Source organism: Bos taurus, chromosome 1 (assembly GCF_002263795.3).
Source record: "Bos taurus isolate L1 Dominette 01449 registration number 42190680 breed Hereford chromosome 1, ARS-UCD2.0, whole genome shotgun sequence".
Classification (NCBI taxonomy): Eukaryota; Metazoa; Chordata; class Mammalia; order Artiodactyla; family Bovidae; genus Bos; species Bos taurus.
Genome location: NC_037328.1, coordinates 79,972,059 through 80,093,954, shown reverse-complemented (window position 1 = coordinate 80,093,954; position 121,896 = coordinate 79,972,059). Strand labels below are relative to the sequence as shown.

The 121,896-nt window shown below is 44.6% G+C and overlaps 2 protein-coding genes and 1 long non-coding RNA gene across 7 annotated transcripts; 2 read left to right on the top strand and 1 right to left on the bottom strand.

Moving 5' to 3' along the window:
- Positions 1–8,563: 8,563 nt before the first annotated feature.
- Positions 8,564–11,396, top strand: RTP1 (receptor transporter protein 1). The gene is made up of 2 exons (NM_001192256.2): positions 8,564–8,835; positions 10,877–11,396. Exons 1-2 carry the CDS (start codon positions 8,564–8,566, stop codon positions 11,394–11,396), a joined length of 792 nt encoding a protein of 263 aa, NP_001179185.1.
- An 8,344-nt stretch (positions 11,397–19,740) lies between these two features.
- MASP1 (MBL associated serine protease 1) lies at positions 19,741–87,645 on the bottom strand. 4 transcript variants are annotated; one of them, XM_005201484.5, is made up of 17 exons: positions 87,581–87,645; positions 81,529–81,760; positions 59,035–59,212; positions 57,277–57,408; positions 54,971–55,167; positions 52,618–52,765; positions 50,375–50,493; positions 49,365–49,443; positions 42,742–42,879; positions 41,837–41,911; positions 31,947–32,084; positions 28,766–28,879; positions 27,698–27,883; positions 25,846–25,913; positions 23,376–23,475; positions 22,691–22,916; positions 19,741–21,190 (listed from the first exon to the last, which is right to left on the bottom strand). In XM_005201484.5, the coding sequence occupies exons 1-16, from the start codon at positions 87,583–87,585 to the stop codon at positions 22,726–22,728; spliced, it is 2,100 nt and encodes a 699-aa protein (XP_005201541.1). In that variant the 5' UTR covers positions 87,586–87,645; the 3' UTR covers positions 19,741–21,190; positions 22,691–22,725.
- On the top strand, positions 87,372–99,703 carry LOC101906451 (uncharacterized). Of its 2 annotated transcripts, XR_233322.5 has the most exons (5): positions 87,372–87,474; positions 87,826–87,945; positions 89,891–90,188; positions 96,107–96,157; positions 97,671–99,703. It is a non-coding gene; the product is annotated as an uncharacterized lncRNA (long non-coding RNA). The 2 variants fall into 2 exon arrangements; XR_804304.2 differs by lacking the exon at positions 87,372–87,474 and having other exon boundaries at positions 87,803–87,945.
- The last annotated feature ends 22,193 nt before the right edge of the window (positions 99,704–121,896 follow it).

Below are 121,896 nucleotides of genomic sequence, written 5' to 3'. Positions count from 1 at the left end.
CAAAGAGTCCAAAGAAAATAGTCAAGGTAACACTTGGGTTGAAATGGCTATGTATGCCAAAATCCTTCTCAGTCAGGCACAAGTGGTCTGGGTGATGCCTGGGTCACTATAACCCATGAGCTCACTCTGGGGCAGACTTGGCTAGTTCTGGGCTGGTGTGTTAATCTGTTTGAGCCTTCTAGACTTGTTCCCCATGGGCACTCAGATAAGGGGCTGAGAGAGGGATAACTTAGGAGTTTGGGATTAACAGATACACACTACTATACACAAAGTAGATAAACAACAAGGACCTATGTATAACACAGGGAACTATGTTTGATATCCTGTAATAACCTATGGTGGAAAAGAATCTGAAAAATTACAGATATATATGTGTAACTATATCACTTTGCTGTACAGCTGAAACTAACACGACATTGTAAACCAATGGTACTTCAATTTTAAAAAGAGGCGGAGTTCATTTTCTATCTCCTTCACTCTGGCCCTGTGATTGCTTTGACCAACAGAATATGATAGGAATGATATTCTGGGATTTCTGACCCCAGACTTAAGAGGACTGGCAGCTTCCATTTCCTTCCTCTTGGAATGCTCCTTCCTGGAAACCATCCACCATGCAATGAGGACACCTAAGTAGCTGAGGAATGCCATAATAGTGAATAAGGAATTCTGAAAGTCCACAAATGCCACAGCATTATGAAGAAGGAAGAGAAACCTATATCCATAGTACTTGTCTATTTCAGTTAAAAACAAAGTTCTACCTATTTTCATTTCCCTGGTGGAAATGGTCAAGTATAATCAAACTGCCACCAGGTGGTTAGCGGGTTCCCCATGGGATTGTGCCCCCCAGTAAAGGGTTCAATGCTGATCATTGACATCTTGTCATTTGGACACTCAGCAGTGAGCCTAGAGAATACCTTATTTGCCACTATGATATTCTGCATAGCATTGTTTGGGTTCATGCTCACGGAATTCATTTGTCTTACTACATATCCCATCACTCTAAAGTGACTGACCTGAATAAACAGTGGGAGGCCTTTGGAAGACTCATTTATAGAGCCATCTAGGTGACCTTGCAGGGCGTCCCTGGTGGCTCAGATGGTAAAGAATCTGGCTGCGATGCAGGAGAGCTGAGCTTGATACCGGGTGGGGAATATCCCCTGGAGAAGGGAATGACAACCTACTCCAGTATTCTTACCTGAGAAATTCCATGGACAGAGGAGCCTGGTGGGCTACAATACATGGGGTCACTAGGACTTGGACACAACTGATCGACTAACACACAGCTGACCTTGTAGGACTGGGGTATTATTCTCCAGGATGTGGCATATACTCTAAATTAGCAACCAAGGTTTAGTGCTGTTTTCCTCAGCCTCAAGTATTAAGAGATGGAAAAGCTCTCTCAAAATTACCTCTGATGGTACACTAGTGATTTTAGTTCAGTTCAGTTCAGTTGCTTAGTCATGTCCGACTCTTTGCGACCCCATGGACTGCAGCACACTAGGCCTCCCTGTCCATCACCAACTCCCGGAGTTCACTCAGACTCACGTCCATCGAGTCAGTGATGCCATCCAGCCATCTCACCCTCTGTCGTCCCCTTCTCCTCCCTCCTTCAATCTTTCCCAGCATCAAAATCTTTTCCAATGAGCCATTTCTTCACATCTGGTGGCCAAAGTATTGGAGTTTCACCTTCGGTGTCAGTCCTTGCAATGAATATTCAGGACTGATTTCATTTAGGATGGAGTGGTTGGATCTTCCTTGTAATCCAAGGGACTCTCAAGGGTCTCCTCCAATACCACAGTTCAAAAGCATCAATTCTTCAGCTCTCAGCTTTCTTTATAGTCCAACTCTCACATCCATACATGACTACTGGAAAAACCATACCTTTGACTAAATGGACCTTTATTGGCAAAGTAATGTCTCTGCTTTTTAATGTGCTATCTAGGTTGGTCATAATTTTCCTTCCAAGGAGTAAGCATCTTTTAATTTCATGGCTGCAATCACCATCTGCAGTGATTTTGGAGCCCAAAAACATATAGTCTGTCACAGTTTCCACTGTTTCCCCATCTATTTGCCATGAAGTGATGGGACCAGATGCCATGATCTTAGCTTTCTGAATGTTGAGCTTTAAGCCAACTTCTTCACTCTTCTCTTTCACTTTCATCAAGAGGCTCTTTAGTTCTTCTTCACTTTCTGCCATAAGGGTGGTGTCATCTGCATATCTGAGGTTATTGATATTTCTCCAGGCAATCTTGATTCCAGCTTGTGGTTCTTCCAGCCCAGCGTTTCTCATGATGTACTCTGCATATAAGTTAAATACGCAGGGTGACAATATACAGACTTGACTTACTCCTTTCCCTATTTGGAAACAGTCTATTGTTCCATGTCCAGTTCTAACTGTTGCTCCCTGACCTGCATACAGATTTCTCAAGAGGCAGATCAGGTGGTCTTGTATGCCCATCTCTTTCAGAATTTTCCACAGTTTGTGGTGATCCACACAGTCAAATACTTTGGCATAGTCAATAAAGCAGAAATAAACGTTTTTCTGGAACTTTTTCAGATAATCCAACAGATGTTGGCAATTTGATCTCTGGTTCCTCTGCCTTTTCTAAAACCAGCCTGAACATCTGGAAGTTCATGGTTCATGTACTGCTGAAGCCTGGCTTGGAGAATTTTGAGCATTACTTTACTAGCATGTGAGATGAGTGAAATTGTGTGGTAGTTTGAGCATTCTTTGGCATTGCCTTTGTTTGGGATTGGAATGAAAACTGACCTTTTCCAGTCCTGTGACCACTGCTGAGTTTTCCAAATTTGCTGGCATGTTGAGTGCAGCACTTTCACAGTATCATCTTTCAGGATTTGAAATAGCTCAACTGAAATTCCATCACCTCCACTAGCTTTGTTCGTAGTGATGCTTTCTAAGGCCCACTTGACTTCACATTCCAGGATGTCTGGCTCTAGGTGAGTGTGAGTGATCATACCATCGTGATTATCTGGGTCGTGAAGATCTTTTTTGTACAGTTCTTCTGTGTATTCTTGCCACCTCTTCTTAATATCTTCTGCTTCTGTTAGGTCCATACCATTTCTGTCCTTTATTGAGCTCATCTTTGCATGAAATGTTCCCTTGTTATCTCTCATTTTCTTGAAGAGATCTCTAGTCTTTCCCATTCTGTTGTTTTCCTCTATTTCTTTGCATTGATCGCTGAGGAAGGCTTTCTTATCTCTTCTTGCTATTCTTTGGAACTCTGCATTCAGATGCTTATATCTTTCCTTTTCTCCTTTGCTTTTCGCTTCTCTTCTTTTCACAGCTATTTGTAAGGCCTCCCCAGACAACCATTTTACCTTTTTGCATTTCTTTTTCTTGGGAATGGTCTTGATCCCTGTCTCCTGTACAATGTCACGAACCTCCATCCATAGTTCATCAGGCACTCTATCAGATCTAGTCCCTTAAATCTATTTCTCACTTCCACTGTATAATCGTAAGGGATTTGATTTAGGTCATACCTGAATGGTCTAATGGTTTTCCCCACTTTCTTCAATTTAAGTCTGAATTTACAATAAGGAGTTCATGATCTGAGCCACCATCAGCTCCTGGTCTTGTTTTTGCTGACTCTATAGAGCTTCTCCATCTTTGGCTGCAAAGAACATAGTCAATCTGATTTCAGTGTTGGCTATCTGGTGATGTCAACGTGTAGACTCTTCTCTCGTGTTGTTGGAAGAGGGTGTTTGCTATGACCAGTGTGTTCTCTTGGCAAAACTCTATTAGCCTTTTCCCTGCTTCATTCTGTACGCCAAAGCCAGATTTGCCTGTTACTCCAGGTATTTCTTGACTTCCTACTTTTGCATTCCAGTCCCCTATAATGAAAAGGACATCTTTTTTGGGTGTTAGTTCTAAAAGGTCTTGTAGGTCTTCATAGAACCGTTCAACTTCAGCTTCTTCAGTATTACTGTTTGGGGCCCAGACTTGGATTACTGTGATATTGAATGGTTTGCCTTGGAAATGAACAGAGATCATTCGGTTGTTTCTGAGATTTTAGTTACTGATTAGTTACCCCACTCCAGTACTCTTGCCTGGAAAATCCCATGGACAGAGGAGCCTGGTAGGCTGCAGTCCATGAGGTCGGTAAGAGTCAGACACGACTGAGCGACTTCACTTTCACTTTTCACTTTTGTGCATTGGAGAAGGAAATAGCAACCCACTCCAGTGTTCTTGCCTGGAGAATCCCAGGGACGGGGGAGCCTGGTGGGCTGCCGTCTATGGGGTTGCACAGAGTCGGACACGACTGAAGTGACTTAGCAGTTAGTTAGTTAGAGTGTTTTGTATGTTTGTTTTTGGTTTACTCTTTGCTTCCTTTCTGCCACAACTTTTGGTTTCCAAGGGAGGAATGTTTCCATCAAGGAAGAAAAAAATCGTTTAATTAGGTGGAAGTTGAGATTACCACCTGGGCTCTTTATACCAGCAAATCAACAGATCATGGAGGGGCTTACTATTTGGGTTCAGAAAATGTAGGTCATTTTAGGAAGGACAGTTCTTTGTTGTGGAAATGTCAGGTGTATTTAGATCCTTGGTCTCCAGGCACTGTGTGCCAACAGAAACGTCTAGTCATTGATCCAACCAGCAAACATACCCCCTCCTTCCCAAATGCCCTTTAGGGATATGGCATTGTTCATGGCTGAGAATCACTTGTCATTAGTGTGTTATTTTAAGAGCGAGGATGTTTATTTTTATAACATTTTGATAAGCAATAATAGAATAATAAACTTCAGGAAATATTTCTGATTGAGCCAAATACCAAATTAGAGACATGGTTTTCTTCCTTCTTTCTCCCCCACTGCCACACTATTTTCTACTTGGGGATTTAGCTTTAAACTATTTAACGGATTTAAATTGTGATCACAAACTTTAAGAAACTGGTCAAGGTGATGTCACTGGCTTTAAAGACATCTATATTTGAGACAGGCTGGGACAAGGGCCCCTCTGCTGCAGTGCTTGCAGCTGGACAAACATACCCTCAAGCAAAAAAAAAACAGAAAACAAAAAACGAAGAAACTATAAGGGGCTAAAAACAATTGCAGGCATGTGCAGTTGGGGCAAATTAAGAACATCAGGATATGAAAAGACCAAAAGCCCACTGCCACTTCAGACGGGTTCAAAGCAAAAACAAGGTTCTGCGCATGCCCCTTGCCCTTAGTACAAGGGTCAAACTACCTAAGCTACCCCTCTGGCACGACCCCTGGAACCCACCCCATACAAAGAACTAGCTCATTGCTCCCTTCAGGGAGTGAGCAAGAGAACCCCTTACTTGTTTCCACACCTTCCTGCTGCAGCACAAGTCCCAGCAAAGCCTTGCCTGAATTTTTCCTCCGGCCTCTTATCAATTTATATGGATTAGAGCCCAAGAATCCTGATGCTAAAAGACTGGCAATCTCTAAATTGTGGATTTCATGGCATCAGAGTTCATTTGATAGAGAGCAAGTTGCAATACAGTAGGGTTATTTGCATTGATAGAAATATTATTATATTAGAGAAAATATTCCCCTATACAGAAGGATGTACTACATAGATCTCCACAATAGTAAGCTCAGGTTCTAAATTAAACTTAATTTGTGCCAGTGGGAATTGCATCAGCTGGTTACACACACACATGTGGACACACGCACACACACACACACACACACACCTCTGGTGATTCTTACCTTCTGTGTTCTTGTCTTTCATCATAATGTTTATTGTAGCAACAACTGCAAAATACTTCTAGAGAATTTGTTCCTGATATCAGGTAACACACTTTGGTTTCACAACGAGTTCACAGAAGCTTCTCTCAGCTTCACATACTTCCTGGAAATATCCTCAGTTTCCACTCTCTCCTTGGCCTGTGGCTGCAATGTAAGACAGCTCCCATCACACCTCTGAGGCTGGTTAGTCAGTTTATGTACTTCTCTGGATATCAACTGCCTTAACTCAGAGACAAGAACACTGACTTGAAGGATAAAAGTTTAATGAGCCTAAAAATCCTTTCCAGCATGAATGTGCTGTGGTTCTGACTTAATTTCTGTCCTTCTTATTATGTCCTGTACAAAGCTAGTGGACTGACACCTCCCCAGAGACCTTTAACTACGTAGCAGCCCCCAGACAGACAGACCCTGGCCCCAGGCACTACCTGCGATGCCTCATGAGAAGTGTCCTTCTGCCATCCAGTGGCCTCCAGCCTACTTCTTGTCCTCCAAGGATTCGGGTTTCTAAGTATAAAGCTCCGTGAATTCATATGTGGCTACAGTCAAAGGGGACCTTAGCCTTGCCCTCTACTCTAATTCTTCACTGAACAGATGAACAAACTGAGGCTAAGAGAAGTGACTTGACCATGGTCACAAAGGAAGCCAGTAAAAGGGCTGAGGATATATGTTGATATCTCCACCTTCCAGTTCAGTGTTCTCTACACTGAACCTGGGTTGCTGCTGCTGCTGCTGCTAAGTCACTTCAGTTGGGCCTGACTCTGTGTGACCCCATAGATGGCAGCCCACCAGTCTCTGCTGTCCCTGGGATTCTCCAGGCAAGAACACTGGAGTGGGTTGCCATTTTCTTCTCCAATGCATGAAAGTGAAAAGTGAAAGTGAAGTCACTCAATCGTGTCAGACTCTTTGTGACCCCATGAACTGCAGCCTATTAGGCTCTTCCGCCCACTGGATTTTCCAGGCAAGAGTACTGGAGTGGGTTACCATTTCCTTCTCCGCTGAACCTGGGTGCCTCTCATCAAATGTCTATGGCATCACAGGAATGGTGAAGCTGCTGATATTACCTCTGTATAGAGATTATTATTAAGATGAAATAAATTAAGACATATACAGTACTTAGGAAAATGCCTGATACCTCGCTTAAGTGCGAGTTATTGCTGTTGCTATGCAAATTAAAAATGTATTCACATAAAACACCAACATACATTTTGAAATGATATATATAAATATATTAGGATACCCAAGAGGATATAAGAGCATTCAAAAAAAAAAAAAGAGAGAAAAAACTACCTAGGCAAGCAATTTCAGAGCTCCTGCTTTTAATCACCAGAGACACTGCTTCGTGATTATCCCACTGCCTATCTGAATAAACTGAGGCTAAAATAAAGGATGCCAAAGCATCAAGCATTCATGCAAAAGCAGAAGAATCACTTGGAAGACAGTCTCGGGTATCACATAGGCGATTTAGGCCCTTCTTTTTCATCCTTAAGCTTCAGAATCTGTAGGCGGTCTACAAGTTATGCTGTTGCAAGAGCCTGCTTATGTTCTAGCCACATCAAGCTTCTATAGGAGTAGAGCCACAGCGTGTTTTCCAACTGCAGGAAGCATCATCTCTCATGCCTGAAATGCAGGCCCGTGAGCTTCAGCAATAAGCTTTATTCAAATAGGAAGTGAGTGTAATTGTGAAATGTTGGGAAAAATTAATGCCCCTGCAAAGAGGGTTTCCTAAATAAATTATGCTCAACCATATAACAGCATATAGGCAGCTTCTGAGATGGAATAATATTAATGATGTATGTGTGTATATATGCATACACATGCACATACACACACATATATATACACTTGTACATGTACAGAAAAATAACAGGCAGGGTGTGCACATCATAATATTAACAGTGACTATCTTGAGCACGGGTATTAGGAAGAATCTTATCTTTATTTTCCAATTTTTCTATAGAAAACCTGTATGACTTTTATAAAGGAAAATGTATTAAAGATTAGCCAAAGAGGCACCAATAGTAAAGGTTGTTTTCCCCATGGGTATTATGTTCCTCTTTTATAATCAAGTTGAAGATTATCTTTTCTGCGTCTGCCAGGCTGATGCAATGGTCCCACCTTTGTGCACAGGTGGCTGCTCTTCTACATGGCTGTCACAGCACAGATTCTGTTGCATTCTGGTTACTGAGTACAACTGTGGCATACACAGAGCCTGGCACATGGGTATGTTTGACAAATGAATTGATGGATTGGTACAGGCTCAAAAGCTTGGATTTTGCCAGGAGCTCTGCCATTTGTATGCTAGGTGAGTCCCAGTCTCCTGATCTGTATAGTGGCAATAACAGTTGTGGGTCAAGAGACCTCCAATCGTTTTTGTAAATGGCAAAGTGCTGGTTGCAAGACAGGTGAGGGTGCAGAGAAAGGGTTTATTATTATTGCTGCATCTATTAACAGGTCTGCATCTTCCCATCCCTTATTTCTCTTTAGCTCCCAAAGGCATCACGGTTACCACAGCAGCCAGATGCTGATGATACCTCCAGGGACAGCAAGGTAAAGCTGAGCCATTTCCCAGGTCCTCGCCTCTGCATGCCCTTGGCAGGCCATAGTGAGATGATCTGAAGCTCACTCTCCTTTCAGGCCCCCCATGCTGTCTAAGGCCGCTTAGATTCACAAACTCTGCCTCCGCAGCCTCAGTTTGGGGCCCTGAAACACCCCTTCAGAGACTCCCTCCTTCTCAACCTCTGTCTCTTGGCTCCCTGCCTGGTTGCCGTGGAAACAGGTTCCACTGCGGACAAAGGAGGGAGCTGGGTCCCGCTTCCTCCTGGTCCTACTGATGAGGATTTTTAGACCGTGGAGACTGCGCTGCCCTGCCCTGCACCTGCCCTCACTCCCTGTGTTCTCACTCAAGTGGAGCTTGCCCTCCCTCGCCCCTGACGAGACCATGTGTAAAAGTGTGACCACAGATGAATGGAAGAAAATCTTCTATGAGAAGATGGAGGAGGCAAAGCCAGCGGACAGCTGGGACCTCATCATAGATCCCAACCTCAAGCACAATGTGCTAGCTCCAGGCTGGAAGCAGTACCTGGAGTTGCATGCTTCAGGCAGGTAAGTAGCCCAGGAAACAGGCTCTGCAGGCAGCCCCGGGGATACCTTTCCAGAAGAGACAGAAACGTGGAGAACCCATGTGCTAAGGGTCAGCTTTGCTGTGAGGCCACTGTAGACTGGGAGACAGAGGAAGAGGAGCTAACTGGGAGTTGGGATATGTGAGTTTGACCCCAGTTCTTCCACTGAGCACCTGGTAACTTTCCCTCTCTGAGTCATAGCTCTAAGTGCTGATATTTTATATATTTTTATATTTAATAACCTCTTTGATAGCGCAGTTTTAAAGAATCCACCTGCAATGCAGGAGACCCCGGTTTGATTCCTGGGTTGGGAGGATTCACTGGAGAAGGGATAGGCTACCCACCCCAGTTTCTTGGGCTTCCCTTATGGCTCAGCTGGTAAAGACTCTGCCTGCAATTCAGGAGACCTGGGTTTGATCCCTGGGTTGGGAAGATCCCCTGGAAAAAGAAAAGGCTACCCACTCCAGTATTCTGGCCTAGAGAATTCCATGGACTGTATAGTCCAGGGGGTCACAAAGAGTTGTAGGACATGACTAAGCGACATTCACTTTCAACCTCTTAAAAAGGTTGAAAGCCAAGAGAAGGGGGACGTGCTTGTGGGTCAAGAGATTTGTGTTCTGGTCCTGGACCAATTCAGTTTCAATCTATTTAATTCAGCTTGACTTAATATAAAATACTGAACACATGAAGTATGTTGGAAACTAGCTCTACTCTTCATGGCCTTTGAACAATCCAGTTTCCTTCTTGGATCTCTTTCCCCACTTGGTGGAAGAGAGAGAGAACAGTAGTATCGGCATCACCTGGAACTTGTTAAAGATGCAGAATCTTGGGTCCCATTCTAGACCTACTGAATCAGAACCTGCATTTCAACAAGGTTCCTAAGTGATTCGTACTTACAATAATGTCCAAGATGACTTTCCAGCACTCTTGTCCATGGGTAGATTATGTAAAGTCTTGCCGCTGGGGCACAAGGTTTGGAGGCTGAGTGGTGAAGCCTGGGGGTCAGAAGCAAGGCCTTCCTTCCTACTTTTCCTGGTTCAAGTCACTCAGTTTAATTCAAGAAACATCTACTGGGCACCTGTTATGTGTTGGATACCAGCTCTGCCTCTAACTCACTGTGTGTTCCGCTTCCTTACTCTCTGTGCCTCAGAGTAAAACAAAGGGCTAACTACGTGACTCCTAAGGTCCCTCTAGTTCTGACATTTTCCATTCCAAGTTTTGTAGTTTTGTTTCAGAGAGGGGAAACAGTCCCCAAAGGATGTGAGTAAAAGAAAATAGATAAAAAAATGAAAATGTGGAACCCCTTACCCAGCAGACAGGACAGATGCAAAAGTACTGGACACTCGTTGACAGGGCCCAGGGCTTGTGGGGCTGAGTGGGGAGGGCTGGTGTCTCCTCTGGACCCAGCTGACAGCCTGAGAGCCCCAGCTGGCTCCAGTTAGCTCACTCTGGGTGTAGATTGCCTCCATATCCAGGACTTCAGACACATTAATCTTGGCACTGGCCCAGAGGCTAAGAAGCGATAATGGTGTCATTTTCTCCTGATTTGGGTCTAGCCTGTTCACAGTCAGTGCTGACAGGTAAGAGCGTGTGGATGGATTTTGCGTTTTCTAGGTGATGTGGGCCATCCCTGCTATCAGACTCAAAGGATATTTGAGCAGGAAGAACTCCTTTCGTACAATGTGCACGTTTTCCATGTGAGGAAAGCTGCCCAGGGCCACTCTCCTAGAGGCACGGCCCTTGGGCATTGAGATGGAGGGCACTGAGGCTTCTGCAGGGCACAGAGAAGGGCCCCGAGATGGCTGAGCACTGCTGGATCCCAAGCGCATCCTGAGGCGGGGTCTCTGGTCCTAGCAGAGTCCACAAGAGGGCGGGCTGAGCAGTCACCTGGGGAAAGCTAATGAACTCAGGGAGGCGTAAACACACCGCCTCCACCTCCCAGCTCAGCCTCCTGCCCCATACCTCCTTCCTGCAATCTGTTTCCACCGTCTCCACTCTGTCCTCTCCTCTCCTCGTCCCCGCAGGTTCCACTGTTCCTGGTGCTGGCACACCTGGCAGTCGCCCCACTTGGTCATCCTCTTCCACATGTACCTGGACCGCGCCCAGCGGGCGGGCTCGGTGCGCATGCGCGTCTTCAAGCAGCTGTGCTATGAGTGCGGCACGGCGCGGCTGGACGAGTCGAGCATGTTGGAGGAGAACATCGAATGCCTCGTGGACAATCTCATCACCAGCCTGCGCGAGCAGTGCTACGGAGAGCGCGGCGGCCAGTACCGCATCCACGTGGCCAGCCGCCAAGATACCCGGCGGCACCGCGGCGAGTTCTGCGAGGCCTGCCAGGAGGGCATTGTGCACTGGAAGCCCAGCGAGAAGCTCCTGGAGGAGGAGGCGACCACCTATACCTTCTCCCGGGCGCCCAGCCCCACCAAGCCGCAGGCCGAGGAGGGTTCTGGCTGCAATTTCTTCTCCATCCCCTGGTGCTTGTTTTGGGCCACGGTCCTGCTGCTGATCATCTACCTGCAGTTCTCCTTCCGCAGCTCCGTCTAAGATTCCCTTGCTGGGCCCAGGGCGATGCTGGGGGCCCAGGGCCCGAGGGGCCAGCCAGCTGGTGGGAGCGGGTGAAGAGAGACCTGGGTTGGGAGTGGGGTTAAGTTCTAGCTCTGGTGCCACCACTGACTCCACAGGGACCCTGCACAAATCACCCAGCTTTTCCATCTATAAAATTAAGGGTTTGGGTTTAATCATTGGCTTTTCAAAGTGAGACCCAGGGCCCCAATGCTCTGCATGGTGCCTTAGGGACTTTTGCATTTGGAAGGGAGACTGAGAGAGTGGCTTTCCCACCCTGGTCCTACCTCCCATCCCCATCCCCAACTCCTGTTTCCTCCTCTTGCTTTAATCAGAGCAGCTCCATGTTAGATGGAGTTTTATTTAAGAGTTTTGGATGGAAAAAGGTCCAACTGGTTTTAAAAAGTTTGAAAGTTACAGGACTAGGTGATCTTAAAGGGCCTTTCCAGTGATGAGCTCACCCTTGCTTTCTGGTTCACCCTACCCCTTCCCCTCATTATTGCCCACATCCGGAGCTTCGGCCTTAAATTAGCCTCTGCCTAGTGTATGAGTCTCTTCCAGAGCTCTGTCTCCACACAAACAGCAGAGGTTCCTCTCAAAGAGAGAGAGAGAGAGGTGGGGGGCACTAGGCTGCCCTTTTTTCCTGGGTGTGTCAGGGTCACACTCCCAGTTTCCAGCTTCCCTCCATTCAGGGAAGTCATGGGATTAGGGTGGAGTCCCATAGCTCTTGGCTTCCCACCTGCTGCATATGAACCATCAGAGAATTTAGCAGGGGTTTAGAAGGTAGAGTGTTAGAAGTAAAGCACAAAATTCCTAGGAAACAAATCAGTGTGTCTCCATTATAGTGAAGAGTCTGCAAAGTTCAGGGACCAAATGCAACTGATTCTCAGCGGTTCTGATGGTCAGAATACAGGAAAAGAGACCTGGCTTCCTGGGCTGTTTGTTGAGAGACTTTCCCATACTGGCCAGGCTTGGTTCCTCTCACCAAAGTCAGCAGTGCACCCAGAACTACAGGGTTGGGGGTTCATTAGTAAGAGAGGGAGCATTAAAGATGCAAAGGGTTTTGCCCATAGAGAAGTGCATAGGTCGGTGCAAGAATCCTGATAGTTTTCAAATGGGATGCAATATGGTTTGGAGAGGGGGAGAGATGATTTCTGACAGTAGGGGTATAGAATAAGGTATGGGGGAGGCAGAGAGCAAGAAGCAGGAACCACCTTCATTTCTGATGGTCCTCATTCACCTCACTTTTGTTAATAACCGACTCCTTCTTCTTCCCTCACCACTCCCCTTTCTAAGAGAAAGTCACCACCATCTGTAGTGGTGGAAGGAGGAGGGCCATTTATATATAGGCAGGGTACTTTAATAAAGATGAGATTTCTTCAATCAGGCTTTGTAGTCATTAATGAGTGCTTGAGATTCACCAGTGTCCTTGATCTGTAATAGGCTGTTGGACACCCTGATCCCTTCTCTCCCCTTTCTGGGGTCCTCACATAAAGTTGATCTGGCTCCAGCTTCCAGGTCAGGGCCAATCATGTACATAATCAGGAGGGATGCAGGCAGCCCTTGGCAAGTCATTCAGGGGAGGACTCAGCATAAGATCAGTCTTATTCTCGGCCTTGCTCTGATTCTAATAACTGGCTGGTGACTTCCTCTGCTTCACGTACACAGTATTCTTTCCTTTATCCAGGAAGCATACCTGAGCACCTTCTGTCTGGCCAGGCTTGATGCAGTGGCCACTAAGGGATGGGCTCTGTCTCTCAGAGATCTCTGCTTACAGCAGATGTTCTCAAACTCGGCTGTCGTTTAGAAATCCTGGAGAGCTTTTAGAGAAATGTCAGTGCTCAGCCACTACCTCAGACCCATAGAATCAGACTTCCTGGGTGGCACTTGAGGATCTGAATTAGAATCAGACCCCCAGGTGGCCCACCTGAGTTGCCTGGGGTAATGCTGCCTACCTGAGGAATAGGTTTTCTTCTGTACCCAGACTTATGATTATAAGCCCTGAGATCTTCCTTGATGACCTCGCTTGGATTCTTTAGGATTTGGGCACAGTTTCCCTACTCACTACCCCTCCCTGCTGGGAACTTAACCCTCCCTCAAACCTCCCTGCTCCTGCCTGTCCACCTGTGACCATGGCTTCATCTTGCTCTGAGAGTCTCCATTTTTTAATCTCTGTCACCCTTGCCAGATGCTTGTCAAACTTTGTTGCAATTATTTAATACTGGTCTATAGCTATACTGCATGCTAGAGCATGATCAAAGTTACTCCAGATTCCACTGTCAGGCAGTGGCAGAGCAAGGAGTCCAACTCTCACCTGGTTTTAGTCCAGAGCTCTTTGCTAAAGCATTAGGCTTCTTACTGCTCTGTAGGAAGATGTCTACAATCTATGAACACCTCCTCTGTCTCCCTTATTGTCCCTTATACTTGCTAGACTAGCTCACAGCTTAGCCCTTGTCTTAGCAAAGACTTCTCAGGGACAGTTCTTTGCAAACATGGCCACATGCCACATGATGAACTTGTTAGATGTACCCTAGGTGTTATAAATACACACCTCAGGGATGTTTCAGGATCCCAGGCCTCTCCCAGTAGAGGTTCTGTGCATTTGTCTTGATGTTCAAGCCAGGAGGAGAACTGTAGACACTGAATTGGGGTTGGAGAGGCTGCAATCCTTGGTTAGGGTCAGCAAGAAGTGCTGCCTTGATCACTTCCTTCAAACTCAGCAGGTCAGGGGATCAGCTCACTCTTCTTGGGGCTCAAGAGTCCTGTGGTTCTTGAGGGGGCTCCAGAAGATCACCGACTAAGGACAACTTCTAACATTAGTAAGTCCATAGGCCGTCAGAGCTATAAGACACATTAGAGGTGTCTTGATTAAGTGCCCTTATTTTATGGAGAAGAAACTGAAGCCTAGAGAAAGCACCAAAGTTACACTCTGGAGTAAGGCAAGATCATGAAATCTGAGGAAGAAACACTTAAGTCCTGGTTCTGCTACTTACTAGCTGTATTGTTGTTGTCCAGCTGCTAAGCCTTGTTTGACACCACGGACTGCAGGATGCCAGGCTTCTCTGTCCTTCACTATCTCCTGGAGTTTGCTCAAACTCATGTCATTGAGTCAATGATGCCATCTGATCATCTCATTCTCTGTTGCCCCCTTCTCCTCCTGCATCAGGGTCTTTTCCAGTGAGTCGGCTCTTCACATCAGGTGGCCAAAGTATTGGAGCTTCAGCTTCAGCATCAGTACTTCCAATGAATATTCAGTGTTGATTTCCTTTAAGATTTACTGATTTGATCCCCTTGTTGTCCAAGGGACTCTCAAGAGTTTTCTCTAGCACCACAGTTAGAAGGTATCAATTCTTCAGTGCTCAGCCTTTGTATTTGACATGGCCTTGGGCCAATAAGTTAAGCTCCTTGAGCCCCATTTTCCTCCTCATCAAAATGGGAATAATAGATTTGCCATGGATGTCTATTATAAGGAATAAATAATACATTATCTACGACATTCCAGATTCAAACCCCATATTCATTCTCTTCTTTCTGATGAGATTAAACAGTCATCCTTATCTTTCTTCTCCTTTCCCTTTCAATTGGCAGCCTCCCCTTTGAGGCTTCAAGGGCTCTTCCTCTTTGTGATTTTGGTTATGTTGCTAAATAATTTAGGAAAACAAGAGTTAACTTCCCAGCCCAAGAGTTGGAAACTGGTTTATTTTAATATATGTAGTATGATTTCTTTTCTTCTCCTCATATATCTCTCAAAGCAATGACTTCATTTTTCCAGCAGCATGGTAGCACTCCTCATTCTTCAAAGATAGCTATTAAAAAAGTCTCCCCAAACAGAAAACACCAGTGATTTCTGGGCTCCATTCCCATTGGCTGAAATAGCCAAGAAGGAATTTAGTTCTTTTCCAAGTCCCATTCTGGTTCTCTGTAGGACTCCCAGCTAAGAAATGTCCTTTGGGAACGTTTTCGGCGTTTGCGTGGGTACTGCTGCATGCGTCAGGGGAATGAAAGCTGCCTATTTTATGGCTTTGTTGTGACAGGACCTTGTGAGGGTGGGTGGTGGTATAGAAAACTCATTGACCTGAGAGCCGGAAACCCGAGTTTCAGCCCTGGCTTAGCCATTATCTAGGCATCTAGGCTGCTGACCTTGGGTGACCTAGTCTTTTCTCTTCCCTGGCTCTCAGTTTCCTCACTTATCAAGTAAAAAGGTAAGGTGATCTGAAGAGTCCCTACTAGCTCTGACATCACTCAAAAACTTCTGCTTAGCCTTATTTTGTCCTCAGGCATTTGGGATGGTGCCCTGACCCTGATCCCTCTAATAGGTCATCTAGTTGTTACACCAAGATTTCTGTCTGCTTAGGTCAGCTTGGAGTTGGACCTTCTTATCTGAACGCCCATAGCATCTTCCTTTCCTTTCTGGCAGCAAACTGTTATATGTCTTACTTTGACTCAACCTCTCTTTAAAGGTATTCACATTTTGAAAGGTAGTTATTTTGAAAGGTGTCACCTTATACAAATACTTGTGTGGTAGTGATGAAATTTCAGCCTGTGTCTTATTCTCTCTCTTCTAAAATAAGCCCAATAGTTTTTCTTCACTTCCATCTTAATAGGCCTATAATTTTATTTTGAGGACATAATAAAATACTCAGTATTTTCAAGATTCATTCACTCAATGAATGTTTGTTGAGTATATATTATGTGCCAGTCATTGTTCTAGGTGCTGGGATACATGGAAGAGCAAAGTGACTAAATCACTGACTTTATGGAGAGTAGAGGAACTAGACAGAAAACAGTATAAGTAGGCTGTGTGGTACACTAGTTAAAGGACTAAGAAGAATCAAAGAGGCAAGGGGGACAGGAAGGGCAGGGGACAGAGTTACAGTTTTAGATTAGGTAGCTAGGGAAGGTCTCACTAAGAGGTGACATTTGGAAAAAAAAAGATGAAGAAACTGTAAGGGGAAGGGGAAGGGCATATGAAGGCCCAGAGGTGGGAGCAGCCTGGAATGCTGAACCATGAGGAGGCCAACGTGGCTGGAATGCAGTTCAGGCTTAGTAGCCATTACTAAGTGGGAATGGGGTGATGGATTCAGAGCATAGAATCCATATAGGTCATTATCAGGACATCGATTTTTAACTTAAACAAGATAAGATGCCATTGGAGGGTTTGAGCAGTGGGGTGATGTAATTCAGTTTACTGTCACTGTGTTGAGAATGACCACAGAGGGATAACAATGAAAAAGGAAAGATTAGCCAGGAGGCTGGTGCAACAATCCAGCAAAGAGGGGATAGTGGCCTGTTCCAGGGTGGGGGCCTGTAACAGGGTGGCAGCAACTGGGATTGAGTCTGGCTATATTTTAAGGTAGAGCTGAGAGGGTTTGTCGATGACTCAGATGTGGGGTCTAAGAGAAAGGGGAGTCAAAGACACCCTAAGATTTTGGGTCAGGTCATCTGGAAGAGTAGAGTTACTGCTTTCTGAGACGGGAAGGCTGTGTGAGGAACCGATGTGGGGGCCATATCAGGAGCTTGACTGTGGACACATGAAGGTTGAGATGCTGAAGGCATCCTGTTGGATATTGAACACAAGAAACGCCAAGGCAGGTGAATATCCATACCTATGGTTCCGAGGCAAGGACCAAGCTAGAGACGCAGGTCAAGTCATTAGCATTCCCACCATATTAAATGTCATGAGATTAGATGAGATCCCTGAGGGAGTGAGAGTTGAGAGTCCAGAAAGGAGGCCCAGAGACTGAGTCCCGGGGCTGTCTGAGTATAGAGGCTGGAAAGGAGACACCCTCAGAGACAGTGGAAACTGAACAGAGAGCATGAACCACTTGAGTTTTTGGAACTATCAGGCGGCAGAGCTGGCTCTGGAGCCCGAGTCTTCAGGGTCAGGGTCCAGGGCTCTTCCCATGAGTCTAAAGTGCCTTCTCTCCCAGTGGCACCAACTTACTCCTCAGATTGGAATCCTGCCCACGTCCTCCGTGTGGGGTGTGTTGTTTCGGCAGGTCTGAGCTGGACACAGATTTGTGTCTCTGTTTTTTTCTTTTTTTTAAAAGCATTTCATAATGTTGAAATGCACTGAAATAAAAAGACATAATGGGAGGCCTAGACTGCCAACATGGATTTGGGCCTTGGGCATACAAACTCAGACCAAAGGGAGTTGTTTTTGGAAAGATTCCATTGTCTGGGATCCCGTCAACAGGTCTGGGCCACATGTGAGTGTTTAGTGGGCCTGGTTAAATAAACCAGATAATGCCAGAAGATGGGCAAGATGGAATAGTGGCATAGGATGAATAGCTCAGGGGGAGGCGAGAATCCTCACTGTTAAAGTAGGTCAGCATTTCTGAGAGCCCCGGGCCTGCACTGCATCTCTGCTGTGCCTTTCGTATGCCTGGGGCTTGTTCTGTTTGGTGCTGGCCCATTGGCATGTTACTTTGCAGAGTCTTCCCCTGGGACTGGAGGATATTAGAGGAAGAGTTCTGTTCCCACCCACACTAATCTGTTCACCATTCTGCACGCTCGCCCTGGGCACAGGCCCAGCTTGGCACATCTCCCCTCGTCAGAGCACTGTATTGTCCTAACGCCCCTCCTCACAGGGGCCTCCCATGGAGCCTTTGCCTAAATACTGGCAGGGTCCTGGCTCTTTTTCCTGTGATCAGAGGCTCATTGCTGAGAACAGAGCCTGTGTTTTTGCATACAAAAACCATTTTCCTTATCTTCTTGAAAAAAGGTCAGCACATACCAGACACAGGAGGGGGCCACAAAGGCTCTGTTTGTCTCTCTCTCTCAAGTTCAGAGAATGCCCTGGCTTGCTTTCTGGAGACCGCGCTGATGCCGGAGGGTCACAGAACATCCAGGGACCTGAAAACGATGACTGCCTTTGGGTTTTGGCCTCTGCTCTTTCCCCTCTGTGCTCTCTACTTATTCACTCTCACACATGAACAGACGTTTGAACCTCTCTAAACAGGCTTCTCAGGGCCCAGCCCTAGGTCCTCAGAGCCCCTGGAAGCGGGTTCCTCTCCTCCCTCTCCTCAGCCTGCCCTTGTTCAGGGCCAGGGGGTCCCTCGCCTGTTGTTCAGAAGCCATATTGAGTCTCCTTATCTTTAGGCTCTTCTCCCTCAGTTTACTCTCTGCAGTAAACTTGATTTTGAAAGATATAGCCGATCACGTCTCTCCTTGGTCTACAATCCTCAAATTCCCCAAACCACGCTAAGCATCCCAGTCGGGACTTCCTGAAGGTCATCTTTTTTCTCCTGATTTCTCTGGCTCTCCAGGGACAATGGGCCGCTCAGTCTTCCCCGTTCACTACCCTTTCATCTCCCTGCTTTTTCATATCCTATTGTCCATTGTTCAGTTGTTTGGTTCAGAGACTGGGATGCTTTCTTCTTCAGTTTGCAAAGTAAAAGAACACGGTTCTTTCCAGGAAAACACTAAAGCGGAATGTCTTAGTGATGGTGCTGCTGCTGAGTCAGAGTAGTTCTGGATCTAGGGCCAGAGCAGGAGGGTGTCTGCCTCGCCTCTGCCTCCCACCAGATGTGTGACCTGAGTTGAAGACCCAAGCTTGGGAAATACTCCAAAGTGTTATAATCTCCCATAGAACTATTTATATTGATCTAATTTAGTTTCCAAATTTTTTTCCTGTATGTTAATTCATCTGATAGCACAACCCTCAGACAAGGGTAGGGCAAAGATTTTTCTGCCAGTTTGTAGATGGGAAAATTAAGTGAATAAAGAAGTCAACCAATGCTTGGATTACAACCTAAGTCTCTTGATTTCAAGACTCACTCTAGACCCAGATTGGCTACTGTTTCTGCTGCAAGAGGCTATAGATTTTCCTTCCCTGATTCTTGCTTACCTTTACTTAAGGACTTCTTGGTGGTGCTGATTCTTTGATTCTGTCACCTGGTAATAAGTTTAATTCATTGCAGAAGGAAAGTACGTACTCTAATTCAGAATAGGCTACTCATCAACCTGGTGCCATAGTCTCTGAACCAAACAATTGAACACATGATCCAAAAAAAAAAAAAAAAATGTTTTTTCTATTCTGGGTGTGGATGAATCAAGAAATGTAACTTGGATATTGAAAGATGGTCTTCCTGGAATATTTTGATAACTTACAGGAACAAAAGAATAAGGTATTTCATCAGAACTGACCTGAGAAGCCTAAGAAGTGCTTTGGTATCAATGATTTGATTTTCCCATCATAATCTCTCTCTCTCTCTCTCCATGGTACAGGGATCCTAATTGGATACAGAGAACTGTTGATAAATGACAATGCAACTCACCAGAACCATCAGTCCATGAAAAACATACAAGCCAAATAGGATGCTTTGACTCAATACAGATGTTTATTGGAAAAAATGTGCAGTTACAGCTACACATGTTGTAGAGCAACAGTTTCTGTTTCTGATGAAATTGGGCATGATCAGTGTTGCTAATAACAACATTCCATGGTACAGAATCCTAGCTTTAGATATACTAACTATTCTCTGGGAGGTGAATTGTGGTTGCATAGAAGAGAGACCTCTCTAAGAGATAGTCATTTTGACGTTGAAGTTGGCTATATTTGGAGGTAGCTAGTGTCATATCTTTAGATATGCTCAAGAATGAGGTCATAGAGTTAGACAATATGGTCCTAACAGACCCTCCAACCCTCTGCTTCTACAACCCTGTGAGACATTTGGGTTTCTTGGACCTTAGCAGCAGTGCAGGGGCTGGCATATCTAGTAAATGCTCATAGATCAAGGGTAAGGTAAAGTCCAGCAGCACATCTAGACATCCCTTAGATAAGGATGAAGTTGCAATTGGAATAAACAGGATAAACTCATCCAGCCAGAAATTGGCATTTGTACACAAATCTCGAGGCTGCTTCAAGTCCCAGAATTGCCTGAATTTAAGGAGAAAAGTTCTTCTAGATATTGACTCTGATTCCAGAGTCAGAGCACTGGTCTGCTGGACACGTCATTTTTATGAGAGAAGAATGGACATGTGCTCTTATTGTTGTGTCTAGAAGGCCTCCTTTTGTCTTACCTGTAGAAATGCCCACCTTCTTCAAGGCCAATTCCAACACCGTCTCCTCTGAGATGCTTTCCTGGTGTCCCCTCCTCCAATGCCTGCATACAGGAATGGCCTTTCTTTCACATCTGTGCTGTTCTGACACATAGCACGCAGTAGGGTTCATTCTGTTATGGTGGATACTTGTGTAGGTGTCAGTTCTTTGTGCAGGAGCTCCTGGAAAGTATGAATCATGTTCCCTTCATCATGGTGGTACCCATAGCAGTCATGACAGCCTGGCACAGGGAGGGACACTCAGGCAGTGCTGTGAAATGAGCAGGCATGATGTTTGGAATGCTTTAGGTAGTTCCAAAACTTTGCATTGTGATTCTTCTTTGGTATCTAAAATAGAGCTCCAGTTTGCTTGACAAATGTCTGGTGGGACTGAGTATGAAGGCCGCCTTCTTTGTAGAGAACAAACAGCAGGGCACAGAGAGGTAGAATGCCCTGCTCAGAGAATCAAAAACTGGCTGTAAATTGCTGTCCCTGAGTGGTCAGCCTAGGGCTTAGTGTTCATAAGTTCTCATTCCCAGTATCTTCTTTCGGCAAGAGACCTTGAATGCAGTGCAGGTCAAGAACTGAAATCTCCCATGAAGACCAATTTTGGAACAGAATTGAAGACAGAACAGAAGACAGGACTTGGAGCTTCTGATCCCTTGAAGGGCTCACATCTCAGAGTTCTGGAGGGGAGGAGGACCCTGGAATCTTCCTGAGAGAGAAGGTGGCTCCTGAAGGGAAGAGGCATTCTGCTTGGGAAGATTTTATGACCTGCAGGGCTGGGGTGTTCTGGCTGAGGAACAGGGGTGAGGAACCAGGGGAACGGTGCTTGGGGTCAGCTGTGGACACAGGGAGCGAGAGTACAGGGGCCTGAGTCTGGCCTCCCAGGGCCCACCTCATGCCAGGTTCCCAGGAAGAAAAGGAGGTGGGCACCTAGAACAGAGGCTCTGCTTAGGAATAAGAAAAGGCCCCTAGGCTTGCACTCTGCCTGGGCTACATCCTGGGGAGCCAGGGTGTGGTGCACGGGGTAGGTGTTGCAGTAGCAGCAGGATTTGGTCTGCATCAAAGCTCTACGGGTTCTGGTGGCTCAAGTGGTAAAGAATCTGCCTGCAATGCAGGAGACCTGGGTTCAATTCCTGGGTCAGGAAGATCCCCTGGAGAAGGCAATGGCTACCCACTCCAGTATTCTTGCCTGGAGCACATGGGGTCACGATGAGTTGGACATGACTGAACGACTAACACTTTCACTTCAAAGCTCTATTGGCCCTTTTTGACCTTTTGGTAATTTTGGCTTTAACTCATCTCATCAGGGAGAAATGGCTTTGTTGGATCCTTGACTGTCAGAACTGGGAGGGTCTTTGTTGGGATGAGGGGAAGGGACTTGCATAGAGTCACAGGGAGCTGGGGGCGAGCTGGTTCCCAGTCTCCCCTCTCCCTGTCTTTGCTTCTCTCAGGCACTCTCACAGTTCGGTATCCAGCTCAGTCATAAGTGCATCACTATGGGACCTGCAGAGACTCAGACTGTCTCTTTTACCTTTTCATGGAGAGGGGTGGGAACTGGGGTTGGGGAATGCGTGGCAGCAAAGAAGCATAGCGCATTTGGGGGCAGGCGAAGGCTATGGTCAAGGTTGAGGGGACAGGTACACACTTGCTCAACCCTAAGGCCCCAGCCAGGATTTATAAGCGAATGCAGTGTGCCTGGTAGACACACCGGCCTTCCACTAAGTCACATTTATTCAGCACTTAGTTTATACCTGCATTGTGCTGCTGCTGCTGCTGCTAAGTCGAGTCAGTCATGTCCGACTCTGTGCGACCCCTTAGACGGCAGCCCACCAGGCCCCGCCGTCCCTGGGATTCTCCAGGCAAGAACACTGGAGTGGGTTGCCATTTCCTTCTCCAATGCGTGAAAGTGGAAGGTGAAAGTGAAGTCGCTAAGTGCTATGAAATAAATTTGATCTTCATCATATGTTTCTGAGCAGGTAAGGTAGGCCATTTCCATCACAGGGATGAAGAAACTGAGGCTCAAAGAGGTGAAGTCACCTGTCCAGTGTTGCAAAGCTAGTAGGCGATACAACCTGGGTTCTGATCACTCTGCTACTCTGCTTCTTTAAGGAGAGTGAGAAGATGGCTGAGATGCCCCCTTAATTGGCCAGTAATAGGTGGGCTGAATGAGGTGCGTGTAGGGTGAAGGCCGTCTGGCATCAGATAAATATCCTCTGGTGCTGACTGACCATGGGCAGGTGAGGCAGAGGGTGAGGAACTGAACTCAATTGCTCATGCCGGTGACCCTCCGGATCCAGTCCTTGTTGTGGAAGATGTACGAATACACTCCATAGCGGTCCTTCTTTCCGCAGTCCACGCCCCAGGACACCGTGCCCACCAGGTACCACTGGCCTCTCTGTGTATCCAGTGTCACCATGGGCCCTCCAGAGTCACCCGCACAGGCATCCCTGCCCCCTAGAGGAAGAAGTGACCCGGGTTAACGTGACTCCTTCCTTAGACCCAAATCCAGAGGGCCCTCCCTCTCCCTACGACTGACATGTAGTTCAGAGAATTGGACACCAGGGGGCGCAGCAGACCGTTGGACTGAAACTTGGGCTCTGAGGGTTGTAGTCAGGCCTCCTCCTACCTCTGTGATTTTAGAAAGCTTAGGTTCAGGACTCTCGGTTACATAGGGGGAAACCTGGGCTGGGAGAAGGGAAGTATGGAAATCCCTTACTTGGCACACTTTTCTCCGATGTAACTTCTCCAGTGGAATCTTTCCTCTCATGATCTTCCTCCCCGTCCCCAGCCTCGTTCCTCCCCTTCCTCTGCTGTTCAACCTGCCAGCTCCAAGGTCTGCAGGGCCGCCTTTGCTGGGCGTGGTGCCCCGCCCTGGCTGGTGGCGCCCTGCTGTAGGCAGGCGTCTTGACTCACCTTCCTTCTCCCCAGCACAGATCATGTCTCTGGTCACTTTTTTCTTCAGTGGAGCATAGGCCTCCCGACAGATGTGGTGGTCAACAATTGGGATTTCGATCTGGAACACAAGACCGTTGTCAGTCCCCAACCCTGGCTGAGCCCTGCTCTTCTGACACCCCATCCCCCGCTCTGTCTCCTTCCTGGACAAACCTGGGTCTGCCTTAGACCTCGCCTCAGAAACTGCCCTCTGGTACAGGTACTGAACGCAGAACCAGGAGGTCTGTGTTCTGGTACAGTCTTAGTCATGAACCTGCGGTGTGACCTTGCACATGTCATTTGCCCCCTCTGCACCTCAGTTTTCTCATCTGTCAAATGGAGATAATTTTGCTTAGCATATGCATTATTTCAAACACATCAGCATATGCAAAACCTATGGGCAGTCTTCTTTTCCCCACCCTTAACATTACTGGTTGTGGGATGTGGGACATGTAGCCTTCACTGTTTTTTCAGATTTCTGAGACTCTGTTTCCTCATCTGAAAAATGGGAATCATAATATTTGACATGCTAATTAAATGGAGTTGTTACGAAGAGAGGAGTTGAACGAGCAGTTGCTCTGTGAACCACAAACCCTGCATACACAGTGGGTGGTGTGGGCTTCCCAGGCAGCGCAGTATAAGGGATCTGTCTGCCACTGCAGGAGGCACAAGAGATGCAGTTTCAATCTCTGAGTTGGGAAGATTCTCTGGAGTAGGAAATGGCAACCAACTCCAGTGTTCTTGCCTGGAAAATTCCATGGACAGTGGAGTTCGTGGGGATCGCAAAGAGTCAGACATGACTGAGCCACACACACACTCGCATAGAGGTTCGTGAGGCTCACCTTGCAGCAAACTTCACTTATGTTCTCCCTCACCATGGTTTGAGTTTCCATACCCTCAGACTGTATGTTGCACATTTCTATCTTATATAGCTTGGAACATGGTCACTACTCAGGAAATGTTATTTTGAATTGAGATGATGCATTGATACATAAAGGTAAGGTATTGCATTTCTTATTGCCCTTGATTCAGCTTGAGGGTAAATGTTGGAGTGGGTGCCTAGAATAAAAAGAGGAATCGCATGAGTCTCATTCAGCCAAACCAAGAACTGAATGAGTCACATCTCCCACAAAGCACAAATTCTATTGGCCCTTGCTGGGAGGGTACCAGAGGTATCCACGTCCCTCTGAGGCATGGCCTTCCCAGAGAGGTGGGGGAGAGGAAGCCAGGCAGGGTGGTATAAGCACCTGTCCTCAGCAAACCATCGAGTGTCTGACTAACCTCTATCCACCACTCATTACATCGCTTAACTGTCACTTCCTCTGGCCTTCTGCACTCCCAAGACAAAGTCAGAGCCTGGTTATATATTCTGAAGCATCCTGCACCTCTTCCTCATTCCGATGATCACACTGATGAATACTTTCTGTCTGTCCCTATAAGCCAAGAAGACAAGGGGCCAGATCTGTCCTCTTATCCCCCTGCATACTTAGTAGTTAATACAATACAAAGTCGTTAATACAATGTCAGTCGTGTCTGACTCTGCGACCCCATGGACTGTAGCCCACCAGGCTCTTCTGTCCATGGAATTCTCCACGGTTGTCATTTCCTTCTTCAGGGGATCATCCCAATCCAGGGATTGAACCCACGTCTGTTATGTCTCCTGCATTGGCAGGTGAGCTTTTTACCACTAATGCCCCCTGGGAAGAGGCACTGAATAAACACTCAAGAGTGAATGATTGAAGGGGTAAATGGTTGTTGCAAACCCCAAAATTTAAAGTGTGGTTAAAATAATGTACATTGAACAGTTTAGAAACTAGCCGTGGCTCTCATAGAACCTGGTAATGTCCAAGCCAGACAGCTCTTGGAGGACATCTAGTGTTGCTGGTGGCTTTGCAGCTTGAGAAACGACACTGCAGTCCAGAGGCAAGATGACTTGTTTAAGATCACCCAGTAGGTTACTAGGGGCTGGGACTTGGAAGTGTGGCTTCTTACTCCTGGTTCAGTGTTCTTTTCTGAAATGATGAGAAATGTAAACTTTCAAATGCCATAGTCAAGTTCATTGCTGCAAGGACTGTGGCTCTCAGGGCCCATCCCTTGACCCATTCTTGGTTACTGCTATGTGAGTCTTCCTGATGTATACAGATGGATCACCTTTTAGGGTGTCCAAACCTTCTGTTTTTCTGGAAGTGTTTCCATAAATTGAGCTTTTAATAAGCTACAGAAATACTAAACAATGTTTACAGACTAGAGTCTTATGACATGTAGAACAAATAGATCAATCAAACTAGTTGGGATTCAATCTCACTTAACTTTGAAGGTGAGTCTGGTCCCTTCGTACCTGTCTCACTCATCCCCAGTCCAAACCTCCAAACCCCTGAGAGACACTGGGGCTCAGAAATGCCCAATGTGGGGCACAAGTGTCACCCTCTGAAGGGTATATATTGAACTTCACCTCCATCAGGGTCTCTGGGAACCTTTGCAAGAACTGCTTCCCCCAACCACTGACGATGACCACGGCCCCTGGAGGAGAGAAGACACAGTGAGAGCGGACAGGCTGTCTGCAGGTTTTTGGAGGGTGGCACCTTGCAACCCCCTCATCCCCTGCATGTGGAGGAAGCACTGAGTGTTCCCCCTGAGAAAATGCCAGCATGGTGAGGAGGAAGACTTGGGCTGGAGCTTACCTGAGACAGTGGTTTGGGCATTTGTTTCTATGAGATGTTAGCTGGTTTATGTGTTTAGTTGTCTGTTCTCTCCCACTCCCAACTAGCTTGGAACCTCAGCTCCGTGAGAGCAGTAATCTCATCTGCCTTATTCAGGGCTGTATCCTTATGCCTACAGCAGGGCTGACACAGAGTAGATGCTCAATCAATAACTGAATAAATACAAAGTCCAGCCTAGCCCACAACAGGATGTGCTCCCTCCCCTTCTGATCCTTAGTTTTCTCATCCATAAAATGAAGAGGTCGGACTCGGTACCTCTAAAACCCCTCCTAGCTCTGATGTTCTAGAAGTCTGTAAGGTTGGCAAATCTTGAGGCAATGTGAACATGGGCTGGGCACTGATAGAGCACTTACTTGTTTCATCATTTGAAAAGAGCCTGGATACTGAAAACAGCTCTGGGCCTTAAGTTGGAAGATCTGAATTCCAGCCCCAGATCTACTTCTTACAAGCTGAACCTCGGGTAAAGCACTTGCCTTTGCCAAGCCTCAGTTTTCTCACCTGAAAATGGGACTACAATACTACTTTACAAGGCTTTTATAAGTAGCACATAAATTAATTAATGTAAATCAAGTGGTACATGGCAGACACATGGTATCTGATGCATCAGAGCCTTTCCTGTGGGCTCACTTCCCCTCAATACTTCTCATATTCCATTCAGTCATTTTTAAAAAAATAACTTCGTTGAACTAAAGAAGGTTAGCTGTGACATGGCACCACTGAATTTAGAACAGGATGAAACAAAAACCAACTTCCCTGAGTTGGACTCTCACTCTATGCTGAATATGTTTGATTATTATTTCACTGAAACATCACAACCACCCATGGGGTATTTATTATTCCTAGTGTAAAGGGAAGGGGCTTGAAGTTAGGCAACTTCTTCAAGGTTGTCCAGCTAGGAGATGGCAGCCTGGAGAGTTGAGCCTGTGTTAGCGATTAAGTCATTATCTCTCAGCTCCAGCGTACCCTTTTATACTCTGCTTTGTGATGCTGCGAATGAGACTCTGGAATGGCAGATCCATTTTATCAGGAACATTCCTGAAAACAGGGGGCAGTTCCAGGAAGCCCTGCTGTTCCCGATGGCATCACCCTAGTGGTGGCTCCCCCAGCAGTGGCGGTTGCTTCCCGGCACCGTCAGCACAGGGCCTCTTCTGCAGAGTCTGAGTTCCTACTTCACAGAGCCCCTGCCTAAACTTCCAGGCTCTGTAACTCCAACCTCTTCCCTTTGTTCCTCCACCCCCAGGACTGGCAGTTCCTCCCTGCAAGTGCTCTCTCTCTGATCTCAGCATCCCGCTTTACTTCTCCAGCCCTCCAATACCCTGTATTAAATTCTTTTTGTTACAGTAACTAGTCTGGTTTCTGTTTTCCTGTCTGGACCCTGACGGATACTTGCTTGAAATACTGACCAAGCCTGCCTGCTTTTGTGCACCGCCTTGAAACTTGTTTTGGCTTAGCTGTTTTAGGGAAGGCGGCTGAGGAATCAGGCAGACACAGTCAGCTGACTCAGCTGGCACTGAAGCCTGACCAGCGCTGGAGTAAAAGCCTCCCTGGAGGCTCTGCCGAGGTGGAATCAGGTGGGTGCGGTACCTTCCTCCGGTGGCCTCTGGGGTAGACAGATGGGCATCACAAAGTCATTTAGCACCGGGCCCCTCGACAGCTCCAACAGAGCAACATCATTCTCGTACGTGTTGGGGTTATACAGGGGATGGAAGAAGACTTGTTTGACTCTGAGACTCTGTTCATTCTCATCTGACTGGGTCCTCCGAAGCTTGCCTGGGCAAGAAGAAGGCATGTGAGACATGAGGGCATAGGAAGCTTGGAGGATAAAGTCCCACCTTGTTCCCTGCCAGCCCCTGCCATGCAGCCCATGCTTCCAGCCCTAACCCTTACAGTGCCCTTCACGTACCTGTTTTAAGCCATCCCTCCCCATTTGCCTTTCCCCACATATTGTCCTGGGCTCGAACCTCTATCTTTCTTCATAATCTGATCTGATCCCATCGCCTTGTAATTAATACTCATTCCAGGGCCCATTACCATATGTCCAAACCATAGTCACCCTTCCGTACCCGGGTAATGTGTTGCCTCCTCCGTGAAACCTCGGAGATTCTTGAGTTAGACGCTTCAGTTAGGAATCTCTTCCCTATGAACTCCCCCTGTTCCTCTCCTACAGAACTTACTGCTTCCTGCATTTTATTAGGGGGCTTTGTGCTCATATTTTATTCCTTTATTAGACTATCAGTCCTTGTGGGCAGGAACTTGTGTCTTTAGATCTGACATAATGTCAGGACATAAATATGTGGTGAACTGAACTCCATCAGCCAGTTTACAAAGGAGAAGGGAAGCTTGGATTGTTTGTGTATGAATCACTTGAAACCACGGATTCATAGAAGTCTGAGACATCTTTGGAAGTTATCCAGATGGGAGTCTTTATTATAAAATATAAGGCCTCACCTTCAATGATCTGCTCATGGTCCTAACATTCAAGAATCACTGCCTTGGGCTTCGACTGTGATCCAGGACTTGGGCAGGTCCCTGGACTCCTGTCCTGGCTTGTCCTTCATTTCCAATGACTCCCTCCCTGATGACTGAGTGAGTAGATACACCCCATCCCCAGAACCACAGCTGGATTCAGGAATCAGCTTGGCCCACACTCACCCATGATGATTTTGAAGGCAGAGGGGCTGAGCAAGTCCAAATCACGGAGAGTTACGTCCTCTGAATCCGGCGCTTCATGGAGACAGTGAGCCGCAGTCACAATCCATTTGGAGCCTGAGAACAGAATTGTGAACACACCCTGTCCTCATGGCCCCACCTTGCGTCCCACTACCTCAAGCTGAGGGCTTCAGACCCCTCTCCACAGCACCCTACTCCCTTGCATTTCACAGCCCCCAGGGCAGAAACTCATTGATCTTAATCTGAAGATGAGGAGTTGAATCTGTGATTTCATCTACTTCCCCAACCTAGGTCAACACTGAACATTTTAAAAACGATTCCAGGTTTCCCTTAAATGCATGGGGTTGGCAAGCTCCAGACAGCCCAAGGCGTCCATAGTCTTGCTCACCGGTTGCCCCTTGGGGCCTTGCTGCTCAAGGTGCGGTCCCTGGACTAGCGGCCTCAGCCTCACCTGGGAGCTTCTTGGAAATGCAGACTCTCAGGCCCCCACACAGGTCTACTGAATCAGAATCTGTACTCAGTAGTAAAATCTGAGAATCTTAAAAAGAACTTCAAGTAACTTCTAGGCGTATTAAAGTTTGAAAAGTATTGCTGCACATGATTCTTCTCAAATGTGAGTACACATTTATAATAGAATCATGTGGGGAATTAAAAACAAACAAAGAAATCCTCCCCAGACAATGTCTGGGCTTGAGCCAGACCATCTAAGTCGTGGAGTGAGGCCCAGGTACAAACACACTTTAAAAGTGCCCCCAAAGTTCTGCTGTCACGAAGGCTGGGAACCACTGCTCTGACCCAAACCTCTCATTTTATAGACATGGATTCTGAGGCCTGAGGGGAGCGGGGATGTCTAGGGCAGCTCTGCAGGTGGGTGGCAGGACCAGGGCTGACCGTGGGTCTCCTGATGATCAGCCTAGCACATCTCTTGTATCTTGGCTCTTTTTCCCTTGCTGGACACATTCCTGCTCTTTGCTTAATATAGGATCAGGGCTTGGTTCATCCCCAAGGTGAATCAGGTGACAAACCCGTAAATAGCTGAGCCCAGAGACATACTGGGATGAGCCAAACAGAAAGAAAGGTACCAGGGCTTTGGAGTGTGGGTATCATAGCAGAGTTCAGAGTTGCGGGCAGAGGTCCCTTTCTGTGCAGGTTCCTGACTCTCTCAGGGGCAGCCATGTGCTCCGGCTACTGGCTTCCAGATAGTGCCCTACACAGGCCATCCTCTTTCCCCTGGTGGTATTTTTGATCCCTGTCTACAGCCAGGGGCTCCTGGATAATTTTCCAAGTGGATAAAGTGGAATGAGGCACCCAGATTAGGAAGCCTGCCATGGAACAGGGCTGGGGAGAGCAATGATGAGACCAAGACATAGCTTCATCTCCCAGCTCTGCAGATAGTGAGTCCCTGAGTCAGGACCCCTCTGCACAGGCTTCATAGTGGGCACTGAACGGGCAGGTTCCCTCTGTCTGTCCCTCAGCTTCTTCTCGGTTTCTTACGCCCTCTCCTGCCTTTCCTTCCCTCTACAAAACTAGACAACAGGAGGAGGAGGAGATTCCAGATGAGAAGGGCTCTGGGCAAGGCTGAGGATACCTTGCAGAGCTCTTGTAGCTTGGCTGAGGTTAGGGAAGTGGGAACAAGCGTGCAGTAGACACAGTGAGCACTGAACATCATTGAGCTGAAACACCCAAGGCTTCAGAACAGGAGTCTAACCCTTAAACAGTGGGTACTTAACCCATCTCTCTTACATATAATACATTCTAACAAAATCAGAAGTGTCTTTGCTCTCGTCCACTCTCCCTGTCTGCTCCTCCCCTCTCTGCTTCTTTTCTGATGCTTTCCTCTCCTCTGGTCCCCCTGCTTTTCTCCTTTCATGATTCTCTATCTCTCATTTCCTGCCCTACCAGTTTCTCTTTCTCTGTTTGTACTTGTTTTCTTTCATTTCGCCCTTCGTCTCCCTTCACTCCCCTCTCTAGGTCTCTGACATGCCCTCTTACGCTATTTTTGTCTCTGTCCTTCTAACCCCTCTCATTCTTGGTTCTCTCCCCTGCCTGCTCCCCACTGGGCTCCCCTTTAACCTGTGCTCACTCACTGTGACCCTTTGGGAGGCTCCAGAGAGTGAGAGCTCCTGTCTTTGTGTTTGTGGGAATATAAGGATCAGCCCCTCTGCTGGGTTACCACTTCACGTAACCCAGATGTCCAGGCTGCAGTCTCACCAGTGCCCGCACCTTCCCTCAGGGGTCCCTTGTCAGGGAGCTGTCCTCCCCTGAGCGCACCCTGGAGGAGAGGGTGGGTCAGGGTGAGGCGAGGCCAGCAACCCTAGAGCTGCCCAAGCAGAGGTGGACCCGTCCATGCCTTCCTCCTCTGTGATGGGGTCAGAGGGACTCTAGATTGCTATTAATTTTTATTATGATGTCAGAGCTGGGATGGACCTTAGCTCATCTTAGCTGAACTGTGATAGGAAGAGCCATAAATCATTTCTTTCTTGCCTCTGCTGCCACTCCCAACCACGTTCAGTCCATTACAAAAGTCTGGCAGTTCCCTTTTCCAATGGCTTTGAATCTGACTCTGCCTGTTTCCATCCCTCATCCCCTATTCTTATTCTGAGGCTAATGACTTCCCTCCTCACTACTGCAATCTAGCCACCTCACTGGACTCTTGGCTTCCAGATTAACCCTTCTTTCAATCCATGTTGTCTCGGGAGAGGACTTTTAGGAACATGATTATAAACCTGGAGTAGCATTTAAGATGCATCTTGATTCCCAAGCATCGCATTCAAAGCTTTGAAAATCTCCCTTCTTTGATTCCTCTAGGGTGGGTTTCCTGGTTCTCCCTCGGCCCAGGGCACTGGCACACCCTGACTTTGAGCTGCATGGAAGTGCTTTGTGTTGTAGTCCATGTTTAAGGGTCTGACTCCCTGACCCTTCTCAGTGCCAGAGAGTGACCAGGGCTCAGGAAGTGTTGCCTGAAGGAGCCAGCTGGAACAGAACAAGTGTCTCCCTGCTCCAGCTAAGGGCTCTTTCTACCACATTGTGCTTCTGGGCCCTGCTGCTAGAGTGGAAGCTTCTCAGTGAAGAAACCTTGTCAGTCTCCAAGAAGAGGGTCAGGTCCCTTTCCTCTACCCCACCCTCTAATCCTGGATCCTCCACCCCTTCCACCTCTCCTTACCTAGAAGGGAGCCCCCGCAGAAGGGCTGCCCATTCAGGTGTGACAGCATGGCAATCCAGGGGGTGGTGCCCTTCTGGGCAGGGCGTCCATTGATGATCCTGGCCAACAGATTCCGGGAGAACTTGGGGATCCCACACACTGCAGCCAAGGGAAGGAGGATAGGTCACACTCTGGGCTCCACCTTGCCCTTTGCAAAAGCTGCTAGCTCATCACCCTCTGTAAGGAATATCTGTTATTTTTGATTTCCCAGCACCCATTGCCCCTTTCACTAATAGCACCCGAAGTTTCCTCTAGGGTCCTCTCTTCCCCCATTTCTTTTCCCTTTAGCCTGAGTTGCAATGATCTTACCTCTGGTTCTAGGGTTTAGGAATGTGACCATGACCTGACTAGTGAAAGCCTCTTATACTCTGGTCACAGTGATTGCCCAGAGATGGGAATGTAACCCTGGACAGGCCAATAAAAGCCTGCCTTGGGAGTTTTGCTAGAAGGTCCTTCTCAGTTGGGGTTGCTAGACTACGGGCTATAAGCCCAGACCTGCCAATCATCACTTTATGGAAAGTTTGTAGAAAAAGTTTCAACAAACAAACACAAAGCCCACAAGAAACCATCCTCCTTTGTATCTACTCCCTCTCTAAACATCTCTTCAGAACTGATTCTGGGCTCTGGATCCCCTCACTTCCAAACTCTTGGGGACCTGGTTTTGAGGATTCATACCCTTCTCCTCTATCTTGCACTTCTCCTTTCTTTATGCCTCCAAAACATGATCAAGACTTTTCATGCTAAAAATTGCATTTTCATTTTCTCAGCTTCTCATTCATTCCATAGTGTCTCCCTGTCCTTTCTTCCATAGTCAAGCTTCTGGAAAGAAAATTGACACTCAGTATTCACATCCTTCCCTGTCCTTTGGAGGTGGACTCAAAAGAACAAAGTACCATGGTTCACACAAACTTGGACATAAAGTGGCCATTTGACAATCTAATAGATTTGTAATCATATGACAGAATGGCTCTGGACCCATAACTGGAACTTCAGTGGTGATATTTACATGTATAGGAGGACACTATTTCTGAAATTTTCTCTCATGTATTCTTCATCTCTAAGAATTCTCCTCACCTTGCAGCTAACCACTGTTAAAGCTGGAGCATCTGTTGTTTTAGGTGAGGCTAGATACAGCTTTGACTCATGAAAGAGCAAAACAGAAACCAAAGTCTGAAAATACAAACTCATTTGAAGAGTCAGACAAGAACAAGAGGTTTGTATTAATTGGTTTCAGGGAAGCAAAACCTGGAGAACTGGGCAAAGATGTCCCAGAGAGGCTGCCTCAGGAAAGAGATAAAAAACCTAGGAAAAGCTTGAGAGAGAGAAAGAGAGAAGGAGGGAGAACTGAGGGAGGGAGAGAGCAAGGAAGAGAAAAGTGGGAAAGAAGGAAGAGGCTATGGAGGAGGAAAGGGAGGAGGATTAGGGAAATGGAGCATAAAGGAAGGGGGAGGAAGGGCTAGGGACTTAAATATGAGCATGGGTCTGTCCCCTGGATCCTCTTCCAGACTTGATGGCAGTTGTTGGTCCTGGTGCCTAGGAACATCCAGCCTGGAAGTGTCCTCTGGACTGTCCCGGCTCATTTGCATTGTTGATCACTTTTTTCTTCTTGACACTTTCTCTCCTTGGCTTCTGAAGCTCTTTTCTTCTCGTGTTTCTGATTTCCCTTTTCTATGTCTTTCTTGGGGTTTTTCTTCTTCTTTCCATGCAATCCATGCTGGTGTTCCCCTTCTTTAGTCCTCAGCCCCCTCGTCTTTTCTTTTCCTTTCCAGTGGATGATGCCACTTCTTCCCATGCCATCACACCACACTTAGACTCTGATGAATTTCAGATCAGTGTCTCTAATCTGCCTTCTCCTGTGGACTCCTCCTTTCTACACCTCCAGCTGGATTGCTCATAAACTCCTCAAACACAGCATCCTTCACCAGCCATCTCCCTTTTGTTACTCCAGATGTCTGTTAATGTCTGCACAGACAGTGTCCTTGTTGCCTCCCTTTTCTTCAGCCACCATCTTTAATCAGCTACTGGTAAAAAAAAAATTACCAGGAGAAGCAGAGAGTAATGTCGCCGTGTGCTCTTCATGCAACCCCACGACACTTCAGTGTCTCAATACATCAACAATATAAATCCAAAAACCTAGAGGATGTGATGGAACACAAGACTGATAATCTCTGAAACCAGCTGCACATAAAGTGTAAGGTATGATGTAGGATTCTTTTAGTTCTCAGTAGTGTAAAAAGCATGACAGTTTCAATATGATACAAACCCCAAACACAAACTGTGAGCGTATGACATGGGAGCCCTCACTAACATATTAGCTTGTGTTCCACTACATCTCCTGTCTGCACTATTTCACACAATGCCTCTGCACCAAGTTCTACCCACTACACTACTTGAACGCTTTCAGACTGCACCCCCACATCTTCGGTGTCACGCCTTGGTCTGGTGGTTTGCACCACCTCTCTCCAGAATGGTTGCACTGATTTCCTATCACTCTCTAGGTTGGTCCCTCCCTTCACCCCCTCCACTTGCCACAGCCTGCTGCCCACACTCAGCCTACTGATTCAGAACCTGCCATGGGTGAGACCTAGGAACCTGCATTCCTAATAAACACAAGTGATTCTGATATGCCCCAAATTAGGCAGTCACTGGCTACAGGACAGGGCACTAACACAAGTATGACATTCAAGACTGTCCACTCTCCCCTACGCCCTCTGTTCCCATCCACTCGGGGCACACTTTCCTACCTGACCTTTGTCCCCTCTGCCCTGCCCTCCTATCTCCCAGTGTATTCTTTGTAACCTCTTTGAAAAGTTACCCAGACCCCTTTCGGCTGTGTGAACCTCCCCCTCCTTAAATTCCCATAACACTACGATCTCCACTCCGCTCATGACATTGAACTCCCCTTGCCTGCATGAGACTTGGGTGCACACGATCTTGCTTCCTGTGCTTATCTGGGCACTTTGAACTCAAGGACTTAAATGGCAGGCACTTCTATGATGGAACAGGTAGCCTTTGAGAGAACACATGTCCATAACCACCTCCATTTCTCATCACCCTTTCTTGGATAATGTCCAGGTGACAAAAACTGTACTCTTTCCACAGTGAGAGAGATTGTGGCTTAATGAAGGGTCAGATTTTCTTCAAAAGGTCAAAACAAACAAACACCAACAATAACCAAACCCCCAAACAAAGGCTGTTGGTTATCCACAGAGGATTTATTTCCATTTTGGTTCCCTGATGGAGGAAACAGCTCAGAGGAACCTTACAGAGGAGTGAAGCTTGTGATATAAATATACAAAGTATAGCATCCTCTACATGCACCGCTCAGACACAGGAGTGTGCTGTCAGGACCCAACTGGAAAAGCAGATGCTTCCCAACTGCTCTCTTGGAATCCTTCTCAAGGCTTCTGTCTCTGATGGGGAGTCCCCAGGAGAGCAAACCCCGGGGAGGAGGACGATCAGGCTGGGGATAGCCAGGGAGAGGTTGCTGGCATTGGAAGCAGTGAACGCTGGAGCTGGAAGCACCCTGAGGGGGATCCGATGCCTTCCTTTTACAAATGGGGAAACTGAGGCCCAGGGAGGGAAAGCAATTTGTCAAAAGTTACAAGCCAGTTTTGGGGCAGAGCTGCGGCTTGAACCCAGGACCCTGGGCTCTCCTTCTCCTCTTACTGCCTTTCTTGGGCAAGTCCATGCTTCTCTTGACTTGGCTCCTGGAAGCTGGAGGAGTGGGTCCCTCAGAACATTCATGCCAGGTGGGTTCTCTGTAGAGCTCAGACTGCAGGAATGCTGTGGGGGGAACAAGGTCTGGTGTGAGGAGGTCACTCATATAATCCTCCCTTCTTCCGTTTCCCTGCCCAGAGGCACAGCAGCATGGTGTGAGCCTTCTCTTTCTCCAAGCAATCGGGTTGAGTCTCCACATCTAGGGCTGGGGCTCGGATAGCCCTTTCAGGCGACACATTTCAAGACTGGAAGCTTGCTTCGTGCTTGTCTGGAGAGTCAGGTGTGGATGTACCCAGATACATGTTTTGCGTTGATGATAGGAATTTAATGGGGTTGGAAAGCTTCCCACTGTTCTTCTCCCCCCGGTCATCATAGAGTTTCCCAGCTTTCTCTTTGTCCTTTGAGATTCCTTTAACAGGGAATAGAAGAGATAAGACTTGGACTACAAGAAGCTTTGGGGAGAGAAAACCCAGGGATGAAAGTACCACAAGGCCTTATATTTAGAGAGAGGGGCCTCTGGGGTGTCATCCCTGTCTCCTCAAATCTGAGGGCTTTTCTGATAGAAAAGGGTCTAGACCAGAGGGCAGAGTGGGGAAAATATATGGACTCAGCTCTAGGCAAGGAAACATTTTCTAACAGTCAGGTCCAAGCTCAGTTATACCAATGGTGGTGCCACTGGATTTGATGCACAACTAGGAGTGAATGAGGCCCTTGGGGTGGGCATTCCAGGAGAGGAGTCCGGGCACTGGCCCGAGTCTAGCTCCCTCCCCGTCCTGCGGGAGAGTGAGGCCCAGAGAGGGAAAGGGACTTGCCCCAGGGCCAGGGACCCAGGTTTCTTATGTAGGGCCTTTTCCTGTACCACACTGCTGCCTCTCAGGGAGCCAGGAGCCATCTGGGGAGGGTGGGAACAGTGTGTCCATCCCTTGGTCTTGTGAGTAACAGTGGAGTGCGTTGTCATTAGGAGGGTGCAGTCTTGCTGGGGCTGGGCAGGGAGGTTGGCAGGCAGGAGTCCGGCAGCTCACCGCTCCACCTGCAGCTCGCCCAGGCCCTGCGGGGAACCCATCTGCTCCCACACCCAGTCCACATAGTTGGAGACCTTCGTGTAGACCCCATACACCTGCTTGCTGCCACATTCTTCAGGGCCTCCCCAGGACACCAGGCCTTGGGCCACCCAGCGCTGGCTGGCGTCGTCGAGGATGACAAAGGCGCCACCGCTGTCTCCTAGGCACGTGTCCTTGCCGCCCTCGTAGTAGCCGGCGCAGAACATGTTCTCGGTGACGCTGTAGTTGCCTGACCGCGACTCGTAGCTGGTCTTGCACTCGGCGTGGGGCACCACGGGTAGCTTGACATACTGCAGGACGTCTGACAAGGTCCGCGTGCCGCTGCCGATGATCTCGTCCACTGTCACGTTCGGGTTGGAGATGCCCCAGCCGGCTACCAGCCCCAGCACGTGGGGTGCCGGGCCTGCGGGCTCGGGCGGCGGCAGGCAGACGGGGAGGATGTGGGGCCCCAGGGGCACGGGCTCCCGCAGCTGCACCAGGGCGATGTCATGGTTGTAACTCTGGATGTTGAAGTCCGGGTGCAGCACCACTCGGGCAGCCGAGCTGTTGACAGCCCCGGATTTGTCCCGCACGTCGTGCAGGCCCAGGTGGACGGTGACGTGCTCCTTGGAGACCGGTGTCACTGTGTTGTCTCTGCGCTGGGAGCGCAGCACGTGGGCGGCCGTGAGGATCCAGGACTCGGAGAGCAGGGCCCCGCTCCCAAACCACTTGTCATTGGGCACCCTTGAGGTGTCCTCCACCACAATCAGGGCCTGCCACGGGAAGAGGCCAGGCTCGGCGTTGCGGCCCCCAATGATCCGCTTGACCAGGTTTGGCAGCGAGCGTGAGGGCTGACCGCACACTGTAAGAAGGAGGGGGAGGGACGAGAGAAGGAGACTGGTCAGGTCAGCCAGGTGCAAAGAGCCTCTTAAAGAAATGCACATCTCACCCACTGTAGATTATGCCACTGTGGACCCTGGCCTATGTTTGGGGGCCGTGCTGGCCTGAGAAAGCTCTGAATGGGGTCATTTTTGGCCTAAGTCTTTCTAGCCTGGCTCCTCTGTAGTCTGACCCTTCTGTAGCCAGGACCCTCTATGGACCAGACCAGTTTACTTGTGGGCCTTCACCATCCTGAACCCTTTCAGCCAAGACCACCTGTGGTCTGGATCATCTTTACCAGGACTATCTCCAGCAGCAGTCCCTTTGCCCCTTTCTTCTCTAGAAAAGGCATCTCAGAACCCAGATATGGTCCATGCTGTGGGCACTTGGAAAACTTCTGAGAACCACAGGTCAATGGCTTTGAGAGACAGGAGATTAAAAGACTGTCTAGCAGGTCACAGCAAACACTGGAGTGGAAAACAAGACACTTGGGGTCTTGATCTGGCTTTTCTCCACTCTGTCCTGTGTGACTCTGGTAAGTAAATTTCCTTCTCTGGATTTCACTTTTTGATCTGCTAGATGAGACTGTTGGTCAAAATGATCTTCAAGGATCCTTTAAATTACAAATTCCTTTGATTTTTATTTCATTTGCCCTGGCCACTCTCATTTTATAGGTGAATAAAACTCTCCAGAGGGTAAGTGACTGACCCAAGGTCACATGGCTGTTAAGCTGGTTAGCAAGGGCTTAACTAGATTCTAAGACGAATGTCTTATCCTGTATTCCACAATGCCTCATTACATATGAAGGGTGTGGTCTCATGCCCTGTAACCTCTTCTTCTCTGGCCTATGGGACACATGCTGTGAAGGGATGGCCAGGGCATCCGAGCTTAGAGAAAGGTGGCGTAATCTACAAGCAATGATGCATGGGCTCTGCTCTGAGCCATCCATCATTGCACCCAGGAGCCCAGTAGTACCTTCAGGGGAAGAAGAAAGGTCTGATCAAACTTCATTCCACCGAGTTGTACCCCGAGCATGCACATGCACCACCAGTCTCCTGCAGCCATATGCCTTTGGCCCATGAGCAGAGGGTCTTCAGTACCAGCCCCCTGCTGGCTAAGAACCAGCTCACAAGGGCCCCTCTCAGCAGAGTGCTTAGGTCTGGTAGGTAAGCCTGGTATGAGCATTGACCTCCTCTTGGTTGCAAATTGCCAGGGCTACACCCCTTGGCCCTGGATACTTTCAGTAATCCTTTAAAGACCAAGGAGCATTTGAGTTGTCTTGGCAACTTTGAGAGGTCAGGCTTCCAGCAACCTAATGCTTTTCAGATGCTCTTCTTCCGGATGTTTTATGTGATCCTGAGGCACCCTGCTGTTCACCCCAGGCCAGATGTGAGCTGGGTTTTGCTAATTGGCTGTGGCTGAGCCTTTCAGAGTTGAAGGCCAGAATCCCAATTATAAGCAGCAGCCTACAGAGTGACTTCTCAAGGCCGGTCTGTGACTAGCCCTTTGCAGCAACTTATTGAGTGCTGAAAGACCCGCATCTGATGAAGGACATGCCTGTGGCTCAATCCATGGTCAGAACAAAGCCAGCACTGAATGGTGCCTTTTCCAACCAAGGTGCCTGTGGCATACCCAGGTCACAGAATGTCTCCAAGCTGGGGAAGCTTGGAGAACGGCTAATTTACTGATGGCGAAATTAAGGTTCAGGGAATGCAAGAGATATATTCAAAGTCATTAGTGACAGAGCCAGGAGTGGAGCCTGTTTCTTTGGATTCTAGCTTCATTTTTTCCACTAAAGTCTTTTTTTCTTCTTGATATGCTCTTGTCCTTTCAAGACGTTGAATGATGCCACAAGCCTTCGAGAGTGCTCATTGAAATGGGGCCATTCTTTTTATCTGCTACCATTCTCCATCCAGTCTTTCCTGGGACAGAAGACTTGACTTGAAATACTAGAGCTTCAGCTGTGCTGAAATCAGATTTGGGCTCTAGAAGACTGGAGGTACTGAGGGAGGTCCCTAAAAACAAAATTGTGATATTCTGGAATCCTGGGTTCCTGAGGATGGCAGAGTCAAGAATGGCTGAGCATTGCTTGTGTTGACATCAGAAGTCTTGAGTCCACCTTCCAGTTTTGCCTTTAACTTTTTGCAGATAACTGTGGTTAAATCATTATACCTTCTTGGTCCTTAGTTTTCTCAGTGTAAAATAAGGGGAAAATAATATTTGCTTAATAGTTTCCTTGGAAAGGTGGATATTATGATGCCAGATGAAATGGCTTTCTCTATTCTGGCTTGTCTCTGCATTCAATCTCAGTGTTTTAGAAGAGAATTTGTAATTTCCTGGCCTGGTCCAATGATACACCATGTTCTGCTCAAGACTAGGTGTTACCAGAATTTCAAGACTCATTATATCCAGCATGCTTTGTATGAATCTAGAGGATGATGACCATCAAGAGTCATAGAATGTCATGGATCACCTGATTCTGCTCCCCTACTTCTGAGGTATGAAATCCTAGCCCCAAAGAGGTCAGATGACTTAACAAAGATGGAGATCAGGAAAAGGCAACACCAGGACTAGGAGCTGGGCCCTTGACTCCCAGCGTAGTACCTCATCCCTTCTAGACATCACAACAGTACTGCCCAGGATGGAACCCACCTACACTGCCATTTTCTTTGGCCCACATAGTATTAGCAAAATGAGGAATTGATCTCTAGTTTGCCACAGCTGTACCATTCCCCATCTTCTCCAAGGCTTTCCCAGCTGTGGCCCTTAGGTGTGTTCCTGGCTAAGCCTAACTGAGATGACGGGGGCCAGCAGAGTGTGGATGGGTTGACCTTTTCCTTCTTCCAGACCCTCATGAATTCTTTGAATTCTTGCTTAGATTGAAAGCACTCTTAAGTGAAGTCTTCCTAACCCGTCCTCATTTCTCTGCTCCCAGACAACCACAGGTAGGAATGTCTTCCTTCTCTGAGATCTTGTAGCAGTTGTGATGGCCAAAGCTGATGCCCAAATGCTAAAACTTTCTTCAGGTCTGGTAGACGGCTCCATAGCCTTTCCATTTTAATGCCTAAATCTAGAAATCTACTGAGTGAATATTGGAGGTTACTACAATGTACCATTCAAACAATACACTATCTCAGTTTACCCAACACTCTAATTCAGTAAAATATGAATGCCACTCAACCCTGAACCATATGGTAAAGCTACTGCTGTTCAACCAAATGATGAAATCAACACTGCTTTTCTTGAATGATTATATCTTTCAATCACTATTGATTGAATCACTATTCTTATTTCTTTTTGAAGTGTAAATTTCTGTGTTGTGAATATTTAATTTTTGGTGGGTTATTTATTTAACCCTAGAGTGTGCATTTAGGGCTATACTATTCTAAGTCAATTTGAATATGTGCATACATCATGATTACGATGTAAATCATTCATCCGTTTAATACCAATGCAGGTATCCATAAAATAGCCCCCAAATCTACATGCACAGGGACACTTCCTGTTACCACAAAACTCTTTGTTCATTTTAAAGTAGGGTCAGTAAGTGAGCTCAGGGGAGACAGCAGTCACTAAGACTTGAGCATACTGCTTTTTGGAAGAACTTGTTGCTATGCCTATGGTTATTTGGTGCTTGTCTGATTTCCACCTCCTCTACCCCGTGGTGGCTCAGATGGTAAAGCATCTGCCTACAATGTGGGAGACCTGGGTTCGATCCCTGGGTCAGGAAGATCCCCTGGAGAAGGAAATGGCAACCTACTGCAGTATTCTTGCCTGGAAAATCCCATGGACGGAGGAGCCTGGTTGGCTACTGTCATGGGGTTGCAAAGAGTTGGACACGACTGAGCAATTTCACTTCACTACCACACAGTGAGTACTCGAGGAGCAGGTGCCCACTTTCTCACTTTTCCTGGTGCACAGCCGATACAAATACCAACTGTGTGAGATGAGAAGCCTGGCAGGAAGAGAGCAGAATGGCAGAGAGAGGAGGCAGGAAGTGTCCTGTTGTGATAGAACAGGTTGAACATACAGGCTGGTTTGTTCGAGAGGATGTGAGGCTAGACTTTTCTGACCTTTGACCATCTAAAGATATCTCTTCAAAAGCAATCAAAGCATCATGCTCCCTACCCCTTACTCCATTAACAGCCAGAGCACCCGTGGACCCAGTGCCTTGCATGGGACCTTGAGGCAGAGAACTTGAGAGCAAGGTACCTGGCAGGCAGGTGGGCTGGCTTCTCCCCAGGACTTCATTCATCCAGACTCCTTGGGCAGAACAGGTATATACACCTGGGTGAGGGAAAAAAGGTTGAAGAAAAAGGAGAACGTGGTTGATTCATAGCACATGGAAAATAGATCTGAGCTCTTAATTCCTCCGCTGTGAATCACTGCAAGTCTTCCAAAGAGTCTTTCTGATGCTGTTCTTTCTGAGCCAGTCTGGTCTGCAACTTGAAGCATCTTTCTAAAATGGGAATCTGATTTCGTCCTGTCTATGCTCAAAATCACAATAGCTCCCCATTGGCCCCCAAAATAAATGGCATGCTCTTCAGTATGGTGTCTCTGAGCAATCTGACTCCTGCCTGTGGGGGCCCCGCCCAGACCCTGGAGGGCACTTCTCATCATTAGTCACACAGCTCTGGGTGGCGCACTTGCCCTGCCCCTGCTTCCCCACTTAATAAACGCTTTCATAAACCACAGTCGTGCCCACCATCTCATGAGGCTTACACTAGCTCTGTGAGCTCTGCCACTATTCCTCTTTGAAAGAGAGGACTTGGAGGCTCTGAGAAATTTGGAGCATTTTCTTGGTTCTTGTCTGTGGTGGAGGCAGAACTGATTGGCCTTCACATCTTTTTGAGGGTTCCTTTTTTGCGGGGGGCTGTGAGTGTGTCTGTGTGCGTATGTCATATAGGTCCTAGCAGTATGTCATGCTGCTGGGGTGTCATGAAGCTTAACTCTCAGGGTGCAGGCCTGAGGCAGGGAGAGGTGAGGTATGTCTCCAAGGGTTTCTCCTCCCAGTTCCTCTCAAGCGATGGCTAGCAGACTGGCTGTGTTAGCCCCCAGCCTAACCCTGAGCCCAAAGTATGAGGAGGGAGTGGGCTGGGTAAGCATGCAGGGCTCACCTGTGGTATTGTGTAGCATCTTGTAGTAGGGCCTCTGGCAGGAATATCTGATCTCAGACTTGTATGTGGTGAGGTTGTTCCTGGTGGAGAAGGTGACCACTCCGTTTTCCAGCTCTGCCGGAGCTCCACAGTCCGCAACTGAGAGGGAAGAGAGCAGAGCCCTCAGATGGCCTTGCCCCTTCTTCTTGGGGCTGCGTGGTGGGTCTGTCCCATACGATGTGCAGGTTGTCCACTGCACACAGCTCCAGAGAGCAATGTTACAGCCTTGCATTTGGGGTCTCTCCCATCTGTGATAGTCCTGCTGGGTGGTCAGCTCACCTGGCCTGGTGTCAATGTCAGGGCAGGGGCTGGTCTGCTGAGATTCAAGCAGATCCTAGACTTTTCCCCACCAGGGCCCTCTCCTTGACTTCCAGTTCTATTGTGCAATCCTCTTATCCTCTTCTGTCCAAATATGAAACCCGTGGCTCAGTGAGAAAATTCTGGCTCATATAAACTAAAGAACCTTCACTTCTTCCAGCCCCAACCACATGCTGAGTAAGAGCAGTTACTGTGTTCACTTTGAAGCTTGGCATTTAAGAAAAAACAAAAACAAACAAAAACTCAGCTCCTGCATGCCTGCACAGCCCCACCCTGCTGGCTCCCCGCAGGCACAGAAGGCAGGATGGGGGCGGCTAGGGTGAACCAAACTTTCATCTTCACCTGTACATTTTCTCTGGTTGTGGGTGGCTGCTCCTGGGGGCTGGCTGAAGGACAAGACCAAAGATACCTGCTCCTCAGAGGTGGTCTTAGGAGAGCTTGCCAGTCCAGGCAAGTCTTGGGAGTTGCCAGCACGAGTCTGCCAGGAGCCAGGAGCAATATCTGAGGAGCCAGTTTGTCAATATCTCTTCAAGGGCCTTGTTAGGGGGTGATGCTCCATTCTAAGGAAATCATAATCTTAGACCAAACAGCCTCTGTCAGAACTGAAGAATCCCAGGGAGCTCAGAACTTCCCAGGGGGAATGGAATCTGAAGTTAGGCAATCTAGAACATCATCTTTACTTACAGATGAGCCAGAGAGGAGCCTTGATTGGTCTAAGGTCATACAGTGAATTAGTCAGAGAACTAGACCTGATCTTAAACTCAATGCTTTTTATAAGTAAACCAGACTGACAGTTATTAGAATCTGTTTTCTAGTGAAAATGGCCTATAATCAATATTCTGGGTAAGGCTAGACATTAGCTGTCTGATGTCAGAGGATCACATTCTAAAGCCAGTTTCCTTCCTCCTGAATTTGCTTGGAAAACAGAAACAGGGACAATTTACCTGTGAGATGCTACTCAGAAGTTGTGATTTTTTAATATTAGAATTCCAAATTTATCTTTTTTACTGAATAGAGTGTTATCTAAAACATAGGTGATCTTAAGGTGATCTTAAGAGCCTCCAGCATGGAGGAGAGGGATGAAGGATGGAAGTAAATGCAGGTAGGTACCTCCTATCCACAAGAAAGGCAAACACACCCAGAAAACTGGTTAGTGGTGTTTCCTGGCCTCCAATCCCCCTGGATGAATCACTCCCATTTGTTTTGATCGCCCAAAAGTAGAGACACCCTTCTACTCTGGGCAGGGGCGGGGAAAGTGTGTAAGGGTCAGCACTACGATAGCAAGAGGGAATAATATTTACTATCTAGAACTGTAAACAATTTTACATGTATTTTCCTGATGAGTCTCAAAGCAGCTTTTTCTTCCTTTTTTTTAGGAAATATCATTGATTAGTGTCTGGATCTTTGTATGAGCCTTGTCTCCCTTAACTTAGGTCTAGCAGTTTATTTTGCCCAAATTATCCTCAAAACCTAGTATCTAGTATTAGGTGGAGCAATTCCAGGGCTAGGTGTTCAAGCCCCTGAGAGCCTGTATGTGTCCAGCACTAGCAGAAATTGTCTGGACTGAGGGTCTGCTTTCACTTCCCTCCAGAGAAGTCACTTGGCCCACTGATGAAGCTGCTCTTACAGCCACACAGAGGGTGTGACAAATAGTGGAAAACAGAGGATCACTGCAGCTTGGATATAGTGAGTGGGGAAGAGGTGCACCTTCTCTCCAGGTCTACAGTAGTAGGCAAATTACTGTATCTCTGTGGGACATGGAGACAACTTCCCTTAGCAAAACCCTTTGAGCTCTGCCTGACACAATCCAAGATGGTAGATCAGGCCCTGTCTCCTCAGTCTATCTTCTTTGCTTGAGGAAGGGTCTTGACGTCTTCTCTAAAGTGCACCTGGTCACTTCCGCACTCTGGAATCGAAATACGCTTCCTCCCTCCATTCCCTCGGCCCCCCTTTCTCCTGCATCTCTGCATGGGGCTCTGCTACCCAGACCCTGTCTTCACTCTCACTCTTGCTGTCGTTTATTTCCCTTCAGACATGTTTTTCTTGATCCACCATCCTGAAGATGCTTTGACAGAGTCTAGGGGAGTCTTAGGCAACCACACACAATTGGCTCACCTGGCCCTCAAGATCCGGAAATGCCCAGCCCAGCCCACCCAGCCCCCAGCCCCATCTTCTGGGCATCCCTCCCGTGGTGCCCTTGTGCTCCAGTGTCAAGGACCCCTCACTGTGCTGCTGCTTTCCCACTCGGGGAAACCCTGTGGTTCATGCTCTGCCCACGCTTCGACCTTGATCAAACATTGCTGCTTCTTGAAAGTATTTTCTCATTCTTTTAATTGGGTACAGCTGCTTCCACATTTTTCTTTGCATGGCCCTTTATTCTTCACCCTCTGATGCATGTATCTTTTGTTTCCTGGTATTGTAATTATTTGGGTTCATATCATATCTTCTGCCTAAATGATGATCCCCTCTATCACACTGAGTGCAAGGCCTGTTATCCTTTGTGCTGTTAAAAATATTGATTCAACTGATGATTATTTTTAGTGATTGCCCCAGCTCCTCTCTCAGGGGCACCCTTGACCTAGAATGGCACTTCAGTCTCTGGACCATTCTTTGGCCAACTTTGCAGGATTCTGCCCTCATCAAGAGGCCATTCAATCAGCGAATAAACTAATAAGCAGTCACGGTGTAATGCAAGGGTTCTTTGATATGTCTACCTAGATTTTGTTCAGGCTGAAGCAGAGACTCCCAACCTCTGCAGCCCCTTCTTCATCATTGTTCATAACCCAGTGATGTCCCATGACTCCAAAGCTGAACACTGCTGTTTTCAAGTCTGATGCCTATCTTTTGAAAAACTTTAATTAGGAAATTTTCAGAAATGCAAACTTTGTAAGCCCCAGAGGAAAGATCTCCTGGTGATGGGATTTTAGCCCCATTTTAGGTACAGGTGGAAGAGAAACTTTTGGGCATGAGACTAGATCTAGGTTTCCTAAAAACCCACACTATATGAGTTATTGTTAACTTCACCTACTCAGGGTTGTTAAGAAAGTAGCAACAGGTACAAATATTAAAGTCACAAAGTGACTCTGGCCCATTTAACCTTGAGGTGTGGAGTAGAAATCAGGGCTCACTTTGACCTGGTCCTCCTAAGCTTTTGAATATAAATTAAATCGAGTGTCTCTAGAATCAAAGCCATTTTTTCCTTTCAGAAGAGTATAGTCCACATAGAAGTGCTAAAAAAGAAATTCCCCTTTGTCTTTTCATTATTTTCCAGCATAATGTTTAAATGATGGGTGAACCCTCAGAAGGAGAGTTGTTCTCACCACTAGGCAGTTTCAACTGCTTGGGCCTGAGTTGCCTTGCTCAGCATCCATTCTAACCCGCACTGAAATGGGAAATGGAGTGTTGGGAAGATAGGGAGGGATGGAGGACCCCTGGGACCCAGGGTCTTGTGAGTGGTCCATTCCTGGATGTCTGCACAGTGTGGGGTCCCAGCATTCACTCTGCCATTTGCTCTGACTCAGGTTCGCTTTCCACATCCATTTCCGTTTCTGCCACCATGATGAAGATCAAAGAGGGGTTAGGAGGTGCAGAGAAAGGAAGCGGAGAGAAGGGAGAGAGAAAAAGAAGAGAAAGAAAAATTAGCAAGCAAAGCAGACACAGTTTATGCAGGAAATACAGAAATTGCTCCACCAGAATTGATTAAGAATGCACAGTGCAGGTAGTCAGCGTGAAGGACAGCTTGGGATTGTGGGATGTGTACCATTCTGAGAACTCGCACAGTCATAAGTCCTGGCTCGCAGCAATGGTAACATTCTGCTCCCTGAGCAAGCTTTGCATTCATCTGTTCCAAACCCTTATTTGACAGATGGCATCAGAGCAGACCAAGACTTGTTTGGAGTCACCACAGCAGGTGGAGGCAGGGCCAGGACCACAACCCATAATTCCCACTTCCTGTTCCCATGCAAGTTTCTTCACTGCACATGTACACTTCCTGTCTGTCTCAACCCCTTTCCCTGGGGACTCTCAACTTCTCAGTCTTTTTTGCCTTTGCATCTCTCCTAGGACCCAGCACATGCCTGGAACAAAACTGCTCAATAAATACCTACTCAGTGAACAAGTAGAGATGCCGGTGTGTCTGAGAACTGGTATGTGGGAGAACCAGGCCATATTAGGAAGGAAAAAATTCCTCTTTTCCTGATACTTTTGTATATTAATATGTCACATAAAAGTACCATCAAACACATGAGTTGCCCTGCTCTGTCAACACTTCTGTTACCATAAAAAGTATGTGTCTCATTAGGGAAGAAAAATTATTACCCAAATTTCCAAAAGCATGAAAGAGAGACCAAAACCTCTTCTTATAAAGGGCGTTGGATGGGGGAGATGAACAAGCTTCTACTGAGTTTTCACTTATTCCTGGTGCACCTTAGGTATGATGTGTACATTAACTCAGTTGTGCTCAGTCATGTCCGACTCCTTTTGACCCCATGGACTGTTGCCTGCCAGGCTCCCCTTTCCCATGGAATTTCCAGGCAAGAATACCGGAGTGGGTTGCCATTTCCTCCTCCAGGAGAACTTCCTAACCCAGGGATTGAGCCCGAATCTCAATTAGTCCTCAGAACGATCAACAATGCTGGAAACTGAGGCCAAATGAGGACGAGCCAATGGTTCAGGGATGTTGAACTGGTGGAGTCTGGATTGGAATCTAGAACTTCTTTTCTCCAAAGCAATATCCTGTCCTTTCTACCCCTTGTCCTCCGATTCCTTCAGAACGCTCCCTTGCCTTGTCCTGCAGAGTGCTTCACAAAGGCCTCAGTCACAGCACCACACAGGAGCCACCTGCTGGAGGAGGTGGCACACATGTCTGCTGGCATTTGAGTTCTTTACCGTCTGACCTTGTCTTTTCCATCTGAAATCCCTATGGACTTCTGCATAGGCAACCAGGGGCTTCCCTGGTGGCTCAGAGGTTAAAGCGTCTGCCTGAAATGTGGGAGACCTGGGTTCGATCCCTGGGTCAGGGAGATCTCCTGAAGAAGGAAATGGCAACCCACTCCAGTATTCTCACCTGGAGAATCCATGGATGGAGGAGCCTGGTAGGCTGCAGTCCATGGGGTCGCAAAGAGTCAGACGCGATTTCACTCATTTTCACTTAAACGTCTGTTGAAACTTTTTGTTGGAGTCATAAAATGCCCCTCTTTCCTACACTGGGCTCTGACTCCAGCCACAATGTCCCATTAAAAATAAAATTTAAAACAAGCACTTTCCGATCCAAAATTATGCCTGGGATTTGCTTCAGGGGAGCCCCACCCTGAGAGTGTCCCCTTGGGAATGCATCTGCCTGCTTACTGGACTCGAGTCATTTAGGACTAGGGAAGGGAATAGTACTTCAAAGTTTATATAGGGTCATGAAATGGGGCTGGGGCTGGGTGAAGACCCACTCTAGTTCTTGACGTCTCACCTCTCCATTCAAAAATAAATCCTCCTCCCCTCCTTCCCTTCTTCTCTTTCACTTTCTGTCACTATGCCTCCTCCCATCATTTTTGCCACAGATGTCCTCTAAAACTGTGGTCCTTACAAATCTTGCATTAAAATCACCTGGGTAGCAGGAGAGGGCGTGGTGGCGGTCAGTTTGTATTTTTACAAAACTTACTGAAGGATTTATATGGATTGCATTATTTCAGAACCACTGGGATATATTCTAGAATATTAAGGCTAGTCCAAACTTCTTTGTAGCTGAGGTGAAGGATCTTATCCATGATCACAGCATGGGTTAGAAGCAGAGCCAAGGCAAGAACTCTGGGTTCCAAGAACCCCTGCTTCACGCAGATCCACTGTGCTGACCTCACCACCCTGTCTTCACAGCCATCCCAGGAGACAGCGGATACAGCTGATGGCCACTTAAAGACGGTCAAGGTCATCAGTGCCAAAATAGTGTCCTATATTAGCAAATGCCAGAGCTAGTTTCAAACGTGGAGACAAGCTATTCATCTAGCAAATTTGGCAACCTGTCTGCAGGCAGAGGTAAAATTAGTATTTGGAAAGCAAACTGGGACTCACAAGTAGTGTCTTTTGAAATCCTAACACCTTACTGATGAAAGGAACATTTGAGAGCTTTTCATCCAACCGCACTGTGTCTGTAAAATTCCTGCCCCATCCCTCTCAGGGTGCACTTGCCAGGCTCCCCCCACCCCGTGTGGGCTCTGCTCACATCCCCCCAGTGCTGGGGGGCTCATGACCCTTATAACCAGCCAACAGTGTGTTCTTACTTTTACAGGTGGGAATCTTGCTACTCCACGTCCCGTCCTTCAGACACTCCATCTGGAATGTGTCCATCTCCACATTATCCTAGGAAGAAGCATGAAGAAGGGGAGGAAAGGAGGGGGAGTGGGTTGGTGACTGTTTCCCAGTGTAACCAGCTCTCCCTCCAGAGCTGGCTGTTCTCCGCTGGGCTTTCCCAACGGGGGCCTCCGAGGGCTTGAAATCAAGGGGAGGACAGACACTGAGTTCATGTCACCCGTTCCTACTCTGGAGAGACACCTAGTGCTAGGGTGGGGCTAGGGGGTGCGGGTGTTGGTTGGGGGCTGGGCAGCTGTCTGAGAAGGGACACCTGTACTGGTGACGCCTTCTTCAGAGCTGTGGTTCTGAAACCTCACTCAGTGAGCATCAGTGTCGCAGGCCCCCTCCCAGAGTTTCTGAATCAGTGGCTCTGGCCTAGGGACCAAGCCCTTGCATTTCTAACTAGTGATGTGCTGGTGTGGTGGGGACCCCACTTGGATTATCATTCCATGAGAGCAGCAGTCCACTAGCTTGGCTTACACTGAACTCACCTGGGCAACTTAACAGACAAAATGATCACGGGCCCTGCCCCAGAGATTCTACTTGATCTCAGGTGGGGCCTGGGAGGTGGTTTTGTTAACTAGTGGATTACTTCGAGAACCACTGTTTCAGAGAATGAGCAATGCTCACCTGCCACCTTTAAAAGCTCAGCTTCTGTCCCAGGGCTACTCGGTAAGCCTGATGAACTGTGTTAAGGCTGTTTGTACTGACTGTCGGGCTAAATGGATATTTTGCTCGGACTTTTGTATCACTTTCAGAAGGGAGAGTCTGGGACACATGCTGTGAATTTTCAGAAGGCTGGAATTTTTGGCGCATTGTGGGAAAGCTCGGAAATACCGTGGTGGGACCAGGACAAGCTCTGGAAGCCCATCTGCCCTGGGAGGCTCTGGGGAGTTTCTCTAGCCTGGAGACCCACCCCTCCCCTGGCAGGACCCTGTACCTTCAGCACTTTGTAGCCTGTGTCACAGCTGATGAGCACCTGGTCTTTGAAGGAATACGTGGTTTGCAAGGGTTCGATTTTCCCATGGACAGGAGGCTGCAGCTTGGGGCACTCATTCCCTGGTGGGGAGCAATGAAAGGAGTAGATGAGAAAACAAAGGAAAGGGTGGTCATGAGAAGCCTTTCCCTAGAATTCAAGGCCTGATGGAGGTGGGAAAGAACACGTGAAAACCGCACCCCCAGGGCATGGGGGCCTAGACCTACCAGGCCCTGTAGAAGGCTTACTTTGGACACTTGAGCAGGTCACTTTCCAACTTGGACCTTTATTTCCTCATCTGTAAAATGAGGTGGTTTGCCAGATGATCTCATCAAAACTCAGGGTAGGAAAAGGTATTAAATGTCTGAGCATAACTCTTGTCTGATGTTTCCTTTCCATCTTCCACAGTAGGCCTGTGGGACACTTCTACAGGGACGAGGAGCTCAGTACCCACCAGTGTGTACCTTTCATACTAGACTCCTCCAATGAGAGGAACAGAATTTTCATATTCCGCTGAAATTTACACCCTTCAAGTTTTTACTCAGTGGGAGTAGTTGGCTCTTTTGGGCCACTCACGATGACCCCACTCTTTCTTCCCAAGATCATTCTTCACAGTGCCAGAGAGACTGTGATTTGCACTTCAAAAGGCTAAACTGGATAGAATTCCTATGCCTGACGCATTTCCTGGTTTATTCTCCCTCATTAATATCCTCTTCCTGCCTCTCCCCACAAGCAGGCACTGAAGCTGGTGATGAGCCAAGGCCAGGATATAGCGTCTTTGCACTGTGTTAGTCACACCCAGCTGTGGTCCTGCCGCTGCCCCTCTTCCTCCAGTTACTGTACGCCCCTTGGTCAAGTAACTCCAGCAGGGTTTGGACCAGGACCGGGTGCCTCAAGGTATTGGGCGATGAGGCCTGTGGGCTTTGTCACTCTGGGTGCTCAAGGAGGCAAAGCACCATGATGAAGCATTTTGTACTAGAGGCCTACACCCAAATTTATGCCCCAGACTTTGGAAGGCCTGGGGCCGGAAGGATCCTCTCCAGGCCCAGTCAATCACAGTGTGAAGTTCTGGAAACTATTTTTTTTGAAAATTATAGTTTAAAAAAATTATTTATTTTATTGGAGTCTAATTGCTTTACAATGTCGTATTGATTTCTGTTGTACAACAAAGTGAATCAGCTGTATGTATACATTTATCCCCTCCCTCCACCCCCCACCCCCCATACTGTCTATCTAGGTCACCACAGAGCACCGAGCTGAGCTTCCTGTGCTTTATAGCAGGTTTCCACAAACTATCTATTTTAGATAAGGTAGTACATTGGATCGCAACTGAGCAACCTCACTTTCACTTTTCACTTTCATGAATTGGAGAAGGAAATGGCAACCCACGCCAGTGTTCTTGCTTGGAGAATCCCAGGGACAGGGGAGCCTGGTGGGCTGCTGTCTATGGGGTCGCACAGAGTCGGACACGACTGAAGTGACAGCAGCAGCAGCAGCAGCAGCAATACATATATGTGAATCCCAATCTCCCAATTTGTTCCACCCTCCCCTTTCCCTCACCCCGTGTTTGCATGTCTATTCTCTTATATTAGCATCTCTTTTCCTGCCCTGGAAATAGGTTCATCTGTACCATTTTTCCTAGGGCATATACTCTGAGAAAACCATAATTCAAAGTGACATGTGTACCCCAGTGTTCACTGCAGCACTATTTACAACAGCCAGGACATGGAAGCAACCTAAATGTCCATCGACAGATGAATGGAGAAAGATGTGATGCATATATACAATGGAATATTACTCAGCCATAAAAAGGAACGAAATTTGGTCATTTGTAGAGATGTGGATGGACCTAAAATCTGTCATACAGAGTGAAGTAAGTCAGAAAGAGAAAAACAAGTATCATGTACTGATGCATATATGTTTTTTGTTTTTAAAAATCTCCCCACTTGATTCTGAAGTGCAGCCAGTTTTGAAAACGTCTTATCCAAACCCACCATCATTGCTGCCCTTTTATCCAATTTATAGATGAGAAACTAGTCAGCAGAGAGAATCTGCCTTGGTCCCAAGCTGCTCAGTGGCAGGGTTGGGAGTCCTGCCACATCCCCGGAGGAGCCCAGGCCAGCACCCCCTCACACTCCCTGGCTGCTACACCATGAGGGCTGAGCATGGAAGACAGGTGTGACCCAGAAGGGGAGAGACTGTGTTACCTGTCGCCCTGTATGACAGCCTCCAGCCCCGGTTCTCCCCCGAGTTGTCACTGCGAAACAGGATCTGGATGCTGTGGCTCTGGGTATTGATGGGTTCTGGGGCTTTCTCTCCACAGAAGGGCCCCAGAACTTTTGGACCAGCTTTAATCTGTGAGGGGCAAGATAGAAAAAAAGCAGGGTCACACCTGAGTGGCAGTGACTGCTTCTGGGATCATCGCTACTCTGCACCCAGGGTTTTCTGGAAGCTTCCATGTGAGTCCATGATGTTCACTCACATTCTTAGTGGGCATTACCATTCACCAATGGGTTCCATCTCCATTCTGCCATTCACAGATTACAATGACCTTGGAAGTGGACAAGGCAGGCTGATTTTCCTCTCCTCAGAGATGAACATATTATGGTTCAGAGAGGGGCAGAGCCCTGTCCAGATACATAGGACAGAAAATGCCCCTGCTTGCAAAGATCCTGCAGTCTAGTCCAGGCAGACTAATAGATAATAATAAAAAAAAAATAATTACCAGCTGTAGTAAGTATCACAAAAATAATCAGGGTGATATATAACATACATATATAATATAAATGTATGCTATATGTTTATAATTTAAGTAGTAAAATCTATGTAGTCTCTATAATTTTCATCATTAATATAGTAGATGTTGTTTAGTTGCTAAGTCATGTCCAACTCTTTTGTGACCCCATGGACTGCAGCCAACCAGGCTCCTCTGTCCATGGAATTTTCCAGGCAGGAATACTGGAATGGGTTGCCATTTCCTTCTCTAGGGGAATCTTTCCTACCCAGGGATCGAACCCCTGTCTCCTGCATGTGTCTCCTGCATTGCAGGTGGATTCTTTACCACTGTACCACCAGGGAAGCTTCAGTATAATAGATAATAACTTTAAATAGTTAGGGAAGGCCTCTTTGTGGAGGTAACATTGGATTTGAAACATGTAGGATGAGTAGGAGCTTGTCATTTGGAGAGGAGGGGAGAATACATTCCAGGCAGGGAAAACAATGTATATAAAGGTTGAGGCCAAAAGTGGGAAAGAGCCTGGTAAGTATCAAGAGCAGGAAGGAAGCCAGTGAGGCTGGAGGAGAGGGAATGCCATGGCTTGAGGATGGGAAGGCAGCCATGAGTCATGCTGTGTTGAGGAATTCATGTTTATTCCAAGTACAATCTTGATATAACCTGGCTTTTATAAAATTTACCCTGGATGCTAGAAGATAACATACCATGCAGAGCAAGAGTGGATGCCAGAAAACCCTCCAGGTAGCTTTGCAGCTGACCAGAGAGAGCAGGGATTGGACTCAGGAGAAGGCAATGGCACCCCACTCCAGTACTCTTGCCTGGAAAATCCCATGGGCAGAGGAGCCTGGTGGGCTGCTGTCCATGGGGTCTCGAAGAGTCGGAGACGACTGAGCGACTTCACTATCAATTTTCACTTTCATGCATTGGAGAAAGAAATGGCAACTCACTCCAGTGTTCTTGCCTGGAGAATCCCAGGGATGGGGGAGCCTGATGGGCTGCCATCTATGGGGTCGCACAGAGTCAGACATGACTGAAGTGACTTAGCAGCAGCAGAGGCAGTGGAGATGGAGAGAAGGAAGAGGCACTCTGGGCTGGTCCAGATTTCCAGCCCCCAGGCCTGGGTCCTGCCTCTGCTTTAACTCTTTCTCCTTCCTCCTCTGAGGACCAGCATTTCTTAATCCTCATTTGATGACTTCTATAATCCTGGGTATATCTTCATCTTGTCACCCTTACTGTGGTGAGGGGGACAGTGAAGCCCCTAGAGTTACCTGCCTAATGATAAGCTCATAGCATAGCAGCTGGGATATAATGTATGGTAGACAGAGTTCTGGGCCTGCCTTGTGGCTCAGATGGTAAAGAATCTGTCTGCAATGTGGGAGACCCGGGTTCCATCCCTGGTTTGGAAAGATCCCTTGGAGGAGGAAACCCACTCCAGTATTCTTGCCTGGAAAATTCCATGGATAGAGGAGCCTGATGGACTACAGTCCATGGGGTCATAAAGAGTCAGACATTTTTTGACTAAATGACTAACACACACAGACAGAGTTCTAAGATGGTCCCCTTGATCTTCACCCTGGTGTCACTTCATGATGATATTATGTTACCTGGCAGAAGGGATTTTTCAGGTGGGGCAAAGGGCTGATTTGGGATCAGGGAAGTTCCCTAGACTGGGTCCAATGAAGGTGGTGGATGTTATTTTAAATAATTACTTTTTAGGAAGCCGCCTGCTTGGCCCCCTATCCTGGAAGAAGGTAGAGAATGTCAATTTTCCCAATTCAGCCAAGATTTGTCAGTATCCCCAGGGCGTATAGCCACTGCTATCTTACCTTGATGTAGTCATAGGGGCAGGACACCTCAGGATGGTCCTCAATGTCGAAAATATCCTCAAACTGCAGGCTGATCATGAAACCCTCCTCTAGCTCAATGGTGTAGAGGCATTCGGAGCTCTTGGGGTAAGGGCTGGGGAAGTCGGGGCTGGTGATCACGCCGGTCCGCTGGGTGAAGAGGTTGTCACTGCACTCCACTGTGGGAAGCACACGGGAGCAAAGTGGTACACCACACTCAGGGCCACAGCAGCCCGTTTCTTATCTGCTACGGCACAATTTTCCCAGTGGTTCTGAGAGCCAAGTGGGGGAAGGAGTCACTATCCCCATTTTACAGATGGGGAAACTGAAGTTCAGTGAGGGGAAGAGATTTACGCAAGGTCACACAAGCAAGTAATTTTCAGGGTTAAGACTCACAGGCAGTGAGTGTGATATACCTTTTTGTCCAATTCTCCGATCTTGGTGTGGGGCGTGAGGGGTCTCAGATGAAAGGTTTTGAGATGTGTGGTCAGGGAGAGGATCTTCTCCTCTTTTGTGCTGCTCTCCCCTCAGCCCAGGACTCCATGAAATCTCTGCTCAAAGCCATCCTTGATCCCTCATTAACACAGGACCCTCACACATACCCTCACTCTCTGGCCCCTGGCCTTGCCTTGTTTCTCTTCATGCTGTTGACCACTGCTTGCATTGTGAAATGTATTTCTTGGTGGATTTTCCTGCCCCCACAAATCCCCTGAGCTCTGGGAGTCTGCTCTGTTCCCCATCACAGTTGCAACCCAGCAACCAGTGTCTTGTATCCTGGCCATGGCTTAACCCTGCAAAGGCCCTGTGATATGCCATTGAACCATTGTCCTTGGATCTGGTATATCAGTTCTTTCTAGTCATTTGTAAATGAGAAAACTGTGGCCCAGAAAGGGGGCATAGCTAACCCTAAAGTTCCTCAGTTACAAGCTTTAGAACAAGGTTTAGAGTGGTCTCTGAATCCCTGTGCTTTAATATTCTACCCCAAGCATTTTCATGGGGATGACATTGCTCCCAGAGGGGCCAAAGTTGGTTCTTAGAGAGGGGAAGTTGTTACTCTTTTTATGCATAACACACAGGCAGACATATAGTACATAAACATATATACAGGGTATTTGTGGTATTAAATTTCATGGGTGAGACAATTAGGAACAGAAAAAGGCTCTTGGGGGGCAGAAGCAAAAATGAAAAAAGGATTCATAAACATTGCTCAGTCTTAGCCCCTCTGTGGTCAGCACATGGTAGATACTCAATAAATACTTACTGAATGAAAACCATGGAAAATACAACCCTCTTCAAGAACACTCATGTATGTGCCTGCTTTATACTGAGGGGTTTTATTCAGAAGTAGAAGTTTTTGAAGGAGGAAGGAAAAGACATCCTGTTTCTAGCATGCCCTCCCCCAACGCTCCCTCACTCAGCTTCCAAGCAGTCTTTCTGGGACCCACATCCTTACCCTGCAGTCATACTGATCTACTGGCAACTCCCCAAACATTCCGAATCCTGTCATGCTTCTGAATGTTTGCAGAAGCGGTTCTCTCTGCCTGTCGTGCCCTCCCTTTCCTTGTCCTTTTTCCTTCATCAAGGGCATCGTCTCTGTCAAGTGCTTGCTCACTTGCTGCAGACTCAGGTCTGACGGTGCCACACCCACACTTCATTTACAACACTTACTAGATTTTATTATTTGCCTGTGTGGCTATTACCTGCTAGCCAGGAGGTCCTCCTGGAAATGTCTTAGTCCTCCTACTTCTCCCTCCCCACCTCAGCCTGGATACTATGGCAGAGAAGGCACGTGGATGAGAGGGGAGAGCAAAGAGAGCAAGAAGGAAAGGGATGTTTTCTTGCTGTCTTATCTTTGTCTCTCTCTCTCCCCTTCTCTCGCTTGCACTGGGGTTCTCTCTATCACAATATAAAAGTGAGAGGCCAGGGAAGAGCAGAAAAAAAGGAGCTGGTGGGTAAAACCTAGTGCAGGGTTCAGACCTGGGAAACCTGGGTTTTCCCTTGACTTGGCCTATTACTTACAGGAGGAGAGGAAATAGGGACTAAAGAGCAGAAAGCCCTGCTCCCCAGGAAGAAAGATGGCCTAGAGGCCGGGGCTTCTCAAATGCAGTTCTCTGAGAATCTGAACCCTGACTTCCAGGCTGGTGGGCATTACAGCATCTTTATTCTTGTGGTCCGATTGTACTTTTAATTGTTCCTACTGCCTGTCCATCCTTCCTCTGAGCCTCCCCTCATCTTACTGGAAAATATGACTCCTAAAAGTGATGCACAGAATCAATGCTGGGCCCCACCTCGGCACGTCCTGTTGTCTGTGTGGAGAATGTAGCCGAAGCGACAGGAGCAGTAGTAGCCGCCGATGTAGTTATGGCAGTAGTGGTCACAGGACAGCTCCTCGTCCTCCCGCTCCGTGCACTCATCCACATCTGTAGGGCAGGTAGAGCCTCTCACAACCAATTCAAGTGTGATGGTGAAGAGAACAGCCAACATTTACAGAGCACTCAGTGGAGCCACTCACTTTGTTGGGAGATACCTGCATTGTCTCATTTAAGCCTCACCTAAGCCTCCAATTACAAACGAGGAGACTTACCCAAGGTCACAGAAAACCTGGTCAAACCCGGGCAGCCTGACTCCTGGTGCTGCCACTGTTCTCTAACAGTTGTGATGACAGCAAGCAGGACGGTTATGACCCCCTTGTTATAGATGAAGAAACTGAGACTTAGAGCCATTAAAGAACTTACTCCAAGTCACACAGATAGTAAGTGGAGTCCTCGTTCAAATCAAGGTGGGCTGGCTCTAAAATCTGGGTTTTTAACCTCTCCTCCATGTTGCTTCTCTCTTTCTAAGTTTCTAAGGTGGGTCAAGCCCTATCTTAGGTATTGGAAATATAAAGATAAAAAGATGTATGTTCTCAACCCAATTTGAACACATATTTCTTCCCAAAAGATACAGGAATGGCCAAGAAGCTTACACATGAACAGATACTCAGCATCACTAGGTGCCAGGAAAATGCAAATTAAAACCATAATGAAGTACCAACGCATGTCCTTTGGAATGGTTAAATTTTTTTTTTTAATTGATGACATCAAATGTTGGTGAGGATATAGAGCAGCCAGAACTCTCATACATTGGTGGAGGGATACAAAATTGTGCAAACACTGTGGAAAAAGACTGTAAGACAATTTCTTATAGAACTAGACATACACCTACACTATGATTAAGCAATTTTGCTCCTAGATATTAATATATATCCCACAGAAGTGAAACATATGTTTACAAAATGGCTTGTACAAAAATGTTTGTGGAAATTTTATTAATGAGATCCAAAAAATGGATAGAACCCAGGTGTCTGTCAATAGGAGAATGAATAAATAGATTGTAGTATATTTATATAATGGAAAATTACTCTGCCAGGAAAAGAAACAGTTACTAATGAATTGTAACATTAATGAAAATCAAAAACTTTGTGCTGAGTAAAATATTTCTCATCTCCAAAATATAATCTGTATGTGTTCATTTATATTAAGTTTTGCAAGAGGCAAAACTAATCTATGGTGGTGAAAAAAATCAGGACTGTTGTGGTGACCTCTGAAGAGGTCAGAGTGTGGTGTAATTGGAAAGGAGCATAAAGGAACTTTGGGGGTTAATGGTAAAGCTCAACATCTTGTTAGAGATTCAGTTATATACAAATATATATTTTTCAAAGCTTAACAAATGTACTTAAGATTTATGCATTTCATTGAATATACAGATTTTACATGAAAAGAAAAAATTGTGAATAGCTATTGAACCCTAGATAAACAATATGCATGCTAAACTATTTAGGAAGAAGAGTACTGATGTCTGCAATTTATTTTGAAATGTGTCAAAAAAAAATGAATTGATGGATAGAGGATAGATAGATGGATAGATGTGTGATAGACTAAATGCAGTAAGACATTAATGGTAGAATTTATGTAGTAGGTGTTCATTTTAAAGAAGAGAGCACAAGACACTTAATTTTGAGAGAGAAAGGGAGATGTGGGGATGAGTCACCCACTTCTCCAACTTACCCACAGCCACATAGTGGGCATCAAATCCTGTGAATCGCTCTTCATCGGAGAAATCTGACCGGAAAGTGATGGACATAAAGGAGCCAGGGGAGAGAACCACTTCCTGGCCAGGGGTTTGTTCTGTGTCCGTGGTCTCCCTGCCACAGAAGGTTGCCAGCACCTGGTCTTCAGTTTCTACCTTTAGGGTCAAAAAGAAAGGAAACATGATGTGCATCTTCCCAAATTAGCTTCTCTGCTGGTCTCAAGGAGAAAAGACAGAGGAGCTGCCCACAAGTGGACCAGGCAGCCTGGGAAGCCCAAAGAAAGAGGCTTAGGAATTCTGGAATTTGAGGAAAGACACATTACAGGTTAAGCCAATGTATCTGTCCTCTCCCCGTTTCATTCATTTTGTTTAAGTCCATCAGAAGTAGCTTCACGTTAGTCCTGTTGGCAACAATATGGCTTATTTGTTAAAAAAAAATTCAATGTTAAAATAAATTTTCATATTTAATAAAACAGAAGAGTTAGATTTCACAGATGGATTCTAGATACAACAGGAACTTACATTTCCAGGAAAAGAAACTATACACAATATAAGTCATTCATTGAGAATTCAGTGTGTGCCAACCACGGAACAAAGCGTGGGATGGGGATGATGGGAGATGACTAAGCCATTGGGCTGTGCATGCGGAAGGGCTTCCCAGGTCTCTCAGTAGTAAAGAACCCACCTGGCAATGCAAGACACACAGATGCTTGGGTTCAGTCCCTGGGTCAGGAGGATCCTCTGGAGTAGGAAATGGCAACCCACTCCAGTATTCTTTCCTGGAAAATTCCATGGACAGAGGAGCCTGGCAGGCTATAGTTCATGGGGTCACAAAAAGCTGGACACAGCTAAGCGACTGAGCACACACATGCCCATGGGGAAGCAGTGTTCAGATGGCGGAAAACAGACAGAGCTATCATACAGTGTGACAAGTGTCTTGTGAAGGATGTACTCAGAAGGAGGCAAAAGATCACCATTGGAATATAAGCTACAGGAAGGCGAGACTTTTAATTAATTACTTTATTATTGGTATATTTGAGCTTTATTTTTTAAATGATACATTATCTATATCAGATTGGAATTTTTAAAAATGTAAATTGTAAATAAACATTGTAAATAAACCATGTGTTTAGTTACAATGTGTTAGTTTCAGGTGTAAAGTGATTCAGTTACACACACACACATATTCTTTTTCAGATTCTTTTCTTTACAGTTATATCTTCAGTGCATGGAATAGGACCTAGAATATAGCAGTTATCCAATAAATATTTGTCAGCCAGAACTAAAAGTGCAAGACCTATTCTGAGAATAATGAGAAGCCAGAAATTCTGTGGGGATTGTAGGAAAAGATGTATTTGGAGGCATAGGTTGAAACTAGATTATTATTGACCTTGAATCATGTAACAAGTGACTTGAAATCCCATGGACAGAGGAGCCTAGTGGGCTACAGTCCACGGGATTGCAAAAGAGTCAGGCACGGCTTAGAGACTAAACAACAAAAAGGCAAGTCACGTAATCAGAACTATATTTAATAGGTAGTCTTACTAATACAGAAACTACTGGAATCACCCCAAAATAGTTGCATTTTTTTAAGACTCAGCTCAAAAATTGCCTATTTGCTAAAGAATTCCCTATTTTGCAAGAGCCGGGGGCCCTGGGTAGATTCAGAGACCCAAGGAGAGATTCTAAACTGGTTGTCTAAAGCAGATTTTGTGTGTTCGGTTTGGGAAGCAGTGTTGTAGCTGGCTGGTATGTTTTTATGACTACCATACTTTGCTTACCTACCATTCTATCATTTATACCTATCTCGATCCTTTTAGGACTTCCCTCGTGGCTCAGTCGGTAAAGCGTCTGAAGCATTTCTATCTGCATCCTCCAGATTGATGTTTTAGCCAAGATGCATGAGAAAAATCTGACCAAGAATGATGTCTGCTGCCTTTCAAAGCCTTTAAAGGAAAGTTCTCAAAGGCTGCCTATCTCTAGTAGCTTCTAATGAATTGTTTTGTTCATTAGCTTAGTGTGTCAGAAGTATCTTGACATTTGACACTTCTGTTTTGAAACTAATGATTTATTTATTTAAAATAAGTGGGAGCTTTAAAGGAAAACAGTTTGCCCTGGCAACAAAACATGAGGACAATTAATCACTAACTTTGGAAATTGAAGTGTAAACAGAAGATGAGATCATGGCTTTGCTATGTTTTCCGCTACTCTGCAGATACTAGCCAAACTCACACCAGCCTTATTGCTGTAGAGTGTTCCAACCTACACACAGCTGAAATGTCACTTTCTTGAACATCTCAGCTGCTTTGTTGTTTTGATGATCTGAGTTTTCCAGGTAGCTGAAGTTTTACCTATGATTTTTTTAAAAACTGGGGTGTTTGTGAGTGTAATGCTTTTCAAAGCGCTTTATTCAAATGCCTGCTTTCTCAGGAAAATATACTAATCCTTTTTGGTGATCCAAGGACAGTATTATAAACATCAAGTTTCTTGGGGATATTGGGTTTTGTAATGTTGCTTGCCCTGCATTGAAAGCCCCCAGACTATAAAGCCTTTGCAATTCTTATATCTTCTTTATGTAGACAGGATTTTATTTACTGTTTTAAATTCAGGTAGAAATTCATTCAGAGAAGGCAATGGCACCCCACTCCAGTACTCTTGCCTGGGGAACCCCATGGACGGAGGAGCCTGGTGGGCTGCAGTCCATGGAGTCTCGAAGAGTCGGACACAACTGAGCGACTTCACTTTCACTTTTCACTTTCATGCATTGGAGAAGGAAATGGCAACCCACTCCAGTGTTCTTGCCTGGAGAATCCCAGGGACCGGGGAGCCTGGTGGGCTGCCGTCTATGGGGTCACACAGAGTCGGACACAACTGAAGCGACTTAGCAGCAGCAGCAGCAGCAGCAGCAGAAATTCATTAAGCTGCTATCACTAGAATTTTATGAGAATAAGACTAAATACATAAAGAGTGAGGGTCTGGGAGGAGGCTTCTTCTATGAGTAACCACATGAGCTGAAATGCACTATCTCGGTGACCTCTGCATTGGAGCGAAATGTATGGACCTGGCTGTTAGAGGTCCGGACCCCTATTTCTGACTCCACCAAAAAGTGGTATATGGCTGACTCCTGACTCCTCAATTATCCACCTGGTAAACTAGGGGTTTGAACAAGCTGAGTTCTACGTTCTCTTCCAGTCCTGACATGCTAGTATTCTAATAAGGCATTATATCCATACATTAAATAAACCAACTAGAGCAGGGGTCCCCAACCTCTGGGATCTTAATGCCTGATGATCCGAGGTGGAGATGATATAATAATAATAGAAACAAAGTGCATAATAAATGTAATGCACTTGAATCATCCTGAAACCATCTCCCACCCCCGGTCTGTGGAAAAATTATCTTCCACAAAACCAGTCCCTGGTGTCAAAAAAGTTGGGATTCGTTGAGCTAGAGAATGGTGAGGAGGAGTTTCAACACAGAGAGTGCTTCCTACTTAAGAACTTGAACTTGTTTGTGGTCTATACCATGTGTTCTAGAAGCAATTACTAATGAAGAGTCAAGCCTTGAGCATCAGCATTTCTAGACACGACAGCCTCATTCCTCGTTTGTTAACCCCGAGGTCTCCAGGGTTCTGTAGTACCTGTAGCATGAGACTTTCAAGTGAAACCAACCAGAGATCTTTTGGATCAAGGAGAGACCTAATGAAGGTCTACGATAAACAGCCTCCCTTCTTGTAACTTCCAGGCTTAAGGATACCTAAGTTTATGATGGCAGATAAACAGTCCTCACCTGTAGTGCCTCACTGTTTCAGAGGACAGGTAAGCATGCCCCAGCTGAGACCCATGGGAAAATCTGAGTCTGATAGACCTTTAGAAGCAGGAAAGAGAAGGCCCCAGGGCCCTGGGAATTCAGCCTGCAGCTCCAAATGGAGCTGGAGGGAGGGACCTTTAAAAGCTGTTTCAATCCCCTCCTTCTAGAGGAAACTGAGGTCCAGAGAAGGGCAATGACTTGCTCAAGAGTAGAGAGATAACCACGAGCATTTCCTGATACCAGATTTGCTTTTGGAACGGTTCTGACCCTGGAGAAAGGAGCCCACCAATCCAGAGACTGCAAGGCAAATGACACAGGCACTTTGCCAAACAACTTTTTGGCTCAAGGGCCTCTTGAAACTTTATCTGGCATGCATGGACTGTCTCCCAGAGAGGATGTGGCTCAGTGACAGCTCTGGTCGTAACCTAAACAGAGGGGTCACTGGCCCTACTTAATATTTGCAGCCCTTGCTATGACTGTAAAATTCTACAAAACCCATTGACTTCTGAGTACAGATGGAGGATTGAGCCCTGGCTTCTGTTTGGACTGTCCCTGTACTAGGGTCATTGTATTAACATGATGGGGGGAAATACCTTATCAAATGAAAACAAAAAATTCATAATAGTAGAAAACCATTTGGCTGGGGATCACAGACTCTTTTATTTTTCTACTTATTATGGGCAGCCATGTCCTTTCAGCCGTGTCCTATTGTGATTTTCGGCACTAACATATGGATGCATGTCCTCAATTTGCTTTCTTTCATCTCAACAAATATTTATATACCAAGTTCTGTCCTCATTATAACATGAAGGATGCCAAAAACTACTAATTTGTTGCATGTGTTTAATAAGCAAGCCCCCTGCCTCTGGGAATATAAAACTTAGTAGGAGAATAAGTACTCACATGTGTCTGTGTTAGGGAATTACCAGATTATAGTTATTGCAATGAAAGCTAGGAAGTTCCTCGGGTTATAAATGGGAAAATATTTCCAGCCTAGGGAATCAGAAAACAGGAAGAAGAGAATGGTCTCTGAGCTGGGACCAAAAGGTGAGTAGGACGTAGGCAGGTAGAAATCGTAGGTGGAGAGCTGGGAAGGGGGCAGAAGGGAGGACATCTAGGTAGAGGGAGTAGCAAAGTTCTGAGGGCATTTGGAGTCTCAGCTGCCCCTCCCTACCCACCACTACCTGATATAGGAAAGGGGTTCTTGAGGACAGGGAGCAGGAAAGAGAGATTGAAGGAGGAGAAACCAGAGCCTGCTTTCTATGAGCTGTCCATCTTAGTAGAAATAGCACAAACCTCCTAGGCAAAGCTAAGGCAGGGCAGCAGAAAACTTGGTGAACTTTCTGTAAGAGGACAGCTATGGCTTCTTTCCACGTGTCCATAAAACGATCCCATCAGAGACGATCAATGCATCGACATCCACCCAGTGACAAACTTGAAGCTGAGATGATTTCAGTGACTCAATCAAAGCCATTATCTAGTGAGCGGTGGCTTCAGTTTCACACTGCAGCTTTCTGATTCCCCAATCAGTGATGTCTCCTGCTCCTTTAAAACTGGTGAAAGAAATCAAAGAGGACACTAATAGATGGAGAAATATACCATGTTCATGGATTGGAAGAATCAATATAGTGAAAATGAGTATACTACCCAAAGCAATTTATAGATTCAATGCAATCCCTATCAAGCTACCAACGGTATTCTTCACAGAGCTAGAGCAAATAATTTCACAATTTGTATGGAAATACAAAAAACCTCGAATAGCCAAAGCTATCTTGAGAAAGAAGAATGGAACTGGAGGAATCAACCTGCCTGACTTCAGGCTCTACTACAAAGCCACAGTCATGCAGACAGTATGGTACTGGCACAAAGACAGAAATATAGATCAATGGAACAAAATAGAAAGCCCAGAGATAAATCCACGCACATATGGATACCTTATCTTTGACAAACGAGGCAAGAATATACAATGGATTAAAGACAATCTCTTTAACAAGTGGTGCTGGGAAATCTGGTCAACCACTTGTAAAAGAATGAAACTAGACCACTTTCTAACACCATACACAAAAAAAAACTCAAAATGGACTAAAGATTTAAATGTAAGACCAGAAACTATAAAACTCCTAGAGGAGAACATAGGCAAAACACTCTCCGACATACATCACAGCAGGATCCTCTATGACCCACCTCCCAGAATATTGGAAATAAAAACAAAAATAAATAAATGGGACCTAATTAAACTTAAAAGCTTCTGCACAACAAAGGAAACTATAAGCAAGGTGAAAAGACAGCCTTCAGAATGGGAGAAAATAATAGGAAATGAAGCAACTGACAAACAACTAATCTCAAAAATATACAAGCAACTCCTACACCTCAATCCAGAAAAATAAATGACCCAATCAAAAAATGGGCCAAAGAACTAAATAGACATTTCTCCAAAGAAGACATACAGATGGCTAACAAACACATGAAAAGATGCTCAATATCACTCATTATCAGAGAAATGCAAATCAAAACCACTATGAGGTACCATTTTACACCAGTCAGAATGGCTGCGATCCAAAAGTCTACAAGCAATAAATGCTGGAGAGGATGTGGAGAAAAGGGAACCCTCTTATACTGTTGGTGGGAATGCAAACTAATACAGCCACTATGGAGAACAGTGTGGAGATTCCTTGAAAAACTGGAAATAGAACTGCCTTATGATCCAGCAATCCCACTGCTGGGCATACACATTGAGGAAACCAGAAGGGAAAGAGACACACGTACCCCAGTGTTCATCGCAGCACTGTTTATAATAGCCAGGACATGGAAGCAACCTAGATGTCCATCAGCAGATGAATGGATAAGAAAGCAGTGGTACATATACACAATGGAGTATTACTCAGCCATTAAAAAGAATACATTTGAATCAGTTCTAATGAGGTGGATGAAACTGGAGCCTATTATACAGAGTGAAGTAAGCCAGAAAGAAAAACACCAATACAGTATACTAACACATATATATGGAATTTAGAAAGATGGTAACGATAACCATGTAAACGAGACAGCAAAAGAGACACTGATGTATAGAACAGTCTTTTGGACTCTGTGGGAGAGGGAGAGGGTGAGATGATTTGGGAGAATGGCATTGAAATATGTATACTATCATGTATGAAACGAGTTGCCAGTCCAGGTTCGATGCACGATACTGGATGCTTGGGGCTGGTGCACCGGGACGACCCAGAGGGATGGTATGGGGAGGGAGGAGGGAGGAGGGTTCAGGATGGGGAACACATGTATACCTGTGGCGGATTCATTTTGATATATGGCAGAACCAATACAATATTGTAAAGTTTAAAAATAAAATAAAATTAAAAAAAAAAATAAAAGCAGGGCTTTCTTCATATACACACACACACACAAAACACAAGGTGAACAAAAATGGCTGTCCACTACTATGTGATATCCCTTATATGTGGAATCTAAAAAATAATATGAATTGACGAATATAACAAAAAAGAAACAGACTCACAGATACAGAGAACTAACCAGTGGGTACCAGTAGAGAGAGGAGAGGGTGGGGACAAGATGGGAGTAGGGGATTAAGAGGAAGGAGCTATTATGTATAAATAAGTAAGCTACAAGCATACACTGTACAACACAGGGAATATAGCTAATGTTTAATGATAACTATAAGTGGTATTTAACTTTAAAAAATTGTGAATCACCATGTTGTACCCCTGTAACTTACATAATAATGTATAAAGAAGGTTGAATGCCAAAGAACTGATGCTTTTGAACCATGGTGTTGGAGAAGATTCTTGAGAGTCCCTTGGACTGCAAGAGATCAAACCAGTTAATCCTAAAGGAAATCAACCCTAAATATTCATTGGAAGGACTGATGCTGAAGTTGAAGCTCCAATACTTTGGCCACCTGATGGGAAGAGCCAACTCATTGGAAAAGACCCTGATGCTGGGAAAGCAGGAGGAGAACAGGGTGACAGAGGATGAGGTGGTTGGAAGGCATCACCGACGCAATGGACATGAATTGAGCAAGCTCTAGGAGATGGTGAAGGACAGGGAGGCCTGGCGTGCTGCAGTTTTTGGGGTCACAAAGAGTTGGGACATGAGTGAGTGACTGAACTACAACTGTATATCAACTCTACCTCATTTTTTTTTTTCAAAAAGGCTGTGGTATAAGTCCAAATACCTCAGAAATTTGCTTGTCAGTGTTCCCAAGCTACATCCTTGAGCCCCTTTGACATCTTCTCTGGGCCCTTGAAGAGCTATTCAGGCTTAATTTAGGCAGATATTCAGAGTGTGCTGTTACCTTCAGAGGTCACATGGCTCCACTGACACCTTAATTTCAGACTTCTGGCCTCCAGAACTGTGACAGAAGAAATCGCTATATATTTATTTATTTATGAATGATATAACCACTAGGTTAATGGTAATTTATTATGACAGCCCTACAAATTGGAAATGCTCTGTAAATAGGTTTTTCTCATTTGTAAAATAGTGAAAATAATAGTATTTATAAATCAGAGGACTTGGTGAACATATATGTAAACTATGTAGATAGTTATCTGAAATATAGTCAGCACTCAGTAAATCAGAGAGAAAAACAGGAGCACTAAGACTGAGCCAACTGAGGTGACATCTTTCTGGACTCCCAGATAAGTGGAGTGTGGGTAATTTCATACATTTGAAGAAGAATTAAGAGATTGGAACCATTCCTGGATGCCTTGTTTTCTGGTTCCACTCCTTCATTCCTAACCTCGCTGGAGCTAGCAACACAGACCTCTCTTTTTATGAGGCCCCCAGATCACAGGTTAATGGGGTGGGAAGGGAACCGAGGGAGCCCTCGCCACACGGCCTCCTCATCTGACAGGTGGCACCTTAGGTCTCTTTGACTCTCTGTACTTTACAAGCTTCCTAATGGTCCTGGGAGGTGGGTGACACAGTGAAGATATTTTCCTAATTTTATACGAGAGGACCAGAGTAATTTAAAGGATCTCTGACAGCTTATATCCACAAGAGAATAATATTAAGTCTAGAGACCTCCCCCTTACTGTCCTGGGTTTCAAAGGATTTCTCTAGGTGTGTGAATTTAGGCCAGTGTTTCAGTGACAGCCCTGGACCCAGAACTCCTGATTCCAGGGACTGGGCCAGGGGCAACAGCCCAATGTTACTGCTTTACTCAGCTGCCCAAACTGCAGTTAAAGATCATGAAAGTGAAAGTGAAAGTCACCCAGTCATGTCCGACTCTCTGTGACCCCATGAACTATACAGTTCATGGAATTCTCCAGGCTGGAATACTGGAGTGGATAACCTTTCCTTTCTCCAGGGGATCTTCCCAACCCAGGGATCGAACCCAGGTCTCCTGTACTACAGGCAGATTCTTAACCAACTGAGCCACCAGAGAAGCCCAAAGACCATGAGAAGGAGCAAATTAAAAATACCAGATGCTAGACAAGAACCTGGGACTAAAAAAAAAAAAAAGGAGATGTGTGTATGTGTTGTATTTCAGAAGTTCTTGAAAGCCACGTAAGTAAAAATAGCACAGCTGGTGTGGTTAAGACTCAAGTTGGCCATATTTGAGAGGGGCTGTAGGTTGTTACTTCAGTCCTGACCAAGTCATTTGGCTATAAAATAATAATGATAATAATAATTAAAGTACTTAATAATTAAATATTTTATATTATTATAGTTTATATTTTATTATATTTATATATTATTATATTATATATTTTATATATTATTATATTTTATATTAATAATAATTAAACTAGTAGTGCGGGCTTAGTCCTTTAGTTGTGTCCAACTCTTCACAACTCTGTGGACTGTAGCCCAACAGGTTCTTCTGTCTATGGGATTATCCCAGCAAGAATACTGGAGGGGGTTACCATTTCCTCCTCCAGGGGATTTTCCTGACCCAGGGATCAAACCCACATCTCCTATGTCTCCTGCATGTCTAGGCAGATTCTTTACCTGCTGAGCTATTGGGGAAGCCCACTAGCAGTAATAGTAGTAGCTCAGTTCATTTCAGTCGCTCAGTCGTGTCCGACTCTTTGCAGCCCCATGAATCGCAGCACGCCAGGCCTCCCTGTCCATCACCATCTCCCAGAGTTCACTCAGACTCACGTCCATCGAGTCGGTGATGCCATCCAGCCATCTCATCCTCTGTCGTCCCCTTCTCCTCCTGCCCCCAATCTCTCCCAGCATCAGAGTCTTTTCCAATGAGTCAACTCTTCACATGAGGTGGCCAAAGTACTGGAGTTTCAGCTTTAGCATCATTCCTTCCAAAGAACACCCAGGGCTGATCTCCTTTAGAATGGACTGGTTGGATCTCAATAGAAATAATCCACTCCTACTTTCCATGTGGATTTCCAGTTGACAGGGTATTTTCAACCCTCTTTAGGTAGTCTTGTAATGAATGTACTTCAGGTAGATTGTAGTTTCTGAACCAGACTGGTGATATGAATCTCCAAGTTCACATAGCCTGGGAATAGCAGACCTAAGACAAAACCTAAATGTCCTGACATGAGTCAGCCCTGGTTCAATAACTGGAATTACAAGACCATAGCAGATCAGACATAGAAAGGATTTTAAAGCTATCTTTTTCCTCTCTTAGATGAGGAAACTGAGCTCAAAGAAGTGAAGTACCTGGTTGAAAGTCACATGGCCACATAATGGTGAAGCCACTGTCAAGGCCCAGCTCTATTGAGAGTCCCAGTAAAGTGTTCTTATATATTTGTTAGTTCAAGTAAGAACCTCTTAATGGAGATAGGGGAACCCCCTAACCCTAGCAAGGTATGTATTGTGCACATACAATTACTGGACATCAGTACTGGACGCCACTCACAGTGTGAGGGCCTAGACACGCTGGCAGGTCCTTAGAATCCAGGAATCCCACTGCTACCAGGAAGGATTGCCCATTTGCCAGGAGGGCCCTGGGCAGAAAAGGAGATGGTCTCCAGGCAGCAGAGCATGGGGAGAAGAAAGAGCTGGCTGGGGAGGGGTAACCTCCAGCGTGGGAAGCAGGCATCCCGCAGGTGGGAAACTGGCGGTGCCCAGCATCTCAGTGTGGCAGGGCTGGGGGTGTGGGCCGAATCGTCTGGGAGTCATGGCTGGGAAGGGGGGCCAGGAAGGACTTTACTCTCATTGGCCTGTGAATGGCTTAGACTCTCCACACACCCCTTCTGTGACTTCAGAGACAGGCCTATTCACATGCAAATCTCCTTTGGGACTGGGAGGCTGAGCCCCAAGTGGTTCAGGGGCAGGAAAATAGCCTGGGGACAGGCAAAAACAAAGCCTTGTTGTGTTCTTCTATGGCAGAGGCAGCCTGGCTCCAAGTCAGTCGCAGTCAGCACTGGGGTGAAAGCAGTGATTAAGTAAGTGCCTAGCAGAGAGAAGGGACCTGCCGCGGGCCAGCGTCACCAGGCACTTTCCAGGAATGTGTAAGCTGGTGTGTCACTCATTAGAGGGACATCGCCCAGGACTCTGCCCTGCACCTGCCTGAAAGTACATCCTCAAATCTTCGCAGGGAAAATTTTAAGGTCCCTGGAATAGGGACCTAAAGACCTGGGTTCTGGCCACCACCCTACCACTGATATGTGTTATTTCAACCTCTCCCCAGCACATGCCCTGAAGCTGGCTCATATCAACCTATAGGGACCAGCTGTCACTTCTCAGGGATTTTTGCTATGCTTTTGTTAGACACAGCCATTATGAAAGATTCAGTTTTATAAACTTACAGTTAAATAAATTATATTAAAAAGAAATAAATTATGTAAAAACTCATCAGTTCAGTTCAGTCGCTCAGTCGTGTCCGACTCTTTGTGACCCAATGAATCGCAGCATGCCAGGCCTCCCTGTCCATCACCAACTCCCGGAGTTCACTCAGACTCAAACTCATCACCTCCTAACAATTCTAAAATTTTACCATTATCTCTGCAGTTGAGTTTACTAACTTCTAGAATATTGGAGTGGTGAAGAGCAGGCTCCTGTCTGCCCTCCCAGTCCACCCCCCAGTCCAGACTCAGTTGCTGATTATGATAAGTACACTGCTGGGTTCCAGCTCAGTTTTCACAAACATACTACTAGGTGGAACTTCATTCTATCCTCTAAGAGTCAGGAGGTCAAATGGCACATGGGCAGAAAAGCAGCTAGTAAAGTCTGCCATTGCCTGTGAGCATTCAGCAGGGCCCTTATTTCCCAGGCCCCGAGGCGATCCAGCTCCCAGGTGTACCTCTGTCTTCATCTTCTACCCCTCTCCCTTGTGCTCCAGCCACACAACCTTCCTTGAAAGTGAAAGTCACTCGGTTGTGTCCAACTCTTTGAGACCCCATGGACTATACAGTCCATGGAATTCTCCAGGCCAGAATACTGGAGTGGGTAGTCTTTCCCTTCTCCGGGGGATCTTCCCAACCCAGGGATCGAACCCAGGTCTCCCACATTGCAGGTGGATTCTTTACCAGCTGAGCCACAAGGGAAGCCCAAGAATACTGGAGTGGGTAGCCTATCCCTTCTCCAGTATATCTTCCCGACCCAGGAATTGAACTGGGGTCTCCTGCATTGCAGGCAGATTCTTTACCAACTGAGATATCAGGGAAGCCAGCCTTCCTTGCCATTCTTCAAATACACTAGGCATTTTCCCTCTAAAGCCCTGGCTGTTCTCTGGTTGAGAGCTTTTCCCTGAAAGCCACATGGCTGACTTCCTCAGTTTCTTCGTCTTTGCTCAAATATCACCCTTTCATCTAGGACTGCCTTGACCAACACATTTCAGTCGTAACACTCACCCTTCTTTACCCTGCTCTATTTCATTTATTTGCCTATTACCTTACTGGTGGTGGTGGTTTAATTGCTAATTAAGGTCCAACTCTTTGCAACCCCATAGACTATATAGCTCGCCAGGCTCCTCTGTCCATGGAATTTCCCAGGCAAGAATATTAGAGTGGGTTGCCATTTCCTTTTCCATATCTTACTACTCACTATATAATTAGCTTTGGATTGTGTTTAGTGTTTATTGTCTGTTCCCCCCAGTGTAATGTAAGCAGTGCCAATAAACATTTCTGTCTTAATTACTGCTATACTCCAAGTGCTAGTAAATGGTAGGCATTCAGTGAAGATTTATTGAATAAATGAATACTTCCCTTTTTCTTGTATAAGCACCCCAAAGTAAACTCACGCTCTGCTTTTTACTAAGGTGTGTCTGAGAGCAGCCTGTGTACACTTACACTCACAGATTTGCACACCAGGGCACTCCAGAGCATTCCACCTCACTCTTGCCCGCATTTTCTGCCTCAGAGCCGGGACCATCCTCCTGTTTTTCATCACTCCCAAAGCTGTGCTGCTTGTATCTCCTGCATAAAATAAGACTTTGTCACACTGTTTCTGAAGCTCATTTTCACTTCCTGATTCTTCTGAATCAACTAGAATGGATTTGGGAACCGGGCATCTCTGGAGTGGAGGAATTCCACTAGGCAATACCATTGAAACTCATGAGAAACATTTGCTCATTCTTCTTTTCCTTCAGGGGCAAGGCCTCCTATCTACTCCCAGAGAATGAGCAGAGCTGCATCAGTAGTTGAAGGTCGAGGGCATGTTCAGAGTAAACACAGAGCACTGCACAGAAATTAGGAGCTGGGGGTCAGAGGAGTCAGTCTTGGAGCAGGGCCATGAGAGGGACTTATCTCTCAATTATACAGCAGGGTGTAGACTGACCCAGCGAGGCTTGTGAAAGGAGAATCAGGACTGGAAGGACTGGGAGAGGCCAGCCAGTCCAATTTCCTCATTGAGCAGATGGAGAAACTGAGGCTGAGAACAGACAGGTGACTTGCCAATGTCTCGGCAGGAGTCAGTGGCTCACCTCTAAACCAGAGCCCTTTCCTTTATGCTCACCACCAGGAGACCCATGCTTTTTCCTGTTCTGCCCCCCAGGACTGTGTTCACTACAAGAAACAAACACAGACACAGGCCCTGAGTTCATGAGGCTGACAGTCCATGCAATGACCTTGAGTTTACTGTTAGAACTTGTGTACCACAAACAAATAAATCAAGCACTTTCCATCCTTCATAGCACAGAGTCCATTTCCTCTTATTTTTATAAAATATTTTTTTCCAAAAAAATATATATATATTTTTCCTCACAAAGTCAGGATAAGAGAAAAAGTTCTTTAACAAAACCTGGACAACATAGGGACCCTCAAGGTCCCACAGTTTTACAAAATTTTACTAAATTTCTCTTGTAACCCAGGAAGCATATAAAAATCCTGATACTCCGTTCAGGATAAAACCTGTTCTGAGAAAGTCCAAACAGAGAGACCCAATCTTAACTTGGGAGTAAGAAGACCAGGGATTGAGATCTGGCTTTGCTATAAAGTCCTAGACGAATGCACTTAAGCTCTTGATGCTCAGCTTCCTTTCCTGTAAATTAGGTGTAATAATTCTGACTCTCCCTAGTCCATGAGCATCAAATAAAGTAATAGATTAGAAAGTGCTGTGAAATGAAAATATCTCCTGCCATATCAATAAACAGGAAATATCATAGCCATTGTTGATTTCTGGCCTCCAAATGTGAATGAGGGCTCCCAAAACTGGTATCCAACAGATGCTGTCAACCCTCTACCGTGATTGCTAAGGAGTTGGGGGAAGGCAAGAAGCAGCCATCTGCCACTCCTTAAGGTGAACAAGAAAACAGGGTTTGCGCCCCCACCCCTCCCCCCAGAGCAGAGGTGCATATGAAAGGAATGAATTCACTGAGCCCAGAGGCTTGTATCTTCCCATATATAGAACACTAAATTCCTTAACTTGAAATCTGATCTTGGATGTTCAGATTGCCTGCTCCGTTTGTTGTAAACCAGTATATAGTTGGACTTTGGAACAGTTTTCTCAGAGCTACTGAGACGCTGCCTCCCGAGCTTGGAGTCCTAAACATTCCCACCAAAGAAAATAGCTCCCTGTTTTCAGGTTGTAATTATATTTTTTAGTTGACGTTGCCATAAACTTGTGTTACTACAAGGTGAACACACAGAAGAAATAAACAGCCTCTTGCATTTGATCAGTCTGTTCAAAGTACTTTCCCATAAACTGAGAAACTCAGTGACTTGAGCAAGGTCATAGGCAACCAGTTAGTGTTAGAGGAGATGAGGAAACTGACACTCACTGAGCATCCGATAGTATCAGCTGGTGCTTCAGTACTCACACCCTTGCCATCATCACCACTGAAACAGTACTTACTGAGCTCATTACATAGGCATTGGACACATGCAAATACAGCATCTACCTCACTTGGCGTTCACAATAATAAGCCCAGGAGACAGGCATTATTGTTATCCCTATTTTACCATAAGTAGTGGAGATAGGAAATGGCAACCCGCTCCAGTGTTCTTGCCTGGAGAATCCCAGGGACGGGGGAGCCTGGTGGGCTGCCGTCTCTGGGGTCGCACAGAGTCGGACACAACTGAAGCAACTTAGCAGCAGCAGCAGCAGCAGTGGAGATGGGACCTGACTCTAGGTCTGACTGGCTCTAGGCCCTGATCTCCAAACCATTGAACATGTTTGCCTTTTCACAGTATTGATTCCACTCAGAGCCATCATTTCACTTAAATCCTCATATAACCTTTGAGGAAGGTACTGTATTATTAAGTCCTTTTTTTTTTTTTTTGGTATAATTAAAAAACCAATGCTTAGGGAGATCAAGGTATTTAGAGAATTGTTAAATAGAAATTGTTAAATTCCTATTTATCCTTCAAGACTTATCTCAAACATCAACCATTTCCAAAGCCTTTTTTGAACCTCCAGAAATGACCACTTTACAGCATATATACTGCCTCATACTCTTGTGTTCCTCTTCCTGGCTTTAGCTTATTAATTATATACTTGTCTCATGAAATACTATGAAACTGTGAGTTCCTGTAGGGCAGGTACTGTTTTACTCATCTTCATGGGCCCCGTCTTTGGTGCAGTGTCCAACTTACAGTAGGATTTCAATAGAATTCTTGGACTTCATTCTATAGACAGTGGGGAACCGTTGAAAGGTTTTGAGGGTGGCAAAATCAAAGCAGTATTTAAGAACATTTCTCTGGACACATGTAGCGGAGGATTGGATGGGGAGAGACTGACTGCTGGTAGACATTTAGGAGGCTATTATAATAAACTAGGTGAGAAGAACAAGAATTGGAACAAGGGGCTAAAGTGAAGAGAATGGGGAAAAAATGTTGAATATATCAAGAATATAGGATTAAGAGGAGAAAAATGGTGTTACATCATAAGAGCATTTAACAGTTGCCAGTTGAGTTGTATGCATTCAACAAGAGAAGGAAAAAGAGAGAAAGAGAATAAAAGCCAAATGTAGGTTTTTATTATCTCCTTTTCCAATGAACAGATGCCATGAAGTGAACTCGAAAATAGGATGTGTCAATCTGCTGTTCCCTTGGTGGTTCTGATTTCTGAGTACCTTTTGTAGTAAGTATAGCTCCAGGGCTCCTTTCTCAGCACAAATCAGTTACTTCACCTGATGCTCAATTAAAGGAACCATAATTGGTTGCATTTCTGAAAAAAAAAAGTCTCTTCTGGACATTCTAAAAGACAGTGCCCTACTGTATTTAAGAGATTAAGTTTGATTATAGACAATATTTGCCTTCAGTTCCATTCAGTCGCTCAGTCGTGTCCGACTCTTTGCGACCCCATGAACTGCAGCATTCCAGGCCTCCCTGTCCATCACCAACTCCTGGAGCCTACCCAAACTCATGTCCCTTGAGTCGGTGATGCCATCCAACCATCTCATCCTCTGTCATCCCCTTCTCCTCCTGCCCTCAATCTTTCCCAGCGTCAGGGTCTTTTCAAATGAGTCAGCTCTTCACATCAGGTGGCCAAAGTATTGGAGTTTCAGCTTCAGCATCAGTCCTTCCAATGAATATTCAGGACTGATTTCCTTTAGGATGGACTGCTTGGATCTCCTTGCAGTCCAAGGGACTCTCAAGAGTCTTCTCCAACACCACAGTTCAAAAGCATCCATTCTTCGGCACTCAGCTTTCTTTATAGTCCAACTCTCACATCCATACAACACTTGTGTTACATTACACTTAAAAGCGTAAGCATCCATATGATGGGGGATTTCACTATGACTTAATATTTTTAAAGGAAAAAAAGACTGAATGTTTTGAGATATAAATTCTGGTCCTAGTGTGACCTTGGCCCAAGAATTGCCCTTCCCTGGGCTTCAGTGTGATGATCATGAAGTTGAACCATGATTCCTGGGGTCTTTGATACATAGACTATCAGGGCTAGATGAGCCTTAGAGACCATCTGGCTTAACTCCTTTATGTGAGAAAGGAATCCCTTGCCCAGGGTTTCTTAGTTATAGAGAATGGCCACAAGAATCCAGGCCTCCTGTTCCCTGGCCCATGTCTGTGCTCTGCCCCTCGTCTGTGGCATTAACCAGATGGGACTCCTACGCTTGTTTGTGCACTGCAGGAGTCCATACATTGCAGCCACATTCCAAGGAGGCAAATACTATCGTGCAGATGCTCATGAGCCTTGAAGACCAAGGACTGTGGGAGATTAGGCTGGAGAGGAATTTTCATAAAGTGAGAGTATCTGGACCACAGCCTTGGGGTCCTGCTCTTCTTCAAGCTGCTGATGTGCAGTGTCAGCAATTCCGTCATCATGACCCTGATGGGCCAGGATGGGAAGGGCAGTCTGTGGAACTGTGGCTGGGAAGAAAGGATTCCTGTGAACTGGAGGGTCCTTTACTCCCACTCCCAGGCCTGCCAGGGGAATTCAGTCACAGAGTGAAAGATCCCCAGGACAGGAGTATTATCTCACTGGAAGGAAATATGTGATATTCACAGTCCCGTGGAAAAAGAACAGCACTAGAATGATATATTTACAAGTTCTCTTTAAATGATGTGTCACTAAGGCAACTCCAGCAGACTGTGGTCTCTTACCAGAGTGCTTATGGCCAAGGAACTTGGAGAAGTGGCTGTTGTACCATATTATTATTTTCTGGCATTATCCTACCTAGGATAATGAGGATTTAGTGAGGTCATCTGGAAAGCCCTGGAAAGGAGAATTAAGATTAAAATTCTGGAATTTTCAGGACTTTAGGGATCATCTCATCTTACTCCTCATGGAACAAATGAAAGAACAGAAGTTTGTAAAGCCGTATTGACTTATCTGAGGGTGATATAACCAGCAGGCTCAGGCTTCATTCAGATGAGAAGGGAAGAGCCTCTTTCTCATTCATAGCCAGAAAATCCACATATCCTGGGGGCAGAGGGTTAGGGAGAGAATGCAATTTGAAAAATTCAATTGGGTTCAACTATATGTGGAAGACTTCTGGGTTTGAAAGCTTCTGAGTTCTCAGATGGAAATACTAGTCTTGTACCTGAATTGAGAACTTAGGGAGTATTTAAGCTGTAACTGGGGCTTCCCAGTTGGGCTTCCCTGATAATTCAGTTGGTAAAGAATCCACCTGCAATGCAGGAGACCCTGATTCAGTTTCTGAGTTGGGAAGATCCACTGGAGAAGGGATGAGCTACCCACTCAAGTATTCTTGGATTTCCCTTGTGGCTTAGCTGGTAAAGAATCTACCCACAATACGGGAGACCTGGGTCTGATCTCTGGGTTGGGAAGATCCCCTGGAGAAGGGGAAGGCTGCCCACTCCAGTATTCTGGCCTGGAGAATTCCATGGACTGTATAGTCGAGGTCTCAAAGAGTCAGATGCAACTGAGCAAGCTTCACTTTGACTTTCAGGTGGTGCGAGTCGTAGAGCACCTGCCTGCTGGTGCAGGAGATGAAGAGACGAGGGGTCAGTCCCTGAGTTGGGAAGATCCCCTAGAGGAGGGCAGGACAACCCACCCCAGTATTCTTGCCTGGGAAATCCCATGGACAGAAGAGCCTGGAGGGCTACAATCTATAGAGTTGCAAAGAGTCTGATACAACTGAAGCAATCTAGCATGTGCCCATGCATGCATACAGACTGTAATTCCTACAAGCTGTGACCTTCAGGGGGACCAAGAAGACTAAGTGAGCAGAGTGAGCTTCTGAGCCATCTTCAGCCCCAACAGCCCCACTTCTGTTTCCTGAATCAGGACTACTAGAGGATTTCTAAGGAGAAAAACGTCCACGGGGCAGAAAGTATTTGAAAAACAATAACAACAACGTGGGTCTAGGTGGGTCTCCAGCGGCCCTCTGCAGTCTGACATTCCATAAGTCTTGAGTCTAGGAGGGGAACTCTGCCAGGGGCGTGTGAGCAAGGGCACTGGGCCTGTCTCCATGTGAGCATCAGTTGACAGCCGATCAGGGTGCAGTAGGAAGGCCTACTCAGGCCCCATGGCTGCTAAAACTTCTGAAGAGGGGCCAGTGATGATGCTGGACAGCATTCTGGAAGGAAGAGAGCTGTGTAAGCCCGAGGAAAGAAATACCTCTCTGTCCAATATGTTAATCCCTTCTAAAGGAATTGGGAAAACTGTCGGGCACTTCAGATAGGTGGCTCAAACTCTGTGTTGTCTCACCCAGACTGATTCTTTGCTATGCTCAGAGGTCTAATTTTGGAGCAGAGAGTGCTAAATTATCGTCTTGTCCACTCCAGATCATTCGGGAGTTAGTGGCAGATCTGGGACCAGAACAGGAAGTTCCCAAACTCCAGGCAAGGACCCAGAGCATGCTGCCTTCCAGAGGGCCTAGTCCCATGTCCTTGAATTTTCAGGAAGGTGTCATATCACCCTGAATAGAAATCATCAATTAGTCTCCAAAATATTCTCCAGCCAGAAAAGCCAAGCTTTGGGCATCTATGTATTCCAGTGTCCCTAATTCAGGGTCAGAAGAGGTCTTCATATTCTGTTGTGGCCCTTGAAAAGTACAGTGTGTGTGTGTGTGTTTCCATTACAAAATAGCCAATGTCAACCCCTTAATCTATCTTGTCAGGAGAATCCACTTATTTGGGAGCAAAGGAATGGGCTGCGTCCTCTGTTGTGTGTTTATCATCTTGGTAGTGGAGTCCTGTGCCATGCTGTGCTTAGTCACTCAGTTGTGTTCTACTCTTTGCGGCCCCACGGACTATAGGCCACCAGGCTCCTCTGTCCATGAGGATTCTCCAGGTAAGAATACTGGAGTGTGTTGCCATGCCCTCCTCCAGGGGTTTTTGCCAATCCAGAGATCAAACCCAGGCCTCCTGTACTGAAGGCAGATTCTTTACAAGCTGAGCCACCAGGGAAGCCCCAGAGGTGTCCTAACAAGGTCAGACTTGACCTCTGTCTCAATAATAGGAAAACTTGTTAGAAAAAAAAAAAAAAAACAATTGCAAATGAATTGAGAGTGAATTCTTGCAGTGGAGGGATGGGAAATAATGAAAAACAAAGTCATTGTCATAGCTAAAGAAAAAAAAATTGCAATTTTCTGTGGTCTTGAAGCCTCAATTACTAATAAAGGCAAATGTTTCCACTGGCAAAATTTCTAGATGTTTGACATGTTTGAAAGTAGATAAAAAGCAGTTAGGAAGTTCACATCTAGCCTTGTCTAAATCCATGGAATTTACTCTTGTATTAAGCAATGTTTGGTCATTTTCCTTCTGCTAAGTTCACTTTCCAACCTAAATATCTGAGAATACAATGGTGGTACAGCCAGCATTAGCTAGGGGAATGGGCTGGGGGATTCTGCTAACCAAATGCCCCTTACCCATAATACATCTGGGATCCTGGAGTTTGGTTCTTCCAGAGGCTAGATTATATCTTAGAAGACATAACTAGCCTGTTTGTTAGAAATTTCAATTTACGATGATGAACACTTAGGGCCTTGGTGAATACTCCCTGTTTGCTCCTTGTGACTCTGGGAAGTTGGCTCCATTTGCAATGAATTTATAGAAACTGTATTTGATCTAGATTACCAGGCCACATCATCTCTGAGAGCAGATAGTTTCAACATTTCTCATTCTTTCTTTGTCAGTCTTTTATCATCATTACTCTTTTCCACCTTGTGCAATGGCTCTTTTTCTAGGCTCATCTCTTTTGGTAATGGACTAGATTTCTAGGTCCTTAAATTCTCACAGTTCCTAGCACAGGACATTCAAAGATGGGCAGCAGCAGAGAGAGAGCAATGGTTCTCACATGTGGAGTTTTTGCTCCTCTGGGGCTATTGATAACTGCTGGAGGCATTTTTGGTTGTCACAACTGGAATGTGAGTGCTATTGACATCCAGTAAGTGAAGCCAGGGATGCTGCTAAACATCCTATAATTTGCAGAATAGCTTTCTTCGGCAAATACTTATCTGGCTCAAAATGTCAATAGTGCTAAAATTGAAAAACTGTGCCATGGAGGACCAATTTTAGAAAGTTTTTAGTCACAGAAAATTTGCTTTAAATGGGATACTTGATGCATATCCAACATATGTAATCAGCAACACTCACCATTCAAAATGAGTTAATCAGGGTAGGAGTTCACAGCCCCAGTTACCAGGCTTTCCCGGCCCCCACCCCAGTGCTCTTGTCAGCCTCTGCAGTATCCTAGGGCTCAGTGGAGTACAGCTTGTGAGCAGTTTGGAGGAGCCAAAAGAATGAAAGTCATAAGACATGGATTTGGAATCTTGATCCATCATTTACTAGCTGTACAATCTTGGGTGAGTTGCTTCACCTTCTTGGGGTTGTGTCTTTGCCTCTAAATGGGATAGTAAACCTATCTCATAGGATTGTTTTAAAGGTTGAATGAGATTATAAGTGTAAGCACCTTGCCAACTCACTTCTTTGCTGATGATCAAACATTCTGGTTAATACCAGGTTAATTCTTACTGAATTACAGCTGTAGAAAAATGAAACTATACTAACCAAAAATATAGGAAATTTATGCTAGAGTGGTTTAATAAGAGCTTCTTCCAAGAAGCCAGAGAGAGGTTATAAGTAGGTTTTAGGTCTTCACCTCTTTTTGAACCAGATATAACTGTAATATGTGTCATTTCTCAGAAGTACTTTGACCTTTCTTAGCTCCACTTTTAAAAGAAAACAGCTTCATATCTATGGCATTGCTTGTGGATTCTTTCTAAATTCTGAGAAATTGTTGTTTGATGCTGTAATCATTTCCTGCTCGTCTTTCCTTTGTTTTTTACATCCATTGTCACTTCCATTTTCTGTGATGACCCCTTACTGTTGCCCATACTCTTTGTTAATAAAATCCAAACTTTTTAGCATTACATTCAAAGCCCTTCAGGACCTCACTCCAATCCAACCTTCCAGCCTCACCTCTTATTTCCCCTGTGGCATACTCTACACTTCTATTACCTTGATCATTGCCTAGGGAACTGGACAATGCTTTCTAATGCCTCAGCTTTGGATATAATGATAGCTTACTCTGGAGTCTCTTTTGCTTGTTGAATTAAAGGTGACATTGGAGCAGAGGTTAGCAGAAATGTTCGACTTTGAGAACAGAAAGGCAAAGGGAAGGCTGTATTTGAGTAACACGTTGCCAACTTCATCTTCCCTTAAGATCTTTTCTAGGTCTTCCTACTCAACCTGCTCCTAGTGTACCACCCGCAACCTTCATTTATCATGTTATGATACTGTATGTCTCCCTCACTGGACTGCCAGCCTGCGGGGCAAACGCATGATCTAATTCATCTAGGTTCCTCTAACTCTCAGCAGATTCTCCAGTAGAGAACCGGCCACGGCAAGGGAACATCAGGATCTCACCTTCACATAGTCGTATTCACAAAGGTAGGAGGATTCCAAGTTGAAGTGCATGAAGTAAAGCTTGATTCGAAATCCCTCTGGAACAGTGATATTCCAAGTCACCTCTGAATCACTTGGATAGGCGTCCGGATAGCCAGGAGACTGGATCTGGCCGAACATGTTGTTAAGCTCCACAATGTGGGCTGAGGCCTTCAACAAGGAGAAGCACAGAGCATGAGAGAGAAGGAGCCACCTGAAAGACATGAATGGATTCATCACACTCGGGTAACGGTCCTTGTCATTTAACTAAATCAGCAGCCAGGAGACAAAGTTCCCAGCACATCACTGACCTGCTGTAATGATTTTTCCCTTACGGGCCTTGCTTATCCACTGTATAATACTGGAGAATAGTAACTTGATTTCTAAGGTTACTCCCAGTTGTACTCTTTTAAAGATTCAATAATAGTATTAAACTTTCCCAGAAAATATCATATTTGGGACTCTGAGACATATTGTTTTTTGGTTTAAAGTATAAATGTCATAGTTAGGTAAAAGCTGATATAATTTCTTCAGCTCAGCTTAATTTAAGAATCATAAACTCTTGATTCAGTTTCCTAAAAAGTAAGTAATAGTAACATGGAAATATTGAGATAAGGCTTGTACTCAATGATGGGATCTGCAGTATCTTAAACAGATTTGACAAAATTAATCAATAAATATAAAATTTTGAATTAAGAAGAAATTACCAAAACAAGTTGTTTTCCCCTCCTTTGACAAGTGTTCTTATAAAAGGATAAAAAACGTACAATCTATTTCCAGTTGTAGGAATCCAAGATAACAGACTGTTAAGAGTTGCATAAGGGGCATGGGAAATTCAACTAAACCTTACAGAACACACCCAAGTGGCTGATTCAATAATGAGGCAGAATGTCCAAGGCTTGCCAAAAACCTAATGGTCAATGTACAGTACAACCAAGGCATCCAATAGATTGTTCCCCTGCAAGACTCGAGGACCTTGAACTCAAACATCTCAAACCTGGCTTGTCAATTTCTCCCCTAAATCTTATTTATTCTGATTCCTATGTTTTGGAAACCCTCTGTTTCTCCTCAGTCAATTAATTTAAACGTTCTTATCCGGACTATTGCTACTGAATCCTAACTGATTTCCTTGGCCCCCATTTCATACCATTTAGCAATCTTCTGCCAAATTTGATTTTCTAAAACACAGACGTGTCCATGTGGCTTCACTGTGCCTGCAGGGCAAAGCATCTGCTACTGGGCTGGCTGATGAGCCCTTTTTGATCTAGCGCTGATTTGCCTGTCCAGCTTCATCTCATACCAGCCTGAGGCAGATCATTCTGGAAGCACGCCACACCCATCTGGGCCTCAACGCCATCACACATGCCCCACTCATTCCTCACCTGGTCATCTCATTTATCCTCCACCATCCAGCTCAAAGCTTCCCAGGATACCATGGAATATCCTTCACTCCAGATTGCAGCTCCCTGTACATGCTTCCAATTAGAGCAATGCTTTAGGCACGGCTCTGAAGTTAGGTGTATTTGGGTTCAAATCCCAGTTCACTTCCTTACTGGCTGTGAAATCTTGGGGAATTAGTCTCTGAGTTCAGGTTTCCTCAAATGTAAAGTGAAGATTATAGTCTTTAATTTACAGAGCTCACATGAATATTAAGGATAATGTATGTAAAGGGCCCAATATAAAGCCTGGTATATAATAGATAATGAATGAATGAATGAGCTAAAGCATGAATGTGGGGCCAGAGCCTTATTAATATATAGTCTAAAAAGTAAGTTCTGGGGAACTATACCAGCATTTTAACATTAATAGTTAGAATTTGGCTAATCGGAAAGTTGTTTCTCCCAACCTACCCCTCCCTGCTCATTAAAAAGATGCATATATGTGTCTACATGCATATATATGAATTTTTGAGTGTATAAACACAATGAGATAACTGCAATGAAATTATCTAGCTGTTTTATATAATATTTACATAAAAGGTAAATACATAAGTGCAAAAAGGCCTAGAAGGGTATCACCGGGGTATTAACAGTGGTTATCTCTGAAGTGGTAATATAAAACTACACTCAATAAAAATGAGTGCTTTCAATTTTACTTTTGTGTATGTAAAATGTTCAAATTGTGCTATTTTTTCAATTAAGAAAAATAGAGGTATATTTTTTTCCAAGGCCCCTACAACAGCAACACATGAGCTGCAACTGAGGAGACAAAATGTTTTCATCCACTTGCCAGGGTCAGTATTGTTATAAACCAGTCTGTGGAGGAAGGGCCTCCAAGGCAGAGAGAAAGGCAGGCATGGGTCCAAGCTCCCTGATGAAGTAGTAGGAAAGGTAAGTTTGAAAACTCTGGCTTGCAGGGGTCAGGCAGCCCCACTTTGAAATGAGGAAATATACTGATATTTCCAACCTGCACCGGAAATTCTGGTTAAGTGCCTCTTGAGCAGGGGTGGGCACTAGTCTTGGGTTGGAAGAGCTGGATTCCAGTCCAGACTTTTATTTCATTCATCTAACCCATCTCAGGGAAGTCATGTAAGTTCTCCCTCTCAACCTCTTCATTCATTAAGTGTCATAGTAATGACACCCCCCAAGGCTGCTGTCACAATAAAGGAGGATTGGAGAGTAAGTACTTTGTCAGCTGTCCAGCCCTAGTTAAACATTAGTTACTATTACCCCATCAGGCTGCTTCCCGAAAAGCAGGGGTTAGGAATGAGCTTTGGTTCCCAAACTGGACTTCCCTGCAATAGCAACACTCTGATTATGCAAGGCTGAAAGGTCAGCTTTCTCCACTTCTGCTTTTTTCAAACCACATGGAGAAGACCCTGAGCTTCCTGCTGCTAGTTCTGTCATGGGCTGGCCCAGGCGGATGGCTCCATCTATCCTCAGAGGCCTCAGACCACGTGTAGTAGGCAACTGGTCAGCGTAGGAGGAAGGCCTGTGAAGCACTCTGTTCTATTTTGTTTGCATTTCAAAACAGTTTCAAACATATGAAACAAATCTCTCTTTTCACATAATAAGCCTGAGCATATGCTCACTTGCTTGCTTGCGGGGCTGCAAATCAAAGAATGTAAGTGGCGGCTTCCATTTCCCATCACGCTCTCTGAGTGTTTTTGGCTTCTTATCCACCAGGCACCGGCTGTACAAATTCTGACACCTGCTATCTATTCTCCGACTAATCAAAAAGTTTAGTTATGTTTGCTTGAAATGTCACAAGTAATATATAAAGCCGGGATTTCATAAGCCCTACTGTAGGCACAGGCTCTGAGGAATGCATAAAAAATGCAGGCATATAGCCATGGTTGTGGAACGAGTAGCACTTTCTATCCTTTCCATTCACTCCTCACTTCAGCCTACGCAACACCAAGACTGTTTTGGGATAGAAGAGTTGAAAAGGTTTGTGTAGATCTCTTTGACAGTCTTACTTGACAGAGGACAAAAAGGATACCCCAAGAGGTGACATGTCACGCCCAATGCCATATGGTGAGTTAGCTTCCACAGAAAAAAGCAATAACAAAAGCTCACAGAGGAAGCTGGGTCCATGCCCATATCATGCCTGGGCATCTGGCCAAAGCAATTAATCCTGTGAAAAATAATTTCAAAAACCCATAGCTTTATTTGAAAATTAAAAAAAAACAAAAACTAATACAAAAGTATTTAGTTTAATTGGTCAGATTTTAGTTTAATTGGTCTGGAGTGAGGCCTGGTCATTGGCATATTTTTAAAGTACTATAAATTGTTCTAATGTGCAGCTAGGGTTGAGAGCTGCTGATGTACAATAATATACTTGGTTGAGAGTCTGGCACAGTATTATAGAAAGAAATCCTAAACTTGGAGCCCAAAGATCCAAATTTGGGTCTCGGCTTTTTCAAGATCATCAGTGTGGCTTTGGGCAAGTTGCTTAACTCTTTTATCCTCATGTCTCCATAAACCCTTACCTCATCCAAAATCTGAAGACCAGATGCAACAGTGACTATACAAGTGCTTTGCAAACAGTGTTGTGCTTGTATGAGGCAAGACCTTTTGGAGACTTCTGCTGCTGCTAAGTCACTTCAGTTGTGTCCGACTCTGTGCGACCCCATAGATGGCAGCCCACCAGGCTCCCCCGTCCCTGGGATTCTCCAGGCAAGAACACTGGAGTGGGTTGCCATTTCCTTCTCCAATGCATGAATGTAGTGGAGCACTTTTCCAGGAGAAGTTTTGCTATTGAACAACTGAATTCAATTCAGCCAGTATAGATTGTATGCAAAGAAATGATCATATGTATGAAACAGACATTATGCTAGGTACGAGGCATACAAAGGTGAACAAGCCACAGATCCTATTCCTTAAGGAATATTCAGTCTTGGAGGAGGAGGTGGACATTTCAACATGATAATATTAAGAGAGATAACTCCCAAGGACAGAAAAAGCACAAAGGATAAGATGCTGACTCTGGGGAAGCTGAGCAGGGAAGAGGAGGTGATGTTTGAGCAAGCTTGAGTGATCGAGTCTTGTAGAACAGTGGTCCCCAACCCGTGGGCCGGCCGAGGACTGGTACAGTCTGCCGCCCGTTAGGAACCGGGCTGTGCAGCTGGAGGTGAGCAGCAGACCAGTGGGCAAAGCTTCATCTGTCGCTCCCTGTAGCTTGCATTACTGCCTGAACCCCTCCCTCCTTCCCTCCATCCCTGGAAAATTTTCTTACATGAAACCGGTCCCTGGTACCAAAAAGACTGGGGACCACTACTCTAGAAATAGGGGAAATAAAAGAGTTGAGGGATGAGCAAATGCCAAGACAGAACTGATCATCGGCCCTATAGTTTGTATGGCTGGGGTCCTGGGTGGTAGGGTAAAGACTTGAATAGTGGACAGATGAGTCAATTGTCATTCCATGTAGATGGGCATAAATCTCATCTCTTTTAGGAGAAAGGAAAATGAAGTTAGACAGCAGGTTTAACATTACAATGGATTTAAAAAGAACCTAGTGATTGGATTAACCTTAAAGACCTGATTATCTCTCTAAACCACAGGTAATCTGAGTTCAAAGAGTTAACACAGCCTGAGGCCCCTCATTGGCCCCAGACCCTGAAAAGTTGCTAGGTGACTGCAGAAGAGAAACAAATAGAAACCCTTTTCCAATTGAGAGTAAAATTAACGGGAAAAGAGGTGTTCAGAGACTTAACACATCTCTGGAGTGTTCGTTTTTTCTTTTTTGTATTTTTAACAGTATTAGCACTTATAAGTAGTAAAAATAATTATGGTGGCTGGATTTTCACACTTAGAGAGGAAAACTTACAAGAAATGTCTGGTAACAAGCAGCTAGTAACTAAGTATAGGCTGAGACATTGGAAATATTGAAGAGCTTGGAAACAATTGCAATTTAAAATCTTAGGTTCAGAATCAGGAAGACTTTTTTTTTTTTAATTTGAAATATCCCTTTAAGAGTCATTTGGTGCAATTCATAGCCTGATTCATGCTACTGGCGGCCTCTGATTTCAGTGAGAAATGCAGAAATTTATAGGGGACTGTAAAATGTGGACAGGTTTTTGCTTTTTTAAACTGAGGCTTAAACTAGCAAACTTCTGAAGGTTTAAGAAGCCACAGAGCTGAGCAATGGGAATCTGGTTTCTTTTCCGGTCAGAACAAATAAACACACAAACACATATTTAACTCACAGAGTGTTGGAAGAGAGAAACCAGTGCTGTTTTCAAAGGAGGAAAACAAAAACTCAACCTTGTAGGCAACAGGAGAAAAGTCACATTGGCCGGTGGGCAGCACCCTGCGTTGGCAGAGGAGAAATCTGAGCTCCAGCGGCACCGGCGGCATTTGCACACAGCCACAGCCTCCCGTTTCAAGTTGCAAGTCTCTGGAGTCCCAGGCAAGGCCCCAGCCTGGCTCCCTTCTTAGAGCCCCAAGAACTGATGAGGAGCCCCTGCACCAACCATAGGACACGCAGGTGAGTCTGCCCAGAGACAAGGTCAGACCTTCCAGAGCTACTTGGCGTCTGGTCCCTGAAAGCCTCCCCCCACCCACCCCATGCCCACTTCTGCCCTGGCACTCACCTCATTTTCCTGCCTTGAGTGCTCCTGGCTGCCTGGTCCCCTTGGCCTGGCTCGTCCGCGAGCTCGTCCCCAGTGTGGTATCAGCCTTATCTTTGTTCTGAGGTCCCTGTGTGACTCTGGAATTGGCTGGCATTCTCCATTCAGGTCACGCCTTCCCCTGCCTGCAACAGATCCCCTCTCCCCCTCTCTCCCTCTGCCTTCTCCTCTCTCTCTCTCTCCTCTGACTTGCTCTTACACACACTCAGAGGAACCTGACAGAACAGAATCCGTCTTCTTCCTTACAAGATCTCCTCCTCCAGTTCCCTCCTTCATCCTGTACGGCTGCTTCCAGCTCCCGGGAGAGAATCACTGAGCAGCTCAAATAGGTATTTGTATCACCGTGTGTGTGTGTGTGTGTGTGTGTGTGTGTGTGTGTGTGTGTGTGTGTAGACAGTGGAGAGGGACAACGTCAGCTCTCCCTAGTCTCCCTTGCCAGATGGCTATAATTCTCTGCTCGTCTTCAGGACACTGGCAAAAGGACATCAATTAACCAAGGACAATACTAAGAAGGCAATTCTAGTATCCTACACTAGGCAGGAAAAAAAGATCCAAATCCCAAAGCTTGTCTGTCTACAAACAACCACAGGCTTTTTGGTGAACTGAGCAGCTGGCCGGGCTTGTGAGCTAGCAGCCAGTCCTTCACTTGGCTAGTTGTTCCTCACCACTTGAAAGTGAGGCTTGAGTTTTTTACCAACTCAGGCTGAGCAGGGGCCTGTTACCGCCCAGGGAGGACCCACCGCAGTCAAAGAGCCTCACACCCCATGGCTGTGAAGAGACCTGGGCCTGTGTACGTGGCTAGACCCAGGGATTGTGAAGAAAAGCAGCACCGGATCTCAGCCGAGCTGAAGAAGGAAATTTCCTTTCTCCACAACCATGACCACCAGTCCTGAACAAGGAGAAGGATGTCTGGTTATAAAAAGTACAGTTCACTGAGGACCTTTTCTGTGTTAGGCACAGGGCTGGGTGCAAACGTCATCTCAATTATTTCCACAAACTTGAGAGGGTCACACTATCATACCCATTTTACAGACAAGAAAACTGAGGCAAGAGAGGTCCATAACTTGCCTAGATTATCCAGCCTCTTATTACTCCTACTGCTGTCACAGCTAACAATTAACATTTACTGAGCACTATGTGTCAGGTACTGGTCTAGTAATGAGTTAACTGCTTTTGATTGTCTTTACATTTTGCAGAGCTGAGTAAGTAATATTATTCCTGCTTCCAGATGAAGAAACTGCTCAGAGAGTTTAAGTAAGTTACCCAAGATCACACAGCTAGAAAGTGATGGGGAAAAATCTGAGCTGGTATCCACTATGTTGTGCTGCTTCTCACTAACATATTATAGTGCATATGGCATTACAAATACATACCACATTCACAGAGAAACTCAATTTGAGGCATTTTTTGAAAAGAGCAATTAGACTCAGAGTTAGCTATAATCTTTCCTTTCTATTCAAGCGAACTGTGTACTTTGGACTCAAGAACATCTCTGATCCTATTTCCTCATCTGGAAAATGGGGTTTGCTATGAGACTTAAAGGAAATTATTCTTATGCTTTTTTAGCTGTTCAGTGTACTCAAGAGATGGCTCCCACCCATTCCAAGCAAGGCGGCAAACACATGCATTCTCCATACTCTGATAACACTGCTTTGGCACATTTGGGGGAACAGTGCCTTGAATCTTACTGAAGTTCTCCTTGTTCCATTTTTTCTCCAGTTGCTCTGTTTTATCACCTTTAAAGGTCAACTTCGCTAAGCTGGGCATTATTAAGAAGCTGTGTTTGATATTGTGGGTGCAAGTATATGCGATGAGGAAATGTTTGAACCTAGGCACTGTTTTTGCAAAATACTGCTTTCTGGTTTAGGCAAGAGAAAAAAAAAAAATCTGTAAAAGTCCCATTAAGAAGACTCACAGGCTCCTCAGACATCAAATAACTCTCACCAACATTTTAATGATTTAAGTGTAAATGAATCAGAAACACATGGACTGCATTTCTCTTGGAATATACAAGCATTTTAAAACCAAGAGAGGAAGAACTTGGCACAAAGCACCCTGCGCCATGCAGAGGGCCCTGCCCACTAAAGACATTCCCTCCATTAGTGCTGCAGATGAGCTGGCCCTCTCCTAATTTAGGGCATATCCAGGGAAATGCAGTCATTTGTTCTGGGCAGAGAGGGGAGAGTTTGGGAGGGAAAGCCATCAGCTTCTCCTTGTAAAGTGTCACAGAGCCACTGAGCGTCCCAGAATAATTTCCTATGTTTTTTTTTTAAGGCTGCCAACGCTCAATGGGAGGCATTTGAAATATGTTCTGAGCCAAACTTCTGCCAATATACAGCAGAGCTGATATGTGCTTCCTTGGGAGTTAGCCAAGGCTCAGATGGAATCTGCATGAAAACTGCGTGGCTCAGGACTGATCTGGCCTGGATTCAGGGCAATTTCCCATTGTGTGGGGCTGCACTGGTGATACCGTCCTGATCTTTTGATAAGAACATCCTGGAGCGACATGAATAAATCATGAAGAGTGGGAGGAATGGAAAAGACAGTGGTCTAGGAATAGACTCAAACATGGGTAACTCATATGTGACCTTGGGCAAGTCACCTATTTTCTCTGCTGCAGGAGGGGAAGGAGGGACATCAGTTTGCTCTACTATAAACTCAGGGGGTAGGAGTCCATTGGGAGCACAGAGCACATGTAAATGTGTGTGAGGACTATGGAATGAAATTGCAGTGGGGGTGGCGAGGTGAATTGCTAATAATCTATTAAAAGTCAAAGAGCCCAGAGTGGCCTTCTAATCTTGACACTTGCTTTTATCTGTGGTTATAATATCACATCATTCAGGATCCAATCATAGGTATTTAGAAAGATAATTTCTAAGAAGATTCAACTTGTTTTAAAAAATGTTGATGAAAAGGTTCACATACTTACATATAAGAAACTAACAGTATGTCAGTTAGAATCATAAAAGTGTAGAATGACGGATGTTGGCTCAACATCCCGTTTATAGTAAGGGAAACGGATCAGAAACCTACTACTAACAGAGTAAATACTACAGCATTCCTACAACTAGAACAGGGCTTTGTTTACATGTTCTACCAAAGTGTTTATTATATACAACTCTTCAGCACAGACTTTCTGGAATTCCATGAATGCGTTGGAAAAAGTAAAATATTTGGGCAAAAGTTTTTATTGACCAAATGTGAAATCCAGGCTTCCTATAGAATATCTAAAAACTGATAAATGACCCCAAAGATTATACCTTAGAATTAAATTTTGGGTTATTTAATACACTGACTGACAGAATGCTGGAAACCCTGACTTCAGAAACTATCAGATCATCAGACTAATATGGGAAATTAAAAAAATAACAATGCCTGAGCTTCGTCTCAGAAGATTAAATTCAATGAATCTTGGGAGGGGCTTTTGAATCTATAATTTTAAAAGCTCCCATGCACAAGTGTCCCATTTTGGGTACACATAATGGTGTGTCATAATTAATGACATCTTAGATTTGATGTAATATTCTTAGTATCTGCCAGATACCTTCATGTACATCACTACATGTAATGTTGACATGTTTTTCCAGATGAGGTTCAGAGAGACTAAGTATGCCAACAAGAGGATGATCAACATCTAGAGCCTTGGACTCCTGACCCTAAATCCAGCTCTTACTCCTCATCTGTAGACCCCTGATTCTACCTGTGGATTTTGAGCATTCATGAGCCATGCTGTCATGTGACTGCAAGATTTTAGGGGAGGGAAAAATAATTTATATGCAAAAAATAAACTAGGCTCTATTATGGGCTGAATTGTGCTCCTCCAAAATTCATATACTGAAGCCCTAACCCCCAGTATCTCAGAATTTGTTTGGAGACAGGATCTTTAAAGAGGTGATTAAACTGGAGGTTGTTAGGGTGGGCTCTAATCCAGTATGACTGGTATCCTTATAAGAGGAGGAGATTAAGATACAGACAACACAGAGGAAAGATGGGGTGAAGAGACAGCCATCTGTGAGCCAAGGAGAGAGGTCTCAGAAGAACAACCTTGATCTTGAACTTCCTTAAAATACCTGCCAACACCTTGAGCTTGAATTTCTAGTCTCCCAAACTGTGAGAAAATATATTTTTGCTGTTTAAACTACCTAGTCTCTGATCCTTTGTCATGGAAGCTGGGCAAACTAATACAGACTGTCTAATAGAACTTCTCCCAAAGCGTAAGTAAGCCCTTACGCTTACTTACTTGCTGCTGCTGCTGCTAAGTCGCTTCAGTCGTGTCCGACTCTGTGCGACCCCATAGACGGCAGCTCACCAGGCTTCCCCGTCCTGTGTCAAGCTAATTTCAAGCATCACATACACGGAATTAACAAACACTGGGCAGTTAAGGTTTTGTTTGGTAGGTAATAAGAGAAACCTTGACTAGTGCTGAAACAGAGTTTATTTTCCTTGTGTAGCAAGAAGTGAGGCAGAAGGTTGGCCTGAGGACATTTTCTTTTTTTTTGTCTTCTGCCAGTCCTAGGAGGGGTGATGTGTCCTAGGGTTAGGTACATGAAAAATAGACCATCTGTTATGGGCTGAATTATTTCCTCCCCAAAATCATATATTGAATCCTTAACTCCCAGTATCTTAAAATATGAACATATTTGAAGACAGGAGCTTTAAATAAGTGATTAAGTTAAAATAGGGATGAATGGGCCTAATCTAATTATTAATGTAAGAAGAAGAGTTTAGGATACAGACAACACAGACAGTAGGGAGACCATGAGGGAATGCAGTAAGAAAGCAGCCATCTGCAAGCCAAGGAAAAGGCTCTCAAAAGAAATTAAAGCTGCCAACACCTTGATCTTAGACTTCTGGCCTCTAGAACTGTGAGAAAATGAATGTCTTTTACTTGAGTGACCCAGTCTGTGGTATTTCAGTATGGCAGCCCTAGGAAGCTAATACGCCATCTATACTTGCCTTACCTTTGCTCACCTAAATATGTTTGATACAAATTATAGTTGCTCTTCACTCATTTTAGGTCTCCCCTCCCCCAGAAGTTCCTCAGATGCTAAGACCACATGGATCAAGAAGATACAACCATCAGACAGGATTAATTAGGCCTTAAGAAGCAAATGAATAGCAGGGGTCAGACCTTGTGAAAGGTCAGGGGGTTCAGGATTATCACCTCCCTAACTCTCTAGTGCTGTTTCATGACCATTACTTTTCCAAACTCCTTCTAAATTCCCCTGCTTTCCTATCATTCTGGCACACTCTACTCATCTCTACTACTGTCATCTTCCAATTTCTTTATCCTATCCTCTGTTCCTTTCATTCATAACTTAGCTGTGTGACACTATGCTCACCTCTCCTTCCTGATTCCTCCTGACATCCTGAGTGACAGTGGTCTCTCATTGCTTGACCTAGTTTAATGATGATTTCTTCCTTTTCACCATAGCCAGCTACTCTACTTATAGCCATATCTATGTCTGAAATCTCACTCTTGTGATACCCCATTCCCTGACCACTGTCTCCCATCTTTCTAAGTCTGACTTCTTCAATAACCCTAGAATTCAACCTCATCAGGATAGCTAGCCCTCTTACACCATTCCAATTCTAGTCTATCAGATTCTCTTGGCTTTATATCTTTTCTGCATTCCACAAACAAGCACCATCACTCCTTAGTGGATTCTTTTTTTTTTAACCAGTTTCTCGACTCTCTTCTTACTTAAGAGGAATGATTCTTAATATTTCTGGTAAATCATTGAGAATCTAATGAAAGCCAGATCCTTCTGTTTTGAATATCCCCAACAAGACCACATAATTCATTCCCTCACTCCTTCAATTCTTTCTAAAAATGTCACCTTATTAGTGAGGTCCTTCCTGGCCACTCTATTACTTCTATTCTCACCCCCATTTGCTCTCCCCATATTCTGCTTCATTTGTCTTTGTGGCACTAGCCACCAGCTAAGATGGTATTTATTTTAAGTTTTCATTGGTTTGTTGTTTGTTCTCTACCCCATTAGAATAACACTGTCTATGAGTGGACAAGTATTTTTGTATGTTTTTTGTTTACTGCTCTATTCCCAGTACCAAGAATAATGCCCTTGGCTTGCACAAAATAGGACCTTAATAAACATTTGTGGAATGAGTTTTCTTCCAAGAAACATTTAATAGGTACTATTCTTCAAATTTGGGATATAATTTCAGGGGCTTGATGGCTCTCCTAAAACCATGAAGGTCAGAAGCTCAATTGTAACCAGTCATCTCAAATATTTCTCATACATCCCACTATAGTTTTAAAAATCATTACATACTGATCACTAGCAAATCTACTACTTCTTTAGTCTAAATGTCTTTCCATAGTTCCTCATGCTTAAGTCAAATGTCTATTCTCACCTCCATCTCAAGGTTCCATTAGGCAGAAGTCATTTTCTATATCCAACCTGCTCATTCTCTCATATGAACAATGTTCATGAACTACTAGCAAATCAGAAATTCAAGCCAGATATTTGAGTGTCATCATTGACTTATTTTTTCCTTTTCTTCTCATCTGCCATCAATCAATAACTCCTATTGTTTACATATAAGTATCTTTAAATCCATCATTATGCATAACATCCATTCCCCATTGCCCTTGCACTAGTGGAATGATTCATTAGTTTTCATTGGATTATTTCAATAACTTCTCATTGGTTTCTTTACCTTTAGTACCACTCTTATAAGTATATAAGTCTCATTAATTCTCTCCCTTTGATAGACCTTTCAGATCCTTCCTTTGCCTAGAGAATAAAATAAAAATACCTTAGAATAGCCTTTGAGCCTTAAAGTCTAATGCTGCCGTGAAACTGAAGTAGCCTACAGTGCTGAGCCAACATGTGGAGGACAGCTGCCTGGAGAATGGCCTGGATCCACAGCAGACTGCCTAAGCGAGAAAGAAACTGTTGTGTGAAGCCACTGAGCTCTTGGTATTGTTTGTTACTGTAGATAATCTAGCCTGCTCTGACTGACACAATACTCTTATATGGGTTTACTCTTTCACCTCTGTATTTTCCCCCAGAACCAGCACGCCTACACATCATACTTTACTGTCTAGAACTGGTACCAAACTAGTTTCATATTTCAGATTTTATCATGTTCTCTCATGTCTGTAGGCACTTATATACTTGGTTCTATTGGTCTTTAATGCTGTTTTCTTCCTCATTTGTCTACAGAACTTCCTCTTATTTATCATTTGAAATCTCTTAAACATCAGCTTCTCTGGAAAATTTTCCCCAATCATTCAGCATGGAAGTAAACACTACCTTTGTTCCTTACACTTAAACTTTAAATTTTACTTTAAATTGCATGTGTCAAATTATAGAGCAATTTTTTTGTTGATTTGTGTCATTCTTTCATCACAATAATTTGAGGGTCTGAACAATATCCTTTGCACTTTCAACTCAATAAATGCTTATTGAATGTATAGATGTCTAAATAAATTTTTAGAAAGATATCAGGACAGGTAAACATATAATTAAGTCTATAATTATAAATTATGATGACTGCTACACAGAAAGAGAGCTATGAGAGAGGCTAATAGAAGGGCTTAATTTATGCAGAGTGGTCAGCAAAGTCATGGTGAACTGTTATTTAAAATCAATAGGATGAGTACAAGTTTGCTAGTGATGAGCTGGTGATTTCTCAGTGATGGACTACCCTACTTGGACATCACATGTGTGGAAACTCCCCATTTTTATAACCCAGTTCATAGAAATAATAAAGATATAGAAATGTGAACAGCTGCACTCAGAGGCAAGAAAAGGAATGACCTGTGGATGAGGAAGTGGGAAAGTCCATAAAAGGAAGGCGGTAGATGAGAAGTTATGGCAGTGAGTTTCCCACAGTGGGAACCCATCTTGACCATGTGGGAGGTCTTCATAGTCCCGCTGGGGCTGACAAGACTGTATGTAAAGTCACTGGGAAAGGAGAGAGAATCACCAACACAGAAAAATTGCCAAACAATAGTCAACAAATATTTCTCAAAGCCTATATATGGAAAAGTGATACTAAACTCAATAAGAAAAGGATTTCATGGAAGGAAATAGAGTCAATAGAACCACAAGAACAGAATTTTAAAATAACTGTCTCCAGAAAGTTAAAGGAGGGGATATCATCTATGAGAAAAGGAGAAAGATTTGAAATAAGAACAGGTTGAAATGCAAAAAAGAAGCACTGGACAATTAATGAAATTAAAGTAACAATTTACATTTATTAAATGTTTATTGAAATTAAAAAATAAGATGCAATTGTGAGTATAAATAGCTGAATGGCTGCAAATGAAAAATTAATTAATGATTTGAAAAATCAAGCTGAAGAATTCTCTCAGATAAAGAGATCAGAAGTATAGAAAAAAATAAAGGGATATAGATTCTGAAGTTCTTACATATGTCTACTAGAATTTTCTTTAAAAATGAAATAAAGAGGGGGAATGTGAAACAATCTTTGATGATATATTGGTCTTAATTTTCCCAGAATTGAGAAAAGACAAGAATTCTCAGACTGAAAAGATCTACCAAGGCCCAGGTGAGATATTTACATAAAATTAGACCTAGATTCCTTGTCATGAAAGGTCAATGTATTAAGAATAAAATTAGAATCTTAAAATTACCAATTTTTAAGAGAAAAAAATTAAATTAGATTATCATTCATACATTTTCACCAGCCACATGGAAACAAAAGGGAAATAGAGAATATCCAAATGTGAAAAAAGAAAATACCTTTAAATTTATCATTTTTTTACTAAGAATTATATACATGAAGCTGAAATAATGAAGACATTTTCAGACTCTAAAAAGCCTACCATTTGCAGGCCCTTTCAGAAAGAGTTACTGGAGGATGTTGGAGCTGGTTAGCGTTGGTGAAATTGTGGAGAAATAAGCACACTAGAACCCTGGTGGCTCAGATGATAAAGAATCCATCTGCAGTGTAGGAGATCTGGGTTCAATCCCTGGTTTGGGAAGATCCCCTGGAGAAGGAAATGGCAACCCTCTCCAGTATTCTTGCCTGGAGAATTCCATGGACTGGTCTGGTGATCATGGAGTCACAAAGCCCCTGGGTTCACAAAGAATTGGACATGACTGAGCAACTAACACTTTCAACACTTTCAAGTACACGCGTATCATGCTTGTCAGAACATAAAGTGGCCTGGCTACTTGGAATACAATCTGGGGATATTAACAAAAGAAAAATGGGCATATCCTACAAACCAATAATCTTACCTCGAGATATCTGTCTCAGAGAAACTTCTATTTGCAAACATATTTATTGTAGCATTATTTGTCAAGGTGAAAAATGGGCTTCCGTGGAATAATGGCTAAATATAATATAGTCATACTATGGAACACGAAACAACAATAAGAAGGGATACGGAAGATCTATTGATATATGCGTCAACCTGGATTTATCTCTAAGATTTACTGTTGAGTGAAATGGGCAGGTTGAAGAATGGTATGTGCATTAGGATACAATTTATTTAATGAAAAAGCAATAGGTTCAACATGAAATACACATTTTGCTCATTTCATAGATATTTTGCATATATTTTCCATATATAACTGACAAAAGTGGAAGGAAATAAATCAAAAATAACTAGTTACTTGTGTGGAGGATGTGGTGAGAGGCTTTATTCATATTTATAATAAGCAAAACTTTTAGTGACTGATCAAGGCTGTTTAAGCAGGGAATTTTAAGGGTAAAAGAGGACTCTGGGTATTGTGAGGAAAATGGATTTGGAGGCCAGTTTGGAGCCTGTTGCAGTACTTAGGACCATTAGGCACTCTGGGCACAGAGCCTGGGGCCCATGAAAATGTTTTAATTTCTTTTAAAATCAGAATTAAAAAATAAAATGATAATGGATATATAATAAAGAATCCAATTATCTTTGTAGCAATGCAACACTAAAATATAACATTTGTTTATTTATTTATATTTTTATGAATAAAGCCCAGGTTAGGGGAGAGAAAGCCTGGATGGATTGGACTGGTGGTGGTGAACATGGAACCCAGAGGATAAAGACAAAATATATTTTGTCTTTCAGAAAAGCCTGAACCTGGCCATAAATTGAGAGTGAGAAATTCAGGGAAAGGAAGACAGCAAAGACAACTCCCAGAATTCTGACTCAAGATTGTGTTGTTGCCACTTACTGAGATGGGGGAAGAGAGATAGAGGGTGAGTGGGGGTCAGGGTGTAAGGGGCCTTGCATGCCACACTAGATGCAGAAAACCTACTAGGCAGGCTGAGGATTTTCTCAACTCTGGATAAGTCCGAGAGTCACATGGGAAGCTTGACAAATTCAAATTTCTGCCACAGCTCCCAGACTTGATCCCATCCAAAATCTTGAAAGGGTTGAGGAACGCTGACATTTTAGGCCACAGAAAGGCAAGATTTTTAAACAGAGAATGACCTGATCAGGTAGCGTTTTGTTTTGTTTTTAAATTCATATTTGATAGCAGTAATGAGTTCACAAGAGATTGGAGGATAATCAGGAACTATAATACCTAACAAACCCAGGCTGTCTGATTGTCAGCCACTCCCAGGCTAGGAAAAATTTAATGGAACTAAAGCTGTTTGGAAAAGAGCTGAAAAGACCTCCTGGCCAGACCCAGCCCAGAGCACAGCTTGGCTGAAGCCCAGGGGCATTTGGAGCACATGGGCCTTGGGGCCATCAGCGTTCTCTGGCCAAACCGCAGTGCTAATTTAAATGTTCAGTTGTCACAAAACAGTGAACCTGAACCATAATGAATTTTTAAAAGCAGAATTTTAAGACCAAAAGTATTTCACACACACAAAAAAGCATTGCAAGAAAGCTGGCCATCTCTCAGATAATGATTTTTAAGTGGTGGGCTTCAAAATATTTTCAGGCCCTAGATGAAAGGGCTGAAGCAGGAAGGGGCACGAGCTCTGTGTGTGTCTTTACCATATAGGACTGTGAACAAGTATGCCTCTTCTGAAGACATGCCAGCAGACCCTGATAGTTAACATGATACTCAGTGCTGCACTCATCAGGACAGTGAGGGTATTTGGGTAAGCTGTGGTAACTCTCCGGGCCTGAGTTTTTTTGTTTTTCCCCGCAAGATGGGAGAAATGAGAGCACTTTTTTTCACATCTTGTTTCAAGGAAACAGTTGTTCTTAAAGTCTTTTAAATGAGTGATACCTTTGGGATTCTAAGAAAAGTTGACCTTCTCTGGAGAAAAGTATAAAGTTTTCCTGTATCTAGATATTTATAAGACTGGTGATTAATCCTTGGTGATGTGAAAGTGAAATTCGCTTAGTGGTGTCCGACTCTTACGGAATTCTCCAGGCCAGAATACTGGAGTGGGTAGCCTATCCTTTCTCCAGTGGATCTTCCCGACCCAGGAATCAAACCTGGGTCTCCTGCATTGCAGGCAGATTCTTTACCAACTGAGCTATGAGAGAAACCAATCTTTGGTAATGTTTATAAATCACCTGCAAAGCTCCTGGCCCTTTGTGGAGATTCAACCAATAGTAGTTGTTATTAATATAATTAGAAAGTAAGAGTAAGGACCATGAAAGGTATACAAAGAAAGTGGCCTTCAGGATGGGCCTGAAAAGATGAGTAGGCTTTCAACAGGCCGAAAGGAAAACAAGAGCTACAGTAATGGCAAAAATTGAAGTAAGACTCAGTGATGAAGGGAGTATGCAGGATGAGTAATACTACTGAGACTTAGCTCCGTTCTAGGTGTGATATGCATTATTTACTTCAACCTCTACAATGAGATATTGTTAGAGAATAGGAAACAGAGAAAAGGAAATGTTCTTACTCAGAATTACCCACTCAACTTTGCTCCTGCTTCCTTAGCAAATAATTGATTATTTTTCTGTCACTACAAGTTCATTTGCACTTTCTAGAGATTTAAGCCAATGGAATCACATAGCATATATTCATTTTTGTCTGGCTTCTCTCACTTAGCATAATTATTTTGAGATTCCCTCATGTTGTTACACATGTAATTACTTCATATGTCATGATTCGCTTATTCATCTGTTCATGGACACCTGGATTATTACCAGGTTTCAGCTATTACAAATAAAGCTTCTATGAACATTCATGTATGTGTCTTTATTTGGAAAGATGCTTCCATTTTTATTTGGTCCATCTCTAGGAATGGGATGGCTAGATCAGATTGTTGGTGTATGTCTAATGTTTTAATACACTACCAAACACTTCTCCAAAGTGGTTGTACAATTTTACATTACCATCAATAGTGAATGAGCATTCCAGTTGTGCCATACTTGTCCCCAAACTTGGTAAGTTCGATTTTTGAAAAACTTTAACCATTATCATATATATGTAGAGGTATCTCATTGAATGTAATTTGCATTCCCCTAATGATGAATGATTTTGAGCATTTTTAAGTGTTTTCATTCATGTATCATTTTTGGTAAATTGTTCAAACCTTTGCCTTTTTAGAAATTTTTTGTGTTTTTTTTTTCCTAATTATTGATTTATTTATATATGAATCCACTGTATATGGGACTTCCTAGGTGACACTAGTAGTAAAGAATTTGCCTGCCAATGCAGGAGACACAAGAGCCATGGGTTTGCTCCCTGTGTCAGGAAGATACCCTGGAGGAGGAAATGGCAACCCACCCCAGTATTCTTGCCTGGAAAATCCCATGGACAGAGGAGCCTGGCTGGCTACAGTCCATGGGGTCATAAAGAGTCTGACATGATGAAGAGTCTAAGCACACCACTGTATATGAGATGCGTAATTTGCAAATATTTCTCCCTCGTCCATGGCTTGTCTTTTCATTACTTTAATGTTTTTTGCAGAGGAAAAGTTTTTAATTTTGATGAAGTACAAGATCAATTTTTTTCTTCTATAGATCATGCTTTTGGTGTTGTATCAAGAAAATCTTTGCTTAACCCAAGTATTCACAATAATAAAATACCATGTACTGGGGGTTTAAACAACAGACATTTATTTTTCAGTTTTGGAGGCTGGGAAACCGAAAAGCAAGGTGCCACAGATTGGGTTTCTGGTGAGAGCCTTTTTCCTGGTTTGCAGACTGCCTTCCTGTGGTGTCCTCACATGGAAGGGGGAAAGGATGTCTTTTCTTATAAGGACGCTAATCTAATCATGGGCACCACCCTCATGATCTCCTCCAACCTTAATTACTTCCCAGTTTCCACCTCCAAACTATCTCATTGAGGAACAGGGCTTCAATATACGAATTTTGGGGGATACAAATGTTCAGTCTGTAACACCAAGGTCACAATAGTTTTTCCTTTTTTTTTTAATTTTATTTCTTCTAAAATTTTTAGATTTAGATTCACATTAGGCCTATGATGCTATGATTTACAGTTTGGTCTATGATCCATATGGAGCTGATTTTTGTATATTGCACAAAATTTGGACTGAAGCTCATTTTTTAGCATATAGATATCCAATTGTTTCAGCATCACTTGTTAAAAGGACCATCCTTTCTCCACTGATTTGCTTTTACACCTTTGTCAATTGTCCTTAAGTGTGAATTTGTATCTGGTTTCTCAATCTGTTCTGTTCATCTATTTGTGGATCTTTATGCCAGTACCACATTGTCTTAATTACTGTAGCTTTAGAAAAATCTAGAAATATGTAGTGTTAGCTCTCCTGCATTGTTCTTTTTCAAAGTTGTTTTAAAAAGAGTTTGTTAATTCCTACCAGAAAGCCTGCTGTGATTTTGATTGGAATTCTGTTGAATCTATACATCAGTTTGGGGAAGAATTGGCATCTTAAGAATAATTAAGTATTCATATTAAGAACATTCAGTATTCTTAAGTGAACACCATATATCTCTTAACTTATAAAGTTCTTTAAAATTTCTCTCAGTAATGATTTGTTGTTTTTAGTGAATAGTTCTTATCTACCTATTGTCATATTTATCTCTAGGTCTTTCATAAATTTTGATTTCATTGCATATGACACTTTTGATTTCTGATTGCTCATTGCTAATATAGAAATATAAGTGATTTCTTTCTGTCTTCTGCAATCTTACTGAATTTACATTTTAGTTATGATAACTTTTTTAAAGATCCCATCAGATTTTTTACATAGATGATCATATCATCAAAAGAATAAAGACGGTTTTACTTCTTTTCTTTTCCTTGCTTTGTTGCACTGGCTGGAACCAGAAGTGTAATATTGCATAGAAGTAGAGACTGAACATAAAAGTTTTATTCTTGATCTTATGGAGAAAGCATTCAGTCTTTGCCATTACGTTATTTGCTAACTGTGGGGTTTTTGTAGTTGTCCTTTATCAGACTGAGGAAGTTACCCATCTATTCTTAGTTTGCTAAGAATTTATACCAGGAACGGCTGTTGGGTTTTATCAATTATTTTTTTCTGCCTTTATTTATTTATTTATTTTGGCCATGCCACACGGCTTGTGCGATCTCAGTTCCCCGACCAGGTAGTGGAAGCACAGAGTCCTAACCACTGGACCTCCAGGGAATTCCATTGTCTACTTTTATTGACATAATCATATGATTTTTCATTTGTTAATATTTAAAATGTCAGTATTAAAAATTTACCACTTTAAAAATATGGTAAATTACATTGATTTATTTTCTCGACTTTTCCAGAAAGTTAATCTTGCATTAACTCTACTTGGTTATGATATATTAATCTTTTTGTAGATTGTTGAATTCAATTTTATAAAATTTTGTCAATAATTTTTTATATATGGTTTTGAGGCATACTGGTATGAAGTTTTCTTATAACATTGGCTTCAAAGGATGAGTTGAGAAGCATTCCCTTCTCTTCAATTTTATGGAAGAGTTTGTATAGAATTGGCATTCTTTCTTTCTTAAGCATTTCTTAATACAGTGAAATTATATAGGCTTGACTTTCCCCCCCTTCTTCTCTATGGGGAGATAATTTTAACTACAAATTCCACTTATTTAACAGATAAAAGGTTGTACAAGTTATCTGTTTCATCTTGAGTAAATTTTTGTGTTTTTCAAGGAATTTGTACATTTTATCTATGCTGTCTTTTTTAAAATTTATTTTTAATTGGAAGTTAATTACGTTACAATATTGTGCTGGTTTCTGCTTAATGGCGTAACATTGTTTACTGTAGTATTGCTTTATTGTACTTTTACTACTTATAAAATCTTTAGTAATGTCACCTCTCTTATTCCTGAATTTGGTAATTTGCATCTTCTCTCTTTTTGTGCTGATCAGTTTTGATAGAAGTTTGTCAACTTTATCACCTTCTCGGAGAGGCTGCTCTTGATTTCATTGATTTTTTTTCCCCCAACATATCTCTATTGCATATTTTTAATGGATTTATCCTCCAGTTCTTTAAAGTTGTGTATCTGGAAAGGTCTTTACCCTTCTTTTGTTTCAAAAAGATATTCTCACGGAAGCAAAAGAGTCTATTAATTTGAGTGCAAAGAAAGGCATAATTAACATGACAGTATACATATATCAAGCACTTAGGTTATGCCAACAATCTTCTGAGTTAAACATCATTATTATTTGCATTATACAGACTTGGAGACTGAGGCTCAGAAAAATTTAAGGTTTCCAATGTCATATACCCAACAAGCAACAAAGCGACATTTACACAACTCTGGAGTCTCTAATCTTAACAAGGTAGACAAGATTCTGCTGTCTATCAAGAAAATAAAGGACATATGAGTATACACTCCAGGAAATGCTTCATGCTTGTAGTCCTGAGAAAAAAACTTAAGTCACTTGAGAGTCATTCCAGACTTTTCCCAGGACAATGGTCTTAGCAGGAAACTCCTGGGACCCTGTGAAACCATACAGCTCCCCAGAGACACTTACAGAGAACACAACCAACAAAACTCCAGGACATAGCTTACTGATCAAAGCCACCCAAAGTCATTCCCAGAGCCTGAGAAATGGCTCCATAAAATTAGCAGCTGGGGGTTGGAATGGGTGTTGGTTCTAAGAGGGCATTTCCCTATGGATGGCTGTGCACATTTAGATGAAAAGACAGCCTCGCTAATAGTGTTGGGTGGGGCAGCATGTTCTTTTTTCAAATGTTCTGTGGAAATAGCATGGACAAAGAACACTGGGTCTGCACACATGCTACCTGAATGGATGGATTCAGATCTAAGAACCTGAGCATCCCATGTTACTTGCCTGGGCCTGTTTCCTCATCTATAACAAAAAGACATGAGTGGTCGTTCAGCCTACCATTTGGTGCTACAAAAGTGAGAAAGATAATTATTGTTGCTGTTAATACTTTTCTGAACGTTTCAGGATTCTGCATGGAGATACAATGAAAACATTTTATATCACACACTGAAAACTGAAATTTACCAAAAAAGCTGCACCAAGTTAGGATTTGGAACAGAAATTATTTACAAAATAGGCAATGCTACTGGGCATGTTTTGGTCTTCAATTAAATTCTTTTTAAACTCTGGCTCCATAGTGTAATGGTTTTGGAATTAGTAATAATAAAACTTTAGTTACACTGGTGAGTAATGGTTTTATTTAAAACAAGATGAAATGTTAACCCGGTGATGCCCAGAACCAAATGTAAGGCCTCTAAGTTAATGTCAGAGGCCAGCAGTGGGGTCATTGCTACTAACTGTTAGGTGGAGGGCTGAGATATACACAGCACAGCTAACTGAATCTCACCTTATTGTTTCATCTTGCTGTTTATCTGTGTCCTAACATCCTTTGGAAGCACTCAATATTGACTTTTTTTTTTTTTTTTTAACACTGGCAGAGACACCGGGACTCAGAAAAATTGATTGGGTCAAAGTCTCATGGCTTGTAGGAGTGCAGGGCCCAGGTCGTGACCATGCAGAGAGCACTGTCTGATATCAGGTGTCAGTTGGGGCAGGTGTCTGTGTAACTGGGGAGCATCCACTATGTGAGCACGGGGATAATACCTACTTCAGGTGCTTACTCAGTGCCTGACGTTTACTTAAGTACTAAATAAAAGTTAGCTATTCTTCTTCATCTCCCACCTCACTTTTCATTGCAGCACATGTGGGTCTTGGCAAACATAAGCACAGCCACAGGCAAGCTCCCACTTCTGTAGTCCTCCACTCACCAGGAACGTGCCCCCAACAAACCATTCTGGAATGGACTCCGTTCCACTCCCCTCCCAGCTTGTGAGTCTTGGGCTTTGGAGGTCCTCCCCCAGGGCTCCCTTCCCTTCCTCTGCCAGGGAGAACTTCAGAACTTCAGCCTGGGTCTATCCTCACCTGATTCTGGTTACTTCCCAGGGGTGGGAGTGAGGGCAGAGGGGCTGGAGGGCAGTGCTTCATTTCAAGTGGGAAGGGAGAAAAAAAGGAAAAGTTAGAGTGACCTTCTCTTGCAGGGCCGGTCCCTGCTCTGATCTCTATCAGACTCCCTCCCATCTGTCACCCTCCTCCCAGCCCGCATCTCTTTCTCCTCTTTGGCTTCAGGCCTCAGGGCCAAGCTCCTTGGCAAATCTGCATTTTTTTTTTTTTTTTTCTGGAACATGGGGCCTGTAGCCATCTTCTGGGTTTGCAGAGAACCCATGCCAGCAGTAGTATTATCTGAGGACTTGCTGAAGACCCACATTCCCTGAAGGCACTAGGCCTCAGTTCAGTTTGGTTCAATTCAGTTGTTCTATCATGTCCGACTCTGTGTGATCCTGTAGACAGCAGCCCACCAGGCTCCCCTGTCCCTGGGATTCTCCAGGCAAGAACACTGGAGTGGGTTGCCATTTTCTTCTCCAATGCATGAAAGTGAAAAGTGAAAGTAAAGTCACTCAGTTGTGTCTGACTCTTAGCAACCCCCTGGACTGCAGCCTACCAGGCTCCTCTGTCCATGGGATTTTCCAGGCAAGAGTGCTGGAGTGGGGTGCCATTGCCTTCTCCAGATGTACTCTGCATATAAGTTAAATAAGCAGGGTGACAATATACAGCCTTGACGTATTCCTTTTCCCATTTGGAACCAGTCTGTTGTTCCATGTCCAGTTCTAACTGTTGCTTCCTGACCTGCATACAGATTCCTCAAGAGGCAGGTCAGGTGGTATGGTATTCCCATCTCTTTCAGAATTTTCCATAGTTTATTGTGATCCACACAGTCAAAGGCTTTGGCATAGTCAATAAAGAAGAAATAGATGTTTTTCTGGAACTCTCTTGCTTTTTCCATGATCCAACAGATGTTGGCAATTTGATCTCTGGTTCCTCTGTCTTTTCTAAAACCAGCTTGAACATATGGAAGTTCACGGTTCATGTATTGCTGAAGCCTGGCTTGCAGAATTTTGAACATTACTTTACTAGCATGTGAGATGAGTGCAATTGTGTGGTAGTTTGAGCATTCTTTGGCATTGCCTTTCTTTGGGATTGGAATGAAAACTGACCTTTTCCAGTCCTGTGGCCACTGCTGAGTTTTCCAAATTTGCTGGCATATTGAGTGCAGCACTTTCACAGCATCATCTTTCAGCAGTTGAAATAGCTCAACTGGAATTCCATCACCTCCACTAGCTTTGTTCATAGTGACGCTTTCTAAGGCCCACTTGACTTCACATTCCAGGATGTCTGGCTCTAGGTGAGTGATCACACCATCGTGATTATCTGGGTAGTGAAGATCTTTTTGTATAGTTATTCTGTGTATTCTCACCTCTTCTTAATATTTTCTGCTTCTGTTAGGTCCATACAATTTTTGTCTTTTATTGAGCCCATCTTTGCATGAAATGTTCCCTTGGTATCTCTAATTTTCTTGAAGAGATCTCTAGTCTTTCCTTTTCTGTTGTTTTCCTCTATTTCTTTGCATTGATCGCTGAGGAAGGCTTTCTTATCTCTTCTTGTTATTCTTTGGAACTCTGTATTCAGATGCTTATATCTTTCCTTTTCTCCTTTGCTTTTCACTTCTCTTCTTTTCACTGCTATTTGTAAGGCCTTCCTAGACAGCCATTTTGCTTTTTTGCATTTCTTTTCCATGGGGATGGTCTTGATCACTGTCTCCTGTACAATGTCAAGAACCTCCGTTCATCAGGCACTCTATCAGATCTAGGCCCTTAAATCTATTTCTCACTTCCACTGTATAATCATAAGGGATTTGATTTAGGTCACACCTGAATGGTCTAGTGATTTTCTCTGTTGCTGCTGCTACTGCTAAATTATTTCAGTTGTGTCCGACTCTGTGTGACCCCATAGACAGCAGCCCACCAGGCTGCTCCGTCCCTGGCATTCTCCAGGCAAGAACACTGGAGTGGGTTGCCATTTCCTTCTCCAATGCGTGAAAGTGAAGTTGCTCAGTCGCGTCTGACTCTTCGCGACCCCATGGACTATAGCCTACCAGGCTCCTCCATCCATGGGATTTTCCAGGCAAGAGTACTGGAGTGGGGTGCCGCTGCCTTCTCCAGTGATTTTCCCCACTTTCTTCAATTTAAGTCTGAATTTGGCAATAAGGTGTTCATGATCTGATCCACAGTCAGCTCGCAGTCTTGTTTTTGCTGACTCTATAGAGCTTCTCCATCTTTGGCTGCAAAGAATATAATCAATCAGATTTTGGTGTTGACCATCTGGTGATGTCCACGTGTAGAATCTTCTCTTGTGTTGTTGGACGAGGGTGTTTGCTATGACCAGGGTGTTCTCTTGGCAAAACTCTATTAGCCTTGGCCCTTCATTCTGTACTCCAAGGCCAAATTTGCCTTTTACTCCAGGTGTTTCTTTACTTCCTACTTTTGCATTCCAGTCCCCTATAATGAAAAGGACATCTTTTTTGGGTGTTAGTTCTAAAAGGTCTTGTAGGTCTTAATAGAACCATTCAACTTCAGCTTCTTCATCATTACTGGTTGGGGCATAGGCTTGGATTACTGTGATATTGAGGTTTGCCTTGGAAACGAACAGAGATCAGGGAACTCTAGGGGCAGGGCCCAGCGCTCTGTGTAAGAAGCTCCCCAGGTAATTCCAAGGCAGCAAAAGTGTGAAAATTACTGTTCTAGGGAAATGAGGCAAAAGGAAGCTGCTGCTGCTGCTGCCAAGTCGCTTCAGTCATGTCCGACTCTGTGTAACCCCATAGACGGCAGCCCACCAGGCTCCTCCATCCCTGGGATTCTCCAGGCAAGAACACTGGAGTGGGTTGCCATTTTCTTCTCCAATGCATGAAAGTAAAAAGGGAAAGTGAAGTCGCTCAGTCGTGTCCGATTCTTCGAGACCCCATGGACTGCAGCCTACCAGGCTCCTCTACACACAGGATTTCCCAGGCAAGAGTACTGGAGTGGGGTGCCATTGCCTTCTCCGAAAGGAAGCTGAGGACCTGACTATTCAGCTCTGCTTCCCGAGCACAGTCAGAACCTCCAAAACTGTGGTTAAAGAGGATAAAGTTTTCAAATTTCTTCTGAGTAGATAAAGAAGACAGGATATAAAAAGAAATAATAAAGGAAAGTGTTTTCTCAGCAGGAAAAACAGGTATCTGATTTTCCTGGATCCTCTATTGCTTCTCCAGAGACCACTCCTGCCTTCCAACAAAAATCTCTGGGTCTAAGCTTCTGCAGGTGCCATCCAAAGGGACACTGGTAGCAAGGGAGCAGTGGCAGCATTCCAAGAACTTAAAAGTTCATGAAACCTTTGGGGGGAATCTCAGAGCTCAGCCACCCAATTCTTCATCTGATGCTTGAGTTTCTATCAACCTCTGAAGGGAACTCACTCCCATTCAAAAGCCTAGAGTTCTAAAAAAGTTCTTTCACTGGACACCAGAACAGGGCTGTGCTTACTTGTTCACTCTGATATTCTTACTCCCCCTGCTCCCACAGGGCTCAATAAGTACAGTTGAATGAATGGATGGATGAATGAACTAATGAGCAGAAGTTCTGCCCAGTTCATGTGGTTAGAAGCACAGTCTTCCTATGAAGGAGGGTGGCAGCAGTATGCCTGGGACACTGCTTCTGCGACCCACCCAGGCAGTGCCTTGCTGAGGGTAGGAGCCCTTTGAACTTGAGATGGATGGGAGAGCTCCAGACTAAGAGGTCCCTGGCATGGGGAGATGACTCTTTCAAGTGTTCTGAATGTCAGGGCCCAGTGGCAGCTTTCCTCCATGGCAATGACTTATTACATTCCTGAATAAGTGAAGGGAAATTCAATCCATATGTTCTGGAGTTATTTGCACAATACTCAGCAAGATGCTGCTGTTGTGTAAGAGCCATTTGACGTCGGTGGCATGACTTTCTTCTTTCTGTTCTGAGAAGAGTCCCTGAAGAAAAGCCAATTCTACTCTCCCCGAAGAGGGAGGGGCAGGAGCACCGGGGGCAAGTCATCTAGGGCCATCCTGCAGGCAACTCAGCCCTTGAGGAGACTGGCAAGTCTCAGAGAGGAGGCCGAGGAGAGGGAGACTCTTGTCCAGCTGTACGCCCACGTGGGCGCAGCCAGCTGCTGCGGGAACAGCATCAGTGGAGGATGGGGTGGAAACAGCTTAAGGAGTTGCTGAAGAACAGGGAGGAAAAGCCGATGCATTGGAAAGATGGGGGCATCAGGAAGAGCACCTGGGTTGCATTCTGCTGTAACTTTAGGTAAGTTACTTCCTCCCTTCCAGCCTCAGTTTCCCCTTTTGCAAAGTATGAGGCTATACTCATGTTCCACCATCCTTACGCATCCCGATAGACTATTCTAGGACCCTTTTTTTGTGTCTTACTGTGAATATTATCTGGAAATGCCTGGATAATATTTTTACCACAATCCTTAGTAAGAAATACATTTCCCAGGGTAACTTAGTATACAAAACTGAAACAAAGTTTTCACGAATCAATGCTTACCCTTCCTGCAAGCACTAACATGTTCATCAGTGGAAACCAGAGAGAATCCAGAAATAAACCTACACATTTACGGTCAAGTGATTTCCACCCAAGGTGCCAAGGCAATTCAACAAATAAGAACAGGTTTTTTAGGCAGTGGTGGCACAATTGGCTATCCATATTCAAAAATACATACATATATATATGCATCTGTACACTTACAGCTACTTCACATGACACACAAAAGTGAATTAAAAATGGATCAGAAATTGAAATATTAAGGGCTAAAAGTAAGTAGTGAACTATGCGTGTATGTTAACCACAAGGATGAACCCTCATGAACATTATGTGAAGTGAAAGAAGACAAACATGAAAACTAAATACTTTGTGTTTCCATTTACATAACATTTCTATAAAAGGCAAAACCTTAGAGACGGAGAGCAGATCATAGGTTTTCCTGGGCTGTAGGGCTGTGTGTGGGAACTTTGTGGAGTGACAGCAGTATTCTAAAACTTGATGAATGTTATTCAGCCCCGTAAATGAGCTAAAACTCATCCAATTGTACACTAACATGAGTGAACTTTACAATATGTACATTATAACTCAAAGAGATGTGACAACTAATAAAATTAAACCTGAAGGATAAAGATGATACATGATTTATTCAATCGTGTTGTTTTTTAGGCATGATGAGTTAGTTCTGGACCACCTCTTATTGCCTTATTAGTCTCTCTTCATATCTTCCATAGCATCATTGCACATAAATATACTACTCATGAATACTAGTCATATGAAAAGATTAGATATAGAGTGATTAGGCTTATATTGAACACTAAAACTTTTTTAAGGAGTTTATAAGCCTAAGCAAGTCTTCTAACATTATGCAACACCAACAAATGCCATTCAGTTCAGTTCAGTTGCTCAGTGGTGTCTGATTCTTTGCGACCCAATGGACTGTAGCACGACAAGCTTCCCTGTCCATCACCAACTCCCGAAGCTTGCTCAAACTCATGTCCATTGAGTCAGTGATGCCATCCAGCCATCTCATCCTGTGTTATCCCCTTCTCCTCCTGCCTTCGATCTTTCCCAGCATCAGGGTCTTTCCCAATGAGTCAGTTTTTCGCATCAGGTGGCCAAAGTATTGGAGCTTCAGTTTCAGCATCAGTCCTTCCAATGAACATTCAGGATTGATTTCCTTTAGGATTGACTAGATTTGATGTAGACCATAATTAGCCATAGTTTCACGTATGTAATTTGTCATACTCTCCAAAGGCATAATATGATAGCTCTGAGTACTTGCAAAACACAAGGAAAAAAGTTCTGTTTCTCCTTAGTAGTTTAGTGTGGCAACCAGACACCCCCAAAGATTTCCTAATAAGTTCAGTGACTTCCAAACCTAACGGATCATGAGAATGATTCATGGAGAGCTTCCCATCTCACTCCCAAGACCCAGGCCATCAGAGCATCCGAGGGGTGGAGATTTAGGATTCTTTAGCCTTAGAAGGACTTCCTAAGTGGTCAGGGAGATTTGTGAGTTTCATTTGGTGAGATCAGTGTGATTAGATTTGAGATAGAACACAATGAACTAGTTTCCAGTTACAGTTAAAAGATAAAAGTTTGCAAATGAATGACTTAAATGTAAAGCAGAGTATAGATTAAGTTGTCTCAACAATCACACCACCCACTCTTTCTCACTTTCATTCCTTTAGAAAGGGATGGAGTAACAGCCTTAATCTAGAATTCTGCAAATTCCTGGATCCTACAGTGATAACCTCAAATTCTTAGCTTTTAAAAGCTTCATAATCCTTTTTAGTTAAATGGAGAATATCATCAATTATTAGTTTTTAAAAATAGTTGGCTGCCATTAGGTTAAGTTACCCTTTTGTATTTTCAGAAGCTAATTTTTAAACCAAGTGCAGAATTTATATTTGCATGGTTAAAGTCAGTTTTTAGGTCTTCATTTGAGACTCAACATTTTTTTAACTCTTAATCCAGTTATTTAATGAACTCTCTATTTCTCCCAGATTTATTTATCAACTCAAATTTTGACAAGGTAAGTTTACATATTTACACTATTTGTTTTCTTTTGTCCCTTAATTTAGTCAACCTGCAAGCCTATTTGCATTCACGCTCTTCCTCTTATCATCTACCTCAAGAAAGGAGGGTCCTGCCTCTGGGGGCTCAGGACAGCTCCCCAATCCTGCCTGCGCTCTGGGAGCCCCACCTCTCTCTCCTGGACCCTCTGCTCTGATGTCAGCCCATGCATCCTCCAGCGCATGGAAAAATATCCCAGTTTTTCCCATCTAAAACCAAAATGCCTCCACACCATCAGTCCCTTCCCACCCAGCCTCCATTCCCCTTCTCATTTTCTTTCCTAGTCAAGCTTCCAGAAGGAAAATCCCCTGAGTACTGGTGCTTCTCTCCTGCAGGGACTTCCTACCCTGTGTTGTCTGGCTTTTGTCCCCCCTGTTCAATAGACCACTGCTGGATAGAGTCAGTAATGACTGTGTAGTTGTCCAAATCCCATCAACCCATTATCTATTCATACCTAATTTAACTTTCATGTTGAGTTTGTTTTGAGGAATAGTCTCTACTTTTTTTCTTTTTTTTGTATGTGTGACTGGTCCTTATTTTATTTTTTAATTTTTTAATTGGAGGAAAATTGCTTTACAATGTTATGTTGGTTTCTGCCATACAACAATGCAAATCAGCCATAACTATACATATATCACCTCCCTCCCTTCCCCTTATTCCTTCCCTCTAGGTCATCATAGAGCACCAGGTTGGGCTGCTTTACACATGGTATGTGGATGCCACTTTCTTCATTTATTCCACTCTTTCCTTCCCCTACTGTGTCAAGTCCCTTGCCTATATTTGGGAAGGAATAGTCTCCCCTCCGTAAAGTAGTCTTCCTTCCGTTTCTCCCTTCCACTTCCTGTTGCCAAATTGCTTTCCCTCCACCACCAGCTTCACTGCCCATCCTCTGCGTGTTGCCCGTTGTCCTCTGCTCTCTCCTCTCATTCTCCTCTGTGATACCTCAAGTGTGCCCTCAAGTCATATGTATCAGAAACACTCAAAAAGTTTGCTTCTTGCTGAAAGTGCAAATGCACAGACCTACTGAATCAGAACCTCTGCAGAGGACCTGGGAATCTGCATTCAAGCTGTCTGTCCTGGGAATTCGAAAGCATGATGAAGTGTGAGAACAACGAGCTCTATGGACGTCCACTGGGCCCCACTTTTTAGTCCAGTGTTTCCTGACTCATCGGCCCCACTGCTGTCCAGTCCCCATCTCACTGTTCTCCTTAAAGTCTTGCATGGCCTTCTCTCCCCAGAAACTGAGGCTAAGCTCCCAGATCCTGGCATTAAGGCCTTTGTCATTTGGCCCTGGTGCAGCTCTTGGCTTAGGCTTCTTCTCCCCACAACTCTCGAGAGTTCTCCATACCCTAGATGTACCCTTAACACACCTGCCTGCTCCACCTCTGGGCCTGGTTGTTCTGCTGCTCTCCACCAAGGTTCTCCTGAATTCACCTTCAAGTCCCAGAAACTTCCCTGAACATTCTTCATCGAAACTACCCTGAGCCTGATAGCCGTACCACATTCTCTTTTTGCCCTTTGGGCACCCAGGTGTAAGCCTCCCCCAACTCAGTATTGTCCTGGCTGGGCCTCCTACCCCCTGGAGCTCTTCAATAAGGGACCCACACCTGCTCTCTCCAGGACCCCAGAAGCATGGGGTTCCATAGCAGAGAACAGGAAGACAGTGGCTGTGGTGAGACGTGTGGTGAAGATGCTCCTGGTTCAGACACAGACTGTGCTGCCCACCTGGTGAGCAAGATGACAGGTGACTTCTCTCATCAGTTTATATCTGCTAGGCTCTAGGCTGTGAACCGTCTCTGCTCTCACGGGTTTCTTGTTGAGTAAAGGACATAGGAAAGTCGATGGAGAGACCCTGGGTAGAGAGAGAATCTGTTATAGAGGGAAGTGCGGGGAGCTGTGGAAGCATGGAGGGGTGCAACCAGACCGGACCTTGTTTCCAGATGGAAAGTGCCTGTCCTAGGAAAAGGGCAAAAAGATAGGAAAGATTAAACACAAAACACGGCACAGGGTGTGAAAGAGCTCCTGAAGGACAGCAAGAAGGCTTAAGCCTCAGTTTGGGCTCTGCCACTGATAAGATGTGTGACACGTGCTTATACAATTCCTGAGCTGCAACTTCATGTAAGTAAAGGGAGGAGTTTATACTAGGTCCAGTTCTGAAACCCTTGAAAATATCTGAGACTGAACTTGATATACATACATGTTGTAAAAAGGTGCATAATTAGCATTAGCCACCAGATGGCAGGAGAGGATCTCTTTTTTTTTTTTTTCCCCCCACAAACTTGGGTCTTGCCTCCATATCTGAAATCTTGTTTGGGGGCAGTCCATTAGACTTGGGCCTGATGGACGCCACCAGCTCCAGATGTGGCTTCCATGTAAGAGGCTCTTCTGAGATATATGAGCAGCATATAAATACCTCACTTTGGGGAAACTTGTCATTAGCTGTCTTTAAATACACACTTTTGAAAAGCAGCCCCTGATACCTGCTGAAGGTTGTCCTGGCATTGCTGTTGCAGCCCTGGTTCTGACAACATGGGCTAGATACCGGAGGGAGATATTTTGTTCAGGTCCTAGTGGGAAAATCAGCCCACACCTCAGTCTCTGTGGGGCCAGGTATTGATCACCTGGGCAATGGAAATTGAAAAGAAATGGTTGGGATACCTTGCTAGGGACCTATGTCCCATCCCTGGGCCTTTGAGCAAAGCTGGGAAGTCGGGAGGTAACTCCAGATTCTCAGTGGCTGGACTGAAATCAGAGAACTCTGTGAGGATCTGATGGAAGCCATGGATGCTGTCCTCCAGAACACTCATGCTGCTGCTGCTGCTAAGTCGCTTCGGTCGTGTGCGACTCTGTGTGACCCCAGAGACGGCAGCCCACCAGGCTCCCACATCCCTGGGATTCTCCAGCCAAGAACACTTCTCCGAGAACACTTCTCCAATTGCCTTCTCCGAGAACACTCATGACACACATGTTATTTCAGCAGCTTCTCAGACCTTGTTTCTAGGGACCCAGGCTGTGAACCACTCAGAATTCTCAGCCTTAAGAACCTAAGGTCATGTATTCACTCTCAGTGGTCAGCTGTCCTGGGCTTCCCAGGTGGCTCAGTGGAAACGAATCTGCCTGACAACGCAGAAGATGCGGGAGACGTGAGTTTGATCCCTGCGTTGAGATAATCCCTGGAGAGGAAATGGCAACCCATTTCAGTATTCTTGCCTGGAAAATCCCATGGACAGAGAAGCCTGGCTGTCTCCAGTCCATGGAGTTACAAAGAGTCGGACACAACTTAACAACTGAGCATGGGCAGCTATGTGTATTGCTTTCTGATTTGTGGTTAGACTAAACTCTTGGTTATTTTCCCTAGAGAAGAAATAGAAGGAGTGATGAATCCTGAGCCTTACTATGGCTAATAGCTAAAAACGAAATAGTGGACCATGAAGCATCAGTTAGATATAACTAAGGTGCGTTTGGATGTGGGTTTCTTATGAGCACTTGAGCCCTGCAGAAAGGCTGTATTCTGGAGCTCTGCTCCAGGGGATGCTGAAGAGCTGCACATGTTTCTGCCTGCTGGAACACACTTTGTTCTGCACAAGGAGGGCGTGGAGCTTTTTGTCAGCTATATGCCCACATCTCTGTCCTGAGTTTTCTTTGAATATCTTTCTCTGTGCTGGAAAACCTTTGCTGCCTGTTCTGTGCACTGGATGGCTGTTACACATACTCATGGCTTTAGTGTTCTTTACTTCCTTAGGCTAGTGACCTAGAAGCATCAAGGGACCAAATGACTAGCAATGACCTTAGGTTAGGAGGCTCTGCCTGGCTCTGGCTCTGCCACTTATTAACTGCGAGTCTCTGGGCCTTAAATCTAGAATGGGGATAATATCTCCCTTTTGTGGTCCCACAGGGTTTATTTATTTGACAGATATGCACTGACAGCCTATTATGCACCACTCCCTGCTCCAAAGACCATGGATACACTGAATGAAACAGACACGGTTCTCTGTCCTGATGAAGCTGACAGTCCAGGCTAGTCTGAGAATCAAAACCAGAAAACATCTGAATACCTTCTGTTAACTACGAAGTGCTCTGCTGACATGCAATCTTCCTACTGGTTTTGTTTGAATGGTTTTGCAGGCTGTGGTGGCAGGAGACAAAGTTCAAAATAGACACAGACTCGGGGCTCCAAAGAACACAAATATGAGGAACTTACCTCCTAGCAGAGTTGATGGACCCAGTCCTGCTTGGTGGGAAATTGTAACTGGTCTGACCATGCCCATCCTCTTTTTCTTTCTTGAAATTTTTCTTCTGGAAGATAAGAGCATGGGACTGGTGATACCAAGCAGGAGCCTCTGGGGTTCCTGGGAAAAAAGCCTTTCTGTGTCCCTCATTTCTTTGATAATAGGAAATAGGCTTCATTCACCCTGGTGCTATTGGTAAAGAATCCATCTGCCAATGCAGGAGACATAGAGATGCAGGTTTGATCCCTGGGTGGGAAAATCCCCCTGGAGAAGGAAATGACAACCCACTCCAGTATTCTTGCCTGAAGAATCCCACGGACAGAGGAGCCTGGCGGGCTGCAGTCTATGGGGTCGCAAAGAGTTTGACACGACTGAAGCGACTTAGCATGCACACACCCTCCATGATCTTCCCTAAGTTTCAACAGGCAGATTCAAGCAATTGTTAATTAGGGAAGGGAGGGGATGTGAAACCAGGGAGAAACAAACAGTCAAGAGAAACAGTAGAGCATCCTTGGGGCAAGGTCTTGGTTCCCCATTAAGGGATACATACAACAATATCTGTGAGATATTTTGCAGATACTGAAACACCAACCAGGCAGGAGAAGTTAACAGTTAGTGACAGGATGCTGACCATAAAGATGTAGACCCCAGACCAGCTGGAACCAGAAGGTCGATGATGTTGATTGACTTCCATTTACTGCCTCACCAACCAATCAGAATAATGTCCATGAGCTGATCATGCCGTCTTTGAACCATTACTATAAAGCTTCACTGCTCTCTCCAAGGGGGACACAGTTTTGAGGGCATTGACCCCCTTTGCTTGGTGAAGCAATAAAGCTATTCTTTTCTGTTTCACCCAAAACTCTGTCCTGAGATTTAATTCAGTGTTGTAGTACAAAGGCTGGATTCAATTTTACTGGGGACGTCACTATTCAAACAAAACACAAAGGTCTCCACTGAGATTCAGGCAGACATACAAGACCTTATGCCGCTGCTGGCCAGGGAAGCACCCCTGGACACCTCCGAGTCTCCTGTTCCTTGTGTTCTTCCTCACGGTGTCCTGAGCCTCCCAGGCCATCCTAAGACAACCAGTTGTAGGTTTCTGTCTGGTCTTACTGCTTCATGTGATACCAAATTTCCAAATCATAGGCTACCTACACAAAGTAATCTAATGTTAGTAATGGGGAGTTGGGAGACCCTTGGTCCTCTTCTCCACTCTTTTCCCCTTTTTGTCTCCAACAAGGCCCATCCTCTGGGTCAGGCTCTGTCTGGGTGAGCCACTGTCATTGAACAGATTGACATTGTGTGGCTGTAGAAATCCAACAGCCCAGAGGACACTGGATCAGAAAATGAGGCTGGTCCTTACCCCAGGTGCTTAGAAATGTAAAACACAGCCCTCCCCCTCCCTGTACTCCTCTCAGTCCTTTGAATACTCACCCCTCTCACAGGGTGGGCTTTAAATCAACACTGACATAACACCATACACAAAAATAAACTCAAAATGGATTAAAGGCTTAAATGTAAAGCAGAAACTATAAAGCTTTTAGGCAGTACATAGGCAATGCACTCCTTGACATAAGTCACAGCAAGATACTCTATGACCCTCCTCTTAGAGCAACAGGAATAAAAACAAACAAACAGAAAAAACAAATGGAACCTAATTAAAAATGGAACAGCAAAGGAAACTATAAGCAAGGTGAAAAAACAACCCTCAGAATGGGAGAAAATAATAGCAAGTGAAACAACTGACAAAGGATTAATCTCCCAAAATACACAAGCAGCTCATGCAGCTCAATACCAGAAAAACAAGCAACCCAATCAAAAAGTGGGCAGAAGACCGAAATAGACATTTTTCTAGAAGACATACAGTTGGCTAATAACAGGAAAAGATGCTCAACATTGCTCATTATTAGAGAAATGCAAATCAAAATTATAATGAGGTATCACCTCACACCAGTCAGAATGGCCATCATCAAAAAAATTGACAAGCAATAAATGCTGGAGAGTGTGTGGAGAAAAGGGAACCTTCCTGCATTGTTGGTGGGAATGTACGTTGATACAGCCAGTATGGAGAATAGTATGGAGATTCCTTTAAAAACTAAAACTACCGTATGACCCAATAATCCCTATACTGGGCATACACCCTGAGGAAACCAGAATTGAAAAAGACACATGTACCCTAATGTTCATTGCAGCACTATTTACAATAGCTAGGAAATGGAAGAAACCTAGATGCCCATCAACAGATAAATGGATAAAGAAGTTGTACTAAATATATACAATGGAATATTATTCAGCCATTGAAAGGAATGCATTTGAGTCAGTTCTAATGAGGTAGATGAACCCAGAGCTTATTAGACTGAATGAGTTAACTCAGAAAGAGAATATTGTGCATTAACACATAAAAATGGGGTCTAGAAAGGTGGTACTGGCGAACCTATTTGCAGGGCAGCAATGAGATGCACACACAGAGAACAGACGTATAGAAACAGTGAGGGAAGGAGAGGTGGGTGAATAGAGAGAGGAGCACTGAAACATTACCATATGTAAAGTAGGGTAACCCAACCGATGGGAATTTGCTGTATGAGGCAGGAGCCTTAAACTCGGTGTTCTGTGACTACCTGGAGGGGTGGAATGGGCTGGGAGGTGGGAGGGAGGTTCAAGAGGGAGGGGACACGTGTATGCCTATGATTGATTCATGTTGATCCATGGCAGAAACCAACACAACATTGTACAGCAACTATCCTCCAATTAAAAATAAATAAACAGATCAACGCAGAGCCTTCAGACAAAACCTGCATGTTGAGGGTCTGAGCTCCCCCAGGAAGCGCTGTGAGTGTGTGGACATCTTTAAAGTTGCATTTTAATTAAACAATATGTTAGACTTAAACTATTCTATTATGTGAAAGTTATTCAGAAAATGAGTTTTCCTGGACAGAGTATAAAAAGGAAGCAAGGAAAGCAGGAATTAATTATCAGGAATTCTGAGGACAAGCTCTTCTCTCTCAAAAACTCTTCTCTGCTTTATAGAAGACATATGTGCAATGTTTGTGTACAAAACAGTTTTATTTAATACAACTCTTCCTCTGTCCTGCCCTCACATACATCTTCTCAAAACCAAGAGTGTCCTGTGGGTCATGTGTGGTGCTGTGAGTTCTCCTACTCTCTGGGGCTCGGCCTTAAAACCATGCTGTCTTTGTGACTCCTCTTTCTCTTATGCCACAGATCCAACCAGTCAGGAAATCCTATTGACTCTATTTTCAAAGCGTGTCCGGAATCCAACCATGTCTTACTTCCCTTACTGTGATCTGAGATTTCACTAGGATTAGTGCAATAGCCTCCTAATTGCTTTCCCTACTTCCCCCATACACTCTATTTAAAAAATTATACCCAGGGTGGTCCTGTAAAACCTAAGTCACCTAAAATCAGTTCCCTTGCAAACCCTTCTATCAAAATAAAGTTACAAACCATTTGCATGCTCTGCTGATCATGGGAATGTCTGACAGGCTCAACAGAGTCTATGTGTCCTCTGTTCAGTATATTAACTACCACCAGCTCTTGGGTTTGGACCTAATTCTCCTAAAGTCTCTTAAAGACTGAAAACTCCAGGAAATGTGGTAACAGCAGAAATAGGCTGAGATTTCTTTGAGATTATTAATTTTATTTCTCTCTAGCTAAATTGGGCCTGAAGTTCTCCTGAAGAGCTCAGAGCAGTGATTCAAGCAGAGCCCTGCCGGGGTAGGTCCAAGGGACCCATCCAAGTCTGACACAAGGGAGCTGTCAGAGGAGAACTGAAAGAGCACATGCGAAGTCGTTTGGAAATAAACGAGCCTTGCATAAGCACCTATAACTGGCAGGTTTCCCCCCTTTACCCAGGATCTTTCTTTCAAGGGGAAATCTGCCAGCCCTAGATCTTCCTGCCACAAAATCTGATTTGAATATGGATGATGCATAATATTGTTAAGCATGTATTTTGTGCCACACAGTATTCTAGATACTTTATGTTCATCCATTCATTTATTCACTCATTCAACAAATATTTACTGGGTATTTAATAAATTTACATATAAATCAGAAAAATACCCCCTGCCTTCCAGAACCTACATCCTAGTACAGGGAGACAGAATTTATATGATAACCGTAATGAATAAATAAATTATATTGCATATTAGGAAGTAATGGGGCAGGAGAAGGGAAAGGGAACATTTGAGAACAAATCACAATTTTATTGTTGGTCCAGGTAGGCCTCATTGAGGAAGTGACATTTGAGGGAAGATGGAGATGGTAACGAAGTTATCTGTGGGGTTACCTGGGGGACCAGTGTTCCAGTGCAAAGACCCTGCAGGGAGAGCAACCTGGGTGCTCTGGGACCACCAAGGACCCCTGTGCCTGGAGTGGAGGGAAGGGGGATGAAGTCAGAGGCCAAGAAAGGACCAAGAAGCCACAGGAAGTACCAAGCTTTCTCTATAATCAAGGGAGGAGCCGTGGAGGACTTTACTTAAGGTGACCTGTGTCTTCCAGGAGCTGACCACTGTGCTGAGAATAGAGTGCAGGATGCAAGGGGAGAAGTAGGGAACCAATTAGGTGGCTGGTGCAATAATCTTGGTGAGAGATGGTGGCAGCTTAGCAGAGGGAATGAGAAAGATTTAGATTCCAGATATGATTTAAATGTAGAGTTCATAGAACTCCTTGGATCTATGGCAGAAGTGAAAGTGAAATGGTAAAAACGAATACCAGATTTTGGCCTAAGCACCTGGAAGAATGGAGTTGTCCTGTCAAGGTGGGAAGAAAGCAGGAGAAGAGGCTTTTGGAGGAAGACTGGGAGTTCAGTTTGGAAAATACTACGTTTGTGTATCTGCTGGAGTGGGCAGTTGGCTATGCTAGCCTGGAGTACAGTGGAGTGCCTTGGCAGGAAGTGTGCAGGTAGGTGTCTTTGGCACGTGGATGGTTATTAACTCTAGAGCTTGAATGCATACACTGAGGGGATATATGTTGTGCATAGGTAGAGAGGAGGACCAAGGACATGACCTTGGGGTGGCCCACACCTTGAGTCTGGGAGAAGATGAGGAACTACCCAGGGAGAATGATCAGGTGCAGTCAGAAAGGGAGGACAAAGTCCATAGCATGTAGTCCCAGGAGCTAAGGGAAGAAGTGCCTTGAGGTCACAGTAATGACCTGCTGTGTCAAAGGTCACTAGTGGTTCAGACATGGATAGGACTGAGCCGGCAGGTAGACACAGCAATGTGGAAGCTGTTAGCGACCTTGACTAGAACCCTATGTGGAGTAAAGGCCATGAGAGCATCAAACTCATGAGAGAGTCTGAGTGTGTTTAAGAGAAAACAGGAAAGGAATTGGAGATAATGAGTGTATCAACATAAGAAATGTTGCTGCAGAGTGTGGTAGATAGAGAAGAGGTAGCAGGCAAGGCAATGAGTGTCGAAGGAAGTTAAAAGCAGTAAACATCTTTTTGAGATGGAACAAATTACAGCCTGTGTGGAGCTGATGAGAATAATACAATAGACAGAAAAAATTAATGCTACGGGGGAAAAGTGCTACTGGAGCCAGTGTCTCTGGGCCTTCTAAAGGGGGTAGAATCTAGTCACTTAAAAGACTGAGGGTCAGCTTTTTGGTAGTTTTCTGAAGCTGCCAACGCAAAGGACCATAAGCCAAGTGGCTTGAACAATGGAAATTAATTTTCTTGTAGTCCTGGAGGCTAGAAGTCCAAGGTTAAGGTGTTGGCAGTGCTGGCTCCTTCTGAGTCTATAAGGGAGGATCTATGTGTAACCTCTCCCCTGGCTTCTCGTGGTTTGCAGGAAATCTTTGTCATTTCTTGGCTTGTAGGCACATCACCCTGGTCTTTCCTCCCTTTTCACTTGGTATTTTTCCTGTGTGTGTCTGTGAGCAAATTTCCCCTTTGTATGAGGATACCAGTGGTATTGAATTAGAGGCTCACCCTACGCCAGGGTGATCTCATCTTAACTAATTATCTCTGCAATGTCCCTCTTTCTAAATAAGGTCACATTCAGAGGTGCTGAGGGTCAAGATTTCAATATAAAGTTTTGAAGGGCATAGTTCCACCATAATAGCTTTCCAGAGGAGGTGGACAATTTATCTTTACTAACAGAATGGAAGGTAGAACACTTGTTTGAAAATGCTGGCAGGTTTATAGATAGATTTGTGGGAGTCCATGGAAATGCTCTTTTGATGGCTTCCATTTTCTCAGTGATGTGAAAAGCAAGGCCAT

Bases quoted from the DNA above. Each gene is read 5' to 3' on its own strand.
- RTP1 (NM_001192256.2), top strand. From the start codon at position 8,564: ATGAGGATTTTTAGACCGTGGAGACTGCGCTGCCCTGCCCTGCACCTG. The intron at 8,836-10,876 runs GTAAGTAGCCCA...TCGTCCCCGCAG, and splicing joins GAGTTGCATGCTTCAGGCAG to GTTCCACTGTTCCTGGTGCT.
- MASP1 (XM_005201484.5), bottom strand. The intron at 28,880-31,946 runs GTAAGGAGAGGT...TTCTGTTCTCAG, and splicing joins CTGCGGGGGCTCCCTTCTAG to GCTCCAAATGGATTGTGACT. The intron at 22,917-23,375 runs GTGAGTCAAGAC...TTCTTCCTCTAG, and splicing joins CTGTGCTGGGGAGAAGGAAG to GGGGCAGGGATGCCTGTGCG.